Source organism: Rhipicephalus sanguineus, chromosome 11 (assembly GCF_013339695.2).
Source record: "Rhipicephalus sanguineus isolate Rsan-2018 chromosome 11, BIME_Rsan_1.4, whole genome shotgun sequence".
Taxonomy (NCBI): domain Eukaryota; kingdom Metazoa; phylum Arthropoda; class Arachnida; order Ixodida; family Ixodidae; genus Rhipicephalus; species Rhipicephalus sanguineus.
In genome coordinates, this window is record NC_051186.1 from 34,850,577 (window position 1) to 34,957,694 (window position 107,118).

Below are 107,118 nucleotides of genomic sequence, written 5' to 3' on the forward strand. Positions count from 1 at the left end.
GAAGCTGTATTGAGCAGAATGGTGTTCTTGCCTTTGAGCGCGCCACTGGCATTTCCCTTGACAACTTTATGACGTTGCTCGAATTTTATCTATGTTCCACGTTTGTGTGTCACGATAATCAGTTTTATATTCAAAGAAAAGGAATCTGCATAGGTTCATGCGTGGCACCTGTGTTATGTAACATATTTTTAGCGGATTTTGACAGAGAAGTGGCTCAGGTTATTGACCATGCTGAAGTGAAGATTTTTAAGTATGTTGATGACTTTTTAATCATTTTTAAAGCTAACCCTTCTTTGACAACCACTAACTCAGTGGATGAGGTTTTAGCTGTTTTTAGACAACACGCCAAGGGTCTTTTATTCACGCATGAGCTTCCTGTTGGTGGTGTGCTGCAGTTTTTAGACCTGAGTCTCACTTTCTCGGAGACGCACATATGTTGGGCATATATTGCCCACGTTCACGCAAGGCACTTCTTCCTTACTGATGCCTCACATTCGAAACTTGTCAAGAGGGCCGTTGCTTCCATGTGCCTGGAAGGAGAGCTGGTGAAATCTTGTCCTCATCGAATGCAGGAAAGTTTCAATAATCAGGTCACGAGGCTGTATTCAGCCGGCTACCCTGGTTCTGTCGTTGTTGCAGTCTCGGAAACCCTCCTTCAGAAACTGAAGGGATCGAGAAGAAATAGGCAGCCGATGGAAAAAAGGCCCATGGTTATGCCATATGCGCACAAGGTTGCTCACAGCCTTAAGAATGTGGCCAACAGGTACAAGGTACCCTTGGTGTTCTCGGCGCCCCGCAAGTTGGCTAGCCTGTGCCCACGAATTTCTTCTGCACCGAGGCCCTCCCCGTGTGGGAAGAGGCACGCAAGGCCCTTTGTCGCCTGCTCGGTTGGCGTGGTGTACGAGATCCCGCTTAGTTGCGGTAGGGTATATATCGGCCAAACAGGCCGGTGCATAAACGACAGGATGAGGGAGCACGAACTTTCGGTGAAAAATAAACATTCAGCACATTTGCCTGTGCATTGTGGTTCCTGCAAGTGTGAGCCTGGGTTTGCCAGTGTTTCCGTTCTTGGAAAGAGTAACGATGCCTTAGCGCGTGAAATTATGGAAGCATACTATATTAGAAAGAAAAAAGAATGCTGTGTTAGTGACACATCTGTTGCTCTGCGTGGGGGTGAATTTAGTTTCATCGATTCATTTTTCGATTAGTTAATCTTGTTATCGCGGGTTTTTGACGAGCTGGTGAGGCGATGTGCGCGCGCAGGGTCGCTGTGGTTATATATGACGCTGATGTTCTGGGAATAAAGTTAGTTGCGAGTGACGCCCTTTCTGTCCTGTCCTTACTTTTTTCCTTGAAGGTACGAGTCTTTTTGGTTTTTCTAAAAAGATTGCATCATTCTTCCGTTGTCTTGATGGTATTTCCTAGCACATCCTGCAATACTGTTTTGGGATTGCATGTAAGAGGTTGTTAGATGAAAAGTGCAAAAAATGCATCCTGTATATTCGAAGCAAGTTGTAACCTTAAACATTTCTTTTTTTCTTTTAGTGCATCAAGGCACCATGAACTACTCACAGTTACAATCCATACTTGCGCACTGCAGTGAATGAAAGGAACACAAAACAATTTTGAACGAAATGTGTCATCTTTATTATGAGACTTCCCAAACTTAAGCAAACATCTTTTTACAAAAATACATAGCAACATAAAAAGATGTTTCAATGAAACCTGCAAGTCACAGAGACAGCAGCGTGTTTTGATAGAATGGTAGAACCCTCTGCATTTTTCAACATTTTGAAAACAACTTTTTCTAAATATATTCGCCGAAATTTCAAATAGTAACACACTCGCAGAAGAACCTTTCATTTAGTTAAAACCACCTCACCCTATCCCTACTCATATTTTGCAGCATACGAGAATAAATTAAAATGAAATGGCAGTTTTGGATCACAGCAGAAATCACAAGATTCACATTGAAACGTGTGCGATTGCTGCACGCAACATCTGTAATTGCATGCTGCAATCTGCATTTGAGTGCTTTTGGAGCGTACCACTAGACTTAAAATGCCTATGGTTGCCTGATTTAAGCTTCAGCTGAAGATATAGCTCAAGTGACCAAATCAAACTTTGCTATTCAAATGCCCAAATGCTCTCAATGACTCATGTTCTTCATTCAATCTGACAAAGCAAGCAATGATCCAATCTGAAACAGCATGTCATGTTAAAAATAAAGACACTTGGGGAGGGTCAGCTGTTGAAACTCTTATAGAGTTGAGCAGGCACGACTGAATGAACTAAAAAAACTAACAAAAAAACAACATACTGAAGTTAAATTGCACGCTTCTAAGCACATTAAACAACATTCCAGCGACACTGCTAGTAGCAAATTTCTACAGCAAAGTTTCATTCAACTATGATGCAAACATAAACACATACCGTATTTACTCGAATCTAAGCCGATGTTTTTTTCGAAAAAATGATGTGCGAAAGTGGGGGGGTCGGCTTAGATTCGAGTACAATGAATAGGTTTTTCTTCTTTTCTGGCCTTGCGAATTTTGGGGGTCGGCTTAGAATCGGGGCCGGCCTAGATTCGAGTAAATACGGTAAAAAAATGTTTTAAAGAAGAGCTCTAATGCGTAAACCAGAATTGGCCCCAAGTTAAAGTACGCGTGAAGCTAAAAATAGTCACGAGATGAATTTCAACCGAGCCCATTTGATTTCATTTTGTTATATTTTAAAATAAGAAATTCATGTTCTAGAAAATGGTAAGGGCTTAGTTATTTTTTGGGGCACTCAGTTTGTCCTCACGAAAAGTGTCAACAACCGAGAAATTTCCAACTGAATTGCAGCAACGTGTTTATCCCTTACAACTATAACCAATAGCAGATGCCAATGCCCTCTGTAATGTGCATTGAAATGGACAAACTGCCCAAAATGGACAAACTAAATGTACTATTTTACAGATGACAGCATAAACTCTCACATCGTTTACATGTTTCGCGTTAACCCTAATTGGTATAACTTGAAAGCAGCGTAACATGCATCAATGTTATTTGCGAGACACTTCTTAACCCTTTCAGACGCAACCTATGAAGAACTGTCTGTAATTGTGTCAAATCGATACAACATTATTTCAAGGCACTCAATATTCTATTGCAGCAAAAATAATGTCATAATACGTTCATTTATGTGTGTTATAGCAACTAATCCTAATTAAATTGTAATTAAATATTGATTTATCTTGAAGTCACTGATGCTATGTTTTGGCATAAATAGAATGAAATCTGAGGCTAGTAATATAGTGAAAGTTTATTTTTGGTTATGTCCAGTTTGAGCAAAGAAAAATTATACTTTTCGCATGGCTTGCAGGAAGCGGCACGTCGAACGACTCGTCCAACGTGGTAGTGCCGTCAGCAAAGTGATCATATGCGACAGTACAATGCATAATGAAGTTAAATGAAGAAAAACTTATTATGCAGGAGGTTCAATTCATCCAAAGCTCGATATATCTCGCTCTTTCTTAGCCCCTAGTTAATACAAATAGCAAAAAGAAGTGGTGTACACAATTGTGTACATAGCGTGTCAAAGGGCTAATCATTGCCACTTTTGAAACCAGACAGTTACAGAGCTGTAACCATGATGCTAGCGTTAGTGATCGCAAGATGACAGCATATCCATGTTTCTGATGTAACGTGACTACCAAGGGTAAGATTTAACACTTCAACTTAAAGCAAACACGGACGACTCATGATCAAGTAGTAAGTCTGTCCGTGGCACAGTTATACCACGGTTATGCATGCATGCTAACCGTGGTTAAAAACTGGGCCGTGGTTAATGCACAATAACAATGAGAAGCTCAGCGTGGTTCACTGAAAAACTTGATTATGTTTTTCTTGCAAATTAGCGTAATGATGATTGAGGTCCATCCTAACCTCAATAGGCAGTGGCATTAGTGTATCGAATTTATCTGTTGTATTCACGCCATAAAAACAATTCACGCCCTTAGGGGAGTCTTTTTATTTTTTTTTGTCCAGCACCTGACATCATGATCAGGCTGCACGCACTTTTTTTTTTCTTGAAAACTCAGCACCCACCATTCATTAATATCAAGAATCATGGTTCACAATTATGACAGCGCAATTTAAATGTACCATACCGTGGGTGCGATGTTACGAGAAAGAGAAGGCATGTGACAGACAACAATTGTTCTTTTGAGTAAAAAAGATTCCTCAAAGAGTGCAACAGTTTCTAGACTGCACACATGGGAAGGGAGTTAAAATGCGTCGGTAAAAGAAATCTTTACTGCAACAAAAAGCATTCTGTCCATGTTGAAAACAACTTATATATGAACAATGAGTATTGACTGGAACCGTGAGAAACGATGAACAGTGCGACAACACATTATGGAAGACAATAACACAGAATTTGTGCACAAACACTCACAAGAAAAGAATAAAAGAGTTTGGAAAACTGCCATCAGCTCTCATGTTGTTCACTTGCAGTTCGCGCTGAAAATTTTGCTCATGGCACACCAACACGTTTTCAAACATTGCCACTGTGGAATGCATAAAGACCATCTACATAGACTACTGTCTAGACGGCAGTGCAAAGCTCACACTGAAACACTGCTATAAAAGACCATTCCTGAACTTGCACTTCGTCGAGGTAAACACACAGGCCACTCTGCGTAATCCTTAATATGAGTCTTTGACCAATGTGCTTTCAGTATACACATGCATACGATAAGGAAATTAGAATGTTCGGCAGCTATCATGGTATTGCAGAACTTTCGGTTGTACTGAAATCAACCCGGAAGCCGATTGTTTGCCGAAAACATATGCACATATTGAAAGTTTACGCAATAGCACGCAAGATTAAAGTGGCACACACAACTTGCGATATTTCCAATTTCATCGTAGCCACCCAACTGCACATACATCATAGTATTCAGCACAGTATTTACATGGGATGGAACAATGCACAAGTCTTTTGTCCTCAGGTAGATAGAGCACAGGAAACTCTAACTGCATGCTAAGAGTTACAGTGCTCTTAAAAGCTGCAATACACCTTGTAGGGTGCAGCTCGCAGTTTAGGCTGACAACCACAACCTAAACTGCGATCACAGAGAAAAAGCAAGAAGTTCTTAGCATTACACTTTTGCTTTTTCTCTTGCAATTTGCGAACAATTATCCTCCACCACTTCTACTTCAATCATTTGAATTTATTTGTTAGAAAACTATGCTGTGGAGGGGTTTACTATTTAAAAGCTGTTTTAAATGGCTTGGCTGGTTCAGGGAGCATTACCTGAAGAGTTCAAGATGAAATCATCGAAACTGAAATAGATTTCAAGGGTGCATAAAGCAATACATAAAAACATTAGGAAGCTTTGGTAGAGCGTATGTGTCTGTAGTGGCGTTGCATACATGAGGATGGCACTTTTGCATAGAACATGTGTGCAGAATTTCTGTTCATGTGCTTTATGCAATGCATGGCATTCTTGAGTATGCAATGTACGCTGTACTAAAACTCCCTACTGCTAGTTAGATAAATAAATTTGCTGTTCTAGTGACCACTCTCTAGTAGTTCCAGACACTACTCTCAATACGCTGATGAGCACCACTGCAAAATGGTGTTTATCTTATAAGCCTCTACAAAGTCGCTGTGTATGCGCACAACTAGGATGCCAAACACATCGCACCTCATATTTTTTTTTTGGCACATCTGATTTCGAGTGTAGTATTTACACAGTGAACATGATAGCACTTAAACAGCACCATCAATCATAAGTTCATTCAATATATCTTTACATTCAACTGAACGAGGTTAACCATCAGCCACACAAGATCCATCACAATATCATTGCCACATGTCGAAGCGTGACAGCAATTAGATAAGAAAAAAACAAACAAAACATATCACAGAACAGTGCAGAAGAAAGGAACAAGGGGAAGAGGTATGAGGTCACAGATGCTACTACTATACAACATGCCCATAAATTGGATTACAAGGGTGCAATAAACAATCCCCATTGCTGAGTGCATGTCCAGTAAACAAGATGCACTAAGAAAAAAATAATAAACAAATTTAAAAGAAACACAGCCGAGAGTGGCTCGCATAAAAGTTTTTACATTTCAAAAGTGAGCTTTCCAAAATTTTTCTTCACTAAGCTTGCGATCTTTTAAATTTGAACCAGCTTAGAGAAGTGACACACATTTCACAGAATAAAACCACACAAAGTGTGTGTGATGATTCACAAAAAGCTTTCTGCATCAATTATGCAGCGTTGTGACAAGAGTTCAAATTATTTTTTACGAAGCGAATGAATGCAATATCATAAGCTAAACTTAACGTTTGTACAAAACTGTCACATTTTGCACCACAAGATCTTTACAAATCCTGAGAGGAAGATTTTAATGCCATTCTCGAGTCATTTAAGCCTCCGAAACCCCGAGTAAAGATCGTGTTTATCCGCAGGCATTTACAGAACTCAAAAACGCAGCTTATCAGTGGTTACAAACAGTTGCTGTTGATATTTCTTCAAAGAGAACTATGGAGACACTTGAACTCCAGGAAGAGAAAGTAACAAAAGCTCACATGAGAAATCCAGTCATTAGTGATCCTTAGAGATAAGAGAATGCAGTTTTGAATGCTATTAATGTCAAGAAAGGCTTTTGCTGTAACAGATAAAACACCTGCCAGTTCTTTCTGCAATGCGAGTCGTTCAACTCACAATGCTTTCAACTCACAGTTTACTTAGATCAGAGTGGCAACATTTTTGCATTGATGACATAATTGTCATTTCTCTCTTTAGAGAGCACGCAAGATCGATGGCTTTGAAATCATGACATAAAATATTGTTGTTGTGCGCCCATCATTTCACAGTTGCAGATGGCACAGTGCAATTTACAACTGTTGCGACGTGCGAAAGTTCTTTGGTGTGAACTTTTGTATGTTATCAAGAAAAATCTTGAAATTAGCACCATTACGATTACGAATGTTCAGTGACATCTTATGAACAATCACAGTTTGGTGCCACAATTCAGCAAGCAAGGTTCTTCGTCCATGCATGGCGCAAAAATATCGGGACAAGTTCAATTTTCTCGCACAAACACTTAAGAAGAGAACTAGACAATGTGTAAAAATGATGCACCTTTGTTTTTAAACACTGAATGCTTGTTATATCTCAGTGGCATTCACATAAATGTTGCTTAAAAGGGGCAAGACAGAGAAACATTTAAGTGTCTCACTGTAATACAAATATCTGTTGTTTTAACATTGCTTTTAAAATTTTTTCAAATATTACTGATCTATTTCGATCAATCTTGCAGAGTTTATGTATATTTGTGTGCTGATTTCAAATATGAAATTACTTTTCAAAAACAATGCGTAGCTTCTAAAATATCAAAAATTTCATGTGTCGTTTCGAGAGCAAGGTTTTCCTAAACTGAGTTACAAAGTAAATGAACATATAACAATAATCTGGAATGAAAAGTGCATGCAGTAAAATGTGAATGAATGAATGTTATAAACCAATTTGGACAAAAGTTATGGCATGGTGAACATTTGCGAGTGAGTCGATGTCAAGCTGGAATTTAGCTAAAACACTACTTCTGTTCACTTGGTAAAAATAGAATACTATAAAGGACCAAATCAAAGGCTCACAGGCACTAAAGAGGAAAACCTTATCCTTTAGCGTTTCTGCAGGATGAAAATTGGCTTTCAATGTACCATTCTTCAATTTCCTGAACGCACTTTGAACACATTGAGCAAGGCTTGTAAAAGTCATAAGCACATCATCCCGTACTTTCTTGTCTCCATCAGAAATACGGCAGCATTAAATATTTTCAAATGTCATGTGGTCTGAATTCGGTAAATTGTCAACTTAAAATTGTAGCTGATTGTTGTTTATTGAAGAATACACGGTGCTTGCACTAGCAAAACATTAACCGTGGTTGGTTAATTAACCGCCCTGTTGCTACAGAAACGAAGCTCATACGGTGATGATCACCTGTGCAACTTTTCACCCAATTTTTGCACTATGGCCAACAAACTACGACAACCTGCAAATGAACAAGCTAAAAAGTAAATGTCACAAAAGGAGACATTTTCACAATTTTCCCCCGTGATAGAAACCACCTGTACAAGAAAAAGTTCGCGGCATATACAATCGCACTGTTTTGTCAGAAAACATTTTCTCTTCAGTGCTTTTGAATGGAACCATAAAAAACACAGGTTGCCCGATTATTTTTATGATGCCTTTCTGCGCACGCAGATCTGGACACTTCACAACACTCACATTTTGAACCTCAGTCACAATAAGTGCGACTGAAATGCTCGAAGAGCTAAAATAAAGCAGCGTAAGAACTGCATCTCTGTGCAGTTCCATTTGGCTCCGTTCGTTCCAGCGCTCTTGGGAAACTTTCTGAGCCACGATCAAATTCACTTCACGATGTAGCAGTGACAGTTTCGCCCGACATTTCAATATGTCACAATTCATTAAAAACTTGTCTTGCACAGCGTAGCATGTTTCAGTCGAGTAGCGCAAGGCTTTGCTTCCTATTCACCGTCGGGAAGCTCTTTGAAGGAGCTGAGTGGATAGTGCTCCTTATACTGCTGCAGATGCTGCCTCATTAGTTCCCACTGCTCCTGCAGTGAATCGGGCATTTGTCTGTAGACGTCCGTGAACATGTACTTCACTGGCGGCTTCTTCAGTTTCTCAGCACGTGCAAATGCCTGCATGATCTGGAAATGGCACAAGAAGCCCCACATTCTGAGTTCGTCAATTAGTAGCTTTCCCGCCAGCCACAGAGAATGAATATCATCGTAAATTAAGATGCTAAAGGAGAGTATGGGGTCCCTCTGTTCGTCATGCATACCATGTGTTACACAATTTAACTGTAACATTTTGTTAGGCTTTTTGTTTGTAGTTCTCATCAGAATGTTGTTTCGAAACATTGCCAGAAAAGTAGTCAAGCAGGCAACTAAAAAATTTTCCAACCACAAGCCTTCATCATCGAGCCTGTTTAATATCCATTGCAGCATGGAAGTCTCTCCTAATGATCTCCAACCCACCCTATCCTGCACAAGCAGATTCCATTTTATGGCTGCAAATTTCTTAGTTTCGTTGCTGCATCTAAACCCTTGTCGTCCTCAGCCGCACTTCCCATCTCTTGGTGTCTAGACATGACCTGCCCAGGTCTGTTTTTCATTATCAAGTAGGATATCGGCTACCCCTGTTTGTTCGGTGATCCACTTTTAGCCTCTTAGTGGTATGCCTACCATTTTTCCTTCCATCACATCAGGCCCGTAGCCAGGGGGGGGAGGCAACCCCCCCCCCCGAAATTTTTATGATACATGGTGTTTTACCGAGGCAACCCCCCCCCCCCGAAATTTTTATGATACATGGTGTTTTACCGAAAATAAATAATGAAAATAGGTGTTTTCCTCAAATAGTCAAGGCTTTCAGCTATTGCCCCCCCCCCCCCCCCCCGAAAAAAATTCCTGGCTACGGGCCTGCGTCACATGCTGTGTGGTTCTCAACTTCTCAAGTTTCTTTGTGTAATTCCTCAAATTTCTGCCCCACATGTAAGAACTGGCAAAATACAATGGTTGTATACTTTTTGCTTTAGTGTGAAGCCTTCAAAAGTAGCCAATTTGGCGCAAAGTAATCAAATCTGGTAACTATGACACCACCACGTGCAATAACATGCTCAGAGTGCCTTTTTATTACATTTGTTATCTTTTCACTTTCTTATCTATCTTCTCCCTTCACCAAGTGTACGGCAGCCAATTCCAGTCTTCTTTATTGCTTTTAATGGCAGAGCTGTAAATGGCACACCTCCTTGGTTTTTCGGCGTCCATCCACATAAAAAAAATGCCCAGCGCCCCTTAGGAGGCAGAGGTATATTTTGAAGCATTAAAGTGGAGCCCCTGGTGTCCTTTACGTAGTGACAGAATAAAGCAATTCATTAGAGTGGAAAACACCCATTGGTACGTGTGCCGTACGTGTCTCGCTATGTCAGCTGAATCTAGCTGCTGCGTTGGTGTGGTCGTGCGTGGTTGACCGTGCATTGTGACAGTGCCAGGGAAGCAGCGCACTTATGAAGAACAGCAACGAGAGCAGAGGTGGGAGTGTGACCGCCGGAATTGTGCAAGACCTAAGGTCCGTGAATGAGATGCTAAACGTAAGTGATTAGCGACAGCGACACCCAAGGGAACGCTGGGAGCCAGTGAGTGATGTGCTGCGGAAATGAGCGGCATCTTTCACAAAAGCACACAATATTGAAGCTAAGCTCTTCCACGTGCAGCAGAAAAAGCACTATACCAACAATGTGGTGCTTATTTTTGCAGCTCTCCTAGTCACCTACCTACCTTCACAGAGTGGAATAGCTCCAATATTTTGCCGGCTCTCATTTACAGGCCATGGAAAAGAAAGATTAAAATTTCATTCTCACCTGCTTCTTGGTCTCGTTCTTCCACTGTTCCTCCTTGGCGTCGTCCCAGATTCCACGGTGGACGAGGTAGTTCCGGAAGCGGGTGATGGGGTGGTCGTTCCGGTCCCAGGACCGAACCTCGTCCACAGACCGGTATGCTGAGCTGTCATCTGATGTGCTGTGATGACCGATTCTAGGAACGAGAAAGAGGAATGGAGGCAGGAGAGCAGGAGTAAGATGCTTAAATACTAATACGACAGCAACAATAATTATGTGTCGTCAGAGTGTTCAGGTACCCGACCCCTGCCCACAGAAAAGTAATTCTGGTACCACCCCTGTCTTGCACAAGGGGCAGTTCACTATCACAGGCTGATTTTGCTTTGTAAACGATAATGCAATAATTGTTGGGGCTTAACGTCCCAGAACCACGTTATAATTATGAGAGACGCCGCAGTGGAGGGCTCCAGAAATTTCGACCACCTGGGGTTCTTTAACGTGCACCTAAATCTAAGTACATGGGCCTCAGCCATTTTCACCTCCATCGAAAATGCAGCTGCCACGGCCAGGATTCGATCCCATGACCTGCGGGTCAGCAGTCGAGTACCATAACCACTAGACCACCGTGATGGGTTTACTGGTGTGACACGGTCACTTTAGATTGCAATTGGGCATCACCCAGATCGAATTTACTGATTGTGATTGCCGCCTTCGCGTAAGCTGCAGAAGGGAGCCAATCACTGCTGAGATATTTGGGGTCTTAATCAGGCTTAACCGCGATCACCACTGCACCGCGTGACACCAGTATAAATGTCATCTTTCAGGTGCAACACCAAGGCATAACAGTGCTGACGCCATTTTGTAGCTGTTTATAGACTGCATAAGAAGAAATTTTGTGGTAAACTCAACAATCATCAGCACACAGTCTAATGTAGCAGGATGGTACAGAAAAAAAAATTACACCATCTCCCACTCAAGGGAACCATGAGGGGATGCAAAGCAGCATTGGGGGCGCACACCAAGTTTCCGTTACGTTCATTCGTTCGGCGTTTCCGTTAGTGTGTGAGGTTTGTATTTAGTGTTTGTGTCATCATTACGTTGTGTTTGTGCGTTGCTTTCCGTTAGCGCCGAGTGAACGAGTGGCGCCGACGCTGACGTTACAACTCATCTGAACAGGAGCAAAGCGAGAATGACGGAAGCCGACCAAGCGCACGCGCTTATATACACATGAAATGGGAGAGGGAGAGGAGAGAGTGGGTTACAGGCTGTATTTGGCTGCGGCGCGGCTGCATCACGTGGGAGGAGAGGCTGCGCCGTGGCTGCAGCGCGGGAGAGGAGAGAAGGCAACCGAACACCTGCGTAAAGGAGGAGAGTGGGAGAGAGAGTTGGCGCATGCGCAGTGGAGCGCAGACGCCACCACCGACAACGGACACAGCCCCGAGCAAAAGCTGCTTCGCATCTAATATCTCCTTGACAGGAATCAACGTTAACAGAAAATGTATGAGCAACCTACGATTTGCAGATGACCTAGAAGCACCCTTCAGTATAACTATGGCAACGAATTGCAAAAAATGATTGAGGAATTAAACCGAGAAAGTATTAATGTAGGCGTAAAAATGAACATGATGAAGACAAGGATAATGCTGAATAACCTGATGAAAGAGAAAGGGTTCACGATTGGAAACCATACATTGGAGCAAATGCAAGAATATGTATACCTAGGTCAAGTACTAACAAGAGAGCCTAACCACAAAAAAGAAATCCACCGAAGAACAAGGTTGAGCTGAATCGCATATGGTAGGCACTCCCGAGAAATGAGAGGCAATCTGCCACTGTACTTAAAGTGAAACGTATACAATCACTGCATACTGCCAGTGCTAACATACGAGGTTGAAACATAGAGGATACAGCGTGGTGCCTCGGGGTTGCATTCTGAGTTGTCAGAAATTATTGGAATATTTGAAGAATGTATATCGCCCCATCGTCATAACACGTGATATTCCCCACTAGGATTTCATCGGGTTCCTTGACCTTAAGCTCAATTTCACCCGTGAACATGTTTGCTGGACATATGAACTAGGCTCGTACAAGCAATCCTACTGTCCTGACCTTCGTACAGTAAACTTGTCACAAGGGTTATTGTTCGGGCTTGCTTCTCCAACGCATTAAAATAGTCATGCTGCCACTGAGTAGGCACCAGCTTTCAGGCACAGGTCACTCGCCTGTATCACTACGGATGACTAATCTCAGTGGCTGAGATAATGCGCAGAAAAGGAAAGGAGGGTTTCATGGGCATACATTGTAGCCCAAGCAGCTGCACCCCTGTGTTTGCCAAGACCAATGTGATTTTCTCCTACCCGGCGACCGCATCTGCTTCATTGTGGAAGCAGCCCGCATGGCATGTGAAGAATGCCCATGCAAAAGAAGCCATCGTTAGCCTAATCCAAACAAGAACTGTCATTCCTGGAAGACGCCAGCATGAACGGTGGGCGATGAGGAGAACTACCGTTTCACATTCCTTCAGCGTCTTCTTTTCTCTCTATTCCTGTAAAATGCCTTGTCCTCTTCGTGCTGCGTAATCTTAACGAAAAATTTTGACAGCTGTGCAGCTGTACGTTCGAAAACACGCCTGGCAAGCAATTTTCCAACAACGACAATTATAGCGAGCTTGAGCAGAAGCACAAGGCATCGATCGAAAATAAGAAATCGGACACACTGTCGCTGACAAAGTACTGCAGAGAAGAGCCCTTTCAGTGCAAGCAGCAAGATAAGGAGGCTTGAAGGTAGCCCTAGCGCTACCTTAACTTGAGGGGGCACCAAGGAGGGCCTCAGTGAGCGAACCTTAGTAAGGAGCGTTCCAGAATACGTGATAAGGTGTCCTCAAGCAGCTAAGGCCCAATCACTGAGGTAAGGAGCATTTCAGAATACGGGCCAAAGAAACTAGAGAAAAGGTTAAGGACAACGTAGCGGGCAATGGCAAAGAAAATGGTAGTAACATAGAGAGATGAGAGTATGGCAGAATGGGTTAGGGAACAAGCGGGGTAGAGGATATTCTAGTTGACACCAAGCGAGAGAAACAGACCTAGGCCGGCCACACAATGCATCAAACAATGAGATTCTAGGAGACAGCACAAGATTCACTGAAACCTTTGTTTACACTTTTGCTTTTGTAAAATTTACAATTATTAAAGAGCACAAAGAGATAAAAGGCATAAATTTCAACATCACCTGGACATGCTAGTACATACCTGTAGGTCATGGCCTCTATGAGCACTGGTTTGCATTCCTCAACTGCGATTTGGCGAGCAGCTTTTGTGACATTGTACACAGCCAGGACATCGTTGCCGTCAACACGTATCGATGCGATGCCATAGCCAGGACCTCTTGCAACTGTTTACAAATGAGAAAAAAGTTACTGGTAAGTGTGCAATGAGACCAGAGAAAGCAAGGATGTTTTGTTATCATAGCAAATGAGAGAACACAGCACAGCCAAAGGAAACAAATGAAAGTGACCAGTTCAAAAATGTAATACTATAAAGCTCTGTATTCGTCAGATGCTTGATGAAATGAAAAATGGTTGTGTGCAAACTAGACAAGCACGCAGAAGACATGGGCGAGCGCAATACGTCCGTGTCTTTGCGCTCGTCCGTGCCTTCTGTGTCCTTGCCTAGTTTGTGCATGACCATTTTCCCTTGCAGTATGAACCAACTCGCCTAGCAGAAAGTTTTATTGAGCTTGACGAAAGTTTGCTGCTGTTCAACTTGAGCAGGAAGAAGTAAGGTGAGTTATGGACAGGATGACAACTCAAAAACTGCACAGAAGTGTCTCAGAGTAGTCGCAGATGATAGGAGTACCTACTATTCAGATTTGTTAAAGCATCGTTGGATTGACCCCAGCTGAAGTTGTGGTACTTCTTCTCGTAGTTAAATTTATTCCAGTTGGCATTATAAACACCATGCCACAGATGTGCAATAAAATTTGTCTGCATAATGAAGCCTATGTCAACTGCATAATTATTGAGACAATATTCAGAAGCAGTCAAAGAACAGCTAGGTATATAAATCTGAAGCTGTCTCTTCTGACTGCTGAGTGAATAAAAAAAAAAAAACATGCAAACAATATGCGTGAATTACATCACTTTACAGAGTTTCTTGGGATTTTCCCACAGCAATCAAGAAAAACTTTGCACAGGAACACGTATAGCGCTTACCGATTCCATCACCTTTGTACTGTTCATGGGCTGGGGTTGAAATGGCGTAGCCATTATTTCGGCTGTGAATTAACAACAGGGAAAACGTTACACACTGTTAGCAAAATTATCCCTGTGAGAACATTATTGTAATTAAAGGAGCCCTAGAATAGATCTAACAATAAACCTTTCTTAAGGGAAATCTAAATGTCACAGCCTGGTGCTGAAATGTGTCAGCAGTTAATCGTAATTAAACTAATCATCAACACTTAATTTACGACTAGCTCCTCTCACGAGCACATGCTTGCATTCTTCCAAAGCATTTCTTCAGCTCTGCTCACCAAAAGAAGATGACCGGACAGTCAAGAGTGGCGGCAAAATTGAGGGCAGCATGGGCGTCGCCTTCACTGGCGGCACCCTCGCCAAAGTAGCAGACGACGCAGTTCTTCTTTTGAGCGAGCTTGAACGCGTATGCAGAGCCCACAGCTGCAACAAACATTGAAAGAGAGACGACAGAGTACATCACTCGGCTCTTTCACCACAGCAATTCACTACAACGACACGGAAGCAATGCTCATGAGCTACCCTGGGGCATCTGTGTGGCGAGCGGTGAGCTGATGGTGACGAAGTTGTGCTTGTCGCTGCCATAGTGCACGGGCATGCCTCGTCCCTTGCAGTCGTCCAGCTCGTTGCCGTAGCACTGGCCCATGAATTGAGCCAGTGGGTAGTCCCGCCACACCAGCACTCCTGCAGTGTTTGAGAGAAAGACTTTTACACGAGAACAAGTCAAAGACCGTGCAACATGCGATGTAAAGGAAAATGGTAGGCATAACATTAAGGGTTTGGAAGATAGCAGCATGGGTCAGACAACAAAGAGATTAGCTGATATTCCAGCTGATATTAAGTGGAATACATGGAGAGCAATGAAATGGATACCAGGGGAACAGTTCACGTAAAACAGGGCTAATTGTAAATCATTGGGAGAGGCCTTCGTCCCGCAGTGGACGTAAGAATGTAGGGTGAGAATGATGATGGGGATGAACTTTACAGAAATGCTGAAAGGCAGACAAGAACCGATTGGTTCACTGACAAAAGCAGAAATTGTACACACGTATAAACAAATGCAGAGCTTTTTTTCTCTTTTTTTTTAAAGGGGGGAGTGGCCGGAGAATCTAGCTTTAAAGGGGTACTGACACCTTTTTTCGAAGGCGAGTTTACTCTGCCATACAAATCTCCTGTATGCAGGGACGGCTCTGAGCAAGTGTGAAGCTCAGCAAATGCTGATATTTTATTTTGATATTAAAGTCAATTTTTCCAAGGCGCACCTACCGACATCGACACTAGCTTGACGTCAGGCTACAGTACTAATTCTGGCGACTTCACGTTGCAGTCTGGCTAGTTGTGATGACATCAGGTACCAGAACTTCCAAGATGGCCACTTGTGCGTCACCAAAACATTCAAAATGGCCACTTGTGCGTCACCAACAGAGCCACGTTGCGGAACGGCCGTGGAAACGTCACTATATATTGTGCGAGCACATGACAAGAAGCTCATACCGTGTTGTGACGTCAGGGTACAGTGGGAACCGAAACTAGCTTTGAAAAACATACTGCAATTACTTTTTCAGGGTGCAGTCACGCTTAGCACTACCTTTTCTAGGCTCTTGACGGCTTGGCCTTTCATTGGACGCAAAAAAAAAAAAAGACAACTGAAAATTTTCATGTCAGTACCCCTTTAGATAGCGAGTGATGATGATGATGGTTACAAGGATGCTTATGATCAATATTTATAATAAGTTTATTATTGTACCTGCGATCATTTTAATGACACAGTAACAGTTAATGAAAGAGGGGGGATTGATCGAGGGCTCGTTTCTTGTTGTTAGAGAGAACCTAATGGAACAAGCAGGCAGTGAAGCTCAGGAAGCCACAGGGGACATTACTTGCATGTTTTAACTGTAGTATAGTAATTATGACATAAATGGAAAGGAATTAAAGTGAATGAAAAATCAACTTGCCACAGGGACGTAGCGACCTAACATAAAACGTTTGGATAATGTGTTTGATGCTCTACCAATTGGGGGCCCCAGGATTACACAAGCATAAATACCCAATAATGTGGATGGAAAAGCGACCGCTACTATAGGCCTTGTGCGCTCAGTTGATGGCGCCACCACTCTCCGAGTGCGCAGCACCAATGCGGCCACTTCACGCATTTTGTCCCCGTTCCCTTTCCAGCGCATAGCTCAAAGTTGTGTGTGGTGAATGTCAGTGTGTGATTAAAAAAACTAAAAATCAAAATTCAAAAACATCGGTGCATGAAAATGGCAATGCAAATTCAGCCCCGCTTGCTTTTATGCAGCTACGGACGAATAGGAAATGTTCAGGAATACTTCAAATGAACTAGTTGGCTTCAGTGAACTAGTTGACTTGTACACTGCTAATCACATTTACTGCGGGAGAGAAGAACTCCACAGAGCCGTCGGTCCATCAGAAATATTCGGAAAATGCGTTGCACAATTGAAGAGCGTGGAGTATTATGTGCATTTAGAGGCGAGTAAACTTTTTCCTTGGCATATGATAGAAAATACTTTTATTGGCAGCCTTGCGCGTCACTTGTCCTATGACCGGCGCACATTCGCAGAAAGCTGGGACAGTTGAAATGACATATTAGCGACGATAAAACATAAGAGACCATAAGAGCATGAAGTGCCCGTCTCATAGTTTTCTAGCGCTGTTAGTACGTCGAACGCTTTGCGAAATTATATTTTTGAACATGTGCCACTGTGTTTTTCATCTAAGCTGTCCCATCATAAAGCCGATCCTGAGGCCCCTCAGCCTGACGGTCGTGCACAGCTGACAAAGGGGATACTGCCAGAGGATTGTTTTGCGTCGCAATGGTTGCCACAAATCTCCATTCGGGCTAACAATAATAAAAGGAACAAGGGAACCAACAATGTGTTAAAGGGACACTAAAAGAAAATATTAAGTCGACGTTGATTGTTGAAATAGCGTTCCAGAAACCTCGTAGCGCTTGTTTCGTGCCAAGGAAATGCTTATTTTGAAAGAAAATAGCGTTTTTGTGGTCCGCACGCCGTTAGCGCACTTCAAATCACCCGCCTCAATGGTCCTCCTGACGTAGTAGTTGTCGTGCCCAACGTTGCCCGCCTTTATTGCCCGGCCGCCGACGCTACGGTTTCTTGCGCAACAGCAGCCATCAACCTTGCCAAGACGCAGCCACGGGCCATTCCAAAACTGTATAGTTCAATGTAACGGAGCTTAGCTTGGTCAGCAGCAGAAGTAGAGTATCAACAGTGCGAAAATAGCGAGAGCCAAGCACACGCAGTAGTAGCGATACCGAAACTACGACTGTGAAGCGATCGCGTGAGCGATGCGCAGCTCAGCGAAAATGGAACTTCTGAACCATTCACGCCGTTCCCAATGGTAACGCCAAGAGGATTTTTCCATAAATCAAACAGAAATGAACAAGCAGCATTTTATTACGTCTTCTGATGCACAGATGGTTCTTTTTTTTATTGCAACTAGTTTGTTTACTAGCGGTTCATTGTACTGGGAACTCTTGATGTCATCGGGATCATTTCCAAAATGTCCCACTCGTGGCGCATATCGTGTTCTACGTTTACCTTAATTTCTCGATTAGTAGAGCACTGCTGTTAATAACATTGACGTTTTAGACGTTCTCACACATTGAACTTTCACTCTGACGTAAATTGTTATTTGCCTTTAGTGTCCCTTTAATATTACCTGGAGCAGCGGCACAGCCAGAAATTTTATTTCGGTAAGGGTTCAACCATACTTTGTGTGTTCATCTGTGCGTTTGTATGTGTGCACGTATACACACACATGCAAAATGAAAAAAAATTGGAGGGAGGGGGTTTGAACCCCCCTGACTACGCCAGTGACTTGGATAGAAAGCGAAAGAAACCGTGCAAAGACAGGACCCGTTTGTTTATCAGGTGCGCCCAACGGCTGCAATCCAACGTTTTTGCCGATCAGCCTCGTACGGCTTCCATGGAAAATGATAAAATTGCACCTTCGGCAGCTTCCCGGCCGTGTTCTTGTAGCTGTTAGGACATGCGAACTCGCAAGAGCAGATAGAAGTCGACTTCTTCCGCCGCGTACAAACGCTTGCACTGCTAGGAGCCATTGACAACCTGCTGCCGCCAAGCGCGGCTGTGCGGAGGGAACAGGGACATTCTGCCAGCAGCCGCCGCAGTGGTGCTGCATGTCCAATTTGAAACAGCAGTGCACGAGGCCTACAGTTAAATTGGTACAGCATCAGACGCGTTATCTGAAGGTTGTAGGTTCGGTCCCTAGCTGCGGCAAGTTGATTTTTCACCAACTTCAATTTCTTTCTGTTATGTCATAATTACTATGCTACAGATAAAACATAAAAGTAATGTCCCCTATACCTTTCTTAGATTCATTGTCTGTTGGTTTCATTATGTTGTGTTTAACAGTAACAGCTATAGTAAGAAGAACTACACACGTTCGTTACATTCCAGACACTGAGGCTGTAGGTTGTGTAAGAGGGACAACTACTCATTTAGCTAAAGCAATAGCGTGTCTGCTAAAATGTCACTCAGTAATAATGGTTCGGATAAGTACATGCATCACCAGAGAGTCCATCTGTCTCGCAGCAGGAACACAGCATACGTACCTGCTTCTCGGTACTGTCCGTAGATGAGGTCATTGTTGTCCAGTGCAGCAGCGCTGCCAAAGTGTGTGCCCTCCTCGCCAAAGTTGGTCATGTAGAAAGAGATGCGCCCTTGCCTTTGTGACTCGTACAGGATTCGGTCCATGCTGTTCAGCAGCGTCATGCCATTGTACATCTTGAGCAGCACCTGCTCCGACAGCTGTCAGGTGCAAAATTCGTTGCGATGCCTTTCTAACCAAGCACGTTCTTGAATTCTTTGTGAAGTACTTTTCAATTTACCAGTGCTTAGGTATAGTGCTTGTGTATGTACAGCACTTATATGAAGCTATTGTTACGACTTTTACTTCCTCTAAATGATCAAGTTTGGTCATCTTTCCAACAGACCGGCGCAACCGAAAGGCCGCGCCAGACATCGGTCCGAAGACCTCACTAAATCATTCAATCGGTAGTAGCGACGGGCAGTTGTGTACAAAGGGCAGGGACGTAATCAACACGAGCTTATGACTCGCGCTTACTGGGAATTCCTCGTTCAAGGGGAACAATTGCAAGCCCCTATCCCAATCACGAAAGAAGTTCCACGGGTTACCCAGTCTTTTCAGACAGGGATAAAGACACGCTGCTTCCTTCAGTGTAGCGCGCGTGCGGCCCCGGACATCTAAGGGCATCACAGACCTGTTATTGCTCTGTTTCGTGCGGCTAGGAGCCACTGGTCCCTCTAAGAAGGTTGTAAGGTGCTGGGAACCCTGCACCTATTTAATAGGCTAGAGTCTCGTTCGTTATTGGAATTAACCAGACAAATCGCTCCACCAACTAAGAACGGCCATGCACCACCATCCACCGAATCAAGAAAGAGCTCTCAATCTGTCAATCATGTTGTGTGCTTTTCTATACTACTTTGTACTTATGACCAACAGAATTTTGTACAAAACTGCTAGAAATGGTTATCTATTGAACCAGTCACTATTGGTCAACTATTTCTATATCAAATTTTTCTAATCGTGTAATAAAGTTCCTTTTTTATTGATTGATTGATTGATTGATTGATTGATTGATTGATTGATTGATTGATTGATTGATTGATTGATTGATTGATTAAAGATAGCCTTTTAGCCTCTACCTTTCAACCACAGTTTTGAACCTCACTGAGTGCACTGAACACAGTGGTCGCTCACTATTTAATAAGCACAGCCATGAGCACATATTTAAGAGTAAACTAAGTTCATAGCTGCAATGCATAAACTTTTTATCACATTTAAGATATGCTTTCAAGTGAATGAGCAGTGAGCTTGAGTTGTACACTATAGTAAAGCCTGAGTAAGTACTGCTCATGTAATCTCATTTGAAAACTCGTGAAGTGCTGGTGAAAACCATGTGTGTTAATTAGTGATAACACCGAAAACGTTTGTCGGGAACAGACCCAGAGAAAAAAAAAAAGGCCTGTCACTTTTGGGCTAGACAGAAACGAAGCACGAAAGCACTGCAGTTGTCCTTTCAAAGTGCAGGCCTGTCAACCTACAGCGTGACATGGTGTGTCAAACACGTCAGGTCTTTACATGTTGGGAGAAAGAAGAACTGACAGCTGTAACAAGGTATCCATATCTTTATACCACCTCACATACAGATGTCCATGTGAAACTTCATTATTTGTAATGCTTAGCCAAGTATAAGAAAGAAAACCCAGCTGGTATCTGTAATATATGTCTCCTACCGACCTCCAGGTTTCACACAGGCAAAAAAAGAAAAAAAAAATCCAGCGCAATGCAGCAAATGGGGTGAAACGGCATGCTTGTACATTGATTGATCCCAGCAGAACAGAGTGAGCGGAAAAGAGTGACAGTAGCCAAAGCTTGCACAATCCTGCAGTGTAGATGTTTAAATTGGAGCAGTCCATCAAATAGTATACAGAAGGTAAAGACGAATGAAGTGTGCAGATAACTATAATAGCGCATGCTGACACACACAGATAAAATTCATTATCTAATGTTGAGTAATGAATGCTAAAACTACTGCTTCTAGTTGATGAAACAAAGAATGCCCAATTGCACCTGTCTGCACATTTTACTATTATTATTATTATTTCAACAGCATGTTTGCTCATTTTTTGGGCGAGAGTTTTTGAAGCTGACTTGCCTCTGGTAAATTTAAAGAAATCAGCATAATTTTCTAACGGCTTCTTGATTTTTAACAAGCAACCTTTTAACAAGCGATCAGTGTAGGGTAGTGCACCATATGTTTCAATTCTGATTAACCTCCCTGCCTTTTTCTAATCTCTCCCTAATAAAAACATAATAAAAAAATGAGGTGCACAGATTTCAAAAAAGCACTTCATACGAGAGAATTCATCACACATAAGAAAAAATAGAAGGTATGCGAGCCATGTAACACTGCCACGTTTAGGTGCATAAAAGCCTCTTTTCATTATCAGACAGGACATTTATTTAAAAAACAAGCCAAGACTGGATTTACCTCCTTGCTGACATCATCTCTGTCACCCACACAGAGTTGTAAGACTGCTACAGTACGTGACCATGTGCCTCAATAAATAAAGAAAGAAATCTTCCGTATGAGCACTTCTCTTGGACTGGGTAGTTTTGAGAGTGAAACTAAACGAAATGAAGTGAAACCTCGATTTGAAGACATCACCTATGGCCAGTTATCCTTGTTCATGCTTGTTACCAATACTCATTCGTCACACTGCGTAAATTTAATTATTATTTAATTTTACGTACTACAGCCCCATTGGGGCTATTACAGGAGTATGTATCATACATCACACATTAAGTGCAGACAAAAAAATCACGACAAGGCAATTCATGAACACCTCCTAGTAATGCATTCCACTGTTCAATTGTTGAAGGGAAAAAGCTGTATTTGAATGTGTCAGTTCTAGACTGAAATGTTAGAAGGTTGAGTCTGTGAGAGCTACGAGTATGGTAAGGATCAGCAAACTTAACATATTTGTCTAAACAATTTAGGCGTGCCAGGCCAATTAGAGAGTGCAGAGACTTTAAACATTCAGCGTCGTGATGTATTGACAAAGGGGTAAAGTTAGGACAAGAAAGGTTAGAGGAAGGCGAAAAATATCTGTCATATCCACGTCATACGATACGAACAGCTTTAGACTGTACAGACTCACTCTTGTGAATATCATCATTCTGAAAAAGGGTACACGATTACCTGAGGATCCTCAGAGGGCACAATAGGCTTCCCATCGCGGTTGAGGACACGGTAGACTGGGAACCCTTCGGAGACAACGTGCGTGCGGAACTCGATGCTCTCGGTCCAGTCGCACTTGGTACCCAGGTACTGCGGTCGGCTGGTGTCATCCAGCGGTGGGACTGAGGAGCTGCTGCCCCGCTGTTGCTGTTGTTTCAATCAAACAAGAAAGACACCTCTAAAATTCTTCTTGTAAAAAAATAAACATAAATACCACACAGTACTTAACACCACGCTGAGGAAGAATCCTCAGAGGAATTAATGAATATACATTTGAAGCACCTCAACCGCACAATAATGTGTATGCAAACTAATTTTTTCTAAGAACAATTCGACAATGCAGTACCATTATCACTGCCTCGATGTCGCTCAACAGAAAATTTTGAGAAAAGGCTCAAGGAATTTTTTTTTGCATGGTTCACAAGGCTGATTTTATTTTTTTCTGTGCTTGTGTTGTGTTATCCGAAACTTGATGTACTGCATGAGTTACTGTAGCGCTTGAATTGCTGTTGAATTGTGTAAAAATTGTGTACTAGTTGCACCCATGTACCATTTGAATTTCTGTACCGTACAGCAATTGAATGATGTATTTTATATAACGCTGTATGAGTGATATGAAGCTGAACCAATATTTCTTCTGTAACCCACCTTCCCACCCCTGTAATGGCCCGACGGCCAACAGTATGCTCAAACAAATAAACGAGGTGGCAAACTTTGCGAGTCATCACCACAAAAAGCACGAAGAGACAAAAGACGGCAGAAGAAGATGGGTTGAATGCTTATCGATAATCAAGAAGGTTTTATTTGAGATTAAAATATATAAGGTGTGTGCAAGTCAATGTGACAGCTTGTTAGCGTGCTCAGAAAGTTTAGATTACGAGATGAGAAATTGTCGGTCACTGTATGTGAACGGCCTTCACGAAATTCATCTGACAATCCTGCTATGTTCCGAAAACTCAGCTCTTTCTCACATGTGAACTATTTTTTGTTTGTACAAACTTTCCATAATAATGAAAATGCACACGTTTACAGACTCACAAGTGTACAGTCGCGCTCAATATGACTTGCAACACGGGAGCGCGTGGCCTCACGAGTTCAAAAACTGCCCATGGCTTCCATTAGCCCTTATTTCCATAACTAAACACTGTTCTTGCACTCGGGGAGGATTCCATACAAGAAAATATCATTTAGTTGCTGAAATGAAAACAAGTTCAACCCATGCGCAATCCTTGAACTCATGATGCCACGCGCTCCCATGTTGCAAGTCATTGAGCGTGCCTGTACATTCAAGAAGCTGTGCGTTTATTTTAGACATTTTTCACTACTACTTGAGCTATAATAAAGCTTCTAACAGTACAAGTAAAAGTCTGCAGACCCAAGCTCATTGAATTAACACAGTTAAGTTGTGTCTATAGAGCACTTTTAAATAAGAAGGACCACAATTGCTTTTGTATGCCTGTCAATTTCTACCTTTTACTGGGTAAAGAGAATTTTGAAGCTGACATCTGCAGCATTTTTCTGAAGCCGAGTGCCAACCTAGCAGAACAATGTCTAACATGTGCGTATTTCATTCCCACTCACATCTAAAATGTGTACATTTAATGTTCCCTTTCAAAATCATGCCTGCGCAAGAGTGTGAATTAGCCCTCAGCAAAAACGCATCTGCCATTGTTTCTCAAGTACACATAGTATAAGGTGCAGCAATTGTCAAACTGAAAACTATGTCACACCACCGCAATTATTTCTATCTTTTCTATTTCTATCAACCTCTTGTTGCTGCGATATATGTGTTTGCAGCCACAAGATAGAAATGACGACAAATTTAGGTCAACAGCAAAAAAATTACGAACCACAGTATCAACAAATCACTCATAGTGGCCGGAATCTATTTTTGCTCCTCTCTACAAGCATTTGTCTTTGAGTTCACTTTTACATTGAAGTTTGCATTGAAGCAGCCTACATATTGACCTTCACATCAGTTTTACTATGACACCATTAAATCCTACTGCACAAAATGAACACTAGGGAATATGTGGAAACAAGACCTTGTGCTGAATAGCAAATGGAAATTTTATCGATACGAACAAAGCCTTTTTAAAGGGTAAAGGTTTTTGCCTAGCTCGTGAATGTAAAGTCAAATATCTGAAACGCTGGAAAAGTGCTTGACGTCACAAAAATGAGTCAGCATTATTGGATGGAGCATTTAAGCAAATTCTCTGTGGGAGGGACAATGTTGGCTGTGGGTGGAACTCACATTTTTTCTTAGGTCGTAACTGACCATAGCTAAGCCATCAATGTTCCAACAGAGCCGCACATGCACATATTTGCCATTGTTCCTCTTGCTATCTTATTTTCTGCCATTCAATCAAGCTGCAGTGACACCATGTAAGAGCTCGAAACTAGACTTCCCCACGTCTGCCTCTACATTCTGTTATGCCACCATGTTGTGACAAAGAAAAGCTAAGCTCTGCCTAGTGCCAGCAATGTACCATTAACATTTGCGCTACAACTTTAAAGCCAACTTGCAGAACCACCCTTGCGCAACTGTTGCTTACAAGGAAACTTGGTGCGACAAAAGTCTAGGCAAAGTCAGGTCTAGGCAACGTCTCGACAGGTCCACACGACATTTCCAGAGGTATAGACAATGTCTCGGCAAGTCTAGGCAATATTTCCACAGGTCTAGACAACATCTCATGGAAGCGACAGTTTTAGCTTGTGCAAGGCTAGACTATGTAAAATGGTTATGCAACTTTTTAGGTTGTCATTTTATATGCGCCCTCTCGTAGCTTTGTACTACAAATGGGTGGATGAAAATTCTTTTTATTTCATAAAATGTTTATGAAGTATAACTTGCTGAGACATGTGAACAATCTGCGCATTGCTAATGTGCTGAGATAGGGCTTTACATAGTATCTAGAGAGTTTCAAAGGGCTGTAGAAAGCAGCAGTGATGGTCATTTTGTGCTGCCCTGTCCACCTACAATGCACTTGAAACACTTTCGCACTATGAAAGTATTTTTGTAAAACGTAGCTTAACAATTACGTTGCTACTGTAGCTTTACAATTGCAGTTAAACAAAATACGGTAGATAACCATAGTAAAAGCTCCGTCCTTTCTGTTTATGTCAGCAGCTGCATTGGTAAAACAATTCTTGTGATGTAGACTTTGAACGTCTTTGAAAACCAGGTATTACAGAAAACCTCGAAGGTTTATTAGCAAGCTAAACCTCTATGAGCATACCACCAGCATAACTTAATGTTAATAAAATGTAACTGAAATGAGTACTAACTATGCATTCGGAATTACATGAATATGTTATACATAATCAGTTGGTAGCTTAAAGTAGTTCCAAGTGTACATGTGGAACATGAATTAAACTTCTGTTCCAAGCACAGGTGAACACGGCAAAATGTCTGCCCTTCTGCATGTGGACTTTTGGACAACCTTTGTTAAGAAGCATTCATGTTATTCAAAACAGGGGATGCCGTCAACCACCTTCTGCCAACACCTAGAACTGAATGAATGCTCCAAGACTGGCCTTTGAGTGTTCAAACCAGAAGACGACATCATAAAGCACTCGATGCAGACGCTCTATGTCTAAAATGCACTTATGAAGTGTCGATAAAGTAAATGAGCAACGCTACAGTTGAATGTCGTGGATGAAGCCTTGTGTCTCACTATCAGCACATAGCGTGCACAGCTAAAGAGCTCCTACTGCTTCTTAACAAGTGGCCACACAGCAAATTATAATGCACAGCTGGACTGAGTCAGTATAAAATATTCATGCAACAAGCCTCTCTCACCTTCTATTCTTTTAGTGGGCCTTTGTTCTGGGCTTGTCGCATGCGGAAGTTTATGTTGACAGTTCAGTTGTCTCGCAGTGAGTGATTTATTACCCATTGTATGAAGAGCAAAGGTTTTATATACCTGATAAACCAATGAGAAAACACGGTACAACTAAAAAGCGAGTTTACGTTATGGATTTAACGGGCTGATATGGCATATACTGAGCTAGGGCTTGGATCAGAGAGAGTTGGTACGGTAACATTTTCAGGCAGGTGAAGCGTAAAGACCCAGACTGTGTAAGGACAGAAGCATACAAGGCATTTTGTATGCTTCTGTCCTTTCACTTTCTGTGCTCTCTTGTACTTCACCTGTCTGAAAAGCAATTATAGTATGTAAATGCTATGTGTGAATAAGGGATGAAGTGTGTGAGGATTGAAGATGGTGACTGGTACAATTAAAAAAAACGGCGTTCGCCATTTGACATGGCCTCTCCGCAACAATATGCACTGGCCAATGCACGGTTTAACACAATGGAGAAAAGCTTAAAACTGCAGCTGGGAGAATAAAGGAATAAAAGCGCGCGAAAACGCTCACCTACAAAAGGAAAAGCAAAGGCGTAATCACGTGGACATGTGGTCTTTGTTCGGATTTGGAACAATACGAACGGCTGGCTCCTGTGGCTAATGTAATTTGACGCCACATTTACGCCCAGCACTGTTCACAAGGGTAGTATGTGGTTTGGGCTAGTAGGTTATTTCCTTATGCTTTACTGTTATAGCACGTAGACTTAACAAAGACGTGGACAGACAGTATCCTTGTTCTTTCTTTGTGCTATAATCGTCAAACCATTCGCGAGCAGTGTTGAAATATAAACAGAAGTTCATGAAAAATTTCTAAGCAACAAAATCATCAGATTCCAATTTAATAATGACAATAATGCATTTTTCCAGCCTTTTTGAAATGTTAGCTGTTCTGTTGTGTTCTTGAAATTTATCATTTCCTGCTTTTCTCATCCGATTTTCTTTATTATAATTTATTTTGCTAGCTTTTCTTCCTGCAGTCATCAGTTGTTTACTTGTTTCGTTTTCTTATTGTTTACTTCCATTAGAAATATTCATCATAACCTGTTAGAGAAAGTGAACAGAAAATGAAGACACTGCCTTCAAAATGTGCCCTGTAGGCCCACAACGAAGCCATGCCACCTAGACTAGCTTATCAAGGAATACATTATGACGTCTGTTGTACAGCAGATAAAAGATAACTGCTAAAGGCAGTGGCAAGTGCTTTTACGAATTTATTACGATGAGATTAACCATATTTAATCTTGCTTTTTTATCTTCTGCTTTACCATTATTTTACATTAAATTGTCTTTTTTCATTTTCACCTATCTTTTCTGGTGTTTCTTAACAGCATTTTAAGTCTATGTGGATCAAGGCAAACAACTCACTTTTATTGAGGAGCTAGTTCTCTGTGTTTTATTACTATATCCTTCTTCTCATCGTAAACAGGAAGCTCACTGTGGCATGAAAAAAAAAAACTAAACTGCCCAGCATGCTGTAGGAGCAAAGGCCATGCACTTAATAAGCATTTTAAACAAGCTCGAATGGGTTTGACTTGGGTGTTGACCTGATGCCTGTCTATGCCCGCCCAGCATTCATAAAAGGAAATGTTGTCATAAACATAATGGCTGAAAGCAGCATTCCATTTTCAGAAGGTAATAACAGGCCACGGGGAGTTTGATGTCCCAAAGCAACTTCTAGGATATGAGAGGCATTCTTTTTGGTGGATCATTTCCTGTTAGCAGATTGACAGCATTTGCTTGATCTTTTTTTTTTAAGAAAGCATATGCATTACTTAGCCTTAAAGTGTTGCACTTCAATCAGTGCACACTGTACATAGTTTTACCATAGCAGCAGAGGCCCAACTGTTGGCACGCGATTCCCGTATACAAATGTTTGTGTTATTATTCCGACCTCAAAATATTTTAGTGCTTTCTCGTGCTTTGTTTGTATCAAAATATCAGGCGATTGCATTTCGTTTAGTCCACAGTCCAACTAGACATTTGTTTTTGAAAAAGCAGGAACGGCAGTTCACGTATCTGCAGCATTTTGTTTTTACGATAGCAAGGCACACATGCAACGATTCTTCGCTTATATTTTATAAATTGACGTGGAAAGTTAAATATAGTGAGCACTGCAATGAGTCGAACACTGTGAACTGGTTGCAAAAATAATACAAGCGATGACAGGACATTGGCAAGCATTAAATCCTGGTTCCTCTTCGTATCTCTCTCTCTGGTTCAATGTCGTTGAAATAAAAATAATGGCTGCCACATTCCAATTTAAGTGTAGCAGTGCTCCCATGTGCTGGACATACGTACTGGAATCCTCGACTGCAGTGTAGAAAAGAACGTTCACCTCTTTTGGGGATTATCTTGATCTCCAGACAATACACGTTATCCACCATGCTTACAAAGTGCGACTGCTATGTGCAAACCTTTGATAAGATAAAAGGACCAAAAGTGCGTCATAAGATATGATTAATGCAGTAGGTTAAACAAAATCCAAGGGTGGAAAAAAAAAATCTATTTAAATAAAAGAGAAGCGTCCGACAACTTAACTTGAAAGATGAGTGCACATTTCATTTTGTGAGAGTATGTGTTGCTTCACCAAAGTAGAGACCTTATGGTTAATGCCATAATGTGTCGGAGAAATATGTTTCTACTTATTTGAAGAAATATTCTTGGCCTCTACGGCTAAAGGAAAGCGAATGCTCTGGCTTTTGACTCTGTCACAAGCCTAGCGGAAAACTTATTTTCCTCGTTAATTATTCGAATGGCACGATGCCAACTGCCACAAGCCAATGTGGTACGTGAATGAATGAATGTAGATGCATACTGCTTAGCCAACCTTGCATTCCTTCTAGCAGCGCAAATTAAAAAAAAAATACAAATGCAAGAGAAGATGCATAGACTAGACTACACCTTGTCCAGTGTACGTGTCTTCTCTTGTGTATGTTTTTTTTTAATTTGCATTGCTGAAATGAATGCGAGTTCCAGCAAGCAACTAGCCCACCTTACTGCTTCGACTTGGCCAACCATTCACCGTCTTTGACAAAGACGGACCGTTTCACCTTTGCCTCAGCACTTTTTTCTTTTTTAACTATGAGAAAATGCGCACATTCCATGCTTTCAATTCACGCTGAATTTTACAAGCCAGGTCTCTACAGTTGATTCTTGAGCCCATGCAATAAAACTGGCATGACAATATCAAAGTGCAAATCTCATGTGATGAAAGAAAAATAAACAAACAGGTTTTACGCACCAATATCATGCCACGATTACGAAGCGTGCTGTGTGGTGAATACCGGAATAATTCTGACCAGCTGAGGTTGGTTGAGAGGCAACTAAATTCATATAGAAAGGTGTTAATTGCCTCTCAACCCCATTGAAATGCAGCCATGGCAGCTGACAATTAAACCCTAATCTCTGAACTTAGGAAACTTAAGAGCGCTAAAGTGAAACCACTAAACTGCTGCAGTAGGTGCACGCGTGAAGAAATCTAAGAGCGTTGATGAAAGTATGAGATAAAATATGGTACGATGACTTCTTAAGGAAGATGTTCAGATTTATATTTATTGCGACAAACACAAATAGAATAAAAAAACAATGGTACAAAAGAAGGATGGGGGTAGCGAAGTACACGTTGATAAAAACACCATCATAAATGTTTGTACAACTACAGCGTCCGCTTGTCCTGCTCCATTCTGGCCGTGAATTCCTGCATGTGTCGTTCGATCTTAATGCGCAGTTCCGCGGCGTTCTTCAGCGCCCTGTCGTCCTGACAGGTCCTGAGGTACTCTTCGACGAGGTCGGGAGAATCCCAGCTTCTGGCTCCGGCCGGCGTCATCACAGCCGCCGCGGCACTTTCGACCTGACGAAGACGCTTGGTCAGCTGGGTCACCTTATCGGTGAGTCTGTCGATCACTCCGTCTTTTTCCGAGACGACCCGTTCCAGATCCCGTTCCCTGGACGTACTGCTACTCTTCGGCGCCCTGTCGTCCCTGCAGGTCCTCTCCCGGAGGCTAGCGACTTCTTTCTCGAGCTCCACCGCCCGGTTCTTCCAGAAGTCGGCGGCTTCCGATGACGCGGAAGGCGCCCGGGCGCCACGCGACTGACAGTCGCGGCAGCCGCCAACTGCTGCGGCAGCCTTGAGGTCCCCGTAGCGCTTCTTGATTCGGCTCACGTCTTCCTTGAGCTCACCGATGCGTCGGTCGTATTTGGCTACCAAATCGCCCTGCAACGACTCGAGGTAGGCGACGCGCTCCCGTAGTTGCGAGACCTCTTCGCGACTTGAAGCGAGGTCCTGCTTCGCCCGCTTCAGCTCGGCCTCGCGCCTCTCTAGGGCGTCCTCAGCGTCGGCAAGACGGGTCTTCCAACGCCGGTGCTTCTCCAACACGGCGAGGTCGACGTCTCGCAAGAGCTTCAGGAGTTCGACTTCGCACGACGAACCACCGCCGCCGCTGGGAAGGTGCAGGCGATCGCCGAACAAAATTTCTCTCTCCATTTTGTAGCGTCGTTTTCATGAGATAGGCCAGAGACCTCGCGTAGCTTATCACCGCGCCGCGCTCAACATTACCGGCAAGTTCATTAGTCCCTTGTTTACACGGAACTTGAAGGCCAAACCGACGCCGACCATAGCCGAAGGCCGCATTAATTGCGCGATGCTGCTTTAAAAATGGCGGAAGTGGAAAACAAAGACTGTTTGTGGTCAAGCCGCACTTTCGAAGAAAAGCAATCGCTGATTCGCCGAGATTTCTAGAATTTACTCGCACCTCCTAGTCGCGAGAAAAAAGAAAAGGTGAACACGACTGAGCCGACGAAGCAAACACGGGTTTCACAAGTGCTTGATACAACCGTACGCCTTTCTTTAACGAGGTTTACGGCGCTCGGTATTTAGCAGACAGTCGTACGAAACTTCGCGAATTTTTTTTCGATACGATGAACCTGCGATGAACGAATTGAAATAATGACGAAGAAATCATCTCGAGCTCCTGCGCGGAGAAACTGGCGCGGCGGTGTACTAAGCCGACAGCTAGATTTTTTACGACACGGCCACGACGCCGGAGAGCTGCGATAAACGTAATTGCGCACATTGCGCGCACACTCCATACAATCTGCGCACGTTGACGCCAATCGCGTGTACAAACAAACACTTGTAAACACAGCACGTCGTAAACACTTACCCCGCAGATCGCCGATGTGCGGTATAGTCGACGGTGCGGATTTCGCCTCCCCGTTTGCGAGAGAGCGCAGAGAATTCGCGCCGTTGTCCTGGCTGCCATCGTAACAAGCAGGAATGCCGCCCGTCGCTGTCGCGTTGGAAACAAAAATACAGCGATTGGCAGCAGCTGAGCGAAGTGGCTAGCTCAACGACTGCGCTTCGGATCGAAACGGCTTTTTCGCATCGCAAATTTTTGACAGTTGTCTCGACTTGGCTCGGCTAAGATTTTGACTGTGACGTAGCGACATAACGGGTGAGTGGAAAAAGAGCAGACAGCTTCCTCGATGGCGGCATGTTAACGGCTGTTGCGAAAGCTGAGTGCCGCGTCAGTTTGTGAAGGAAGCTAGCATCCTCATCCATGTTGTCCACGACGATGTACGGACGTCTCACGTCAGCCGTCAGGCTGGGATTTCTGCGACCCAAGATGCCACATCGCGTGCTTGCGGCCATCGAAGTGAGTGTCCTACATCTCCGATCGGAATATCGTATGATCCCCCAGCCGGTCAGCGACGCCCTTGAAATAAATTGGTGTCACATGTATCCTGGCATGACACATGTCGCGAAACAGCTGCGAAGTCGTACAGTCTCGATCGTTTTGAAAGAAATACTCGCCTGCTCGTCTTTTTTGCACGCTGAACGCTTCGCACATATGCCGTACGCACGCATACGTAGCACACGCCTTTTTATTATTTTTTTTTGCACGTTGAGCTCATTGGATTAAATGTGGGTCAATGCACTCCAGAACCAGGAATTCTGGTCGCATCAAACATAGAGTTCTCAGAGCATATGTTTGGTTTGGTAATTAATATTCCCAGTGTGCATGGTGGAATTTATACGTTATGCATTCAACGAAACGAAATATGAAATTGTTTTCTGAATTTAATTTCCTTTTATTGGAGAGCTTGAATAACACGCGCACCGCGAAAGATTGTTGGAAGTGACCATTTCCGTGGTGTGATCATTGATTGTATACACGGCGTGGCACGCGGTGCGCATATGACATAAATTTGAAAATGCACGCCAATTAACGTTGCACCGCTATACTTCGTGGTAGTCACAGTGTTCTTTAAGAGGTTGTACGTGCAAAAGCACGAATTCATTTACTTGTGCTTGTCTATAAACAGCCATCGCGATGTGTGGTTTTCTCAAATTTGTATGTGTGCATGCACTGTTTTACGGATTACTGAGTCGCACACGCCTTCACGCGTGGCCTTAATTTTCAGCGTTTTTCTTTATATCAAGCATTATTAAGCGTTATTATTCGCCATACACAGACATGCACACACTCATATATGTAGTCTTTCTTTCAAATGTATTTGTAAGGACAACGAAAGAACAGATTCAAAGAACAACACAAAAAAGCACGAAGGATATTTCTTGACACCTGATCGTCGCAGAGCTTAGGTCGTTATGTCTTTATCTGAGACTTGTATATCGATAGCACACACAGTTTCGTGCTTCTGGAAACAATCCAAATTGCTTGGTGATTGAAGTAGGCCTGTTCTTCACTGCTTTGCAAGTCTCTATGTAAAGTGCACTGCTCAGAAGAAGTGAAAGTGCTTTGACACTATAGCGAAGCAGCCTTCATGATCTCGTTTGAAGAAATTTAACAGCTTATGATAAGGGACAGAAAAATGACCAGATGAGCGCTAACTCACAACTTTATTCACAATTTTATTTCATGGTATCTTGTGTCACTTAACTGCTTTTCTTCGTAATGGAATTTAGTCAGTGTTCAACGCTTGTCATGTCGTCTTCATTCAGTGTCTTTTCTTCATAAAAAGTAAAAGAACGACACCGACCACAAAAAAAAAAAGAATACGAATAAGACGTCTTGGCTCCCCTGATGGGAGCCTTGTTCACAATGGCGTTACTTCCTGATCATACGAGCTTCCGTCAAAACCTCAACATTATTAACCAATGCCGGGTGTACGGCCAACCAGTCATCGGCAAGATTCGCCAGTACACGCCACATTTTAAAGCCTTCATAAACATCATTTCGCAAATCTTTGTGTTTTCATTGCGAATAAGTGTCAGGGGAGCCGGAATGTTTCTTTCGTATTCTTTTTCGTGGTTGGTGTCGCTCTTTTACTTTTTATGATGCTACTTCCCAGCCAGACGGACTTCCGTCACAACCTTCACTTCAGTGTCTCTTGCAAGCACTGTTAACCCTCTTCTAAAGAAGTACCAACTTGCGCGGCCTCATATTTCACCGCAGTTTTTGCTTTGTGTACATGTGCAGGCAAGGCCGCTTGTGACCGAGGCGGAGACGGGCAGTTTCCAGCCACCCACTCCGTTGAGCCGACGGATGCCGACCACCACCAAGATGGAGTTCGTGCCAGCAAATGCCTTCGATGGCATTCCCATGTACAGCATCCTGAACAGGAGTGGCAAACTGGCCGACGGTGTCGAAGAACCCAAGGTGGTGCCTGCCTGTGCTTCTTCGACGGGTTTATTATTATCTCTATGGGCTGCATTAGTTTCCGTTAGGGCGCACGTATGTTCCGGTGCTATTTCTGAGCTGCACCCACTTAATGTTATTTTGGAAACTCTGTGACATCAGTCCATCTAAAAAGATCGTTCTATAATACTTTTCTGTTATTTGTACATGCAGTCCAACACCTTTGTAACGATGTTTGGGACTTTCAAAATACTTCATTGTAACAGTCTGTCACAATGTAGCCGGAATGTACGAAATCTTTCACTACTCGTCATTTCATGGTGGACGTGTTCATTGTAGAGGAGTTTGAGTGCATTAGCTATGGCAGGATATGAGTTCACGAAGGGGTGAAAGACAGATTATACAGACTGCCATTTCAAACCTCCACGGAGGTGTGCTGAGTCACATGGTACTTTAACATTGGTGAATTGTTGAAAGTGCGTATGCTTGGGCATGTTGGTAATTTATGTTCACTTTTATAGTGCACAATAAGAACAAGGACAGAAAAGAACAACGCAGACACAGCACTAACTTCCAAGATTTGTTTGATTTTCCGATGGGGTACATGTTTATACAGAACAGATAGCAACACAGGCTGGTGCATTGTACAGGATGAACACATTTGATGCATATGTGTATAGAAAGCTTAGATATCAAGTCAAACCATAACGAAAAAAAAAAAAAAGATTGCAATTGTTTTCATTTGATATCTTAAATTTCTATGCAAACATGCGTCCCTGCAGTTTCAAATTTATTCATCCTGTACAATGCACCTGCGTGTGTTGCTATCTGTCCTATATGTACCTCTTCGGTAAATGAAACAAATGTTGGAAGTTAGCACTGTGTCCGCATTGTTCGCTTCCGTCCTTGTTCTTCTTGTGCACTATAAAAGTGAAGGTAAATTGTTGCTTGAGTAGCGAAAAGAGATAACATTTCATGCTGCAAATTGTCCGCTATATGTCGACCAAAAACTCATGTTAATGTAAAAAAAGCTGCTCCTCCACTATTTAGGGTGGTGATCGAGAGTATACTCGGTGTGCATAAAATCTATGCGAAGAAGTAGTTGCCACCCTAATAAAGACAAGTCTCATCAAAATGTTGGCTCCGGCATCATTTCTCATTCAAAGACCTCTCATTATTTCAAACCTCCATCTTACCCTGATCTTCCGTCTTGTTCGAATCCCTAATGTTTAAAAAAGTTTTAGCTCCACCTTGTTAAGTTCGTGAGTTCATTATATCCATGATCCATTGTATCGAGATTGAACTGCATTATTCCCTTTTGTTCCACACCTGCACACATGCTTACGATAACCTTTCCTGTCATCCGGCCGTCACGGTGGCTTAGGGGTTATGGTGCTCGACTGCTGATCCGCAGGTCACGGGATCGAATCCTGGCTCCGCATTTACATGGAGGCGAAACACTAGAGATTGCTTAGATTGCAGTGTGCTTAGATTTAGGTGCCCGTTAAAGAACCCCAGGTGGTCGAAATTTCTGGAGCCCCCCACTACGGCGTCCCTCATAATCAACATCTTGCCAATTCTTTGAACTAGTGCCAAAGAAAAAGGAAAATACATTGCACATACAATGAATTGAACCTTGTGCATAGTAAATGTGCATTGACTTAACCTCAGTGTGCTGCGTATCACTGTAGCCGATCGCTTTGGTGAAGGCACTACGATGTTCGACGTGCCGCGTTCCAGGACCAAGGCCAAAAGTATTTTTTTTCTTTGCTCTAAATGAATATGACCAAAAACAAATTGCGCATGCAGTTTAAGCATACGATTTAATTCTTGTTATGTAAAAGTGGAAGATAACATTCTGCAGAATAATGAAACATATAATTACGACCCAATTATGATTCATTACTGAAACTTGCACAAAACAACATATTCATTTTCTTTCTTGGAATGTAATACTGAGTGCTTTAGCAGTATGTTCTGTGTGAAGTTGACGCATTTACAGATAGTGCATCGTAATTTTCGCCTCAATAGATATCGTGGCTTTGGGACGTAAAACCCCAATGTTTATTAACCTTTCTTGTTGCTGGTGTCGCTGCAGCTGGACAAGGACCTGCTGGTGCGTATGTACTCCAAGATGGTGCAGATGAACATCATCGACCAGATCATGTACGAGTCACAGAGGCAGGGCCGTATCTCCTTCTACATGACCCACTACGGCGAGGAGGGCGTGCTCATCGGAAGCGCAGCTGCGCTCGACGACAAGGACCTCGTCTTTGTCCAGTACCGCGAGTACGGTGGGTTGAAGCACTGCTCAGTGTACAAGTGTGCTGCAGTGATCTTGTAGCTCAGAACCTTTCTGAGTGTATGCCATTGATGTGAACTGCAATGCGAAGAAATCAAAAGCACCCTTGTACTCTGGTACACGCCCTGGTTCGCACCCTGGTTCACACTGTGGTTTACACCCTGGTACGATTGTACCCTGGTATGGACGAAATTGACAGTGTTGTGGCAGTTTGTGCTTGCTGGTATGCTATTGTACATAAAGGTTTTGAAAAGGACGAGTAAGTCTTTTGCATAGTTTTCCTTCTTACTTGCACTACTGAAAAACTGTTCTCATGCGGACAGCAAACATAGAGCTCAAATGACCTAATTCTTTCGTGGAGCACTAACTGAAGCTGACGGGTTTCTATAGTTGTAGAAACAGTGTAACTGACTGAGGACATCAGATTAATTTAACGACTGTCTCGTTATGGCATATGCTTTCTCTTGTGCTGTCCTTAGCGTTGCCTGAAGGGACTTTGACTTTTAGATGCGAAGTATCTTAAGGCCGAGCTCAATCCGGTGGTGTGCGGCGTGACCACCCTTACTGCGCATGCGCATACCCTCTCCACACACCTCCTCTCCACTCACCCTCTCCACTTTCCATCTCCACTTTCCCTCTCCCTCTCCCATTCCCCTTTCCACTTTCCCTCTCCCCTCCCCCTTTCCACTCTTCCTCTGAAACGCGGGCTAGACATGCCGAAATTCTCTCCTGCGCAACGCCGCGATGAGCTTGAGCGAATGCGCGTCCCCTCCCCTTCTCTCTCCTCTCCTACGCTGCCCCTGTCTCGCCCGCCTGTCGACCACGTTCCCCGCTCGCCCTGTGAGAATTAACGGCCAGGCTAGGTAGAAGATACGACGCGCGTAGCGTCCCTCTTCGCGTTCCACGACGCGAGGTCGGTAGCATGCCCAACGAACGCCAACGGAACGCGATCGTGCAAGCGATCGTGAACGCGATCGTGCTTCGCATTGCCTCATGGTCCCCTTTAGCGGGAGATGGTGTAATTTTTTTTTTAATCCCTTGGTACGCGATCTAATAGCATTCTAATGTGTCCCTCTTTCATGAAACGATGATGCATTGCAGGTGTGCTTCTCTGGCGAAACTTTACTGTGAACCAGACGATGCAGCAGTGTTACTCCACGATGTATGACTATGGCAAGGGCCGCCAGATGCCTATTCACTATGGCTCGACTGAGGAGCACTTTGTCACCGTCTCGTCAACCCTTGCAACACAGATGCCGCAGGGTAAGCTCCAAATTGTATTGCTGGAACCCATCGCGGTAGTATAGTTTAGCAGCTGAAGTGTTGTAAGCTTGATAATTGTCCGTGGTGGCCACATTTCGAAGGAGAAAAAAAGAATGCATCTGCTTAGGTTCAAGTACACATTAAAGTGGCCATCACACATTCATAGAAGAATTCGTGATTTTAAGCAAAAAATAGAAGTAAAGGGTCTATTGTACCTATACATATATGAAAACTGGACTGTAAAAGAATACCTCATTGCAAAATAAGTCCCAGAAGTTGCCAGTTATAAACCCCGCCCACTGCTGGTGACCATCATTTTGCCATGGAGTGTGTGACGTTATGTGCTGCATGGAGCAGAGCCGTTGTCTTCTATCAAAAGTTGCAGCCGTTGCGAATCATTCAGTTTTAGTGCTAAGATAGATTTACCAGTGCAAAAAAAGACAGGACATTTAAAAAGGACACACACGCATGTGTGTGTGTCCTTCCTAAATGTCCTGTCTTTTTTTGCGCTGGTAAATCTATCTTAATCATGAACCAACTTGCCCAAGCAGCCGTTTTAGTGCTAAGCTGAACAAATCTGAAATAGCTCGATTGCGCGCGCAGCTGAGCACGGAACAAAATCATTCACCGGAATGCAGATGCTTGCACAGCAAGCAGCTTTTTACATCACGACTCGCGAGTGTGCCAGTGTTGCTCGACTGTCGGGCCACTCTCATGTTTGTAAAAATATTCAATTATGAATTAAGTGCTCGACAAAATGCACTGAAATTTTGCCAGCTTGCTTGTGAACCCTCGAGGATTAACGTACATAACAGAGATTATGATGGAAAATTGAGTGTCATGGCCGTTTTAGGGAACCCCAGGAGGTCACTTAATCCGGAGTCCCTGAGTGCCCCACAAGTGCATGCCTCATGATCATATTTTTGTTCCGGTACGTAAAACCCTAAAATTCAATTTTTTAAAATGTGTATTGCTGGAAAAAGGAATGCGTTGACCCTTACCACATTTCCATTGAGAGCTTAAGTGCTGTGTGCATAAATTACCGTAAAATCCTAAGCAAGGACCCCCCACTACAGTGAAGGATAATCCGACAAGATTTGGAGGGGTGCCCTTGCTCGGTCGCGGATGAAAATTCAAGATGGTGGCGGAAGAGCCGCTCAGAATAAAGAATGCACACCCGTGCTTCTAATGAAATGCTTTATTGGATACGCATGTGTTCAGTCTTTTCGTTCGCCCTCGTCGGGTAAATAAAAACTGTGTATGAAACAGTGAAAATGGCGGGAGGAAAGAAGGGGGCACATATTTCAAATCTCCCGAAAAAGGGAGGGGGCCGTTTGCTCGGGTAGGAGTGCTTGCTCGGGATCTTTGGTAGTCACAAGCATGTATATGCATGTGAACAGACACACGTGGGCAAAGATGCACATTTCACTATCTCATATTTCCGTATAATCTGCATGCACACAGCAGCAGTGGGAACAGCATATGCCTACAAGCTCGCCCAGAAGAAGCAATGCGTGGCCTGCTACTTTGGTGATGGAGCGGCCAGTGAGGGTGATGCCCATGCCTCCTTCAACTTTGCTGGCGTCCTCGGCACACCCATCATTTTCATCTGGTGAGCTTCTAAGACCCCTGCCACACCTAATGCAAGATTGATTGATTTATACCTCAAGGGTCTTGATAGGAGATTACACAAGAGGTATGTGGAAAAAAAAAAAAGACAGCAATGATGATGGATTAAAAAGATGAGCCTAGAAACTCGATGCCACATCTAAAGCATGCTGTATCGTGGATGAGCACAGTTTGTTTTGGCAGGTCATTCCAGTCTCAGGCAGTTCGGATGAAGAATGACTGCATTAAGTGAACACTAAGTGAATTTGATGTCATTTTCTCCGCATGCTGCTATGTGATGAAAACAAACGTCATTTGAAGGTAATGACTGTGACCACTGCCTCACATTCCACGACTCCAGTGTAGAGGGTGATCACTTTAACAGAATTTGCACATAACAAGGAAGTCATAACATAGCTGGATTTTTTTTTTCGCTATGTGCAACTCATGGCTGACACATCCTTTAAAAAAAAGGAATTGAAAAGCATTTTCTTTCATCTGGTATAAAGTGCACAATCAGACAGTCTTACGCAAGGCCTCACATGTTCCATTTTAATTCTATGCATCAACATTTCAATGAGGGTTAATTGAATGATTGCCGTTGTATCAATCATTCAATCACAACTACAGTAGACTCTCATTAAACGGAACCTGAAGGAACCAGGAAAATGTGTACCATTTAAAAGGAATTTCGTGTATTGAGAGATGCACAGGGGTGCGGAATACAAGTACGAAACGAATCATATCAGAGGCAGTTGTTCCAGTTAAGCAGCAGTTCCATGTACGAGATTTCCATTTACTGAGAGCCTACTGTAATTAGTCTGCCACAGTGGTATAATGGTTATGGTGCTCGGCTGTTAACCCGAAGGTTGCGGGTTCGATCCTGGGCACGGTGGACTCATTTCAATGGAGGCGAAATGTTAGAGGCACACATAGTGTGTGATGTCACTGCGCGCTAAAGAATACCAGACGGTCAACATTTGCGGAGCCCTCCACTACGGCATGCCTCATAATCATATCGGGGTTATGGCAAACATTATTGTCAATCACAACTTATTAGTGATCATCATCATCATTTATTAACCCTTAAGGACCCTAAACAGGGCATTACGTAAGGGGGGGGTACAGGGTTGAAATGAGGCATGGTTCAGCAAATGCTTACAAAAAAAAAAAACCAACAGCGCTACTGAAAGTACAAAGCACGCAAGAGAAAATATTTCATGATCAGTGTTCGCTGAAAAAGAGGCGTACAACACAATGATGGGAGGGACCTAAAATTAAATTTAACTAAAAGACAACAGACGAAGAGAAGTCGAAACAAACTGGACTTCATGGTACAAGTCATGGTGGGCACAAAACATATTAGGTACAATATCTTTAGTATAGAATGGCTAAATAATGAAAAAAAAAATTGCATGAATACAAAAAAATGCATAAAATAAGTCATTTAACAAAGAGCGTACTTAAGGACTCCTTGGATTTCACCCATTCAATTACTGAGTCACTGTCTGCAGGCAAACTAGCAAACTAAATAACAAAGGAAAAATATGTGCAGGATACAACAAGTTGGGGTGGTGCAACCTTCAATTGCATTGTGCGACTTTACTACACTGCTGCATTTTCTTATTTCAGTCGGAACAATGGTTACGCCATCTCAACGCCAACCCACGAGCAGTACAGCTGTGATGGAATTGGTACGTCCACCAAAATATCCCTTTTAAAATGAATAGCTTTTTGTTAGCGCTGTGCGAATAGCAAAATTTTGGGTGCGAAGCAAATTCGAATATTGAAGTGTGAGTGCGAATCGAATCAAATATTTTTCGAATACTTCGAAGCGAAATTCCAGAAAAAAAAGTTAGAGAGGATTCCTAAGCATATGCTTATGAGATAGCAACATGAAAGTGTTTCTTTTCGCTAGGTTGATGAAGCACTGGCGGAGTGATGTTTCATAGTTGTCTTATCAACAATGAGGCAATGTAGAGGCTGAATTCTATTTATGTACATGATTTGGTGCAACCAGAGTGTTGCCGACAACACTTTCACATGATAGGCAAAGATGCCATTTCCTCAGCCTCTCCTCCTCTTTCAACTTCTGTGGAAGCCCAACTGATGTGGTGGACAACGGTGTGCTCCCTTCAAGTCTGGAGTTCCAAATCTGCCTCGTAGACGTCGATATATAAGAACATCTGAAATTTTGGTTGCTAAAAAGCTTCGGCTTCCGATTTTTCGGACTTCCTGCCCGAATTTCAGGTTCAAAACAGCATAAATTGAGCCCCCACCTCTGCCGCATCTTTCATCTCCATGTTGGAACCAGCGTTTTCTTGAGTTAGTACATTTGCGACCGCAGCGCAGCTTGAAAGGCAGCTTTGCCGCAATACGGGGGTGTGATGAGGTGAAGCATACTGAAAATCTAGGGACAATTGTCAATCGGATGTTGACTGTCTTGGCAAAGTTCGACCGTGACGGAGCTTGAAAGGCAGCTTTGCCGCATTACCGGATTGTGATGAGATGAAGCATATTGAAAATATAGGGACCACTTCCAATCGGACTGTGTGTCTTGGCAAAGTTCGACCGTGACGGAGCTTGAAAGGCAGCTTTGCCGCATTACCGGGGTGTGATGAGGTGAAGCATATTGAAAATCTGAAGGGGTCACTTTTAATCGGACATTGACTGTACTTGTTTTTGGGAAGTTCGAATAGTTCGAATAGTAAAATTCCAGTGCGAATCGAATCGAATAGCAAACACTATTCGAAAAATATTCGAAATTTCGAATATTCGCACACCCCTACTTTTTGTAACTACTGTGCTAGGTTTCATATGCATCCAACAACGTTCCTGCATAGGTGGATTGAGAGGAAGGTGATGGTTATGGATAGGGCTCCGTGTTTTCACAGTTTATTTTTCTTGAAATTCAGAGGGTGTTGTTCAAAGTTAATGCTCTTGCGGAAATTCGGTGATTATTGGAGCTTACTTTTTTGTAAATCCCCAATTCTCAGAATTTCGGAGTTCAATTTTTCATTATTCTCAATGCTCCAATATCTTAGATCAAATGATATCTGATATCTGAACACACAAAGTGTATTTTAGCTGTCTAGAAGGTTTGAATGCACAAACACGTATACGCACAGGCACAAATACTTGAATGCAAAACACGTATGTTTGTGCGCATTACAACATAAAAGCTTGTTGTAATAAATGCAGGCATACTTTACAAGGCCTGAAGGTAAACATTAAACGGAAGTCTGTCTGGTTGGGTAAGTAAACTGAGAAAAGTATTATTTAATCTCCAACCAAAGTTACGAAAACGCGTAAGAACCCGACGTTTCGGAACTGGCTTGGTTCCTTCCTCAGGGGGGACTGCGGCGACTTTGCAGCTGCGTCTTGAAGGCACTCTCGCGGACTACGCTCCGCGGTAATGCGTGGGGTCATTGACCCCACGCATTATCGAGTGCACGCGCATACACCGAGGGGAGGGTTCCGAGGGAACGGCTGACGTTTTGAGTGGTTCGCTGAATGCGCCACGACTCTAGTAGTAATCTCCTCCTCCACTTGGTTTCACTTTCATGGATGTCCGTTTCGTTGAAGTCTATTTTGTGGTCAAACGTCTTGGCGTGTTCGGCGATGGCGCTGCGCTCTTTGTTGAATTTCCGGACGTCATTGACGTGTTGTCTGATTCGTTCGGGAAGGTTTTTGGTCTTGCCGATGTATGATGAGGGGCACTCCGCGCACGGTATTTTGTATACGACACCGGGCGCCCTGTCCTTTGTTGGTCGGTCTTTCGGGCGGGGAAGGAAGCGCTCAGCGTGCATAAAGGCACGTGCGCGATGTGCACACCTTCTTTTTTGAAAATCCAGGCCAACGCCTCGCTGGATCCCTGGACGTATAGGACCGACACGCGTTTCGGAGAGCTGTCCATCAATGCTGACTGGGAGTTGCGTGAGCTCTTTTGCTCTGCGCGGCGGGCGACGGATCGAATGAAATTTTTCGGATAACCGTTTTTTCTGAGGTCTGCAATTACGCGAGCCTGTTCTTTCCGGCGTTCCATGTCGGTGGAGCATATCTTTTTGGCTTTCTGAAGTAAAGTGGTCACAACGGAGGCCTTGTGGGTGGAGGGATGAGATGAATCATATTGAAGGTATCGGCCGGGGTGCGTCGGCTTCCTGTGAACGGAGAACTCCAAGGTCTCTATATTCGACGTCGTCTGGCATGCGCCAGTGCCGCCAGAGGACCGTATATCAAGTATATCAAGTATATCAAGTCGTCTCGCACTCCCTGGAGCCCTGCACACTTTGACGTCTCTTGCTCCGTGCGTGACAAGTCATTTGTTAAATCTGCAATGGCTGTGGTCTACGAGATACTGTTGATGTGAGGTAAATTTTATAGCGACCAAACTGGCCGATATATCAATGACCACTTAGAACATGCCCTTTTGATAAAGAATGGAACAGGGTCATATTGGCCGTTAAAATTGTAGTTTATTGGACAAATCCGAATTGGTCAAAAGTGTTATTGGCGAGTGTTTATTGGAGTTTTTTTTATTTATCTAAAGACACGGAGCCCTGGTTATGGGGGATGAGAGCACCTGCCTACTTGCCACACACTTGCTCTAGTTGGGGCGACTACCTTCCTACCAGCGAGATGCTGGTTGGGGGTTGGCACAGCACAGTGAGAAATTAACTATGATAATTGATTTTTAACCTTTTACGAGCCATTTTTTCATGCAATATTTTGTCATGTCTTAAACAGGGAACAAGAGGAACTGACTTGAAGTCATGGGTGTCCGGAGGGGGGTGCAAGGGGGGCGGCTTTCGGATAATATTTTTCTATGCCGTAGCAATAAGCTACACAGCTTGATTAGCACACTCAGGTCCTGGCCTTCAGGATTGCCATTCAGTTTCGCACGTGACACACTGTCGACTAATCTTGCCAGTCATGTCACGGCAGTAAAAGAAAGGCTGTTACTGCTGAATGCCCTCCCCTCCCCTTGTGGATGCACCCCTCTGCAAAATGTTCTGCAGACACCCTTGCTTGAAGTTGAAATACATATCTGTGAACGAAACTATATTATACATCACTGTGATATGCTCCGTTGTAAAACAAGAGTTATTGATATCAACATAAGAATTTGGCAACTCAAAAAATAGTCACTCACAAAACAGTGATGGCTTAGTTTCCAGACGTCAGTGATGAGGAGCCTGGGAACTTTCTTGAGGTCATGTTTCTTGTCAAGTTGAACCACCTCTAAGATTACTTGGTCTGATCGCGCAAATCGGCGCACTCCTGCCAGGTTTGCTCATAGCTGGTCTCTACCGGAAGCTTTAGTTGCCACCATAAACCGTGCAGCTAGCTGACTTTTTTAGAAGCTTGGAGTGCTTGCAGCTAACATGCTAACACATTCTCAAACAGGGTGGGCAGATGCAGCTGAACTCAAGGCGCTGCTGAACAATGATACAGTGTGAAATGCTGGACATCTTTGAAGATTTTCGTATCACTTGCGGGACGCGAGATGATAACTCTCGGTGTAGGACAGTCCCGCGAGTCACAGCACGGGTGGTCACTCTACATCTATTAGTATTTCAGGGAGGGCAGCACGACTTCATTGCAACAATGCTTCACTGTGGAATGAGGACGATCGAGGCTCAACAATCTGTCATGTTCAACAAAATTTCATTAGTGAGAATGAATGCTTGTTCTCAAGAGCTGCCAAACTCATATTCTGAATGACCGTATGTAAAATGCAGCTGCACGGGGTCCTTCATACGGGTTGACAACGATTCGTGTGGACGGTCAGGACATTCTCGCCATGTACATGGCAGTACAGGAGGCCCGCCGCTTTGTGATGGAGCAGCAGAAGCCAATCCTCATTGAAGCGATGACGTACAGGTAAGTCTTGGACTTTGGCTACATTCTACGCTCCGAGAGCAGTTGCATTATTTTTTGAAGACGGGTTTCTGTCACACAACAATAATCGCCACCTAGCTCACATGCATTTTACTTTTTGAATGAAAACTTCGCTCTTGTTAGCTTCTTATCATGACTGCTATGTCACTCTGATAGCATGGTCAGCACTCGTGACCTAGACGTACCGGGCATCCGGTGTTAAAGCAAGGGAAGATATGTGAGGTAGATGATGTTATTTTTACACGACAGATACGTCCCCAAAGAGTGCAAGTGCTCTTAGGGTGTACTGTGGACCAGTGCTTCATAGTGTTCAGGTAAACCGAGGAAAAGAGTTCAATAAAAAAAAACGTACACACAAAGCGAATTCTCAGATATTACGAATCATATAATATAGTGAGCTCGGTAGAAAGAACTGCCAAGTACGTATGGCAAATGATTAGGTGTAGTGAAGTAAATATACTGTTTATTCTGCAGCTCTCCACTGCGATGTTTCTTATGACTCGCCGTGCAGTTTCAAGGTTCTAATGCCACAATTTTTCTTAAAAATACCATTAATTAACTGGTTATCAGTATTTTATGATGACAACCACTTTTATTAATGGACTACTACTACTACCAAGGAAGAAGAGACATTGTCTTCCCTGCATTGTCATATACATAATTTGGCCTATCACATTTAATGGAGTGGGTATAATTGTCAGCAATGCTTCAGTAGGTAGGCATGTTTGATCCTTTTGCCGATGAGACCACTGGTCATGTGTTCACAAGGAAAGGCAGTGAACAACTTGTGGCAATGGCAAATGAAATATTCATCATTTCAGACACAGGAAACTGTAGCGACAAGACGAAGAAAAGTGTAGCTTCTGAGACGTTTTACGTGCGTTTGACATAAGACGGTAGTAGTATGATATTTTGCTTAGCACATTTCGTCCTGTAGTGGACTCTTTAGACCAATGGTGATGACGAAACACTGCTTGTCTACATGCAGAATTGGCCACCACAGCACGTCGGACGACAGCACAGCCTATCGTTCGGTGGATGAAGTGCGGACGTGGGACGAGCATGCCCATCCAATCACGCGGCTTCGCCAGTTCCTCCTCGATCGTGGCTACTGGAGTGAACAGCAGGATAAGGACATCAAGGCAGCATTCAAGAAAGAGGTACTCTAATGTTGCTCATCCAGACATTGCAGACTTCTTTAACAACCGGTATATTAACACCACAAGAGTTTTGTGCTGAGCTCCACCAAGAATTTATGGGCAGAAATGACATCGGTAAATGACTGTCATTTCCATAAAATCGCGTCTGTAGAAGAGCGTGCTAGTTTTCTAGCACCCGTGTGAAGTGCTCCTTAATTAATTTCTGATACCTACTTCCGACCTCTTATTTCACTTCCAACTTACACTTACTGCCTCTTATGTTAATCCTAGCCTCTTAATTCACTTTCAGTTTATGCTTCCGATCTCTTAATTTAATTCCGGCCTCTCAAATCACTTCCGATATCCACTTCCGCCCTCTTCACTTCTGGCCTTTTAATGCGCTTCCAATTTAGACTTCCGGTCTCTTAAATTACTTCTGTCCTCTTAGATCACTTTTAATTTGCACTTCTGGTCTCTTAAATTACTTCCGGCCTCATAAATCGCTTCCTATTTGCACTTCTGGCCTCTCGAATCACTTCCGATTTGCACTTCCGGTCTTTTCATTCACGTCGAGTTTCCGCTTCAGTTCCCCTTACAGCTGTAGCTAATGAATGTCCTTGACAAGTTCAGTAAGAAATGAGTGTGGGTGTTCATACCAGTTGCAGGAAGTGGATTGTAGAGGCCTAGAATGACGCGTTGCAGTATGCGCATTGGAGTGCTAAGTATAAGACAAAAATTCAAAGAATCTTTGTTGTGTATAGATTCCAAAAGGCAGTGTTGCATCTGCTGACATTTTCTGCAATAGGCACTGTGTGAACTAACACACTTGAACTCCTCTACAACAAACAAAGCTAAACTATTTCTAAGCAGACACATTTCACTTTAGTGTTGTGACCGACTCCTATGAAAGAGGAATAAGCCATTTTTATAATAGTTTTCTTATGCAGCATTTCTTGCATGTTTGTCGCATTGAGGTATGTATTCTCTGTTGTGCTCGAGCGGAAACTTGCTTTGCAAACCTATAGTTGGGGTGTGTACAAACTATATAATACTAGGGTGAGAGAAAGGAAGGAAAGAACACAGGTGCTGTCTTTCAGCCGCAGTGTATTGCAATACTTTTAAAGGTACTGTACTTTAGGCAGCCGACTGCCAGAGAAAGAAAAATTCGGCAGATCCCACGTACCGTGGGAGCCGATGTTATGTGAAGCGTGTGGCGGGAAGGTGACGGTGGCGTAATTTTTTTTTACTGAGCGAAACGTTACAAAATGACGCTAAAGATATGTATAAATTTTATACGCACACATATATGTTGAAGAGTCGCACATGTGTTATATAAGCAGTTGTTTACAGTTGGGTAATGCTGCCAACGGCAACGTGGGTATTATACCAACACCAGAAGCGGTAAGCTGACATGTAGTGCTATACTTATCCTTTATGATGGAGAACGCACGCACGTTTCACGAACCCGTGTGCATGTGTGCAAGTAGTTCTTGACAGTTCTTGAACAAGGTCATCATCACCGTGGTCAGTGAGCACCAGCAGCTGGTCATGACTTGTTATCCGATCAGGTCGTGATCGCGGTGACGAGGGGTCCATGTGTAGTGAAGTATGAGGTATAGTACAGCTGTTGCGAATCGTGGATGCCTCAGTCATTTCGTTGACAAATTGTCTGTCGATAGAGCCGGCGATATGTCGGAATCTGAAGTCACCCTTCCCGTTGGTGAGGTATGGTAGGCCGTTCAATGAGTAACGCTACCAAATTACGCCTACGTGAGTTTCAATGACCGTCGAGGCTGGTAGGCCTGGATAGTGCTACGTAGACCAACATCACTGGATGGCGCCTGTCATATTCGTAGACTACCTGAGCGTATGTGGCCTACGTAGCCTAGTCTACAAAGCGGCTGTCAATCAAACTGGCATCATCCTCGGTCAGCATGAGGCCATCGCCCAGCCTCGTAAGAAATGGACACTGCGTCGTTCTGGCGGACTAAGTGCACTTTACGGTGTGATGATGTGAATATCATACGTAACTTTCGTTACTGTATTCCTCAGGGCCGAGCAATGCTTCAAATAGCTTGCTGAATCATAGGAATACAAATGTAATGTTTATTAGACTGCTATAAAGGCGGAGCCAACACTGGAACCACCAACGTTAATCTGATATGACGCCTGTATCGCAGGAGTATACACATCGTAGGAGTATGTTGTAGTGCTTATTGCGTTCTTGTAAAATTAGATAGCAAGCACAACAACCACAATTGACGTTGCACCGACATTACGCCTGCATAGACTGTTTTTCCAAACCAGTTTATAGACCTGGCATGGCTGTGTGGTAGAATACCTGATTGCCACACAGAATGCTTGGGTTCGATTCCTGCTGGGATCGTAGTTTTCATTCTTTCTATTCGTCGGGTCAACGCTGCCAATATCGGTTTTTCTTAACGCTCTCGCATTTAATGTCTGTTCTCGCCGTTCCTGGGTTGATATAAACTGTCAATCACCTGTGGCGCATACCCGTGCACCGCGGCCTGTGGTAAACGGGTACGTGCCACACGTGTCCGGTGGAAAGGGTTTGACGACGTACGCGACAGGATTTTCACGTCATTCACGTTATAACCCGACACTCATATTTGTCAAATCCTCTTACCCTCCCATGCCAATTTTGGCGTACACTAAGTTAAGGGGGCGATCATGAGAGCCCCCAGACGTAGGCGGCTATATAGATAGAAAGATGTACGGACGGACGGACGGACGGACGGATAGAAACGCTCAAAGTGCCAAAGGTTCGCTAAGAAATGCTTTGCCTTTAAAAAAACGCCAGGCATGCGTGGAAAGCGCAGCACAGGCACAGCGAAAGCTGGAAGAGCGGCATTTCCAGAGCCCGTTATAAACTCCCTTGTAGCCACTAATACAAGCACACAAGCAACGTGCCCACTACGCCACAAATCATAATTTTTGTGAAGTTGGAAAGCACCCACCACGACATTATTCGTCATTCTGCAGAGAAGAGAGGTACCGCCTTTAAGGCATTATATGCCCTTTGTTGATGTGATTGTTGATGACGATGAAGAATTATGGCTGAGCCCTTCGTAATGGGTTGGAAGCTTTAAACGACCCACTAGTTACGTAATTCACATTGTGTGACGCCTGGCCGTTATTTAACTGTCCTACTATGCTTTATAACATACATTAACGTAAGAAAGAGAGAGAGAGGGGAAATTAACTTTATTGAGACCCTGACGAAATGGATCATGGGAGCCTTATGGGCTACCTTGGCAACCAATAGAAGTGCACTTGCGAGGAACCCACTATCCTATAAATCATCATAATTTTAGATGCGAAGTATCTCTTGCTCGGGGGTATGTAACGCGGCGTGGTCATCCGCACGCGGCGTAGTCCGCACTCACACTACGCATGCACGACTCTCCTCCTTCCCTCTCTCCAGCAGCTGCGCTTTACTCTCTCCACTTCTCTACCAGCACCTGCTTGCGCTTCTCCTGCGTTCTCGCTTCTGCTCTCACGGCGCATACGCTACTCTCCTCCTCTAGTCTCTTCTCTTTCATGTGGTAGAGCGCTGCGCACGTTCAGTCCAGCGTTTGCCTCGGTTGGCTCCTCTGAAACGCGGGCTCGACATGCCGAAATTCTCTACTGCGCAGCGCCGCGATGAGGGCCAGCGCATGCACGTCCTCTCCCCCTCTCTGTCCTCTCCTACGCTGCCTCTCTCTCGCGCGCCTGTTGACGTTTCCCGCACGCCCTGTGAGAATTAACGGCCAGGCTAGAGGGAAGACACAACGCGCGTAGTGTTCCTCTTCGCGTTCCACGACGCGAGGTCAGTAGCATGTCCAGCGAACGCCAACGGAACGTGATCGTGCAAGTGCTCCGGCTTCGCTCCGCCTCATGGTCCCCTTTAGCGGGAGATGGTGTAATCTTTTTTTGTGAAGTAGGGAAGCAACCACTATGCAATTTTTTGTCATTCTGTGGAGAACCTTGGTACCCGCTAAGCACCTGTAAGGCATTATGTGCACTTTCTTGATACTGTGGCTGATGACGTTGAAGAATTATGGCAGAGGCCTTTGTAATGGGTTGGAAGCATTCAACAACCCATTCGTTGTGCAATTCGCATTGTGTGACGCCTGGTTGTTATTTTACTCTTCTACCGCAATACATTACATGTGTTAATGTGGTTCCTTCCCGACATGAAGCCTGTATAGGGTCTTTTTGCAAAGCAGTTTCAAGCACCGGCATGGCTCTGAGGTAGAATACTGGGATCCCACGCAGAGGGCCCAGGTTCGAACCTCGTTCCATCCCGGATATTTTTTCTTATTTAATTTTTTTCTCGTTTCGTGCGATAGTGGTTACGGACACCGGCGGCGGCAGCGGACAACTACGGCACCAAAAACGGCCCTTGTTGTGATCTCATAACAGCTTTCGCTGAAAAGAGCACATGCATCACCTTCGTTTTCTAACCTGCACTGGATGATGAGGAAAGGGCTGCTGATATATAAAATGCCATTAAAGGTAGTAGTTGAAACACGTCTTATAACCCTGATTACAAGTCAACGCAAAAATGTGTTGTACTTCGGTAAATATGTAAGAGCCCAAGGACCAACAGGATTCTTTTGCTAACGTTTCACATTGGTTTGCATGCATCATACACAAACAAGTACTACAACATATGAGGATAAACATCTTTCACCAGCAACTTCTTGAAATTAATGAAGAAAGGGAATTTTTGAGGGCTCGCTTCTTTGTTTGACACAATGTTAATGAAAACCAACAGATCCGAAGGTCACAGGTTCGGTCCCTGCCTGCGGCAAGTTGCGTTTTCGTCCACTTTACTTTCTTCACATCTATATCACAATTGTTCAATCAATCAATCAATCAATCCTTCAACAATCAATCAATCAATCAGCATCAATCAAATCAAATTTTTATTCATTCCTAACTAATGTACAATATAAGGATTACAAAGGAGGTCCCGGTCTAAATGAAATGGGACTTCCTAGCAATATTAACATAAATATTTGATTGGCACGAAATAGCAAGAAAGAATATTACAAAATTCAATAATAATGAGATACAGATACAAGAAAAAGACGATGTTGTCATAAACTATGTGTCATCGATAATAAAAAAAATATAAGTGCAAATAACATGAAAAAATAAAAAATAAAACAACAGTTTGAGGTGAGATGACAAGTCGAAAAACCAGTTATACAGAACAGTGAATATCACATAACAAGAACTTTTTCAATTCATGGCGAAATTTATGGGTTTTTTGGATTTTTATTAGAAATGGTAATGTATTCCACAATGATATGGCTGCAAAGTGAACTGTTTGTTTGCCATAATTAGTTCGCACTTTGGGCAGAATGAAGTTGTTATGCTGCGCGAAACGAGTTGGGTTAGTATTAAGTAACGATGATGAAGGAATTAATGACAATGAGATTTCTTCATTAATTAGTTTGAAAAGAAAAGTGGCGAGATTGTATTTCACAAGGGCGGCAACATCGAGAATGTTATTTTCTAGAAGTAACTGTTTAGCATTGTATGTGGGTAGACTTGACGTGATTAATCTAATTGCCCGGTTCTGAATGATTTGCAGCGGTTTTAGGTGAGTATTGTACGTGTTACCCCAGGAGGTTATGCAGTAATTAATGTGGGAGTGTACAAACGCGAAATAAAGTGAGAGTATTACCGGTCGTGAAAAAAATGAACGTGCCTTTTTGTTAAACGTGTTACATGGTTTTGAAATTTCAAGTTACGGTCGTATTTACGCCTAGGTATACGCATTCTTCACTAGCTGATAATGGGTGGTTATCATGAAAATGGGCGGAATGCACTCTGGTGATTTATTGTGTGATGAAAACACAAGAAATTGAGTTTTAGAGGGATTAATGGTAAGTCTATTAATTTTACACCATCCTAGCAAGTTATGAAGGTCACTGTTAAGCCGGGGTACTACTAGTGATAGATCTTCGTCAGAATTAATGATTGTGGTGTCATCAGCATATAGATGCACTTAGAAGAAGTAGGCAGTTAGGCAAGTCATTAATATACAGTAAAAATAGTAAGGGGCCCAAAATTGACCCCTGTGGTACACCTAAATTAGTTATTTAGGTTTAGAATAAGCATTACATACACCAACAACCTGATACCTGTCACGTAAGTAGTCGCGTAGTAGTAGTAAAGGAGGACCAGTTATACCAATTGAGTCTAGTTTACTATTAAGAATGTCATGGTCAATGGTGTCAAATGCCCTGGAAAAGTCTACGAATATGGAACCTGCAAATTTACCCTCATCAATTAGCTTTCCTTAATTGGTCAGTAAGAGATACAACTGCTAGGTCAGTAGAGTAACCAGATCTAATCCAAATTGGTCAGGTGAAAGTATATTAAATTTGTTCAAATATTTTATCAATCCCTTTTCAATTAATTTTTCGGTGACCTTGCTAAAAAAGGGCAAAACACAGATCGGTCTATAATTTGACACTAATGAGTGATCTCCTTTCTTAAAAACTGGAGTTATTCTACCACGTTTGAGTTCACGAGGGAAGATTCCTTTTTAAACATGAGGTTGATAATGTGACACAAGACAAATGATACTGGTTTACGAATTAATTTAACATGGCCAGGATGAATGTTATCGAGCCCAGCGCTGGTTATTTTTAAATTGTCAATTACTGATGCCACCTCATCCGGAGTAGTTGGGAACATATAGAATGATTGTGGAAGGCGTTTTGAGGCGTATAAGTTTTGCTGCGCATGCGCATGAATATCAGGAAAGAAATAATCACCAAAGGCATCTGAAATTGTAAGTGGTGTAAGATAAGTATTACCATCGTAGGATATTTCTGATATGGTATCGGCTGCTTGTTTCCTATTGAAAAATGAATTCACTATCTCCCATTTTTTCTTTATATCAGCGCCACATTTGAGTATCTTCTCCTCGTAATACTTGGTTTTAGCTTCTTTAAGTCGAGCAGAAAGTGAGTTGGAAAATTTCTTATACCGCGCACATAGGTTTATATTGAATGGCTGTCTTTTTGTTTTTTTAAAAAGGTTTTCGCGTGTACGCATCGCTTTATCAGTGAGATTATCAGTGATCCAAGGGTTTTGAGGAGAGGCCACTTTCTTTTTGCATTTGCGCACCTGGGAGCAGGAGTGATAAAGTGAGGACAGTTTTGTTAAAAATCGCGAATAAACAACCTGCGGATCATTAGTATCAAGAATGGGAGACCAGTCAGTATTGGAAACGGTTTCTAAGAATGTTTTTTTATCAAAAACCAGTTTGGTGTAACAGTTGGAATATGAATAGCGGGCAGATGTAGTGCGCAGAAAGACGGGAAAGTGGTCGGTAATGTCTGTTTCAAGTACTCCTCCATCAGGTGGACACAAAAGGTTCGACAATACATGATCGATCAGAGTGCTGGAACCACTGGATACAGAACGAGTGGGGACGTTAATAAGGCATTCGTAACCAAAACTGTGAAAACAGGATGAATAACTGACAGAGTTCACGGATGAATCCAATAAGTTTAAGTTTATATCGCCCATAATTATAACATTTTTATTCTCTGTAGATAACTTCGTCATCATTTTTTCGAAGGAAACACAGAAATCAGATCCAGAGGAAGAAGGTGACCGATAAATGCAACCTAAAATGAAATTTCTGTTATTTATGTTCAGAAAGTTATGATCAAATTCCAACCAAACTGATTCACAATTCTGAATATTTAGCGTCAGGTCGTGTCTACGTTTATACGGGATACCAGACAAGATGTAGATAGCAGCTCCCCCATGATTACTTGACTGACGGTGGGCATATTCAGATTTGTATGAAGGGAAACAGTACAAGTTCTTATCAGCGTCGCTAAGCCAGGTTTCTGAGACAGCAATGATTGAAAAAGTAAAAGAAAGGGTAGAAAGTAGGTTATGAAAGTCGTCGTAATGTTTACGGAGGCTTCGCGCGTTGAATGGATAAGAGAGCGATTGCTATTCTGAAAAAGTCGTTTAGCTCACCGTTCTGTAATATGAAGCCATGATGGAAGTATGGGAATAAGGCAGGCACAAATTGAAAGTGCATTAGTTAATGACCGTTAGGTCCGATTCCTCGGCTATATGGTACACCCTGGTTTTCTCAGCTTTCCTGGCCTTGGTTTGGCAGTTGCTGATCCACAGAAACTGCCATATGTGCTGTTTTTTCAAAGCCAGTGCCTTCGAAAAGAGCGCCTTGTTTCGCGGCGTCAAGTGCTCATTCACGTAAACCGCGCTGTCAACAGAAGCTTTCACACCAAATGTCACTTAGGGTGAAGCTTAGCTTTGTCTGCCTTACTGACGAATTCATCCTTTTTGTTCGCGAACAGAATCTACTACGATATTTTTCTTGTCTGGAACTTTAGTGGGGACCCGGTAGCGACATCGAAATCAGCCACCGTTACCGGGCACCCAATTTTAGTGCCAATTGTTTTGCATAACTGCGATGCAGTCCTCTCCCTGGGTGCAGGGAACACCCCTGCAGTACAATTAATGTCCCCTATATCTTCCTTGGCTTCATTATCTGCTGGTTTTCATTAAACTTCTTGAAATGTTGTTTGCATTTAGGTAGTACATGCATTGGAAGTTTATTTCACGGTTTCTCAAACCATGTTGTTAACCAATCAGTGGGGTTTTGCCGGTGTCTTCTGGTATAAAATTTCTTATAATCAATTTTGCAATTACTGCCGTATTGCAGGTCTTACAGAACATCAAAGAAGTCGAAAAAATTCCCAAGCCGCCAGTCAGCGACCTCTTCACCGATGTTTACAAGGACATGCCGGCGCATCTCAAGGAACAGATGACGTACATGCTGAACCACGTACAGCACTACAAAGATGGTTACCCCGTCGACTTGTTTGCCAAAGAGAGGAGCTAGGACTGTTGCACAGCGTCAGCAGTTGAGGGCGTTCAAATACCGGAGAGATGTTTTTGTTGAGCTTAAAGGCACCGCTAAGCTGGTCATGTCATCAGGTTTCGGAAACACAAATGACATGGTATGCCGTATCTGCGAAGCAGAAGCGTGTCGATGCGTCTGAATCCAGTCACTCGCACGTAGCTGTCCCAGCCTGTTACCTTACTTCAAGTTATTTGGCAAGTAGAACATGTTGGGATGTCTTGCTAAGCTCGTGGTCTTTGCTTGCTTTACTAAACTGTCACAAAAAGCTACAAGAGGTGCGGAAGCACCTGTACGTTGTCACGTGTAGCAGTCACGAATCAGCTGTAAGTCGGCAGTTCTAGTGCACTGTTTGGTGCGTTACCTGAGCATGGATATGGATGCATCGCTTGCGCAGTCTCTGCGTTACGTCTGCCTTTGCTTTAGTCTTGATTCAGCAGAGTGAGAAAACGCAGGACGGCTTCATCGTTCCAATTTATTTCTCATAGTGAAGTCAGTAGTACTGATCTCTGTATATTGTGCCATAAGTCACTAAAGATCAGCTCATTAGACAAACGTGTGAAAGAAGTGTTGTTTCTCTATGGGACACTGATGTATTTCTTTTTCCCTGGTATATAGTCTTAGAACTTATGTGTATGATTTATGAAATGCATTTCGTTTGTTGAGAACGTTGATCAGCTTTGTTGAAGAAGTCATAAAAAGAGGAGCTCGGTTGGTTACAAGTTGTTTTCAAAGGTACTCATGGATGATACGTTAATTTACAGTGTTAAGAGCTTGTGCAGGATTCAGCTGTGACTGTAACTTGTGTTTTGGTATGCTTATTGTCATGGGATATCATTTTGTGGTCAGCATCAGTGAGGTTTAGTTTTGTTGGCAAAGCTGTAAAGCTGAAAGCGATAGCACAATTATACCACGTGATGCTGTGAGTGTACATTTAATTGTTTTGCTGCTGTTTAGTTATAGGTTACACGTTTAATTGACGCTTGAGATAACATACATAAAGGCATTTAGGTTACTGCGAATAACTGCATTTGCATTAATTTGCATACTTTTTAACTGGACTGGTCTAACTGTAGCAGTGTATAACATAGAACACATGTAGTACTATGCAGTGCGACATGTGAATGATGATGTGAGCCATGTTCCAGTTTATATCTGTGGATGCATTTTGAACTGACACTCTAGAGGTAGGCATACGTAATCGCTTTTTCATTAATTTAGCTGAGCACCCCGTGTACAGTGATCATGACATATTTGTATACCTTGTGGTGTTTCATTGTATCACTATCTAGACTTTGCATTTGTATATCAGATGAAGAATGAAATAATGTATGACGAGCATGGAATTGTTGTAATGTCATTACGTGTGAAAGTCATGTGCTTGCCACCATAGAAGTACTTGTGAAATTCGAGAATGACGTTTGGTGTTTGCTTCGTGAGCCTCTTGACACCTTCTGATACCTTGTCGGACATTATCCAATTTATTTTTTACCTACATAGCCGTGATAAATGTTCTGTTGTAGAATGTAATAAATAGTAATAGTCAATATCGTACAAATAGAGTCTTCCTACAGTTTCCACTGGACAAAGAGCGGCACTTTTTTCTACAGTACGATTAACTATGAGCGAAATATGACTACTTGGAGGAATGTAACGGAAATACAGTCAAGCCTTATAACAAGATCGCTTCCAACAAGGAAGTATGTTAGTTATGTTTTTATATTCATGACCAAAAAAAAGAACTCGATCAAGTATTTGCAAAAATAATGCTAGTGCAATACTGATTCGACAGTTTCTAAAAGAAGTGTTCTGTCCATTTGAAGACAGTGATTTAATTTTGACAAGCCAGCTAAGTCACTGTCCAAATGCACCCAAGTATCTAGAATGTGCTATTTCAAGTTGCATTCACTGCATATTTGACATGTTTGCTACCAGAATACACATTTGCAGCATTTGAGTGAGTAAATAGTTGCTTAGCTGTAACCAACACCATTATGTTGAATGTTGCACGTTTGATTTTTCTGTATCAGTAGAAAAATCATTGAAATAACACTTGGACCCCCAAATTTTATGTTTGTTACCTTATATTTAAAAAGTTGCTATATCCATCTTTCCAGTTATGCTAAGGTTCGAGTATAGTTTTTAAAGTGATTATATTAAGCTAATATGTCTGAGATTAAATCTACTTTTCACCTTTGGTGAGGTTGATCTCTTGTCATTGCCACAGGCGTGATATGCGCATAGCCCGCTAGCGGTTGTGATAGTCGAAGGCAAGGTCTGAAATGTCGTGATCTTTTTTTTTTGTTTCTCTTATTCAAAAGTAAATACAAATAAAGTTGAAGCTGTTTTACGACACACCAATTTAGACGTTGGTGGTGTAACCAAGGGAGATTTGCTGTCCTGCAATGAACTTGTGGCTGTACGTCTCAGAGGGTTGCAGTGCAAATCAATTCGAAATGCGAAGCCATTCGGTTTGGAGACTTGGTAATGTTTTTCTACCCATGACATCAGCCGCTGTCATCAATTTGATATAGCATATATAGTATCAACTGAAGGGATCTTGTCCCGTTATGCATGTCTGGTATACTTGGCATGCTTGTAATTAGCATTAGGAGATTGGTTCACTGAATAGTGGAGATTGGTAGGCTGTAATAAAAAAATAGAAATGTGAGTAATTCATATTAAACACAGCTGTTCGTGACAGTTGATTAGTATGCAGTTAAATTGTCATGCATTGCATGACAACTGGGTTAGGCATCAGAATAGTTGTGCATGTCCTGTGTATCACATTGGCAGTGTGTGTGTTCACCACAATGTTAGTATTTTGTTGAATAAACAGTTGTGTGCATTTGTTTACTCCGTTGTTGTTCTTCATGTGTTAGTGCGCAGAGCTAGAAAAAAAAGGAATCAACTAAACTCACACATCACTCTGTGAAGAAGAAGAGCAAGTCATGGGTGTTTTGAAAGCAGATGTAAATTTGTGTATCCACAAGTCCACCTATGATTGTTTATCTATAGATAATACGATAGACATATCAAGGAGTGGCCAGAGGATGCCATTGTCAATGCTTATGATTTCTTGTTTGGGCCTTTCTTTCATTCTGTTCTGTCTAGAAATTTTCACCTTATGGCTTGGAGCTCACATGTGTTGGCAAATTTGACAGTATGGCATAATTTTGGAGGTTTCGGGAGAAAAGTCTTAAATGCAGCATTATACAAATCTGTGAGGCTCTATTCTCTCATAATTTTTACTTACTGGCATTCCACCTAATCTTGAGGATTGAGCAATAACAAATGAAAAAGCTAGTAATAACTCTTTGCAGCCTAAACTGTGCTGACAGTGACAAAGCCCATTTCAATGGCTGGTGATGTTTCTGAGGGTGTTCCTATTACACAGAGGCGTGATGGCAGCCTCCGAGGTCAAGCTACGGAGCCCCGGTCTCATTGCTTGCCGAAACTTCTCTGTTTTCATCTTAGGCTGCTTAAGTAGCATGAGTTGTTGACACAATGTTGTTGAATATTACGCAACATTTGACAATGTTGTACCAACATTTACAAGCAAAGGGTTGTAGAAACTTCTGGTATCGCTCCGAGATTGTTGGTATATATATGTAGCAATTTAATTTAAGGTTGCTGAAATGTCATAAGGATTACGTCTAAGTAAGATGCATAAATGTTGCATCGACATTAATTGCTGTAATAGCGCCTGTCCTGCATTTCTAAACTGATGTGAATGTTTCTAGCGCTTTAATTTTCCGGAAATGCTGTTTGAATGTTGTGAAAATATTAATCAATGTTAGGAGTCGATATTATGGCAACAACACGTGCCACTCACAAGGAAAGGAGTCGAACCACCTTTCCTTCGAAGTCTCAGAAAACGCCATGCAGTGTGTAAAGTGCTTGTTAGATAATTTTTTTAGGCGACCTGGTTGGTGAAGGAAATAAAGTTTAATTCTCTCGAGGCGACCTAGTACGAGAGAGATATTTACGATCCCTCACCGTACGTCGTTTATTGTTCCTAAAGAGCGACTATCGGGTGTAGATCTGTAGACATCGTGTATCGCCGGATTTCAACTGACGGCATAACTTTCTGTGCTGTCGCGTGCAGCCGAGCTTGCATTACAGCTTTCGAACGTACAAAGCGCATGCGGCATGATATGCTCTGATAGCATTCCAGAAAGCCCTTGAGACACGGTTATGAAGGCACACAAAGATGCAGTCATTCTGACTTTTGAATCCGTAATTAGGCCCCATCTAAACGGAGAGGGCCTCATGAAAATTGGCCAATAGACTCATTCGATTGCCCGTCCCCACGGTAATCTTTAGTAAAAGGCGAAAGATTGATGCGTATGCGTGGGGAGAGGCCCGAGCTGATGACACAAACACTTGCACGCCTAGACACCGCACATACAACGGCCATGTCACTAGAGCGACTAGAGCTATAAGCGGCTTTACCATTCCACGCAATATTTTGTAATTTCTGCTCAATGGAACTAAGTATGCATTATATTTTGTACCAGAATTGTTCAGCTAAACAATTTCTTTCAATTAGAAATGTGATTTACGAAGACTCAGCAAGTCAAGTCCTTGATTTATTTGTTGGTAGTAGTCATAAACACTTGACCTTCAAAACGTATGCAGCAGTAGAGTTACGTACAAGCATCCCCAAGAGGTGGCGCAAGCTTTCAAATTTTCATTATTTCCCATCCAGCCTAGTCCTTTGTTATCAATGAAATTTCTCCCCCCCAAAAAAATTTCAAAATGAAAAAATTTGTCAATTGTTTGCAATTATGACAAATGATACAGTAGTCGTTACGACAATACTTGTTCGCGCATGTTACAAATGTTACATTAATCGTTACGACAATGCAAGATTAGGAACCTAGTCTAGTAACGTGTAGCGGCAGCATGAACGTTTTTAGCTGAGGGCCTAGCGGCACAAGTTGCTGACGAGTTGGAGAAGATTCCCAGCAGAATCTTCTCCAAGTTGGAGAAGTTGGAGGAGATTCGGCAACGCGTTGCCGGAACTAATCGCGGAGGCCACGAGCGCCTGGCTCGCGAGGCGGTAAAGGGACCTCACGTAAAAACGAGTGTTCAGAAAACTTATTCTACCTTGTTTTTTTAATATTCCAAAACGGTAAAAAATGTCAACATGAAGGTGGTTAACCACAGTTTCACTCTCCTGTGAAAGCAGAACCTTGAGCATAATATGCGAGGAGGGCTATCGGCATCGCTATCACTTCACAGCGTTGCTGGAGGACATCTACGTATAGATTAGGGTCTTTTCAGATCGAAATATACTGCTTGTAAGATAACCATGTGCTTTTGGGATCAACCACTGCAGCTACAGACTACGGAGGGTGAGTTTTCTGATGCGCCGTAAAAAAAAAAAAGAAAGAAACGCCAGGCCTGCGCGGAAAGCGCAGCACAGTCACAGCGAAAGCTGGAAGAGCGGCCTTTCTAGAGCCTGTTATAAACTCTCTTGTGACTACTAATACAAGTACCTTAGCAAAGTACCCACTACGCCACAAATCATAATTTTTGGGAAGTTGGGAAGCACCCACCACGACATTATTCGTTATTCTGCGGAGAAGCGAGGTACCATCTGTGAGGCATTATGTGCACTTTGTTATTACGGTGGTTAATGACGATGAAATTATGGCTGAGCACTTTTTAATGCGTTGGAAGCTTTAAACGACCCACTAGTTGCGTAATTCATATTGTGTGACGCCTGGTCATTACTTAACTGCCCCACCACGCTTTATAACACACGTTAACCGATGAGCGAGAGAGAGAAGGAATTAACTTTGTTGAGAGCCTGAGGAAATGGATCATGGGAGCCTTATGGGCTTCCTTGGCAACCAATAGAAGTGCACTTGCCAGGAACCCACTACGCTATAAATCATCATAATTTTTGTGAAGTAGGGATGCAGCCACTATGCAATTTTTCGTCATTCTGTGGAGAACCGTGGTACTCGCGCGCTAAACACCTGTAAGGCATTACGTGCACTTTGTTGATGCTCTGGCTGATGACGTTGAAGACTTATGGTAGAGGCCTTTGTAATGGGTTGGAAGCACTCGTTGCGCAATTTGCATTGTGTGACGCCCGCTTACAGAATGCGCATTTGTGTGACCCTGGTCGTTATTTTACTCTTCTACCACACTACATTACATATGTTAATGTGGTTCCTTCCCGACATGAAGCCTGTATAGGGTCTTTTTGCAAATCGGTTACAAGCACCGGCATGGCTCTGAGGTAGAACACTGAGCTCCCATATGCAGAAGGCCCAGATTCGAACCTCGTTCCATTCTTTTATAAATGCGAAGCATTTCTTAGCGAACCTCTGGCACTTTGAGCGTTTCTATCTATCTATCTATCTATCTATCTATCTATCTATCTATCTATCTATCTATCTATCTATCTATCTATCTATCTATCTATCTATCTATCTATCTATCTATCTATCTATCTATCTATCTATCTATCAGGGGCGTAGCCAAGGGGGGGGGTTCAAACCCCCCCCCGAAATTTTTCAGTTTTGCTTGCGTATATATACACGCACACATACAAATGCACGCACGAACATACATAAAGTATGGTTGAACCCCCCCCCCGAAATAAATTTCTGGCTACGCCTCTGCTATCTATCTATCTATCTATCTATCTATCTATCTATCTATCTATCTATCTATCTATCTATCTATCTATCTATCTATCTATCTATCTATCTATCTATCTATGGAGGAAAGAAAAAGAAAGGAGGTAGCATTACATCACGGAGCCAGCCTTGGCAAGCCAACTCGCTTTGAAGCCAGCAGTGTCGGCCCAACACGTGACCTTTTGCGTCAAGATCACGCAAGAAATGAGGTTTGCCGAGATTTCGGGTATGGCACCCGGTAGCTTTTAATCGAAGCGCGCTTGTTCGGCGCAGACCAGACGGCTCACAGAGGACGTTCAAAAACGGAACGCCACCGGTAGTAATAAAACCTACCCGTGCGCTCTGACGTTTTGATCACGTGTTGGGCCGACACGGTGGGCTTCAATCGCGTAACGTCATGCTCCCTCCTTTGCTTTTCCTTCCTCCACGTATCTATCTATCTATCTATCTATCTATCTATCTATCTATCTATCTATCTAGCCGCCTACGTCTGGGTGCTCTCATGATCACCTCCTTAACTTGGTGTAGACCAAAATTTGCATGGAAGGGTAAGACGATTTAACGAATATGATTGCCGAGTCATGACATGAATAACGTGAAAATCCTGTCGCGTACGTCGTCAAACCCTTTCCACCGGACACGTGTGGCACATACCCGTTTACCACGGGCCGCGGTGTACGGGTATGCGCCACAGGTGATTGACGGTTTATATCTACTCAGGAACGGCGAGAACAGACATTGGTAACTCAAATGCTAGAGCGTTAACGAAAACCAACATCGGCAGCGTTGACTCAACGAATGGAAAGAATGAAAATTAGGATTTCAGCAGGAATCGTACCCAAGCATTCTACGTGGCAATCAGGTATTCTACCACTGAGCTATGCCAGGTCTATAAACTGGTTTGGAAAAACAGCCTACGCAGGCGTAATATCGGTGCAACGTCAATTGTGGTTGTGGTGCTGGCTATCTAATTTTACAAGAAAGCAATAAACACTACATGATATTCCTACGATGTGTACTTCTACGATATAGGCCTCATATCAGATTAACGTCTGTAGTTCCAGTATTGGCTCCGCTTTTTTAGCAGTCCAATAAACATTACGTTTGTATTCCTATGATTCAGCAAGCTGTATTGAAGCATTGCTCGACCCCGGAGGAATCATTAACGAAAGTTACATATGATATCCACATCACCGCACCGTAAAGTGCACTTCGTCCACTAGAACAACGCAGTCTCCTCTTTATTTCTTACAAGTTACAAGGCTGGGCGATGGCTTCATGCTGACCGAGGATGATGCCAGATTGATTGACAGCCGCTTTGAAGACTAGGCTACGTAGGCCAGATACGCGCAGGTAGTCTACGAATACGACAAACACCATCCATTGATGTTCGTCTACGTAGCACTATCCAGGCCTACCAGCCTCGATGGCCTGTCGCGTTGGTCACCGCCGGTCTTCGCCTGCCGCTGCGCCGGGACTACCAGCCCGCAACACAGAACTCGTGTTTCCCGACGTATTGCCAGATGGCGTCCATATCACGCAGCGCCTCTTCTATCGTCTTTAGACGACATTTGCAGCGAAGCACGCAGATACGCGGCCATTTTTGTAAAGACGATAGTCTTCCTTGGGGAACTTAAACGCAGAAATTTTGGTCTGTCTTTCTGTTTGTTGGCACGTCACCCGATTCAGCCAACCGGCCAAAGTTGAACCACTTGCTTACCGCCCAACCATCTTGAACTGGTACGGCAGTTCATACTTGTGAACGTTGTCGATCGAAAAGTAAATATTACGCATAACTGAGGCGTAACATCATTAGGTAAGTATTAGGTGGTGTGTTCCTTTAATACAAAATACATAGATACGCAATTTTAAAGACCTTGATGGTATGCGTTTAACGTTGAGACAGTAATGCGTTTATTTAAAGATTGCCACAGCTGAAGCGATCAGCGGTCCAAGCCGAGCACGCGCGAGCGCCAACAACAACCGTCTTCGTCTTTCGCAGGCGTTCTTGTCTGCGCCCTACCATGTTACAAATCACTCCCCCGCGGAAAAGGAGCCATCATGGCGACCTAAGGAACAGGTACAACTGGTGGGCGGCTTTAGTCGATCGACGTGAGCAGTCTAGCGGCCGCGACGACGGCGGTCCGTAGATGATTGAACAGGCTCAATCATATAGTTAACTGGGGATGCTTGACGTAGGACGCGGTAGGGGCCTTCGTACTTAGGCAGTAGCTTTGTGGAAAGGCCAGGAGCGGAGAAAGGAACGCGAAGCCACACTAACGTTCCAGGCGAATACGACTGAGGAGGCAGGTTTTCGTCGTGACGGTCCTTCTGGCCCTACTCGCCCTACAATGTTACAACCCTAGTTTCTTAAGGTGCGCTGAAAATGCGACTGCGCTGAAACTTGTCTTCCTCCGTGCCCTCTGCACAAGCTCATGTTGTGTTTCGGTTTCGGTTCAGTATTGCATTGTACGAATGACAAGGGGCGCCGCTCTGGAATTCCTGTTTTACCCAGGCGACGTGTAAGTAAGAGAGTTTGTGGACAGTACTCGTTGAGTGCGGACGTTTCTTCTCCTTCGGCGCATCGCGCCAAACAGCGTGTTCGGGCTGGCCGGCGTCCCCACCGGTCGCGTTGGTCACCGCCGGTCTTCGTCTGCCGCTGCGCCGGGACTACCAGCACGCAACACAGCACTCATGTTTCCCGACGTATTGCCAGATGGCCCATATCTCACGCAGCGCCTCTTCTATCGTCTTTAGACGACATTTGCAGCGAAGCACGCAGATACGCGGCCATTTTTTTTTTCTTATTTCGTGCGATAGTGGTTACGGACACCGGCGGACAACTACGGCGCCAAAAACGGCCGTTACCACTGTGGGTTCATGCAGTACTAGGGTGACGGTGCATAAGTCGTACGCCGTTCTCGCGAATTCTGATCTTCGATTTCGTAATCAGGCCCCGCCCAAACGGGAAGGGCCTCACAAAAATTGGGCTATAGGCTCATTTGAGTGCCCCTCCCCACGGTGCCGTTGTCAGATGGGAAGGAGACGCGGCGCCCGGAGGCGCTTTGTCCCGGAGTTCTACGATACTCATCAACCCATCATCATCCGTACGTCTATCCCGGCACTTCCTCCCCCTCGGGTTGTGGAGGGGAAGGTTTGTTTCGGAAAGACGGTCCCTGCCCGGACAAGGGGGCTACCGCTCGGCGCGAAGCGCCAAACAGACGTAGCCAGTCTCACGGCCCCACGCCAGAGAGACTCGGCCATGGGGCTACAGTTTGGTGCGGCAACTTCAGTCGCCACACACAAAACAGACGTACCCGAGAAATACCGCACGGCTGGGAGCCGGCGGGGTCCTACCCGGACGGGGGGGCCACAGTTCGGCTCGACGAGTCCAATCGTCGCGCACTGAACTGCAACCACATTGGGGCTATCGTTTGGCGCGGCAACCTTGGTCACCGCACCCAAACTAGACGTACCCAGGGAGTACCGCGTGGCCAAAGGCCAGCGGTGTCCTACCCGGACAAGGGGGCCGCCGTTCGTCGCGGCGAACAGAGTCACCGAGCACAGAACGCAAACGACCGACGTGGACCTCGTGGGTGGAGCCCAACAAGGCGACTGGATTACCTGGGCGCATGCAAAGCACGGGTAAGCAACAGCGGAGACCTCGACCGTCATCACCGCGGTGTAGCAACCGAAGTCGCATGCACCCAGACCGGCTCGGGCTGTTGGTTCCGCAAACACAAGTGACTGGCACGCTAGGCCAGTTCGGTGTACCTTAAAGGGAGCCATCATTAAAAGGTGATGGTGATCTGCCCTCCTGACTCACTAAAGATGACTGCTGGACGGTGCCAGGTTTCGAGAAACTTCTTAACGCCCAGGCGCTGCCGTTCCCGGTGGAGGACAAACCAGATCTCCTTCCGCACTTTTGCAAGTACTTCGTGAAGACCCGGCCGCCTCCCATCGAAAACGGCAGCGCACCGTGCCACCCAAACTTGGTAAGAGCACTCGACGAGAAGAAGCACGTACTGGTTAACCGCCTGCGCAGGCAGGGGATTCAAGAACCGAACGGTTTCGAATGGAACTCCGGGGTGGCCATACAAGCTAGCTATCCTTTGAAGGAGGGCTGCTGGGAGTGCACACTGAGAGAAGATGTGAACCAAATCCTCCCTACTGCCACAAAACGGACACTTTCCTCTGGTAGGGATTTTTGTGAAGGGCCTGAATGTTATGGGCAGGCACCCTCTTGCCATGCGGTACATGAATGTAGCGCGCTTGGCGTCCAGAAAACTGGCAGTGATTAGCTTCCAGTTAGGACTGTGGCGGGACAGGTCATATCTCACACAGTGGGCCGGGAGGTCCGGCGTGAGTAAGTCGACTAGATCATGGAGCTCGAGAGAATCTAGCTCTATCCCTGGGTTGGCGTCACGGAGACGAGCCAGAGTGGAGGCGGCCCCCGCATAGAAGGGTGAAGGAGTTCCCGCCCGAGGCACTGAGTTAGAAAATGCCTCAGGTGAGAACAGCCGCAGTCGTGTGCTTAGGAAAAACGACGCAAAGCTTCGAGTTAGGAGCATATCCGATTCGAGAGCTACCCGTGTCCATCTAAGATGCAGCGCAGTGGCCACGATGCCCAGGTCGGGAATTCCGAGTCCTCCCTTATTCCTGGGCAACTTGATCACAGGACGCGCCACATACATAGAGGAGCCACTCCATAGGAAACGAAAGAGGAGCCCCTCCAAGACTAACTTGGTTCGGGTTGCAACCGGCATAACGGAAGCTACATAGGTCAGAAAAGAAAAGAGCAGCGATCGAATGATCGTTACTCTGGCCGTCAATGGGCATCCCAAGGCACTGATTTCCTGAATCCTGTCGGTCAGCTTTTGCTTAGCCAGCCTCCAGTTTTCAGTAGTCAGGCCATCCGGTTCGAAATGGAAACCCAGAATACGTAGGCGTTGTTGCACGGGTAGGCCGTGAACAGGACGCGGACTGGAAGGAGCGGAGTTCAGATACATGACTACACTCTTGGACCTGTTTATCCTGGCTCCGCTCGCCGAGCAGTACCCCTCCATGACGTCCAAGACGGTGCAAACTGTGGCCTCGTCAGGGACAACAATGGAGAGGTCATCTGCGTAGGCAAACAGTGCGACAGGAGGGGAGCCTGGTGGAAGGGGAAATCGACCGATGCTGTTGTCACTGGAAAGCCTCTGCAGAAGCGGCTCGAACGCAAGCACATAGAGGGCAGGCGAGAGCGGGTCCCCCTGCCTAACTCCACGACCTACGTCGAAAGGCTCCGAGATGCGATCCTGTATTACAACAGCCGAACTGGGACGAGAATAGAGAGCTCTAACCATACTGATAAACTGGCCGCTGAAGCCGGCCTCTCTTAAAACCTTGAAAAGGTACCTGTGACTGATAACGTCAAACGCCTTTTCTTGATCGAATGAGCAGAGAATGCCGCTGAGATTCCGTGCATTCGCCCATTCGATCAGGTCCCTGATAGCAAAGCCATGAAGCTGGCAGGACCGCCCTGGAACACAACATGCCTGGTACGGACCCAAAACCGTGCTTAGCACTGGAGTGAGTCGTACGGACAGGCACTTGGCTATGAGCTTGTAATCGCAGTTCAGAAGGGTGATGGGCCGCCAGGCTCTCAGGTCAGTGCGTCTCGACTCGTCCTTGCACAGGAGAGTGATGAGCCCTTCCCTTTGAGTTGCTGACAGGGTCCCCTCACGAAGAAGCCTGTTTACAAGAGTGGTAAAGGGCTTCCCCAAAACCTTCCAAAACTTGACGTAAAATTCAACGGTCAAGCCATCCGAGCCTGGGCTGCGATTGCGCTTCATAGATTTGAGGGCTGCAAGAAGCTCCTCCTCAACAAGTGGGGAGTCGCAGATATCGACCTGTTCATAGGACTTGACGAAGGGAAACGAGTACGGGGAGGAAGGTGGTTTGGCATAAAGGTTCTTGTAGAACTGCCTCGCCAGCTCCAAAACTCCGTCCTGCGTTTCAACAAGATTACCAGTAGTTGGATCTGTGAGAGAGGTCATAACCGCTCTCTTTCGAGCTAAGTGCCTACGAAGGACGTTCCTGCTACACCATGCCTCCATTTCCCACTGCTCAGCACGCGCTGTGGCTCGCAAGCGGTCCCAGCGTCGCTGAAGCAGGACTCTAAGTTCTTTGCGAAGCGAAGTCAGAGCCGCAGTTACTCCGGGGCCACCGGACAGCGGCTTTGAGAGCAGGAGGATAGCGTCTGAGACGATTTTGATCTCAGCACGCTCCTCGCGTGCCCGCCGCTTGCCCCACTCCCGAAAGCACTCCGCGACACTGGCCTTCACTGCATCCCATTCGCTGCCGCCTAAGTCCTGTCCGCCAAGCAGCGAACGGCAGAGAAGCCCAGCAACATCTTTAGCGGCTTCTTCATCTTTTAAGAGCCGTGGGTTCAGACGCCACGGTCTCTTGCCCTGTGCTACGAGGTTGGAATCGGCGAATCTCAAAGCAAGGAGGCAATGGTCACTCAAAGCGGAAGAACACAACCAGGAGGAGTGCATGCTGGGAACGAGGGATGGCGAGACATAAAAGCGGTCGATCCTTGATCGGCTGCCCCTCCCTGTCCATGTCATTCCTGACTGTACAGGGCGAAGGGTGCGCCAGGCATCGACCAGTCCAAGCTCATCAACAAGCTCCCGCAGCTCTAAGTCGCCTTTCCTGTCTCTATACTTTGGATTTCCCTTAAGGGATACGCGATCCCTTTGTTCAAGAACACAGTTAAAATCACCGACTAAAATAACTCGAGAAGGGCCAACCAAATATGGATCCAACGAGGAAAAGAAATCCTTTTGTTCCTTCCTCTGAGTGGGAGCATAAATATTGACAATCCGAATACCAGAGTCAAGATCTACTGACAGGACACGGCCTTCCGAATCCCTGGCGTGGCGCAGCACAGAGCCGGTGAATCGTGGCATCAAGATGATGGCAACTCCCCGACAATGTGCCGCGCCATAACTCCAGTAGGATTTGGTGCCAAACTGTCTGTCAAAGTTGTAAATCTGACCCAGTCTAGACACGAATGTTTCCTGTAAAACGAGGATGTCTATTTTTCGAGACCGAGCTAAGTGAATAACCTCAGCTTGTTTAGCTGCTCGAGAGATACCGCGACAATTGAAGGTAGCTATAGTTAAAGAAGGGGTAGCCATGATGAAGGAAAAGGGGGGGGGGAACAAGGCTAAGGACAAGAAGGGACTGGGGGGAACTAGAAAACAAGAAAAAGGTGGAGAGAATGGGGAAGGCTAGTACACGAAAATACTAGCCCCACTGAAAGCTACCTGTGGAAGGCTACTGAGAACTCTCCTCGTCAGAGGAGGAGTCCTCGTGTGTGGACGAGTACACTCGGTCAGACAAGGGTGAACAATCACCATCGCAAGTGCCTAGACCGCAGTAGGGGCAAGAAGAAGAGAAAAGGCTCGTCTCACCCTCGGTACTGCCCTTGACGGTGGACTGGGTTGACTCCGAGTCCGAATCCGTCGCTGCGGTGCGCTTCACGCCAGGCAGGCCCTCCTCCAAGTCACCGGGTCCGCCGCACGCAGCCGCCGCCGGCCGCTCGTCAGAAGAGTCGCTGGACCGCGCCCGGCGCCTCTTTCCTCGAACCAGCCTCCACGGCTCCGCATCCATGGTCTCCCCCTGGTCCTCCTCGGCTGCAGGCGCGTCAGCAGGATCTGCAGGCACGTCGGCAGGCGCCGCAGGCACGTCCGTGGAAGCGGCCGGCGGCGGCAAGGCGGCGGAAGGGTCGGAAGCCTCGGCTAACTCCGGCCTCGTACCCTGCTCGCCCCCTCCGGGAGCCTCTGCACGAACTGGCTCCGTCTCTGGCAGGGGGGAGCCCTCGGGACCCTTCGAAGGTGCCTCCTGGCCTTCAGCTGCACCGCTCGTCACCTGTGAGGAAGAAACACGAGCAGGAGCACGCGCAGCAACGGACGAATATGTGCGCACCTTGCAGGCAGACAAAGCATGGTCGTCGCCACAGCGCTTGCATACCGCTTCGCAACGGGCATGCCCGAACTCAGCGCAACGCTCGCACTGTGGGACCTTGCAGTCAGCCGCGTGGTGCCCCGGAAAAAAAGCACCTGCGACACAGGCGAACCACACCATCGTACTCGCACTGCACGATCCTGCTCCCCACCGGAAGAAGGTTGGGAACGGGTCGCGCCATCTCGACACGTACGCGTCGGTTGCCCGTGAGGACAGTCTTAAATTCCGGAACGTGCTCGTAGTCCATACCAAGCACCTTGCCGTACGCCGCTAGCCCGTTAAGGAGCGCGCTGTCACTGGCATCGGCTGGATAGCCCAACACGCGCACAGTCTTCACACGAACGCCACGGTACTCGAACTTAACTTCCGCATTGCGAACCTTGACGACAGACTGGTCGAGAAATCGCTCAACTGCCGCCATGGTCGCAAAGGTAACTTCAAATCTGCCGGCGCCAAAGTCTTGAACACACTTGAGCTCGTTTGGCGAGAACCGCTTCACGAGCTCCTTGCAGATGTCAACGTTGGTCGTGCCCTTAGGAACACGACCGTAAAACGTCAGCGGCCGAAGCTGCTGTGTGGCCGCCATCGCGGTAGAGACCACGAGGCGGCAGCGGCGGACTAGCTAGCCTACCCTCGAAAAAACTGAGGTTAAAGCTAGCCTATCCTGAAAAAGAAAAAAGCGTCAGAAAAGAGGAAAAACCTCACCGAAAACCTGCGAGAAACAGGCGAAAATCCGTCGCGGAAGGTCGCCGGGTTACCGCATGAGATCGCGAAGTTCCTCCTTCCTGAAAAAAGAAGTCCGCTACTCACACCAGTTCAGTGACGAGCGAATTGGATGAGCCTGTTACCGAGGGCTCAGTAATCTTTAGTAAAAGGCGAAAGATTAATGCGTATGCATGTGGAGAGGCCAGAGCTGATGACCGCAACACTCGCACGCCCAGACACGGCACATACGATGGCCGTGCCAATTGACCCAGCAAGCTTCGCCATTTCACGCAATATTTTATAACCTGTGCACAATTGAACTGAGTGTACGTCACATTTTCTAACAGAATGGTTCAGCTAAACAGTCTCTTTTAATCATAAATATAATTTAGAAAGGCTAGGCAAGTCAAGTCCTTGACTTGATCGTAGCAATAATAAGCACTTGACCTTCAAAATGCATGCGGCAGTAGAGTAACGTGAAAGCATCCCCAAGAGATGGCGCAAGCTTTCATATTTTCAAAATTTGAAAGCTCCCACACCTATTTCTTATCAATAAAGTTTATACCCCCCCCCCCCCCGTCAACAGTTTCAAATTTCAAAAAATTTTCACACTTTCTTTGGTTGTACTGAATGCAAATGTTACATTAGTCGTTACGACAATATACTTGTTCACGCATCTATTTCCTTTTACAGTTTGTCCGGTTCGCGATGTAGACAAGAAACTATCATGCCGGTGCGGCCACGTCAAGCCAAGTTAAAGGGCCGACAACTGATTTTTTTCGACTGATTTTTTTTACGGCGAGACAGAAAGCTCAAACTTCGCAGTGTTTGTAGCTGCAGTAGGTAATCCCAAAACCACGTAGTAATTTTACAACCACTATTTTTCGATCTGAAAGGCTCTAAACACGGACGTAGCTTTTCTCCAGCATATTAAAGAAGTACTGACACGAATTAAAAAAAAAATCGGATTGTTGCTCTAAATAAAAATACTGGTGTCGAGAAAGATAAAACGAGTATTGTGGTGCCTGGGAATGCATCGTATATATTTTAATTACCGCTACCTTAAAAGGACACTTTCGGTTTCGATATCGAGGGGCCGGCTTCTCAGTGACGTTTCATATCAGTATGACGTCACGGGGATACAGAAACTCGCGACGTACTAGCGGCAGATCCGTCATCTGCTCGTTGTGCACATAAACAACGATGAGTGAACTGTCGTCCAGTGACCCTGACAGTGATTTCTGCGATTTAGGCTGCATGCAGGACGCAGAACTCGCAAACTCGGGGGAACTGTCTTGACTCGTCGGGATAATGTCCATTGCAATGGGGCTGGCTTGCAGGTGCTCAAAGTCAAATTAAAATATTTTATACATGTTCTCCGACACCGGTGTGTGGACAGCGTTGACACTGCATACCAAGGAAACGAAAAATGTCCCTTTTGCGATGTCTCAAAATCGTGTCAGTACTTCTTTAACTCTATGTTTTCCAGTAAAGCTGAGAATTGATAGCGATGCCGCCAGCCCTTCTCGCGATTTGTGAAAGCTATCGTTGTTCTGCTTTCTCACGAGTTCCTGCAACTATGCTTAACCACCTTTATTTAGAGCTTTTCAACTATTTTTGGAAATAACAAGCTGTTACATTGACATGATGCGGCATTATACACCTTCCCTGTATTTGTACCGCGTTGTGTGCGCATGCGTCCAAGGTTGCCTGCGCCTGTGTCATGGGTGGCTTGTCCCGGCGTCGTTATATATACTCTCGATGCACGAGCCAAGCCAATTAAGTCATCAAAAACGTCACTGCGCCTATGCGGGGCCGCGCCGAGCAGCAGCGCGTGTCATTTCTGAGACGAAGTGTAGGTACCAAACTATGCCGCTCCAAAATCTTAGCGACCTGGAAACTGCGTGCATGCAGGTTGCATGAGTACGCTGAAAAGTTGCTCAAGACGCACTGACGAGCATGGGGTCATTAAGTCACGCTATGGCAGCGCCACTTTAATGCATACTACTAACGCAGGCTACATGTACATTTTTATGGAGTAATACCTTTTAATATAAAGAAGCAAACAATATTTCAATACTAACAAAAATATCGTCGATCGCATGCAGCAATCAGCGGTCACGTGGCCGGGTACATCGGATCGTTCATGCTCTTGCCGCCAGAGGCGCCACAGGTCATTTTTCGCGACTTTCGATTAAGAAATAAAAATATAAATTTAGCTCTCAGGAAAAAAAACAAGGTTGGTTTGAGTCAATGCGACGGACAATCTTTCCATCAGTGGAGTCATCTCATTTCATGTTCTGGGCTGTTGGTCCCTTTAAGCATAGCTGTGCCTAGTTAAGCCAACTTATTCATAGCCAAGCCTAACTAAGCCTGGTTAAGCATGGTGGCACCTAATTAGCTTGGAATAATTAAGTTAATTAAGTCGGAACATAATTATTCATAATTAAAGCGAGTTGAGATTCTGGTGTGCCTAGTCATGCCGAACTGCAACGGGAAAAGTACCCCATTTGCTTTCTCTTCGCGCCGCGGGCTACCAGTGCCGGCCATCTCGCGCGCACGCGCGCGATTCTTTTCCGCGGTTACGTGGTCATTTCGAGCCGTAAATGGTCCTACTCACTCGCCTCGCTTGTTTCTCCTGTTTCCGACGCAGGCTGCTTTGAAGTCGATTGTTTTTATAGCTTGAGAAAAGCGTACACGAACTTAACAGTGTCGTTCTGAAGCTTGATCGTTAAAGGGGTCATGAACCACTTTTCCAAGTAATGATCTAATGGCCTCAGTATCGGAGTGCACTGCCTCCCGAATCGATTGCCGCAAAAATTTCTCGAATCCGCCAAGAATCAGCGGAGTTACGGGGGTTTGGCGTACGCTCCCAGCGCTTTCTCTCTTTTCTCGTGCCGACGAGCGCACTGGAAGCTAGACAGGGAGGGATGGCATGGGGGAAAGAAGTTACGCCAGCGCGCGTCATGAAACGCGTATCGCTCTCACGCTGTGATTCGCTTGCGCGAGTGCGGCTACCGTGTACTGAGGAGTGCGGCGCCGGCAAGTGGCGGCACCCCGCGGCAAGAAGCGCATCTGATCCGAACGCCGCTCTCGATTTACGTCGGCTATCGGCCAATAAGCATGCTATGTCTCTTGCGACGTACAGCGGACAGACGCCCCGCCCACCGACGAGAGTGAGAACCGGCCTCTGTTTGAAAAGAGGGTGCCTGGGGAAACGGCAACTTCGCGCTCCGCTTGTGGCCATTACGCGGCGCGCACGACTGTAATATTTGGCAGAGCAGTTCATAGCCGTGTCAGCTTTCCGCAGGATGTGTTTTTTCAATCAGCCCAAGGGGTGCTTCATGACCCCTTTAACAAGCATATTGAGAGATCGAAGAATGTCTGGGGCCTGCGCGTTTCGATGCAGCAACCGGCGAGACGCGGGGAAAAGGTGCTTTAGTATTCCAAGTGGGGAAAAAATTACAGCATATCCACGGGTGAATGATGAAGAGCTTGGGTGAAGTTCCTGAAGCAATCATGGTCTCGGGATCCGTTTCTCGTTGAGCCCGTTTCGCAGCGGCGTCCTTGGCGCGCGCCGTCGCGGGATCCGCCTGGCGCCGCGCGCGCTTGGCGGCGGCTTCGCGGGCGCGCACTAAAGTCACTGGAACGGGAAAAGTACCGCGACCGTCGTGCGCGCCGCCATATTTGGTCCAGCGCCGCCGAAGCTGCGGCGGTGCGGTGTTGATTTCATGTGGAGTAACGCATGTTTTACGCTTTGCGTGCGCTTTTGTAGCCCTGAATGAAGCATACCGTTGTTCTCTGACTGATTAGGAAAGAAATAGCGGCAATTTTCACTTGCCTGCATTCGCACGCACGCGTACTAACGCGATAAAGAAATGCGAACTGCGCGGCATTTACGCGCTCGGCTGTCTGCATTTATTAAATGCGAAGCATTTCTTTGCGAATTTCTGTGACTATCTATCTATCTATCTATCTATCTATCTATCTATCTATCTATCTATCTATCTATCTATCTATCTATCTATCTATCTATCTATCTATCTATCTATCTATCTATCTATCTATCTATCTATCTATCTATCTATCTATCTATCTATCTATCTATCTATCTGCCCCCGACTTTGTGCTGTCCTGGCCGCTTCGTTAATGGGAAGTACACCAAATTTGGTATGACATAACATAACTGTATGACAAATTTAAATTAAGGTGATAAGATGAAAATAATGACATGTATGCCATGTACGGCGTGATTTACATGCCACGCTCATGGTGCGCTCGCGACCGCTTCGATAGCTTGACACACAACAAAATTAGTATGGCGTGACAAAAGTGTATGACGAACATAACTGACTGGTTATCACGTGCAGATCATGAGAGACATGCCATGTAAAACATGATTTACATGACATGGTTTCGGGGCGCTCGCGGTCGTTTAATGAAATGCATATATAGCAAAATTTTTATGACGAGCTATTTCTGTATGACTAACGTTAGTGATAGGTGGTAACATGAAAATCATGACTTCCATGTCATGTACGGCATGACTTGTTACACAGGCAAGTTAACCGCAGTTACGACCAACCGCGGTTAACCGCGTTGAACCACGGTTAGCGCCAACCACGGTTCGCCGATGTTACACGGCGCACAAGCGACCTCGGTTAAAGCGGACTTGTTTGGCGTGAATGGCTCTGCGTCTGGCGGCAGTCCGGCGTTCCACTCGGCTGTTATTGCCGCGTCCACTTTCGCATTCCTTGAGGTGCTCCGCAGATGACGGTAATTGTTTTCCCAAAGTCTAATCAGGTTTTATGTGGTTCGTGCAGTCCAATTCGTTCGTTTTTCACGAACGCTCGCAGCGTACACACGTCCATCATGGAGGCGGCCATTTTCTCGGTTAGCCGGCTAACCGAGGTCGCCAAGCTCGGTTTGGTACAACCGCGGTTAGCGGCATAACCGCGGTTCGCATACCGTGTAACATAAGCGAACCGCGGTTACACTAACCGAGGTTTAGGCTGTCCGTGTAACATGGGTATTACTTGCCACGCTCATGCTGCGATGGCGGGTGGTTCGCTAGCTTGAAATGCACCCAAATTGGTATAGCGTGAGGTGACTGTATGACGAATACGAATGACAAGTGGTAACGTGAAAATCATGACGGTATTTATGTTGGTCATACAGTCGCGTCACGCAATACCGATTTTGGTGCATAACAAACAAGCGAACCGGCCGCGAGAGCATCATGGGCATGGCATGTAAATCATGCCATACATGACATGCGTGCCATTATTTTCATGTTACCACCTGTTAATAACGTTCGCATTACAGTCACGTCACGCAATACCGATTTTGGTGCATATCAAGCAAGCGAACTGGCCGCGAGAGCATCATGAGCATGGCATGTAGATCCTGCCTTACATGACATGCGTACCATTATTTTCATGTTACCGCACGGTATATATGTTGGTCATACAGTCACGTCACGAAATACCGATTTTGGTGCATATCAAACAAGCGAACCGGCCGCGAGTGCATCATGAGCATGGCATGTAAATCATGCCTTACATGACATGCGTACCAATATTTTCATGTCACCGCACGGTATTTATGTTCGTCATACAGTCACACCACGCATTACCGATTTCGGGGCATATCAAGCAAGCGAACCGGCCGCGACAGCATCAGCCATTATGTTCATGCTACCATCTGTTATTTGTGTTCGTCATACATTCACCTCAGGCAGTACCAATCTGTAGCAGTCAGTTTTCATGGCGCGCTGATCATTATATGTGAGCCCAAAGGCGTCAATTTTACGCCAAACATTATAAAATGTTATTGTGCATGAACCTCCTGCGACAACCACGCGAAACAAGCTGCACTAGTGCAGGGTAGGCGCCAACATTCCCCGAAATATTCGCGAATTCTCAATGATGCGCTTACTTCACAATGCGGGTATCAGTCGTGGGAACATATTTTTCCCGCCTAATTCTGTGCAGCCACGCAGCCCGTCGTTTGGCATCCTTTTCCCGCTGGGAATGGCAAAGAGGGCCTTACCTGGGCATTCTTCGATGCCTCGATAGGCTTTCGATAAAGTCTCAAAACGATACGGGATGTCGTAATGTTCCTGTACGCTTTCCTGAACCTATAAAAACAATCGCCCTCCAAAGCGCCGTGCGTCTGCGGCCGGGAGACACTAGCGAGGCGAGCGAGCTGGACCATTTATGTGGCGAAGCCGCCGAAAGGGCGCGGCGGCGAAGAGAAAAGGAACGCGGTACTTTTCCCGTTACAGTGACTTTAGCGCGCACTAGAGTCACTGGAAAAATTTCAGAGTATCGCATCTGTTTTCCGCGCGCCGCCGCCGACGCGATTGGCTTACTCGCATCACGTGACCTCTCGCCGCCATATCCCTTCCAAGCTCTTTGGGTGCAGGCGCGTTCAATGCAGAGCGTGGCCGGACATTTAGCAGCACCACGGTCCCCAGAAGTACTTCGTCGCTTTTTTAAACGCGTCATGCAGACAGGGGCGTAAGCAGACTTTTCCGGGGGGGGGGGCACGGGCCCGGTGTGCCACCCCCTGGCTACGCCACTGCATGCCAGAAGAGAGTAGCTCACCATCAATCGAACGTTACTGGTGAGCTACTCTGCGAATCTCGTTTGCCGTGTGGGAAAAATTAATGTCAAAAAGCGCCGTTCTACGTGGCTGCATAGTTGCCCTGAACGAATTCGCCCCCCTCGAATAACACTCCTTCCTGCAGTGAACTCCACTAACTTTGCTGGAAAAGATCTTATGCGACAGGATACTTCACCTTTTCGGTTCGCTATGGTCAGCGATATTGAAAACTACATACCTTTCTATTTGCTCGGCTGTTTATATCTCGATCTGTTGAACTACGCATGCTATCCGAGTTATAAGCGTGTCACGCACGAGAGCGAAATCGAAGATATATTAAAATAATAACTGTTTACTGTTATACCTTGAAGGCAATTGTGGCATTATCTTTGGCATTGCACAAAACAGAAGCGTGGAACTCTGTTGATAAACTTGGTATAAGGCAATGTTATCAAGCGTATTTTTAAATTTGTTGCAAAAAATGCTGCTAATGCTGCATTGCACCGAACGTACCCTTAAAATACTTTATAGTTGGTGAGAAATGGTCACAGGAAAAAAAAAAAAAGAAGCAGATCCCACGCATTGAGGGAGTCGATTTTATGCGAGCCCTAGGTCTATATACATACTGTGTTGCAGTAGCACGCGCTTTAAAAATTCCGGGATGTGCTATTTCTGATCCAAAGAACATAAAGCACCGTGCCAAGAAAGTTTTCATAAGAGTGCATTATGAAAAAACAAGTGCAGCAGTGCAGAAACCGAACCTCAGCTGTTTAGGCGCTGGCAACGCCAAAAAAAGAACTGTTTGTCGGAACACAGCAAAATATTTGCAAATTTATTGCAACGTTGGGAATATTAAGGAGACAAGAAATTGGAAATGAAACAATTAGGTAGTGATGTCAATCATTTTTGATGGCCTATTTTCTACGTATCGTAAGATAAGATGCACCTTGCCTACCACACGCCGATTCGCCCGTGCGTTCCGCTGCTGGCGTTCCGAATCAAGACGTCGCGCACAACTTCCAATTACCATACACACACAACTTCTATTACACATATCAACCAGTTGAACAGCAAGCACGGTGCGCAAGCAAGGTATGCGTCAGCGATCAGTCGAAGGACGCAATGTTGAATGTCTTCGATGTTGTTCGATAACGTTCTCGAATGCAGTGAACCTAAACACCGACTGCAAAGCTAGCGCAAACAGTCAAGATTCACCAAATGTCGAAGTAAATGGCATCTCCCACGATGTCACTGCGCTAATGCAACTATGTTTACAGATCCGGACCTAGCCAACACGCCCGGGCGTGACACGAAAAGAGACCGATGAAGCTGTGAAGAGAGTTCGCGACCACGTGGCAACATTCGCCGTACGTTTATTAGTTACACCGCTAACCGCGCAGTCGACCCATACCTGTCGATGACTCGAAATCACTTCTAATATCCTCTGAAGAAACACACACACATAATGCCGTTCTGCCGAGCGTAACACGGCACTGAGGCTAAAAGATCGGTCACTTCTCAACACAAGCTAGCAACGCGCCGGGCGGTCTGGAAGGGACATGGCCGCCGCCACCCAATGTTGCCCGCGTGCAGCCTACCTTTGCGGTACTCTGATTTTCCAGTGACTCTAGCGCGCACCGCCTCGAGATCCGCCTGGCGCCGCGCTCGCTTGGCGGCAGCATCTCGAGCTCGCACCTCGGGATCCTGCCGACGAGTACGAGACGCAGCGGCCTTCCGCACCTGGCGCTCCTCGTCGTCCTTGGTCCGCCAAGCAGCACGATCCGGAAGCGCACTCCTCCTCGTACGGCGACGATCAGCAGCCAATCTGAGAGCAGCGGCACCTATAACGCCATCTAGCGTGCATTCACCCAACCGCCATATTGCACACACATCTATGGGACAGCGCCATCTAGTATATCGTCACCCAACTGCAGTTTGCATGCATCTCTACGGACAGCGCCATCTATTGAATGATACGGGAGACACGACGGCGGGGGAACGCCGGATGGAGCGACGACAGACCAGGTGATGCTATAGACGATTTTCCGCAGCGGCGCACGGGCGCTGCCATGTTTGATCACGTGATCGTAACTGGCCTTCCCCCAGCCATTTGCCCCAACCAACGCATTGGGCCAGCGAAGCGACCGTGGCCGTACTACACAAGCGTCACGTGCTTGCGCAGCAAAACATAGTTCTACATGTAATCGCCTCAGAGTTGAAAACGTTGAGACATTTGCGTTTGTTTGGTACGTACCACGCCACAACGATAAGGGATATGTTTAATCTGCGTCGTATTTATGGTGTATGTCTTTAATTGTTGTATTAGCAACCGCCAGTAGCTGGGGTTACAAGCCAACATGGCAGCACTCATGCAGACGCGACACCCCGCTTCGATCTGAACTCACGCTTGCTACTCGCCCACTGTCCTCACAGCAATAAATAAATGGCAAAATCGGCCATCGCTTTGTGTCAGCTAACGCTGGAGAAGAAACGTCAGGTATGCTTTGTCTTTATTATTGCGATCAGCTGTGTTTATTTAGCCATGCCTGCTAAGCCTCGTCTCGGACAATATCAGAATGAATCTTGGAAATACTGCAAAATACCGACGAGTACATCGCTGTCGAAGCTGCAGGACGCGAATATAAAGCAAATAAATGCGTAGGTTTTGAACTTACGGGCCACACAGCGTAGGACGACGACGTGATAAATTCGAGGCGGAAGGAAACTACATCCACAGGTGCCACCATGTTTACTTTTCCGGCGCTGCCGTCTACGCCGTCTGCTCGCTTTTACTCGTGTGCGCGCAGACGCTATGGGAACGCCGAGCAGACGACGCGACGCGGATGGAGACATATTGAGCAGCGCTGCCAAAGGCCACGGCAGGGGGATGGCCATGGAGACGGCCACGGTAGGGGGACGGCCACGGTGCGGTGGCGCCAGTGGCGCCATCTAGTTTGATTTAATAAACCAGCTGCGGAAAATGGTCTATAAGGAGCTTCGCCCCTAAAACGTTTTTTTTTTTTGTCGAGCCTGGTGGCACACTTGTCACCGCCCCGTTATAAAGGGGACGCTCATAGCATCCAACCATCCGAGTGGTACGTCGTGAGTGCGGTGAAATTGAATGCGAGACATCGTAGCCACGTGGTGATATAACCTATAGTTCTCGGTGCGTGCGTGCATAGTCTGTGCGATTAAGCTCATAGATGAATCGTGCCACTCGATGACGTTGCGGCGTGAGCACTGCTCCTCGGCAAGAGCAAACGCGGTGGGCAGAGACGGTGAGCAACCGTCTCTTATTTCTATTACGGGCCTGTTCATTTTTCCATTGTTGTCCGTAAAACCCAAGGCTTCATGTAGGCTCGTGCCCAAATTTACACCTGGGTGGATATCTCCACATTCAATCAGAACATGCTCCGTCGTTTCCTTATCTTCCCCACAGCATGTGCTTTGTTGTTCTTCTCAACTGAATCTCGCTTTATAACTACACGTTCTAAGGCAACACGACCTCGCTTCAAGCAGTAAATACTCTTTTTTTTTTGTAAAAGGGCGCCCCAAGCGCCGCGCACACCAACTACTACAAGCCGCCATATTTAGATCGCCACTGTAGACGTTACCATGTCAGCGACTGCCGGTGCGGGACGTTTCGCTAGCGCGTTGTGAATTGTACCGGAGTGTTGCGAAGGGCGTTTGGAGCGTGCTGTGTCCCTTTGTGTCACGAACGAGACTACCGCGAGGAGAGTGGAAAGGTAAGCCACAGACATTTGGAAATTACCAGTGTAGATAAACACGCGTGTCGCACCTGGGCACAACGCATCGTCAATGCGATTACGGTCGTGGAAGCGCCGGGCCTTGTAGGCATGCTGCGGATCGTAGTACGCTGACGTAACTTTCCGGCAGTGAGATGCAGCCGGCTGGCACCACGCATGGGCACACCACACGGGCGCACGTACGCACTCAGCCCTCCTTGCTTTAAACATGGCGGCTTCTATCCCATAACTGTTTGTAAAATCGAAACCGACGAAAAGAACTGCGAGGAAAGAATATTTCGATGACCAATGGCTAATATACAGAGGAACCTCTTGACTGAAGGTGATATTGTCCTGCTATTTAGCGCTGGTTCCATATTTTTCCTACTAATATTCAACGAAGTCTGGTTGAATGTTACTCTTGGAAAAGACAAACGGATGGCGTTTATAAGCCTCACAACGCAACGAGAATTGATGATTGGAAGCCAGGGATCTACAACCGGTGCAACATATACGTTTAATTATGTAGGGCCAAAATGGTAAAGACCCCAGTCTTGAAAGCATAACATACAGAAGTATAAAGAAGCATCGTAACACATACGGTAAACATTAGCAAGTCATGCTCATGACTGGCAGCTTGGCGCTACTCTTGAAAAGAGAAGTGTTTCATTCAGGGGCGTAGCCACAGGGGGGGGGTTAGGGGGGTTGACCCCCCCACCCCCGCGAAATTTTTCGATTTTGCATGTGTATATATACACGCACACATACAAACGCACGCACGAACATAAAAAAGGATGGTTGACCCCCCCCCCCCCCCGAAAAAAATTTCTGGCTACGCTTCTGGTTTCATTCTACCGGCACTTAACATATGGGAAGAAACTTCTTAGAGGTTAACTAAGAAACCTGAAATTAATAGAGTTGGTCCAGTCATGTAATGTGTACGGCAGATAAGTGTTAGTCCGCTAGCTTTTTCCTCGTTTTGGCGACGGTCTCGTTTGAAAATATGAACGGGCTTGCATCCCCCAACTGCAACGTTGATGCTGGCATTTTCTCGCGCTATTTCGCCGTGCTCAAAAGTACAACACACTGATTCATTGCTAGGAAAGTTCTGGGCCCTCATATTGAACACGCTGTCATTAACGCTCACGCAGATCGACGTATAACGTGGCATTTCAGCTACGCGCCAGCTTACTGCATGTGGGGATTGTCGAATTCCGGACATCGCCGAATTCAGCCATAGTGTCGAATTCTGTAACGGTGACATTTTATGGCAATAAGAGAGTCCTTCTATAGAGGGACTCTCTTATTTCTTCGCCCTTGCCAAATCAGAGCTGATAATTTGGATACATTGTTGAACCACCTTTTCGTTGAAGTCTAAAAAATGTCATGCAATGTGTAAAGTGCTTGTTGCATAATGTTTTAGCTGATTTGATATTCTAGTACAAGCAGAGTTATTACGAATGGTGTGTCTACTTTTCTTTAAACGTCCTCTGTTGTTCCGAAGCAGTCTAGATGTCGTGTATCGCCGGATTTCAACCGATGGCCGAACTTATTGCGCTGTCGCGTGCAGCTGAGTTTTACATTGGATCATTCGTTGCCGAACGTGCGAAACGCATGCGGCGTCGTTTCCTGCGACAGCGTGGAAGATATGTAAGCCCTTTGAGTAGACACGACCAAGAAGGTTTAAAAAATTACACCATCTCCCGCTAAAGGGAACCATGTGTGGATCCGAAGCAGCGGGGAGATGGTTCACTTGAGCGGGAGATGGTGTAATTTTTTTTTCGGAGCTCGCTCGCCTGGTTCTTTAGCTGGGGCGAAGTCCCGCGCCGTAAGCTGCATCCATCCATTCAAAGCGTCGTGGAACGCGAAGAGGAACGCTACGCGCGTCGTGTCAATTCCCTCTAGCCTTGCCGTGAATTCTCACAGGGCGAGCGGGGAACGTGGTCGACAGGCGCGCGAGAAGGGGGAGCGTAGTAGAGGAGAGAAAGGAGGAGGGGACGCGCATGCGCAGGAGAGAATGAGGCGCGCAAGAGGGGAGCGTAGGAGAGGAGAGAGAGGGGGAGTGAGGGAGGGTGTGGATGCCGTGGGAGAGACGCACAAAGCCCCCGCCTTAAGCTGCTTCACATCTAAAAAATGACCTCCTTGAACTCATCGGCCATCAATGGCTATGAAAGCGGACTACAGTATTCATTACTTGGCGTCATGTCATTATGATTTTCGATTTGATTGTTAGGCCCCGCCCAAACGGGAAGGGCCTCACAAAAATTGGCCTACGGGCTCATTCGAGTGCCCCTCCACACGGTAATCTTTAGTAAAAGGCGAAAGATTAATGCGTATGCATGTGGAGAGGCCTGAGCTGATGACCGCAACATCGGCACGGCCTGGCACGGCACATACGACAGTCATACCAATAGAGCTAGCAGGCTTCACCATTTCACGCAATATCTTGTAACTTTCGCTCAATAGAACTAAGTGTACATTATATTTTCTAGCACAATTGTTCAGCTAAACAATTTCTTTTAATCGCAGATACGATTTGGAATCACTCAGCATGTCAAGTCCTTGATTTGATGGCAGCAATTATTAACCTGTCGCCTTTCGAAACGCAAATGCTGCAGTAGCGCGTCAAGCATGCCCAAAAGATGGCGCAATTAAGCTTTCAATAAAATTTTCCATAATCTTCTTATTTCTTTTCGTAGCGTGTACTGAATGCAAATGTTACATTTAGTCGTGTCGACAATACTTGTTCAAACATCTGTTTACTGCTTCCTTTGAAATATTTTATTGTGGTCACGTGAAGTGAGTTATTGAGCATGGCGGTAGATGTTCTCCGCTTCGCGTATCCGGCTGGTTTTCTTCTGGGTAATTACACAATTGTTCAGCAGAAAAAAAGTCACAGTTTCGCCTCAAGGACGAAGCAATGAATGCGATAGCAAGAAATTGGAATGTCACAGGAAGAACGGCAAGGAGCTAGAAACTTGCTGCGTGCTACTCAAGCACAAAGGACGCAGGAAAAGAAAACACACAAGGCGAGTGCGAACTAACTGTCACCGCTCGATACTTCCAGCGCGCTGCTCAAACACAAACAAGGAGACGCGAAAAGAACGGACAGGTATATATAGGACGAGCGCGAACTGTTACTGTTGTTACTTCAACTAACCTCTAGCTTGGCTCTTCTAGCTAGCAGATCACTCCTTTCGCAAACGCGGCCGTTGCAGCGAGCAAAGTGACCTTCGGCAGACTGGGGTGAAAGCACAAAATGTACAAAACTCCTCTTCAGCACGGTCGACCACGCCCTGTACGTCAAAGTACAAGTTGAAGGCGGACATCCCGACTCCGGCGAAAACCTAGACAGTTATAGAATTAGGGACCCAAGAAATTTGCGAGCTGCCAGGACGCATGCGCAGAACGCAAGCCACTCTCGGACTCTTGAGCTCGCGTTGTCTTAAGACCCTGCGGCGCCTTCCTTTGGGTGGCAAACAAAACTGCAGAGCGTGCGACCTCAAGAGAAGAAAAGACGGCGCTTGACAGTGGCACGTGAAGCCAGGGCTCGCGTTCCCTGCTGCCGTCGATTCTGGTCACTAAAATAAAATTTCATTTGTCTTCTAGTTGGTACATATCCGTGAGGCTAAAATTACAGCGAAACGCACTTCTTTGTCCTTCTTACTTCTTCTTCCCTGCACCCATCTAAATATGATTTCATGTCTTCGCGTATGTAATACACTATCGTCCTTGTTACACGTTTTGGTTTATAGCTATTGTGGTGCGCGCATGTGCGGTAAGTTTGCCTTGGGCTTATATACCGTAAAATGCCGAGCAAGCGCCCCCCCCCCCCCGCCTACGGTGAAGGATAATCCGACCAGATTTGGAGGGGGGGCGCTTGCTCGGTCCTGGACCGAAATTCAAGTTGGCGGCGGGAGAGCCGCTAAAAATAAAAAAAAGCCCGTACATGTTTATGATGAAATGCTTTATTTATTTACTGTTTTTATTTCCCCTCGTCACTGCCCCATTGAAGCAGCGACCGGTTTGACCAATATACGACTGGCCACATGACAACGGAATTTCATAAACAACATTAGATACGCATTCAGTGCACTCATTCTTGTGGTTCTTTTTACACAAGTGATGCTCATCTTGAAAAAGAAGTGACCGCAGGGGAGGAGGGGGAGGGGGCGCTTGCTCGGTCACTGGCGCCTATTTGAGATCTCCCGAAAAAGAGAGGGGGCCGCTTGCTCGGCATTATATATGCATCATATATGCATTGGCGTATGAAAGAATAACGCATTTATTAGTCAGCGCTTGTGTCATACGTTTCTCTCCTTCGTGGGTGTCTTGTGCGTTCGCGTTGTCATTTTAGCCTCAGGACTGTGATTCTGATTCAGCCGTCTCGTTTTTTCCCTCCTGTGGCGTAAGTCTACAAGAACCAAAGCGTCACCACTAGCTCGCGCCACGACAAGCCACGGGACGCTCTTATTTTTCCCTGCCCGACTGGCCACGAGTGGCGCGGTGCTACAACCCCAAAATGGAAAAGTAGCGTGGGTCGCCAGCAATACGACGCAAATGTAGCGCGGCCAACGATGAAGGATGGCCCGCGTCTCACATAATTTTAATTTCGCCACGTGTGGCGTCCCGTGCGTTTCACCCAACGCCGCATGGATTTGTATTCTGCCGTTAGCATCCTGGAGAACAAATGAGGCATGGCGTAGTTGTCTAAGGCAGCGAGCTGCGCAGGTTCGAAACCCCGGTCGAGCGCTTCGGAATTTTTTTCTTCTGAATTGTTTTTATTTATGGATTTTATTTACATATACATATCCGGGACATCACGGCGACGGCGAAAATCCGCCGATAGTATCCATATAATTGCTATTGCAAAACAAATATGAGCTCCGTCCAATAGCGCATTCTCATTTGCGTGACGTCAACTACTTCGCTAGTGTTTCAGATAGCTGACTTTCCCATACAGACACACGTTTGCGTCGCTGGGTTTAGGTTGGCAAATTTCATACAGATACGCTGCTCAACCAAACGTAATGCTTTAGGTAGTAACGACGACCCTTTCATGTATAGCCTTTCAGTAGTCCGTTTACGTGGGTCTGAAGCTCCAGCAGCTAAAGGTCTGATTTTTGATTTTGTAAATAGGCCCCTCCCAAACGGGAAGGGCCTCGCAAAAATTGGCCTATAGGCTCATTTGAGTGCCCCTCCCCACGGTAATCTTTAGTAAAAGGCGAAAGATTAATGCGAAATCATGAGGAGAGGCCTGAGCGAGTGACCCCAACACTCGCACGCCAAGGCACGGCACATACGACGGCCGTGCCAATAGAGCTAGCAGGCTTCACCATTTCACGCAATGTTTTATCACTTGCCCGCTGTGAAACTAAGTGCACATTGTATCTTCGAGCACAATTACTCAGCTAAACAATTTTCTTTAATTATAAATATCACTTAGGATCACTGAGCATGCTAATTTCTTGATTTGATGGTAGCAATAACAAACTAGTAAAATTTCAAAACGCAGATGCGGCAGTATCAGGACAAGCAACCCCAAGAGATGGCGCAAGCTTTCAACAAAATCTTTCGTAATTTCTTTTGTAGCGTGCACTGAATGCAAATGTTACATTTAGTCGCGACGACAATACTTGTCTAACATCTGTTTACTTTTTTTCTTGGAACTCCTTTGTTTTTTTTTCTGTTATGGTCACGTCATCACGTGCAGTGAGTTCATTGAGCATGGTGATCACTGTTCTCCGCCGGTTCAACCAGCTGGTTGTCAATGTTACCGGCAGTAAATTTAGTTCATTGTAGGTGCAAATGTGTAAGGTGTAGGTGTTCTCTCTTATCAAGATGAGAAACATGGAAACGAGGGCCACCGCAAGATCGAAGGGCTCGCTCCCGAAACATACGGCCTCTGAGGTTGGACAAAGCTGATTCATATTTCTTGAATGCCCTTCGAGATGGAGACCACGCCTACAATTACACAAGAACGCAGTGTAGATTGCATTGTAATGTTCGTTGCTTAAAATGTATTTAGTCGAAACTGCTTCGGACGTACGCTACAGGTCAAGCACACAGCCGATATAGCCACAGCGTCGAGGTTCAGCCATGAATGCACAAGGGGGCTGCGACGGTGGCTGCCTTCGGAGCTGGCCCGGCGGTTGCTTTGAGGCCGGCTCGTCATACGTTGGCGGGGCTCGGCCGTAGCGTAATGTGGTCGTCGACATTGCAGCAACAGAATGTGTCAGTGGGTGATCGAAGATACGTAAGCAAACAATGCATTCCTACAAAGACGCAATTTTGCGATGGTTGCGCAATTTTTTTGCGGGCCATCGTTTCCGTGCCCTAAAGAGCGCGGCATCGAATCTTCCGTTCGCGGACACGTACGAAAGTCACGTGACTTGCGCAGAAACGTCACGTATGACGTTGCTGGTAGAGCGGCACATGGCTGTTGTCTGTGATTCTGGCAGTAGTGATGCTGGTAAAAGCGAGAACTGCCAAGCACCACGGCGTAGGTTACTGGCACGACAGTGACAAGGGCCAACCGCTGACACTGGCAATATAGCGATACTCATGAAACGCCAGGCAGAACCTTTCTCTTTCACGGGACTCTTCCGCATCTGACTACGCCCCTGCTGCGTTCTTTAGGGTACGTAAACTCGGGGCTCCGTAGGTAGATTTAGAATAGGGTACGCAAAGCTTTGCGTTAGCCTTTGTCGCCACTGCTCATGCGTCATACGTTATTTTGAACGAAGAAACAGCGCTAGAAGTGTTTGTGTCCTCTCGTCTTCGTCCTGTTCTGGCGCTGTTTCTTCGCACAAAATCAGCATGTACCTACCAGCCCAATTCAAGACGCTAACAGAGTCATGCGATATCCTTTTGTGCACCCACGTTAAGTAACGAAAATAGGCAATTTTAGAATGGGGTATGCAAAGCTTTGCGTTAGCCTTTGTCGCCACTGCGCATGCGCCATACGCTATCCTTTCACGTATACCCACGCTAAGTGACGGATATAGCGTATCGTACCCAACGAACGCTATTTCTGCGTTCGCTATTCTGTCTATCGCCACAGGCAAGGTAATAGAAGAATGAAGCAACAGAAGAGATAAGATGGGAACAGCAAACGCTACTGAGGCGCCATGCTTTCTTCGATCGGCGGCAGAGCACCCTCGCTCGTCAGAGCTTCGATGTCGTCCTCCATGTCACTCGGCAAAAAGTTCGGATCGTAGCGGCGCAGCGGGATCCCGTCTCGGCCGACGAGGAACTTCTCGAAGTTCCAGCGGATGTCTGCGCTGTCTTGGGGCGAGTAGAACAGATTGTCCTTGGCCCGAAACTGGGACACCGGTGACGGACAGCGACTCTGCGACAGTCACACATACACAGATGAGTTATTCATATAGTGTTTCGTTAAAGCCTGTTGTCCTTAAAGGAACAAAATTGGGCTGGCTATCCCATAATTGAGAGTAGGTGTAAGCATGGAATATTCATCGGTAAAGCAGATTGATTGGAGATTATACATGCCTTGCACGTTACGTCACAGACAGGTTCTCTGCACTGGGTCCCCAACATGGCGGCTACCGTGACTTTTTTTATCTCATTAGAGCGTGTCAGTGCACAGGAGGACACCCATTCGTTCGGTCCCCGCGTTCTTTTGTGCTCTCCCCGCTTTATTTTGTTCGCCAGCCCCGCCAAGGGGGAACACAAAGGAACTCGAGGGTTTTGGTGTGAAAGATGCTTGGGGGCACCGGCACTAATCTGATGGCGAACCATCACCGTGCTCGGCGCGTTCGAGCAAAAGCTCACGGAGTCTCTCAACCCGCTGGGACCCCAAGATGTCGGGCACGGTGCACGTGCATGTACGCAAGGGCACATCCCAACAAACTACACGCCACTACACTGTACACTCGTCCACATAAACGCCATTGTTTGCTGTCACTGTGCGAGGAAACCATGGGCTTTGCCTAGCTGCCTGGTGCGCCCAAGGAGGTTATTTTAACCTCCTTGGGTGCGCCCCATGCATCGTGGCGCCATCTATTGACGAATGCGGCAACCCGCACCGCGAAATCGCTGCCTCCAACATTACCTCTGACAGTGCGCCGTTTACACGCCCACCGCTAACCTTCAAAGGAGCACAGGCGTTGAAAAGCGCGCTGGCGTTTAAAAGAGCAGGTGTATGGTCCCCATCTGCCTATGGAACGTCGATATTGTAAGTGATAAATAATATTTCAGCGTACAAGAAGGTAAACATTCAGCGATGATGTGAACAAACATCAAGAAAAACTGTGAAGCAATATATTTTGTAACTTGTTTGGACCGTACCTATGATATGTAATGCGGTCCTGTACGAAGGTTTGATTGCCAAAGGTGTGGGCTGATTTCCCAGATGTCTAGTTGTGATGCCTTCATAACGGAGCTAAGTCACAATTTTCGCTGCCGAGATTTTCAGCCAAGCTCAATGATTGGGTGCTGAAATATGAAAACATAACCTTCATGTCATTCAGCGGAAAATTAATGCGTTTTTCACAATCTGCGACGTCTAGCGGCCGCGCCGTGAACTAGAGGAGATGGTGTTAACCTCACCGGAAACGGGCGTGCCAACAAAGCCAGCCGTCTCCCGCGTCTCTCAACCTGCTCAGCGCCCTCTACGGTTCCTAGAACCACTACAAACGGCACCGTCAGGGAACAATGCTCCCGGGTGGAGAGTAAGGACACTAAAGAGGGGGGAAGCCTTTGTGGCATGGGTGAATAAGATATAAAGGATAGGTGGAGGGAGGGAAGCACTGGACAAAACACGTGCACGGTTCATCCGCCGCGGTGACAAGTGACGTCACGGCTCGCGTTGGAGTGCAGCTGCCGCACTATGGTGGCTAGCCGCACGCTGACAATCCTCCAAAGAATACAGCAAACTGTTCAAAAATATGGAAAATAGGCTCTGTTTATTGGAACAGTTGTGTCTTCCAAGCAGAATTTCGATGTTTTCGTCATTTTCCCCCCTGATTTTTGTTCAGTATCGCTTTAAGAAAGTCCCTAAAATTTCCGTTTAGGACACTAAACACTTGTGGTAAGGCTTTAGGACGTTTAGTGGACTTTTTAGTGTCCTAAACACTAGTGCCCTAAGCTGTCCACTAAACGAAATCTTCTGTCCCGATTTGATTCAAAACCCTAAGCACTTTTGCTCATGGAAAGATCTACTCATGCGCTGTCGCTCACCTTAAGGAACTCGAAGAGCGGGTGCTGCGTTTCTCCGTTGACATCTAACTTCTGGACAAGAGGGAAGTTCGGTACGTAGTCGTTTCCGGGTCTCACGTAACGGATTCCGGCGAGGATCTCTTCACCCGAACCACCAGGCTCTTGCTGCCAGGTCCAGAAAACAGGAAGTAGACAAACGAAAAAGCGGGAAAATGAATATATTGTTTGCCAAAAGGACCTTATACAGTGAAACCTCGTTGCTTGTCTGGGACGCTATTGAGGCAGTTTGGGATTTGGGAACGTTGGCAATCCATTTTGAGGAAAACTAAAAGCGCACGGAAACGCGGACGAAAAAAGGCACATATATATACACACACAAACGCTTGTCGTCTGGGACGACATCAGGAGCGTGAAAAACTTTTATTTATTTATTTATTTATTTATTTATTTGTTTGTTTGTTTGTTTGTTGTGGTGACTATATTCGTCCAAATGTTTTGGAACTTCAATAAAACATAAAACAATAAAACACAAGGAAGAGATGAGACAAGCACTGGCGCTGACTAAAAAAAATGCTTTGTTCTTCTTGCAACAACGAGCCGTCCATGCGCACGCATATATAACGAATAATCCACAAATGATATCAGGGATAGTTACCAAATACACGCGCACATGAATCCCTATTCTAATGGATACAAGGTCAAGACAGCGTTCAGTGCATTCTTCTCACCCAAAAAAATCCATTGGAGTAGACGGTACATGCACGACTGCATCGGCTACAAAGGTGTACGATGAAAAAAAAAAGTAGCATAATAACATTACAAAAATACAATTCAAACCAGAAAAATGACAATGTCTGTACTACTGCGAGTGCAACACCCCAATAGTTAAACCCTTATAAAAGTGGAAACATTTAAGCTGTATCTAATTGAAGAACCGTTTTGAAGGAAAGGGAAAGGTCACTCTGCATGTTTAACTTTAAGCTGGACAGTTGCTATGACCTGCACAAACTAGCGAGAATTTTTAGTCCGATATCAGCAGATTAGATTTAGAAACTGATAATCAACATGACCGATGTCTCGTTCATGAAGTCCACAGGTGGCTTGCACGTCTTGTTGGTTATCTGTAGTTAAACTCAAAAACAGTGTGAAAGACAAGGACAGTTTTGTAGATGATCCTGTCCTTGTCCTTCACGCTGTTTCTGGGTTTAACCAACTCGTTTTTGTTATTCGCTGCGGCATGTACATTTTGTTTGTGGCCCACGTAGGCTTAATTGAGTTTGTTCTGCCCTTGAAGCAGATAGGGATCTGTTAAAGTGAGCTCAAAAGTACACAGAGATACACCGCGATACGTTTTCTGCATACTTTGTGCAGGCGGACGTACCTATTTCTTTGTCAGTTCTACCTAATTTCAACTGTATGCGCGTGGAAGACATTTGTCATATTTTTGCACAGTTTTACAGGTAATGTGTACTATCATTTCTTTCTTCGTGTCATTCACGTGTCTAGATTGAGCATTTTGCTGCACGCAACAGAACCATGCTCGCTCTGCTGAACTCGTTGCAGCTGAGATGCTGTACGCACGGAATGAGACGAGATGCCATGTACAATATGGGCCACGGAATAACGGACCACGCGAGCGCGTGGCGAAATGGCCGTCTGCTGTCGAGAGCATTGCTCTGTCTATTGCACGGCAAGAACAATGCTCTCGACAGCAGACAGCTCGCCACCAGACGGCGCAGACGGCGATTTTACCACGCGCTGTCGTGGTCCGTGTTATTTTGCAGTCGACTGTACAAAGCATCTCGAAGCATCTGGATACGAAGTAATATTCCGCGCGCTGGTCTTCTACGTCGGAGGACTCGCTTTCGCTGCGACGACCATATAGCCAAGCCTTCATGGTGAAAATAAGTAAAGTTTTTAGATAAAAGAAAAGATAGCATAGAATATCTCTCGAATACCTGAGGGTGTGTCGAGGCTGAACAAAAAGGAAAAATAAATCTTCATTTGTCTTTCATAGGAATCGTTCATAACACGAAAGTGAATGCTCATATACTTCTGTATGAGTAGTTTTGCTTAATCCAACATACACGGAGTTTTCAATTGCCAGGTCGCGTAACTCAGTAAAGTATATCTTTTCTGAGTGTCCTTCTGAGCTACTCAGGCGTCCTTTTATTGACGTCACATCCGTGACGGAAATGAAATTCCTGGTGGAACCCAGCGTAAAACACTCTTTTCTGCAAGAAAAAACAATGCTACTCGAACGTGCATGCTACCAAGCGATTGTGTTTTGGTGTGAGAGGGCGACTTGAATGATTTACAGGAATTGTTAACCTGGTTGATGGACTCCGTTACTCGTACATTTGTTGGTTGATAACACTGATATATACAGTCGAGATCCTGGTGTCTCTGCTTGTTTTACAGTGGACTATAGTAAAATATTTCGTTTTACGTTTTTTCAGCTGCACATTTTTGGCCGTGATTTCTATCGAAAGCGCATAAACCAGCATCTCCAAGTGTTGATACCAGCATGAAGATGTTTTCTTAAAAGTGCATGGCCGCCGGGAAGAAAACAATCGGACCTCAGCAAAATGAACGGCAGACACCGCACGCTCAGATAGATAATGCTAATGCGAATATTTTGAATTATCACTTTTTGTGTTTTTTTGCATCCAATTATGGTCAGAGCGCTGTAAACCTTATAAAAATAGTGAAAAGCGACAGAACGCCGGATAAAGCTTAATATGCACGTTAAAGGGACACTAAAGTGAACCACTGAATCTGTTTATATTGATAAATTGTACTCTGAGTACTCTAATGCCGTTAATTTCACCATCATAGACTTATGAATGGAGGAGAAAATCAAGGTCTAAGTTTCATTTTAAATTTCGAGCCGAAATCGCCGCACGTGACATCACGAATTTCAAAGTGTATTTTTCGTATTTTGGCGACATTGGTTAAACTCAATTTCTTGAAACTTAGTATGGTAAGTCTATGGCCCCCTCAGAGGCCAGCGTACATTTTAATTTTTACGGATTAGGAACTACGTGGGACCTATAGCAGATGTCATCAAAATCACATCGCTTGGTGCGAGAATTTCAATGTGGCGTCGCCACCCGCACTTTCTTTATGCGCGTTTTCTCTTTTACCAAGCATCTTCTCGCAGCAAGAGTGGTGATGTTGGTATCATGAATCGTGATCATCATCAGCCTGTCTACGCCCACTGCAGCGCAAAGGCCTCTTCCATGTTCCGCCGATCAACCCGGTCCTGTGCTTTCTGCTGCCACGTTATACCTACAAACTTCTTAATCTCATCTACCCACCTAATTTTCTGTCTTCCCCTCACGCGTTTGCCCTCTCTTGGAATCCAGTCAGTTACCCTTAATGACCACCGGTTATCCTGCCGACGTGCTACGTGCCCGGCCCATATCCATTTCTTCTTCTTAATTTCAACTATGATATCCTTAACCCCCGTTTGTTCCCTGACCCACTCTGCTCTCTTCCTGTCTCTTAAGGTTACACCTATCATTTTCCTTTCCATCGCTCGCTGCGTCGTCCTCAATTTAAGTTGAACCCTCTTTGTAAGTCTCCAGGTTTCTGCTCCGTAGGTAAGTACCGGTAAAATGCAGCTGTTATATACCTTCCTCTTGAGGGATAGTGGTAGATTACCATTCATGATTTGATAATGCTTGCCGAATGAGCCCCAACCCATCCTTATTCTTCTAGTTATTTCACTCTCATGGTTCGGCTCCGCGGTTACTACCTGTCCTAAGTAGACGTACTCCTTTACAACTTCCAGTGTCTCGCCACCTATCGCAAAGCGCTGTTCTCTGCCAAGATTGTTCCACATTACTTTAGTTTTATGCATATTAATTTTCAGACCTACTCTTCTACTTTCCGTATCCAGTTCAGTAATCATGAGCTGTAATTCGCCTCCCGCGTTACTCATCAGTGCAATGTCATCAGCGACACTGCAGCAGGCACTGCGGAATCAGGGCATCGACGAAGCCTATATAAACATAATGGAATAAATCTACAGCAGATCCACAGCCACTATAGTCCTCCATAAAGAAAGCGACAGAATCCCAATAAAGAAGGGCGTACGGCAGGGAGACACGATCTCTCCAATGCTATTCACCGCGTGTTTACAGGAGGTTTTCAGGGCCCTAGATTGGGAAGAATTAGGGATAAGAGTTAATGGAGAGTATCTCAGTAACCTGCGATTCGCTGATGACATGAATCGTGATAGAGTAATTTAATAATATGGGGGAAATCGTTCGTATATTTAGTGTCTCTTTAAAGAACCCCAGATGGTCGAAATTTCCGGAGCCCTCTTCTACGGCGTGCATAATGATAATGTGGTTTGGGCACGTAAAACCCAAGATATTATTATTGTAAAGCCTAATATGCTTACTGTATCTACGAACACACCTATTTTTCGGCACTCAGGAAGTGGATAATGCCACGTGATGTTTGTATGGTGGCCTCTGCGGACGCGCCCTCTTTATCATTCGCGGTGTCAGTTATGCGCACAACTATGCGCCCATATGATGAAGTGAATGACGCTATCGTTTGCTGTTTATGTATCCTTTCGCTGGAGGTCTTGATAAGAAACGGCAAACACATTCCGTGCCTTGTATAAACAGCACGCGATAGCGAGCCGCAGAATTCTTTGCCTCCACCAAGCCACAGCTGCGTCTGTTGACGCTACCGTCGTGAGGCTGGGGCACTTGTTGTACGGGTAAAGTCAGAGGTGCGCGAATATTGCAAATTTCCAATACCAATATAATATTTTCCTTATTCGAAGCACATGCGATTCGAAAAAAAAAAATGCGTATTAAAATTTTCTAATAATAATATCTGGGGTTTTACATGCCAGAACCATGATACGGTTATGAGCATAGGCGTGCACAGGGTTTTTAACTATAGGGGGGGCCAAGTTTCACCGCAGCGGGGTTATCCGGGCGTATAAGGAAGAGCTTTTTCTGTCGTTTGGGTTTTTGCGCGGCCGTGGGCGGTCGGCTCTCCGGGTGGTCCTTAGGAACGATACCACGGCTCGCTCCTGCGGGCTCCCATGGTGAGTCGAACGTCGGCGACGCTGCATTCGCGGTATATTGGATGTGTTATGTTGTTTGTGTGTCATATTGACATTGTATTGGGTTATTTGGCATGTCGCTATGTAAAAAATGTAACTTATGTAAAAGCTTTTAAGAAATACCCACGTGTTCGTTGCACTACGATCTACTGTGTCTATGTGTTCCGGGAGCGGCTCTTTTCGAGACCCCACAAGGTGGGAAGTAGAGTTCTTCGAATGCAACATCGGGGGTCTTCGGCCGACGTTATTGTAAAAAATCATGCGTGGCCATAACTGTGCACATCAGGTGGCCTTCGCTACAGTGACACAAACAGTTATGACCGATGGATACATGACAACACATTCCACAAGACACTTCTTCACTTCATACACAACACCGGCCTAACGGCGCGCATTTAATACAAATATACACAACAAATATTATGCCTAAGGGCAAGCCTATGTCGCAAATTGAAAAAAAAAAGAATGATGCGACAGGTCCGATTCAGTAAAGTTATGGGGCAGAACTGGCGCCCCCTTTTAGATTATAGGGGTGGGGGAATTTCGGTACTGTGTATAGTACTACCTGTCATAGTTTCGAAATTTTCCTTGGCATCGCCATCGCGCGCTATTGCATGGCCGCGCGAGAGAGAGCCGGGATTTCCACAGCGCTTTATTAACCTGAAAGAAAAAGCCTTGCAGTGTATACCTTTAACCAACATATACTCTGCCATCGCATTAATTTTTTTTAGCGGCGGCGAACTTGAGGAGGTGCGAATTTGTACATCGCGGTTACTGCATACTACATGTAGTTCAGTGCATAGTTATGCTGATGCTCCCGGCAATTAGCGATGGTCTGCTGTACTCATTAAGAAGTACGCATGACGCGCGCATTAGCTTCCGACTCCGTTCCAGCTTTATTTGCCACACATCCATGCGACAGGAGCCTTTTAAGGTTTATTCTGTGGCAATCTTGCTAACAGCATATGTTGTACTTTCGCTTTGTTTAAACAGACGCCATACCATAGCTATCAAGAACGTTGCCTAAACAATATATAAATGTTCGGAATAAGAAACGACTCTGTGCAAGCGCTACATTGCGTCCTTCAACCCTATAGTTACAAGGGAAAAAGCATTTGGCACTTTCAGATGTGTTGTAACGGCGCGTGGGAGCGCTTACTTTTGGAACGTGTATAGCAGATAATTTTTCTGGAGGTTGTAATGTGTGAAGTTTAGTTCTATTAATTTATTTTAGAAGATTAATAAAAAGTGCCGTTATTTCCGGTTTTGCAACTTTTTTAAGGACACACCCATATTCGGTATTCGATTCGATATTCGAAGGCAGCTTTTTGCCTCATTCGTATTCGAAAATTTCAATATTCTCCTACCCCGGCAATGAAGTTGTTACCTCCCAGACAGTCTTTGGGTTTAGGCTCTACTAGTCATAAGGTTACGTGACAATAAACGTTTTAACGTTACAATGCAGTGGCAGATTCCGTGCCCATGATTGCTGCAAGCAGCTGCAACAGTGAAGCGTAAAAGAGCAAAAGTGCACAACACACACTAATTTTTAATGAGCAACTCAATTATACGTGACCTTACTGATTCATGACGTCAACGCACGTTTCTTTGTGTAGTGTCGTCACAATATATATATTGAAATACGTGTCACTTTTGAATGTTAACTTTGAAGATGCGTGTTAGCATCTTAAACTACACCTATATGCTGTTTTTCCTTTCGCACATTCAGGAGTACAGAGTTTTGGGATAGTTGATTGTTCGCAGTAATTGAAGTCATAGCGTCGGAATGACGGGGACGAGGAGCACGACAGGGCGTGCGCTATCAAATGATTTCACATCAGAAGGCCGTATGTTACTTATACTGACAGCAAGAATAAACAGCAGGGATTACCGTACGCGCGTAGCACCATTCCAATACGCTTAAGCTTGCTTCCAATCCACTTAAGAACACTCAACGGGGCGCTGACGCAGTTAGCGCCTTCTTTCGCAATCAAGCTTACTTCCATTTCCCGCGTATCCTTATCATTATTCGTAACCATGACGGCAGATTCCTTAAACAGTGGCTCACACCCGCAGTTATCGCAGTGCACTGAAACGTTAGTGCCTCTGTTAGATTTTTGCCTATGCTCCCTTAATCTTTCATTGCGGCATCTGCCGGTCTGCCCAATGTAGTCGATGGCTTTATGACAATGAGATCAGTCCGACGTTATCGGCATTCAAACGAGTGTCGTGCTTAGATCTCGGGCACATCTGTGTTCTTTCAGGATGAGTCTCGCTACAGTACGGCTGCGTTCGGCGTATGAAATCACGTGGTTTTCCCGTTTACAAGCGAAAAATTAAAAAGGCATATATTCCGCGGGTTCTTCTGCGGAGAAACAGCTGGGGCCCCTCCAACACACACACCACAAACATCACACCACACACACACACACACACACACCACACACATACCACCACTCACACACACATATTAGGTATATATGACTATAATAGGTCTGTTTAGGCTCTACTAGTCATAAGGCTACGTGACAATAAACGTTTTAACGTTACAATATAGCTATCAAAGCGGAAAATTGGGCAAGCTGGTACGGTTTTACCTTGAGGAAAAATTTGAAGCAGCTTCACTGACTCAACGTCGCGAAGACTGGTTAAACAGCGGAGATGGTGGCATTATTTCATCGCTTGACTTTTTTCTATAGTAGTTTTGCCGCAATCTACACTGCTTAATCAGTCTTCCCGACGTTAAGTCAGTGAAGCTGCTTCAAATTGGAAGTTCATAACGTTTGGTGCACCGGAGGTCAGTAGTGGAGCCTGCCCAATTCCAGCGGCAGATATAGGAGCTGCTTGGCACATACCGGCACAATACTGTAGTTGTTTTGTAACCTTCGCTTTATTATGTCCCAGCTTCGTGCTCTAGGCTTGTGATAGACAGCTTCCTCATTTTTAATGGACTCGAGGTCAGTAGTGGAGCTTGCCCAATGTCTGTGGCACATACCCACTAGGAGCTGCTCGCCACATGCCGGCTGGGCTTGTTATAGACAACTTCTTCATTTTTCGTGGACCCGAGGTGAGCTGTGGGGCTTTGCCCAATATCCGTGGCACATACTCGCTAGGATCTGCGCAGGAATTGAGGCTCCGCAGGGCTTAACCTCGACCTTAAACAGCTGCGTTGTTAAGGGAGCACGAAGCTGGGACATTATAGTGAAGATTAGAAAACAACAGCATTATGTCATGTTTCCTACGCTCGAGTATTCGTCTTTCTCGTTTTCTTTTTTTTTAATTTAAGATAAGGCGAGTAGCGCACCTTTCCAAACTGGTTGCAAGGAAAGCCGATGACAGTGAAGTTTCTGTCCCTGAACCTGGACTGGAGTGCATTCAGTTCCCAGTAGGTCCAGGTCAGGGCTCAGTACGTGGCCACGTTCACCAGCAGGAGCACGTGACCGCGATACTGCTCCAGGTTCACGGTGTCGTTGCCCACGACCTCGGGGAACTCGAACTGGTAGAGCAGCGACGAGGCGACGTCACCTTTCGCTCTCGACCTCCGGTCGTCGTAACAGTCGATCTTTCGCGGCTCTTTCTCGGCGGCGGTCAACGCAGCTCCGCAGGCGCATATGAGCGCCAGCGCGAGCGAGGATCGCGCCAGCATTCTCTTCACTGCTGCAGTCACAGCGCGACTCAGCTGCGGATCAAGCAGCGTCAAGCTGCGGTTTTACATGCGCCGTGGGTGGGGGCTTTCCCTTCTCCCCGCGTCCAGAACGGAAAAGCGGAGAGGAAGCTTTTAGCAGAACGTTGCATCTGTCACGCTGAATGACAAAACGGATGGGAGTTGTCAGAAGAAGCAGACAGATAAGCAAAAACGGTTCATTCTTGCGTTTATTCAATCTAAGCTTGTTATAACTCACAGATTTCAATGGCGGCAACGTACGCAAAAAACCCGGCGCCGGAGAGCGTATATGCGGCCCTCGAAGGTGCGTCGGTCGCATGCATATTGTATGTGCTATTTTGCAATAATTGATGTTCTCTCGATCGTGGGCTTGCCGGCGATCAGCCGTTTCTGATGCATGGTATTCTGAACATTTATATGGGTCACTTGTCATGACACGTTGCCGCATTTCATTGTTGCCTGGATATATGAACGCATGACCGTCGTTGTAGTTTGTAACAAATGAAGCGTTGCGATGCTAAACACCCGCTTGACCGGCTGAACACCCCCTCTGACTTCGCCTTTGACCCATGATGCTAGAGATAGAGACAATATGATAGAGAGACCAGATAAGTATTGGTGACGAGCAGTCATGCACAATTAGCTATGAAGCGATGAGTTACTCCGTAGACTGTGAGTAGAACTTGGACAGATATGTGCGTGTGTGAACGTTCTATTGCAAAGTGAACTCCTGCAAGCGAACTGTCTACTGCCATGTTATTTGCTGTGTTTCAGTTTGCTATATGTTTTTTTCTGCATTAATGTTTCGTTTTTGGGTAATTCTTCTTTTTTTATTTTTTGTTGTTGTTGCAGAACTTAGATAAATGGAGTATTGCCGAGGCAGTATAAACTTCAACCTCTCGACATCAAGCAAGTTAAAGCAGAACAGAACATATGAGCGACGCGTGACGGTCGTGTTTCCATTCCCATTACCGATAGGCAGCATGGACGTTGAGCAGCAGGACGCACACGACTACCTAACAAACCCAATACGTCTTCAGTTAATATATAAGGTGTCGTACTATAGAAATACTTTTAATTACACCTCACGATAGCGGTTTCTGTGCTTGAAAATTACCATTCGCGTGCGCAGGATGCTCCACTATGGAGGTGGGGGGGGGGGGGGGGGCGAGGCGTCACACCTCTACCTAGCCCCTCCCCCCTTTTCCGTTGGTAGAGCCTGTGAGGAAACAAGCTTCGCAATGTACGCAAATATGAAAATGAGCGATGACGTGCTTGTCACAACAGCCTGCCTTTGGTCCCGGGCTTTTCTTGGGTAAAATTGCAAATGAAACATGTCTTGGAATACAACGTTGGGCGTCCTGCGTTGGCCATAATCGTGCACTTTAAACAATGACGGGACAGATCTAAATGAGTAAAGGTACGCGGATGACTCTGCGCCCCCTTTAAATGGGCGGGATGGGGGGTGGCACTCCCCCCTTCTCCCCCGTGCGCACGCCTATGCAAAGCACTACGTCGCCACCAAGTCCTAGAAACCGTAGGGGAAAGCGTAAGCCTTAAGGGGTATTCAGACGGGGGAGGAATGCTCGGGGGAGACGGGGGGATTGCGTATCACGTGACCGCGACGTCACGGATTAGCGAGTGGGCGTGACCCCCCCGCGCCTCCTCGGAGGAGACGGGGACGTTTTCCCCGAAAGGACAAACGATCCCCCTGCGGTGGGGATGTGGCGGAATTTCGGGCTCTTGTTTGGCCACACTGTTGCACTTGCTCCTGCAGAAAGCGGCAGTGGGTGTCCAGTCTGCAGCTGGATGGTCGTCTGCAGCTCGTCGTCAGCAGCTCGTCAAACGGGTGGTGCAAGCCACCAGAGTAGTCTAGTAACACTGATCTCCCCCTCCGTTTGCCTCGTCCGTGTGAGTGGGGGGCATTTGTGGAGACTTCTCCTCGCGAGCTGACGTCACTAGGCTCCGCCTTTACCCCCCGAGCATTTCTCCTCCGTCTGAATACCCCTTTACTCGCAACGAATGTACAGCGATTGCTAGGAGAAAGAATCGTCGCGCATTTATAATGCTTGACGTTGATCACTGGGTATTCTTTTGCCACAACTTAACAGCTGGGAGTGCACTTGCCGGAAAGCGTTCGTGAAGTTGAAGCACCGGAAACGAGTTCAGAATTTAAATGCAACAGTATCCGGTTCGTTTAGCTGAATTGTGCTGGCTGCGCGGGTGGCTTTGAAAAAGAGGGATTGAAAGCCACGTAGCAGCGGGAACTGCGCTCCTCATTAATATTTAATTGCCTTTGAGCGTGTCTGCCATTTCTCTTCTTTGTACTTCAGTTCATTTCTTAGAAAGCATAAATAAGCGTTCAATGGCGATAAAGTGCAAAACGTGCAGATACGTCTTTCCGCTTGATCGATGCTTGCGGCAGTCTCAACAAATCGACGAGGAGGACTCCTAGACTACAGCTATATTGATTTATTCTGAATTTAAAATAAAATATATTGCAGGGAACAGAAATACTGCAATGTTTACACATAGTGAAGAACGTCCCAGGCTTTAGTGACCGTTGGTGCAAAAAGAAAAAAAAAAGTCAAGACAATAAAAAAAAATGTAGGCGACCTTAATGTTCCATATGGCCAGCGTTCGATGAAGTTTTGATTGACTTGGGTAGACTTTATGCTAGCCATTTGTCGTCGACTTCCGTAGCTTCATTGCACTCCTGGCTTTTAATTGCGTATTTGCAGCCGCGCTTCCCTCGGCGTGGCTTCCGCAATAAAGTCCGGCAGCGCGCTGTCGCGATGCTGGAGTTGATTCAGGGGCCACGCAGAAAGAAAGCGGTCGGCCGTTTGAACGAACTCGTTCAATTAATTGTCATTAATTATTCTGAGGTTTATTTGGCGCTCACCTTAAGTAAACTTAGGCTCCGATATTATATTTATATTCAATGCAACTCGTAACTTTTTTATATGCGTTACGGCGTCTTCGGACACAGCCAGAAACATCAACTTCCGGTTGGCAAGAAGCGGACAGGAAGTTATCAAGCGAGGAACGTAATGTCGCTAGACGTTAGTGCCAAAAAAAAAAAAGAAAAACGAAGGAAAGCGTACGGTATGTCATTTGGGAATTGGCGATCACCTTACTGTAATATTTCTTTACCCTGTCTCAGTTGTTTTAAAACACTTAAATATCCTCATGTTTTTGTACGGACTCCCCCAATCTACCGCATTTAGCAAAACCAACTTCTTTTTCAGGAACCCCACGAGTAGCCAAGCGCGAACGATTTCTGCGTTTCAGGTGCATCATAATAATAGGAAAATCGTCAGTGTGAAATCGTCAGTGTGACATGTATGCCAGTTTACGGCACTTTCGCGGCAGTTTGTTTTCGAAGCGCGAGTACTGCACAGCTGCAAGTGTTTTCTTTTCACTGGAACATGCGACAGTGACTGTCACACGCCCGGTAACCGCAGCAGAGTAACGTCACGTACGGCATCACAACCCGTACAAATCCGTACCACCTTTACTGCGCAGACAGATTAGCTTTAGGAATAAAAGACGTATTTCAACGTGTATCACGCCATTAAACCAGCGACAAATACCTCATTCTGTCAGGAAGATTGATTGTAGCAAGCAAAACATTATTTTAGAGGGAGACCAAACAATGCCTAACTCCGAAGCTGCAACTAATTATTTACTTTAGCGAAAACGTGTGCCTGCGCCAGACAGCTGCAATCATATGTCACAAAAACAATGTTTGCGCATTGTCCTATAAACAGCGCTCTTCATTAAATGTACGCTAAAGAGAGCAAATAATGTTCAGCCTATTAACATATTACCACGCACGCTGCTTTTTTCTATTTTCATGTAACCGGCCCGTTACACGTGTAACCACTGCCTTATTGCGCGCGCCGCGCCGTAATATCGAACATTCCCGATTATTTTAAATAGTTCTGATAAGCTTGAGCGTGCAACGCGAACAGTCAGTTTATTCTGGAACTAACGCGGTCGCTTACGATAAGGCTGGAATCTTCGATACCGCATGTATAAATGCCGACGCGCCTTACCGTTGATAAGATTACCGACGGCTGACGATTGTGCTCGAGGCTATCGTTGCACTGAGTGTGTCACGTCTTTTCTTTGTGGACCTAAGTTCGCCCCAGCAAGTGTTTCGTCATCACTTGCTGGAGTTCTGCTTGCTTCACCGTCACAACCACGTGACATTATTACTGTTCTGCTTTATTAAACAAGCGACGATCAGTAATACACCAGAGATATATCCCGATTGCGTCTGATATGCTATATTTAGGTTTTATTAATGAACGTGACCTACGTTATATTTTAAGTGAGCTGGAGACTGATGTGATCTAGCTTTGCGGGATTTCACAGCGCCGTAGCTGTCCGAATACAAGCATCTGCGTTGAAATATGGGACGCCACATTGGCATGCTGGTGCTTACGTTCTGGCGCTAGAATTCATACTTGGTGTGGTCTTCACTTCATCCTGATCATAAATCTGTTACCATTAAAACAGGGCATAATGTCAAGGGGCCTGGGGGGGGGGGGGCTGCTTTTTCCACCCTAAATTGAATGCGCCCCTTCTCGCCTAAAGATCAGTGAGATCTGCATAAACCCACAAGCGCAAACACACCTCTCAACCCAAGACACCCGCTCTACAAGCAGCCCAATGCCGAATTAGGTACTCGCCCACCCTCTCCCCTTAATCAAGGAATAACTTAAAGGCCCCCTCAACAACCTCTGCAAATACAAAAAAAAAAACGAACGCAATATTCTCTCCTGGCGTTTCTCGTCTTTCTGGCGCACTTCGTCACGCAGAACAGTGATTCCCGTGACGTCATTACGGTACATACTCTCGATTGGTCCATATACGCGAAATATTAGACGTGAACTGTCTCCTGCACTGCTTTGCCATGATGCCGCCCATCCGTTCATCCTTGCCTCGCATGACTATCGAGCGCGATCAACTGATTTCACTTCGTTTTCTGTGTTTGCGACTGCGCAAACGGAGATAACTGCGTGCAGCCGACAAGCGTGAAATCTTGATTGGCTTAGTGCTGACATGTTACACGTGCTTTTAAAAAATAAGTGGCGAGGAGGAGATATGGCCTGCAGGCAAGGTAGCGAATGCGAGGAGGAAACCACTCCCTCGTCTTTGAACGCGGGGTGGTGAGGAGACCTCTAAATTGGTGGTGCCACTAAATTTGTGGCTTGCGCGTTCTTTGCTGTAAGTGTTTCCTATAGCTCCAGGAAGCATCATACACGCACCAAGATTCATGGATTCTCGCTAAATAATTTATTATCGCATTTTTATGTGGACAACTTTTGGTTCCGGTTTCTGGGCGCCGGGTTGGGCAGTGACGTAGCCGTGTAAGGGGCTTGGTCACGTGACCACACAAGACTGTGACGCGCTTAGAGAGGAAGCGACCAAAACTCGGCGAGTGATGCAGCAACTGATGCTTTGCCGGTACGTACGTTGCAGAGGTGGCGGAGATCCGGAGGTCACTCACGTCACTACAGCAGATCTGGTGTGACATCACTACAACTTTCGTTGCCCCTCCTATAGAGCTAGGTCAATGTTAGCGCGCTAGCGATGGGTCTCGATCGGGAGAATGGGCATTTAGGTACACTTTCGAAGTGAATTAAAATATATTCTAAACGTTATGTAACTAACAGCGCAGAAAAGGACAAGGGACCAGGAAGAAACACAGACAGCGCTCGTCTGTGTTTCTTCCTGGCCCCTTATCCTTTTTTGCGCTGTTAGTCACATAATGGATCACCAACTTGCACAAAGATTTGCTCTCTTAAATATTATAAACGTTTTCTGTGTCCGACCCTTCGCGTGGAGTGTCCTTGCATAGAGAGGAAACTCACAATAGGCTTGTTATAGCCTCGAAATTTGATGGCACCCCTTTAAGCACTGTGAAAAAGCAATGGACATAAAGTTTCGGAACAATACTCAGTCTAACGTTTATCCTGCTTTAGTTTTTACCTATTGAACGTAGACTAGGAAAGGGCTGCTGCTCGTTCTCACTTGGGAAGCTTATCCTGCAGCAAGCTACTTACTGCGATCTTGCTGGGACCCAAGGAACGTTGATGTATAGCAAAGGAAAGGCGAGCCATGGTAGAATGGTCGCACAAATTGTTGACAACCGAAGAACCCGCGACCGTTCTTTTTTTCTTTTTTTCCCCTTTTTTTAGAGCGCAGCTCTTACACGCCCGTTCCTGCGTTGAGCGGCGTCGCCGTCGCCGTCGCCGTCGGTGGCGTAACGGATAGGTATGAAAAAAATAAAATGAGAAAAACGATTACCCAGGATCGAATGAGATTTGAACCCGGGGCCTCTGCGTGGCAGTCGAGTATTCTACTACAGAGCGTCGCTGGTGCTTGAAACTCATATGCAAACATACTTTATGCAGGCGTCATGTCGGGCAAGGAATGGCGTTAACCTATATAATAGAGAGTTTTAGTGCTGGGTTCCCGCGGGCTTGGGGGCGCGCGGGCCTTGCGCTCTTTTGTATTCTCGGTGTATGCGGCTGGGAGTACAAAGGAACGCAAGAGCGTGCGTACGCAGGTGGCTTGGGGTCCCCAGTGCTAAAACTCTCTAATATAGCGTGGCAGAAGAGTAAAATAACAACCAGTCATCACACAATGCTAATTGCTCAAAGAGTGTGTGGTTTAATGTTTCCCACCCACTGCAAAGTACTCAGGCATAATTATTCATCGTCATCAGCCGCGTGTAGCATCAACAAAGTCCACATAATATCTCACAGATGTGTAGCGGGCGCCTCGCTTATCCGCACAAAGACGAATAATGGCATAGCGGGTGCTTCCCTACTTCACAAAAACTATTGTGATTTACGGCGTAGTGGGTACCTTGCTAGTCTACTTGTATTAGTGGCCCCAAGAGAGTTTAACACAAAATCTGGAAAGGCCGCTCTTCCCGCTTTCCAGCTGTGCTGTGTGATCGGCGCAGGCGTGGCGTGTTTTTTTTTTGTTTTTTGTTTGTTGAGTGCTGCCACGATTTTATGTCGCGGTAGAAAACTGCCATAATGCGACGGACGCATAGACCCACAATGATATGTCTGTGTGCCTGCTTCCTGTGTACGATCGCAGCTCCTAGCGGTTATGTGCCACAGAAATTGGGCACGTCCCACTTCTCACCTCCGGTCGACAGAAAAAAAAAAGGTCGTGCGCTCTCAGATAGATCGATAGATAGACAGGCAGATATATATATATATATATATATATATATATATATATATATATATATATATATATATATATATATATATATATATATATATATAGTGGCAAAAAAAAAAGAGCAGGCAGAGGAAAGAAGTGCAAACAATGGATGTTTGATTCAAGGTACTCGCAGTCTTGCACAGGATTCCACTTGCGCAATATATGCAAAAGGCCTTGTCGTGAATTGTGCTCGTCTGAATCACAATACAGAACATCTGTACGTTACACGTGTTGCAAGAATTGTTCCGTAACTTTGCATAGGAATACCGGGCTTTCGTGTAGGCACATGGTGTCAAAACTACTATCGAGCAAAATCAAGCAATGAAATAGCTTTATCACGAGCCTCCGCGGCCTTAAGTCGGTGAAACCTTTTCATTTGTTTTGAAGAGATCGCATTGAGGTAAATTTCATTTTGGACAAACACATTTATCGAGGGGTGATGGGACCAACAGCAGCAGCGCTTGTGTGTGTGTTAGAGAGAGAGAGGTCACTTCGAAACCTGTTAAAAAAAGAAAAAAAGGTAATTGAATTTCTGAGATTTTTTATATATAGCCTTTTTTATTTTGTATGTCGTAACCGGTATACCACCGCGCCCATAAATCCACTTCGGCTCGTATTTCGAAGCTACGTTTAAATAAACCTATCTCAGGGCCGCCTATTAAGGTTCCCAGAAAACAGCCGTAATTACTCGATCGAAGAGTATACCCTTCGATGTCGGCTGCATATTTCACATCGATGCACTCTTCTTAAAATTGCCCGAGCTAGAGAGGAATCGCAACGGCGCGCACTTCGTCAAATAAATCGAAATGCGTCCTCCATAAAAAGTTGCCGCTTTCGCTCGCCTCGTAAATCACGAAAGCGCTTCCTCGATACTCGCCCAGAAGTGTAGGCGTGAAACTGATTACTCGGTGGAAAGATGAGAGTGCTCCAACAATCGCGTACGGTTCTTTCACGCCTAGTTTCTAATTTACGGCGGCCCCCAAACGGTACGCCGTTTCATGCATCATACTACGGCTAACTATCGAAGCTCGCAATACGCTGTTGTCGCGAACACGAAGCTTTTTTGGTTCGC

At 45.3% G+C, this 107,118-nt stretch overlaps 3 protein-coding genes, 3 non-coding genes and 1 pseudogene across 8 annotated transcripts; 1 reads left to right on the forward strand and 6 right to left on the reverse strand.

Annotated features, from left to right (window-relative positions):
* Positions 1 to 4,280: 4,280 nt before the first annotated feature.
* Positions 4,281 to 31,748, reverse strand: LOC119374038 (2-oxoisovalerate dehydrogenase subunit alpha, mitochondrial). 2 transcript variants are annotated; one of them, XM_037644097.2, is made up of 9 exons: positions 31,541 to 31,748; positions 22,472 to 22,657; positions 19,298 to 19,493; positions 15,202 to 15,363; positions 14,958 to 15,102; positions 14,638 to 14,699; positions 13,676 to 13,817; positions 10,452 to 10,623; positions 4,281 to 8,739 (listed from the first exon to the last, which is right to left on the reverse strand). In XM_037644097.2, exons 1-9 carry the CDS (start codon positions 31,637 to 31,639, stop codon positions 8,554 to 8,556), a joined length of 1,350 nt encoding a protein of 449 aa, XP_037500025.1. In that variant the 5' UTR covers positions 31,640 to 31,748; the 3' UTR covers positions 4,281 to 8,553. The 2 variants fall into 2 exon arrangements, with proteins under 2 accessions (XP_037500025.1, XP_037500026.1); XM_037644098.2 differs by having other exon boundaries at positions 22,472 to 22,651; positions 31,541 to 31,736.
* LOC119374044 (centrosomal protein of 63 kDa) lies at positions 29,920 to 31,079 on the reverse strand. The gene has a single exon (XM_037644108.2). It carries the CDS (start codon positions 30,859 to 30,861, stop codon positions 30,034 to 30,036), a length of 828 nt encoding a protein of 275 aa, XP_037500036.1. The 5' UTR covers positions 30,862 to 31,079; the 3' UTR covers positions 29,920 to 30,033.
* A 76-nt stretch (positions 31,749 to 31,824) lies between the features above and the next one.
* On the forward strand, positions 31,825 to 57,980 carry LOC119374040 (2-oxoisovalerate dehydrogenase subunit alpha, mitochondrial). 2 transcript variants are annotated; one of them, XM_037644099.2, is made up of 9 exons: positions 31,825 to 32,032; positions 33,821 to 34,000; positions 36,078 to 36,273; positions 37,383 to 37,544; positions 39,009 to 39,156; positions 40,785 to 40,846; positions 44,894 to 45,035; positions 46,042 to 46,213; positions 54,927 to 57,980. In XM_037644099.2, the coding sequence occupies exons 1-9, from the start codon at positions 31,937 to 31,939 to the stop codon at positions 55,104 to 55,106; spliced, it is 1,338 nt and encodes a 445-aa protein (XP_037500027.1). In that variant the 5' UTR covers positions 31,825 to 31,936; the 3' UTR covers positions 55,107 to 57,980. The 2 variants fall into 2 exon arrangements, with proteins under 2 accessions (XP_037500027.1, XP_037500028.1); XM_037644100.2 differs by having other exon boundaries at positions 31,826 to 32,032; positions 39,012 to 39,156.
* Positions 57,981 to 59,371: 1,391 nt separating this feature from the next.
* On the reverse strand, positions 59,372 to 59,497 carry LOC119375669 (U5 spliceosomal RNA). Its single transcript, XR_005180418.1, has one exon. It is a non-coding gene; the product is annotated as a U5 spliceosomal RNA (small nuclear RNA).
* Positions 59,498 to 83,092: 23,595 nt separating this feature from the next.
* LOC119375667 (U5 spliceosomal RNA) lies at positions 83,093 to 83,215 on the reverse strand. Its single transcript, XR_005180416.1, has one exon. It is a non-coding gene; the product is annotated as a U5 spliceosomal RNA (small nuclear RNA).
* Positions 83,216 to 85,995: 2,780 nt separating this feature from the next.
* LOC119375723 (U5 spliceosomal RNA) lies at positions 85,996 to 86,121 on the reverse strand. Its single transcript, XR_005180455.1, has one exon. It is a non-coding gene; the product is annotated as a U5 spliceosomal RNA (small nuclear RNA).
* Positions 86,122 to 86,852: 731 nt separating this feature from the next.
* Positions 86,853 to 98,795, reverse strand: LOC119373583 (glutathione peroxidase-like; annotated as a pseudogene).
* Between the last annotated feature and the right edge of the window lie 8,323 nt (positions 98,796 to 107,118).

What these genes read in the sequence shown, in the direction of transcription:
- LOC119374044 (XM_037644108.2), bottom strand. Translation starts at nt 30,861, where the DNA reads ATGGAGAGAGAAATTTTGTTCGGCGATCGCCTGCACCTTCCCAGCGGC.
- LOC119374038 (XM_037644097.2), bottom strand. Translation starts at nt 31,639, where the DNA reads ATGGCAGCCAGGACAACGGCGCGAATTCTCTGCGCTCTCTCGCAAACG. An exon ending in CGCCACACAGATGCCCCAGG is followed by an intron (nt 15,103 to 15,201) that starts GTAGCTCATGAG and finishes TGTTTGTTGCAG; the next exon opens with CTGTGGGCTCTGCATACGCG. An exon ending in GTACAAAGGTGATGGAATCG is followed by an intron (nt 13,818 to 14,637) that starts GTAAGCGCTATA and finishes ATTTGTAAACAG; the next exon opens with TTGCAAGAGGTCCTGGCTAT.
- LOC119374040 (XM_037644099.2), top strand. Translation starts at nt 31,937, where the DNA reads ATGTTGTCCACGACGATGTACGGACGTCTCACGTCAGCCGTCAGGCTG. An exon ending in ACGGTGTCGAAGAACCCAAG is followed by an intron (nt 34,001 to 36,077) that starts GTGGTGCCTGCC and finishes GTGTCGCTGCAG; the next exon opens with CTGGACAAGGACCTGCTGGT. An exon ending in ACACCCATCATTTTCATCTG is followed by an intron (nt 39,157 to 40,784) that starts GTGAGCTTCTAA and finishes TTCTTATTTCAG; the next exon opens with TCGGAACAATGGTTACGCCA.